This window comes from Budorcas taxicolor, chromosome 4 (assembly GCF_023091745.1).
Source record: "Budorcas taxicolor isolate Tak-1 chromosome 4, Takin1.1, whole genome shotgun sequence".
Lineage (NCBI taxonomy): Eukaryota > Metazoa > Chordata > Mammalia > Artiodactyla > Bovidae > Budorcas > Budorcas taxicolor.
This window is the reverse complement of record NC_068913.1, coordinates 114827199-114947876: the sequence shown is the minus strand read 5'-3', so window position 1 is coordinate 114947876 and position 120678 is coordinate 114827199. Positions and strand designations below refer to the sequence as shown.

The window sequence follows — 120678 nt, the reverse complement described above, 5'->3', positions numbered from 1 at the left end:
GCCCCACTTGCTGCGTCTTACCCCCACGCCCACCTCTCCTCTAGGGTCCCTCCTCCGTGGGGGACTCCCCCCCCCCCCCCCCCCTGCCCTCTTGCTTTCCTTGGCCTTCTTTTGTTTCCTTTCCAGGTCTGCCATGGTTATCCGAGGCTGAGTCCTCTTTCCTTCCCTCCTCCCCACCTGCTCCCATCCTTAGTTCTCCACTTGCCGCCAAACCCCTGCCCTCACACCGAGGGACTTTCTGAGAGACTCAGTGAATTAAAAATGCGACTCGGGAAAGTGCACTCTTCTTCAAACCAGAAATGTGCTTTATTTGATCTGCTAGTTACTTGAATTTTCCTCTTTCCACAAGAAGCCTTGCCATTTAGTTCCCTTTCCTATGCAGAGGGAAGTATCTTAAAAACTGACAACCTGTGCCAAGCGACATGGCACAGAAAACTCTTGTGTTAATGAGCAAGTTCTTCCCAGTTAGCCCTTTGGTGTAATGTTCTCTTTGCCACTATTGGGTAAACCAAATTCCAAGAAGATTACAGGTCCTGCAAACTGGCCTCACTTTAGCATCACTCTGTTTCCCTGAAAACAGGGCAAATTTGTTTAGACTTTTTTTTTTTTTTTCTTTTTCAAGCATAGCCTGAAAACTAGGAATGAACGGCACAGAACTCTCACGAGTGTGGGCTTACCTGAGTTATCGTTGAAAGAAACAGATGCCTCCTTGTTCAAATCTGTGGCTTGACAGTTCAGCTTCAAGAGAGAGAGAGAAAAAAAAAAAAAAAAAGCTGAAAATCTAGTCTGCTTCTTCCTCTCTTGAACCCCCAGTGAGCTTTCATGCTGCAACAGAGCCCCTGCACCATTGAAATTCTGAAATTCTGACTGTCTGAAATTCTCTTTTTAAAAATAAACAGTTAAAATGGCAAAATTTAATGAGTCATTTGTTGTCGTTTGTCGTCCTTGCCTCAGTTGAAAAAACAACGTTTGAATTGTTTAAACTGGAATAAAGGGGAGGCTGACAATGCTGGGAGATTTGATTCCTTCCCCCATCCCCAGGCTGTGTCCCTACATTTACAAGTTTGCCTGAATGCAACCCTCCAAGGCCTCCCAGGAGAAATAACCTTATCCACACTTAGCAGTGACTGTTCTAAAGGCAAGTGCCACTGCAGGGGCAGAAAGTATGGGCGTGGGGGCAAGGACAGGGCGCTGTGCAAAGGGAGAGTACAGAAAGGGAACTGAGAGAGGGGGATGTCTGAACGCATTTGGAAATGACTCACTCATGGTTTCTTTGCTTTTCCTTTGCTCAGCTACACAGTTCAGGGCAGCCTCCCTGGGGGAGCAGTGATCCGGGCAGTGTCTACAATGATCTAGGCAATGTCTACAATAATGCTCTGAGTGTCTACAGTCAGGGGGAACGACCCAAAGCGTTAAATTTGAAATCACTCAAATGTTTTTATCTTTATTTCTGTGACATTCAGCGCAGTAGGGACAGAGGAAATGTGGGACTTCTTAGGCAGCCTTTAAACATCCCAGATCAGTAGTGATGCACTTCGCTTTCCCTACCAACTGTTGATGAGAAACGATTCCCAGGCCTGGACCTCATCATACGAGAGGCTGGAAAACACAGTGCAGCCAGGACCCAGGGGGACACCACTGTCCTTGTCACACACTATTATCACTGTTTTGAGTTCTTCCACATCCTTTACTTTGTAGTCTTCTACTTAATAACAGTAATCTCTTCCTAAAAACAAAACATTCTGTGTCAAAACACTAACAGGGACCTATTTCCAATTGTTTTATATGAAAACAAATATAATGCAATATCGAATTCAAAGCCCACTGGTTTTCTAAATCATATGTAAAATTCAGTAAAGCACCTCTATAAAAACTTTCCATAGAATAAAAAAGCATAAAATATTGCTATTTTGAATACCCAAAATGTTTTTGGTTTATGAAAGAAAGGTATTGGATAATGTAAGTGTCCTGACAAATAACTCAATTAAAAATGGGCAAAGGGCCTGAATAGATATTGTTTCAAAGAAGACATACAAATGGCCAACAGGTACTTGAACACATGCTCAGTGTCACTATTTATCAGGGGAATGTAAATCAAAACCATCCTGAGATTGCATCTCACACCCGTTAGGATGGCTATTATTACAAAGACAGGAGAGGAGTGTTGGTGAGGATGTGGCAAATTCGTGTGTTGGTAACATGTATCACTCAATATGAACGTGGTCAAATTATTTTTCCGTTGTTAAAGAACTATGTCTTTTTAATTGATATCTTCTCATATATTTGTTTTTTGTGCTGTGCATGCTTGGTAGCTCAGTCATGTCCGGCTCTTTGTGACTCCATGGACAGTAGCCCACCAGGCTTCTCTGTCCATGGGATTTTCCAGGCGAGGATACTGGAGTGGGTTGCCATTTCCTCCTCCAGGGGTTCTTCCTGACCCAGGGATCACACCCTCATCTCCTACATCTCCTGCATTGGCATGTGAATTCTTTATGACTGAGCCACGTGAGAAGCTCAGAATATATTTGTTGCTCATGGTTAAATTCTGTTAATCCTTTTGATATTGATTTGGAGAAGTTCTTTATGCAGTCAAAATGACATTTTACCTCCTCTTCTTTTTAAAAAAAAATCTAATTTCATTTGCTGTTAGTTTATTGTGGCTAGTATCTAGAAGAACCCACAGTTTGTTGTGATCCACAGAGATGATAGAGGATGACGTAGTTGAATGGCATCACTGACTCAATGGACATGACTTTGAGCAAACTCAGGGAGATGGTGAAGGACAGGGAAGTCTGGTGTGCTGCAGTTCATGGGGTGGCAAATAGTCAGACACAACTTAGTGACTCAACAACAACAACAAAATCTAGAAGAATGTTCAATAATCACAATATAGTAGGCCTCCTTAACTTGTTTCTAACTTTTGTGGCAATAGCTCAATGCTTCCAGTTAAATAAAGCACAAGCTTTGAGATTGAGATGGAAATTATTATAGTAAAAATGCAACCAATTATTTAGTTCAGTCTCTCAGTCACGTCTGACTTTTGCAACCCCATGGGCTGCAGCACGCCAAGCTTTCCTGTCCATCACCACCTCCTGGAGCTTACTTAAGCTCATGTCCATTGAGTCGGTGATGCCATCCAACCATCTCATCCTCTGTCGTCCCCTTCTCCTCCTGCACTCAATCTTTGCCAGCATCAAGGTCTTTTCCAATGAGTCAGTTCTTTGCATCAGGTGGCCAAAGCATTGGAGCATCAGATTCAGCATCAGTCCTTCCAATGATTATTCAGGACTGATTTCCTTTAGGATGGACCAGTTGGATCTTGCAGTCCAAGGGACTCTCAAAAGTCTTCTCCAACACAACAGTTCAAAAGCATCAATTCTTGGGTGCTCAGCTTTTTTTATAGTCCAACTCTCACATCCATTGGAGAAGGCAATGGCAACCCACTCCAGTACTCTTGCCTGGAAAATCCCGTGGATGGAGGAGCCTGGTAGGCTGCAGTCCATGGGGTCACAAAGAGTTGGACACTTACTGAGTGACTTTGCTTTCACTTTTCACTTTCATACATTGGAGAAGGAAATGGCAACTCACTCCAGTGTTCTTGCCTGGAGAATCTCAGGGACGGTGGAGCCTGGTGGGCTGCCGTCTATGGGGTCACACAGGGTCGGACATGACTGAAGCGACTTAGCAGCAGCAGCAGCTCACATCCATATAAGATTGCTGGAAAGACCAAAGCTTTGACTAGACAGATGTTTGTTGGCCAATTATTAGATGCTAAATTTTTACCAAATTACTTTCCAACAGCTAAGGCCATGATTGGATTATGTTGCTCCATAGCTTCATAATACATTAAATTATATGAAAATATTTCCTCATATTGAATCTTCTTTGAACACCTAAGGCAAATCTTTATCATCTAAGTTATTGCTGTATTTTATTTGATAATAGCTAATTTTGAGGTTCTGCATTCCTTTGTGAGTAATTTTATCCCTTTCTAAAACAAAGAGATTCTTTTCCTTTTGATTACCCTGGTTTTGGGGTCTCCTTTTCCTTCTGAACATATCAACCATGGTGTTTTCTTTGAATAGATACTTGCACTACAGAAGAATCTTGGTTCTGTCTTTTAAGAAAATAAGATTTTTACCATCACCACCTTTCTCCATCATCTCTTCTTTTCTTAGGCAAGTCTGACATTGAATGAAGATTATACAGCATAGCGATTTTGTTTTAAGAAAAATGTCAGTGTGCATCAGGAATGTATAACAGATGAGTTTAACTGATTGGAGTGGGGTTGTCAGGAAAGACTTCTGAGAAAAAGTAACATTGTTTGAAAGTGAAAGTCAGTTGCATCTGACTCTTTGTGACCTCATGGACTATACCAGTTGGTGGAATTTTCCAGGCAAGAATACTGGAGTGGGTAGCCTATCTCTTCTCCAGCAGATCTTCCCAGATGAGGAATTGAAACAGGATCTTCTGCATTGCAGGCAGATTCTTTACCAACTGAGCTGTTGGGGAAGCCCAGCATTGTTTGAGCTGAACTTGAAAAGTGAGGGAGGTGGGGATTGGAGGTATTTCCAGGAATAAGTCACACCACATTCCAAGGCAAGTGACCACATGGAGTTCTCAGGTATTTAAAGGAAGCCAAGGATGGCTAGAACCCAGAGGCAGGAAGTCAGATTATGTAGAAATGAGGCTGGAGATCAAGGCAGGGATTTGTCAAGTTTTGGTCCTAAATGTTTTCTTGAAAAACAATGGAAACTCCCTCTGGGACTGACTTGGGGCTGTAGTGTCCTGGCTCCGAATATGAGTTGTGTGAAGAATGGGTAGGAAAGTCCTGTCCCTTGTCCTTCTTTATATGATCTGCATTTGTGGATCTTTCCTGGGTCTTCCTCAATGTTCTCTTTCACTTCCTCTGCCTCCCCACTCACTCCACTCAGGGCGTGGAAACAGACCTATTGTGGTTCAGGTGAGCTGGAGAAGTACCCTGGCTGTGACTTCTGAGGCGAGCCCTCTGCCTCAACTATTTCCTGACACCCTCCCCCATGCTCAGGACTCTGTCAACCCTTCAGTTTTTTCCAACCACTTCCTGCATAAAATGCTTTCTTGTTTCACCTCCTGTTCTAAGTTCAACTATGTCTTGAGAAGAGCTTGGTTTTGGGGCATTTCTTTTGAACCAAGAGAGAAAAATAACTGTTTGTTATTCTGTCTGCAAAAGGAAACCACAAGACCCAGAGCTACTCCTGAGGCAAGCTCCTTCCTCTGAGAGGAAAACCAATTTATCAGGTGTGATCCAAAGGGGCTGAAACCCCCTCTACCAAACACCACCTGCCTTTCCTCTCTTTCTAGTAAAGCTCTTCCAGGAGGTGCTTAGGCAAAGAAAACAGCATACAGGGAGAGAGACTGAGAAAGAAGTCAAACGGGGCTGAATACAGGTTGAAGGAGTTCAAACGAAGAGTTAAAGCTTCAAGTCCTCCAAACACCATTATATAGTCTGAAAGTTTTGGCTGTTGTAGCCTATGGCCCTTTACTCTCAGATGTACAGGGTATTTTAAAAGAGGTGGATACCTCAGATCTAAATTGCTGCCAGATCCTGGGTTTGAATATTGAAACTGTATTGAAGTATTCAACTCCATTGAAACTGTATTCAACTCCATTCAACTGTATTCAACTCCATTGAAACTGTAGGGATGGCTCTATTTGCTCTAGTTCTAACTTGCTGTCCTCACCTGCCCACCCCCACCTTCCATCAGTTTTAGTTTCCCAGGGCCCATCAGTGACCACGGATGACCAAAACACATCCTCTGTATACTCAGTGGGGTTTGGGAAACAGGCCATTTCAATTCCTGTTTGGTCGCTGACCAGCTACGTGCTCTTAAGGCAAATCTGACCTTAATTTCTTTCATCTTCAAATGATAAAAAACTTCAACTATTGACAGAATTATCAGAATTAAGTGGAAAAATGTATGGAAAGTATGCCACCCCAGTGCCTACCACTGTGATTTCTAAGCGTTAGCTTGCACCAGTGTGCCTGAAGAACTTGTGAAAACACAGAGGGCTAGGCAACATTCCTAGAGTTTCTGAATTAGGAGGATTTGGTGAAGCCTGAAATGTGGGAGTTCTAACAAATTCCCAGGTGATATGAGTGCTGTTGTTCCAAGGACCTTACTTTGAGGACGACTGCCCTAGGTCATTGTCATCATTTGCATTGAAGCTGGGTTACCATCATGTGCCCAGAACCAACTATAAACAGAAGTAGGAGTTTTATCCTTGAGGCACTTTTAGTTTCTGGTTTCTCCATACATGGGTCATCTAGGACATTTCCTGGTTGACCAAATCACTCCTACATTTTCTTTGAGGTTCATCCTAGATGAGACGGTCCAGGGCTGACTTTCTCACCCAAAGCCTTTACATTTCACATGTGCTTTGTCTATCCCCTTTAAGATATCCTGGTAGCTGATTTAATCTGAAGTGAAAGACCTTTTACAGAAAATGCCTTAGCCCTGTGGTGCTCAGATTTTTACCTTGCATCAGACTCACTTGGAGGGTTTGTAAAAACACAGATGGCTACACTCTAATCCCAGAGTTTCTGGTTCAGTAAGTTTGGGATGGAGCTCAAGACTTTGCATTTCTAACAAGTCTCCAGTTCAAGCTGATGCTGCAGGTCCATGGCCCACACTTTGAGAAGCCCTGGTCTATTATGCAGTAAGTCTGCAAAGTAGTTGATAGTAGCATTTTCCATGACTCAGGAGATGATCAGAGTAAGTAGCCATTTAGATAAACTATAGGTAGATTCAGATGTCTCTGATGTGCCTGTCATGTGTCAGAAGATGAGGTCAGGGAAAAAAGAAGAAATCTATATGACCTCCTTTCTACAGGTGTCTTCATATATTGATGAGGAGACAAGAACTGACACTGGTGGAATAGTGGCATCCAGGAGGCAGTGTCTGATTGATGGGAGGAGGGCTGATCAGAGATCTCAAGTTGTCACGTAGGAGGTCATGGAGATTTTCTCTAAAGGATGGGAGGATGGGATACATGGAGTGCTTTGGGGATAAGCAGACAGGTGGGACGAAGTGGCATGAATGGTGATTTGGAGGTAGAAGCATTATATGGGTGGGAAGAAGAGCACAAGTGAACTGTGTGAAACAGACACCACTACCATTTAATTACTTTGGACTAAACACTATGCACACGAGTTTGGGTGAACTCCAGGAGTTGGTGATGGACAGGGAGGCCTGGTGTGCTGTGGTTCATGGGGCTGCAAAGAGTCGGACACGACTGAGCGACTGAATTGAACTGAACTGAACTGAAACACTGTGTTTTATATCTTCTTCTTACTTAATACTTACAGCCACACTGGGAAGTACAGATTATTATATCCATATCTACATAAGTAAAAACAAGGTTCAGAAAAGTGAATAACTTCAACAACTTAGAGAATAAGTGTGGGGTTAGAGCCAGGAAGGGGACTTTGAGGACCCCAGGCCTATTGCTGTGTCCCCAGGGCTATTGTGTGTAGCAGAATGTAAGGAGATGGGGCTGTGAAGAAAAGTTTGCAGCCTGAGGTAAATCTGTCAATTCCAGGCCAAGGAGTATGACCTGAGATCTACAATGGGTGTCTCTTGAGCAACAGACACAGGATAAAGCTGAGTTGCATAATCTTGATTTGGTAAGAGGAGATTAAAGAGGTGAAACTGAGGCAAGAGGAAGTTACCATCTATCCACTGAAATTCCTGTTTTTCTTTCCCTTATCCCTTTTTTTCTGACTCCACCAATCCTGGGTTACCCAGTATCAGTCTAGGTCTCTCTTCCACTTCCTCTCCTATCTTTCTTGCACAATGTCTTTTTTAAAACAAACAAAGAAAACTGAAGTATAGTTGATTTACAATGTTATCTTAGTTTTGTGGGGCTTCTTAAGTGGCTCAGTGAATCTGCCTGCTGATGAATCTCTTGCAGAGGACACGGGTTCAATCGATCCTTGGGTCAGGAACATCCCCTGGAGGAGGAAATGACACCCCACTCCAGTATTCTTGCCTGCAGAATCCCACGAACAGAGGAGATTGGCAGGCTACAGTCCATGGGGTTACAAAGAGTTGGACGGGACTGAGTGACTGAGCATGTACGTGCTTAGTTTCAGGTGAACAGCAAAGTGATTCAGTTATACATACATACGTATTCTTTTTCAGATTCTTTTCCATTATAGATTATCACAAGATATGGAATATAGTTTCCTGTGCTACAAGTAGGCCCTTGTTAGTTATCTATTCTATATATAGCAATGTGTATCTGTTCATCCCAAACTCCCAGTTTATCTTTCCCCTCTTTCCCCTTTGATAACCATGTGTGTTTTCAATGTCTGTGAATCCATTTCTGTTTTGTAAATGAGCTCACTTGTATCTTTTTTTAGATTTGACATATAAGTGATATCATGTGTCTTTGTCTGACTTGCTTCACTTAGTGTGATAATCTCTAGGTTCATCCATGTTGCTGCAAATGGCAAGATTTCATTCTTATTTATGGGTGAGCAGTATCCCACTGTATATATGTGCCACATCATCTTTATCCATTCATCTGTTGATGGACTTTTAGGTTCACACAACGTCTTTTTAACTCTTGACCCCAGTTCTTGATCCCACTATACCAGGGAGTCTGAGAGACCCAACCTCACGAGAACACCCTTCCCTTCAGTCCTGGTTTGGGGTCCTGGCAGATTTGAGAACTGGTGAGTCTGAGGGTCACAAAGAATACAGAGGCACTAGATATTCTGGAAAGGCTGCTCCAGACTCTGCCCAAGCTGCTCCTCAGAGACTTCTTCAACTGAAGTACATACACACACACACACACACACACACACACACACACGCAAACACACACACACACACACACCACACAAACTCTGGTGTTTAGCCCCCAGCCCATTCCCAGCCTGTCCTGCTTTCAGGTCTTATTCTTTCTGAAGATTAGCATCCTTATGGAAGAATGTTTTTCAAAGGTTAATTTAATCTGGATACTGGCAAAGATTTTCTTTTTTTAAGAGACGAAGGATATTTCAGGGAGCAGACTGACTGTTAGGCTAGGGTGGTCAGAGATTGTTGCAAAACCTTTCTTATAAGCACGACCTACTGGCAGTGAGACACATTGACACAATGGCAGGAACTTGAATTCCTACCTAGAAAAAACTGTATTGTGGTTAACAAAGGGGGCTGTATTAACTCCAAATGCCCTTTTTCTGCTGCATTAAAATATATAGGGGCTTTCCCCCAGTCTTCCCCTAAAATCATCTCTGCCTCTTCCTATTAATACATTAGATCTTCCCTCTCTGAGTGTCCTTCAGTATTCATTATGCCTGTGGGTGACTTTAAGACTTTTGCATCAGCTCACAGTTGCTGGTTTGCTCCTGTGAGCCCCCTCAGCATTGGACATTCCCACTGTCATCTCAGCACTTGTGCCTCTTGTTAACACAAATAGAGTGAAAAAAATATGTGTTGAGATCAAAAGATGGAAGTTGTGGGCATCAGGCTGCCACTGTATTTTATGGGCAAGGCTCATAAAGTTTCTGAGCAGCATTTGTTTATGGTTAAAATGAAGGTTGTGGCCAATGGTCTGAGGTCTCTTCCTATGGTGACATTAAAGTTCCCCAATATTTCTTAGCATACCCAGTGAGCATGACAGTCCAGCTCACCCAAGAGCATGATCTCTTCCTCACAAACCCATAAATCCTCATAAAGCTGGTCAGAATGCACTTTTCACTTTGCAGGGCTGGCTCAGAGGACCAGTGCTCCCTGATGAGAGATCCTAAGTGGTGACCAGTCCAGGGGAGGGACAGTGACAAATCTGGGAAACTTACAATAAAGAGTCCTACCAGGGCAATGGCAATAAAAGCCAGCCTTCTGGGTCCTGGGGTTTTGATTCCTCGATTCATCTCAGAAATGTTGAGTTGGAGACATTCGAGGGTAAATTAAGCCATTTATACTCACCTTTTGGTACAAGCTTCCCTGACAGATGGTAAAGAATCTGCCTGTGATGCAGAAGATCCCTGGGTTTGATCCCTGGGTCAGGAAGATCCCTGATAGAAGGGAATGGCACCCCACTCCAGTATTCTTGCCTGGAGAATTTCATGGACAGAGGAGCCTGCTGGACCACAGTCCATGGGGTCGAGAGAGTCGGCTAGGACTGAACAACTAACACGTTCACTTTTTCAAACAAGGAGACAAGGGTGTACATGGCCCCTTCCAGGTAGCCCCAAGTTTCTCACTTCCCCACAAAGCACACTATTCACTTTAATAGCCCTTGAATTCTTACTGATTCCTTAATGTCGGTGGTGGGAGCAGACTCCATCCAGGAGATCCTGGACAGGCATGGAAGAATCACCAGTCTAGTGATGTGCCACCAGCAAGGTTCCACACTAGGTCTGGCAATGTCTTCTACTGTCTGCAGTTCTCCCCTCTGCAAATTACCATCTTTGCTTGATGCAGATTCTCTATCACTCATCAAAGTTTGTACCTCTTTACTACTATGGATACTGTTGAAAGTTCAGAAACTACAGAAGTAAAACCAATGAATTGCTGAAATAGTCATTGTAAAGGTTTATTTTGCCCATACCAAAAAGACAATTTGAAAGCTGGGAGCACTCAAAGCAGAACATGGAAGGGGCTCAGGGGTACGTTGTTACAAGACAGCTTAGGTTAGTGACAAGGCAGTGACTATTTTTCAAAGTGATGGTAATAATATTAGGATTTTCTTAAATGATGGGGAATTGGTGAGTGATTGCCTCATATCAGTTTTGGGGCACAGTTTAAGGTTTGCTTGTGAGTTCCAGAGACATAAGCAAGAAATGACCCAGTCCAAGTTAGTCTTTCAAGATAAGATAAATTAAACTTTGTATGACAACACTGGTTTTGTCTGCCAGGGAATTTCTAAGGCTGGTCTATATTTGTTTTTGACCTTAACAGTATGATGAGGGGTTTTGTTTGTGCATCTCAGCATGTCCCCAGGAAGTCTGTGTGTACAAGTGAGGTTAGGGCATTTCCCAGAACCGTCTCACATAGTAGGAATGAAACTTGTCACTCTATCTGTGTGCAGCTACATTACTTCCTGTCTCTGCCACAGCTGTTTTCTACCTCAACTCCTCCACCATTTTCCTTCCCCATCACAAAATGTTATGGTCACTTCACAGGAGAAAGTTAAAATGCTGGGCTATGTGCCTTTTACTCTTTATGTGAGATGGGACTTAGAATGAGGGAGAGTGGGAAAGCTGGGGAGAAGAGAGATCTTACTATGGAAAGGACAATTGATATCACCATAGAGATCTCATTGAACTGTTTTTTTTCCCCCCCAAATCAGGAATGACACCTAAGGAGAGGGATCAAGACGGTAGAGTAAGAGGACATGGAGCGCACCTCCCTCCTGCAACAAACACGTTAAAAATACATCTACATGTGGAACAATTAGCTACCTTTTGATCCTGCAACCTCACTTCTGGGCAGGTATGCAGAAAAGATGAAAACTAATTAAAAAAAATACACACACCACAGTGTTCATAGAAGCGCTATTTACAATAATCAAGGCACTGAAACAATCTAAAAGCACATCAACAGACAATTGGTTTAAATAGAATATAGATATTCTCAGTGAAATATTTGTTGTTACTATTCAGCTGCTAAGTCATGTCCAACTCTTTGTGACTGCATGAACTGCAGCAGAGGCTTCTCTGTCCATCTCTATCTCCCTGAGTTTGTTTAAACTCATGTCCACTGAATCAGTGATGCCATCCAACTATCTCATCTTCTGTCACCCCCTTTTCTTCTTGCCCTCAATTTTTCCCAGCATCAGGGTCTTTTCCAATGAGTCAGTTCTTCTCATCAGGTGGCCAAAGTACTGGAGATTTAGCTTCAGCATCAGTCCTTCCACTGAATATTCAGGACTGATTTCCTTTAGGATTGACTAGTTTGATCTCCTTGCTGTCCAAGGGATTGTCAAGAGTCTTCTCCAGCACCACAGTTTCAAAGTGTCAATTCTTTGGTGCTCAGTCTTATTTATGGTCCGACTTCTCACAGCCATACATGATGACTGGAAAAATCATAGCTTTGACTACATGGACCTTTGTTGGCAAAGTGATGTCTGCTTTTTAAAAAATACTGTCTAGGTTTGACATACATATTGTTCCAAGGAGCAAATTTCTTTTAATTTTGTGGCAGCAGAAATATTACTCAGCCATAGAAGTGAATGTAGTATTGCCATTTGCAGCAACATGGATAAAGCTAGAAATTATGATACTAAGTGAAGTAAGTCAGACAGAGAACGATAAAATTATAGGATATCACTTATATGTGGAATCTCAAAAATAATACAAATGAATCTATGTACAAAACAGAAACAGACCCACAGACATCAAAAACAAACTTATGATTACCACAGAAGAAACGGAGGGAATGTGTTATATTAGGAGTATGGAAGTAACAGATGCAAACTACTCTAGGTAAAACAGATAACAAGGGTTTATTGTATAGCAGAGGAAACTATATTCAATATCTTGTAATAACCTATAATGAAAGAGAATCTGAAAAATTATGTATATATTTGAATCACTTTGCTGTAGACATGAAACTAAAAATATTTTAAATCAAAACTATACTTAAAAAAAAAGAAGTGAAGAAACAAGACAAAGAGAAACAAAAACAAACAAACAAAAGACTGACACCCAAGATCTCAAAGTGACCTAAGAATGTCACTGATGGGGAGCAGCATAGAGCTACTGATTGACTTAAATTCTCATTAATTTATATATTTAGAATTTGAGTAGATTTTAAAAGAATAAAAATATAATCTATAATTTACAGCATAAAGGAGAGTTAAATAAGTTAAGTAATCTATAAGGCAGAAAGTAGAAAAAAAAGAAAGAAATCAAAGTCCATATTTATTTATAATTTAATGCTGAAACACCTGAAGTTTTCCCTTTCAAGTTAGCAACACAGCAAGGATGTCTTCTACCATTTCCTTTATCCAATATTACATTGGAAGTCTTAGCCAATGCAATAAGACAGGAAAAATTAGTTACAACAATTGGAAAAGAAAAAAGAAATCTGCTACTACTTGCAGGTGGTATAACTATCTGGAGATTCCCTCAGGTTGGTGGTGGCCCAATGGTGAAACAGGATTGTTTTCTTCTGAGTCTTCAAATACCACCAGGGCTTCATTCAGAGCAGGCATGGCAATGAGCATTTTAGACTCTTGTGGGCAAGCAGATGGCCACTTAGTTGGAATGAGTTCTTCTGCCTTCATTATGCCTATTAGCCTGAGCCAAAGTTGTGACTAGAAGGACCTGAGCTTAGCCTGTGGGAAAACAGGTAGAACAGGCGGGCACAGTTTAGTAAATGTATACCATCAACTGTTCATGTCAGGAGTTAGAGATGGAATCTGTCAGCCAAGTTTCTGGGTAATTATTTTTTACTGGCAGTTTGGAATATAACTGTTCCCTTGGTATGTGTTTGTTCATGAAATAACACTGCAAAAATGGGCAAATGCTGACAATATGGACAAAACTGGGCAAAAATCACTGAAGAACAGAAAACAGGATCTCTAATAGTAAAGTGGGGCTATACGGTGCAAATTTCCACTCTATATTGCAAATTGTCAATACCATCCAAGATCTAGTCCCTGGAATTGGCTTTGTGTTTCTGTGCATTGCTTGGTCAACTCAGAGAGTTGGAAGTACTACGTCCTATTAGATTTGGACTACTGCTAATAAAGTCTGGGTTAGGGAGAAGAAGGAAGTTCTTTCAGAGACTGTGACACCCATTTGGGGGGATAATTGGAGATGGTTGCAGCCCAGTGTCCCTCCCCAGTACCCCACCAGAAGAGGAATACAAGGAAGGTACAAGCTGCACCAACTCCCCTGTCATAGCTGTGGAACCTGCACCAGGAGAGAGGAGATAGTGACACAAATTGTTTAAAAGAAAAAGAGCAACACCTTTGCCATAGTTGGCGTTCCTGTGTTTGAAGTCAAGCCCTGAGCCTTTGGAGTGGGAGAACAAACATTCAAATTATAGGGGTCTCAGAAGAAGAGAAAGAGAAGGTTTTGAAGAGATTATAGTTGAAAATTTCCCCAAGATGGAAAAGGAAATAATCAATCAAGTTCAAGTGGTGCAAAGAGTCCCACACAGGATAAACCCAAGAAGAAGCATGCCAAGACATGTACTAATCAAACTAACATATACTTAGCACAAATAAAGAATATTAAAAGTAGCAAGGGGAAAACAACAAGTAATATACAACAAAACCCCATAAGTTTAACAGCTGATCTTTCAGCAGAAACTCTGCAGGCCAGAAGGGAATGGCAGGATATATTTAAAGTACTGAAAGGGGAAAAATCTACAACCAAGATTACTGTACCCAGCAAGGATCTCAAAATTGATGGAGAAATAAAAAGCTTTTCAGACAAACAAAAGTTAAGAGAATTCAGTACCACCAAACTAGCTTGACAACAAATGTTAAAGGGACTTATATAGTCAATAAAACAAGAGAAGAAAAAGATGTACAAAATCAATCCCAAACAATTAAGAAAATGGCAATAGGAACATATATATCAATAATTACTTTAAATGTAAATGGATTAAATTCTCCAACCAAAAGACAGACTGGCTGCATGGATACAAAAACAAGACTCATATATATGCTGTCTACAAGAAAGCCACTTCAGACCTAAAGATACATAGACTGAGAGGATGGAAAAATATATTCCATGCAATGGGAGACAAAAGAAGTTGGAGTAGCAATCCTCATATCAGACAAAATAAACCTTAAAGAGTACAAAAAAGATCTTCACAACCAAGATAATCACAATGGTGTGATCACTCACCTAGAGCCAGACATCCTGGAATGTGAAGTCAAGTGGGCCTTAGAAAGCATCATTATGAACAAAGCTAGTGGAGGTGATGGAACTCCAGTTGAGCTATTTCAAATCCTGAAAGATGATGTTATGAAAGTGCTGCACTCAATATGCAAGCAAATTTGGGAAACTCAGCAGTGGCCATAGGACTGGAAAAGGTCAGATTTCATTCTAATCTCAAAGAAAGTTAATGCCAAAGAATGCTCAAACTAGCACACAATTGCACTCATCTCACATGCTAGTAAAGTAATGCTCAAAATTCTCTAAGGCAGGCTTCAGCAATTCGTGAACTGTGAACTTTCTCATGTTGAAGCTGGTTTTAGAAAAGGCAGAGGAACAAGAGATCAAATTGTCAGCATCTGCTGGATCATGGAAAAAGCAAGAGAGTTCCAGAAAAACATCTATTTATGCTTTATTGACTATGCCAAAGCCTTTGACTGTGTGGATCACCACAAACTGTGGGAAATTCTTCAAGAGATGGGAATAGCAGACCACCTGACCTGCCTCTTGAGAAACCTATATGCAGGTCAGGAAGCAACAGTTAGAACTGCACATGGAACAACAGACTGGTTCCAAATAGGAAAAGGAGTATGTCAAGGCTATATATTGTCACTCTGCTTATTTAACTTATATGCAGAGTACATAATGAGAAACGCTGGGCTGGATGAAGCACAAACTGGCATCAAGATTGCCAGGAGAAATATCAATAACCTCAGATATGCAGATGACATCACCCTTATGGCAGAAAGTGAAGAGGAACTTAAAAGCCTCTTGATGAAAGTGAAAGAGGAGAGTGAAAAAGTTGGCCTAAAGCTCAACATTCAGAAAACTAAGACCCTGGCATCCGGTCCCATCACTTCATGGGAAATAGATGGGGAAACAGTGTCAGACTTTATTTTCTGGGGCTCCAAAGTCACTGCAGATGGTGACTGCAGCCATGAAATTAGAAGACGCTTAAGGAGAAGGCAATGGCAACCCACTCCAGTACTCTTGCCTGGAAAATCCCATGGACAGAGGAGCCTGGTAGGCTGCAGTCCATGGGGTCACTAAGAGTCAGGGACGACTGAGTGACTTCACTTTGACTTTTCACTTTCATGCATTGGAGAAGGAAATGGCAGTCCACTCCAGTATTCTTGCCTGGAGAATCCCAGGGACAAAGGAGCCTGGTGGGCTGCCGTCTATGGGGTCACACAGAGTCAGACACGACTGAAACGACTTAGCAGCAGCAGCAGCAAGGAAAGTTATGACCAACCTAGATGGAATATTCAAAAGCAGAGACATTACTTTGCCAACAAAAGTCCGTCTAATCAAGGCTATGGTTTTTCCAGTGGTCATGTATGGATGTGAGAGTTGGACTGTGAAGAAAGCTGAGCACCGAAGAATGGATTCTTTTGAACTGTGGTGTTGGATAAGACTCTTGAGAGTCCCTTGGACCGCAAAGATATCCAACCAGTTCATTCTAAAGGAGATCCGTCCTGGGTGTTCTTTAGAAGGACTGATGTTGAAGCTGAAACTCCAATATTTTGGCCACCTCATGTGAAGAGTTGACTTATTAGAAGAGACTCTGATGCTGGGAGGGATTGAGGGCAGGAGGAGGAGGGGATGAGATGGCTGGATGGCATCACTAACTCGATGGATGTGAGTCAGAGAACTCCAGGAGTTGGTGATGGACAGGGAGGCCTGGCGTGCTGCAGTTCATGGGGCCACAAAGAGTTGGACATGACTGAGCGACTGAACTGACTGAACTGAAGAGATAAGGAAAGACACTGCATAATGATCAAGGGATAAATCCAAGAGAAAGATATAACAATTGTAAATGTCTATGCACCCAACATAGGAGGAACTCAATATATAAGACAAACACTAACAGACATAAAAGGAGAAATTGACAGTAACACAATAATAGTAGGAGAATTTAACACTCCACTCACACCAATGGACAGATCATCAAAACAAAATTAATAAGGAAACACAAGTCTTAAATGATACATTAGATGAGATGGATCTCATTGATATCTTCAGAACATTCCATCCAAATGCAGAAGAATACACTTCCTTCTCAAGTGCATGTGGAACATTCTCCAGGATGGACCACATCTTGTGTCACAAACCAAACCTCAGTAAATTTAAGAAAATTGAAATCATATCAAACATCTTTTTGAGCCACAATGTTCTGATACTAGATATCAATTACAAGAAAAAAATGTAAAAAACACAAACACATGGAGATTAAACAATACATTTCTATATAACCAACAGGTTACTGAAGATATCAAATGGGGAAATCAGAAAATTTCTAGAAACAAATGACAGTAAAACATGCATCCCTATGGGATGCAGCAAAAGCAGTTATATGGGGGAAATTTATAGCAGTACAATCCTACCCAAGAAACAAGAAAAACATCAAATAGACAACCTAACTTTTCACCTAAAACAACTGGAAAAAGAAGAACAAAAAACCCTCAAAGTTAGTAGAAGGAAAGACATCATAAAGATCCAAGCAGAAATAAATGAAAAAGAAATGAAAGAAACAATCAGTTCAGTTCAGTTCAGTTCAGTCGCTCAGTTGTGTCCGACTCTTTGCGACCCCATGATCTGTAGCACGCCAGGCCTTCCCTGTCTATCACCAACTCCCGGAGTCCACTGAAGCCCATGTCCATTGTGTTGGTGATGCCATCCAACCATCTCATCCTTTGTCATCCCCTCCTGCCCTCAATCTTTCCCAGCATCAGAGTCTTTTCCAATGAGTCAGCTCTTCACATCAGGTGGCCAAAGTATTGGAGTTTCAGCTTCAACATCAGGCCCTCCAATGAACACCCAGGGCTGATCTCCTTTAGAATGGACTGGTTGGATTTCCTTGCAGTCCAAGGGACTCTCAGGAGTCTTGCCAACACCTCAGTTCAAAAGCATCAATTCTTTGGCACTCAGCTTTCTTCACAGTCCAACTGTCCAGCACATCCATACATGACCACTGGAAAAGCCATAGCCTCGACTAGACGGACCTTTGTTGGCAAAGAGATGTCTCTGCTTTTTAATATGCTGTCTAGGTTACTCATAACTTTCCTTCCAAGGAGTAAGTGTCTTTTAATTTCATGGCTGCAATCACCATCGCAGTGATTTTGGAGCCCAGAAAATTAAGTCAGCCACTGTTTCCACTGTTTTCCCATCTATTTGCCATGAAGTGATGGGACCAGATGCCATGATCTTAGTTTTCTGAATGTTGAGCTTTAAGCCAACTTTTCCACTTTCCTCTTTCCCTTTCATCAAGAGCCTCTTTAGTTCTTCCTCATTTTCTGCAATAAGGGTGGTGTCATCTGCATATCTGAAGTTATTGATATTTCTCCTGGCAATCTTAATTCCAGCTTGCGTTTCCTCCAGCCCAGCATTTCTCATGATGCTCTCTGCCTGTAAGTTAAATAAGCAGGGTGACAATATACAGCCTTGATGTACAATAGTAAAGATTAATAAAGCTAAAAGCTGGCTTTCTGAGAAGATAAACAAAATTGACATAAAGAGAAAAGAGAAAAGAATCAAATCAACAAAATTAGAAATGAAAAAGGAGAGGTTACAATATACAGTGCAGAAATACAAAGGATTATAAGAGGCTATTATGACCAACTATATGGCAATAAAAAGGATAATCTGGAAGAAATGGACAGATTCTTAGAAAAGTTCAATCTTCCAAGACTGAACAAGGCAGAAATAGAAATTATGAACAGCCCAATTACAAGCACTGAAATTGAAGCTGTGATCAAAAATCTCTCAAAGAACAAAAGCCTATGACCATATGGTTGCACAGGAGAATTCTATCAAACATTTAGAAAAGAGTTAATGCCTATCCTTCTAAAACTGTTTCAAAAAATTGCAGAGGAAGGAACACTTCCAAACTCATTATATGAGGCCACCAGCACCCTGATACCAAACCAGACAAAGACAACACACAAAAAAAGAAACCTACAGGCCAATATCACTGATGAACATAGATGCAAAAATCCTGAACAAAATTTTAGCCACCAGAATTCAGCAACACATCAAAAAGCTCATACACCATGATCAAGCTGGGTTTATTCCAGGGATGCAAGGATTACTCAATATATGGAAATCAATCAATGTGATACACCATATTAACAAATTGAAAGATAAAAACCATATGATCATCTCAATAGATGCAGAAAAACCTTTGACAAAATTTAGCATCCACTTATAATTTAAAACACTTCAAAAAATGGGCATAGAAGGAACTTACCTCAACATAGTAAAGGCCATATATGATAAACTTACAACAAACATTATTCTCAATGGTGAAAAACTGAAAGCATTCCCCTTAAGATCAGGAACAAGACAAAAAAAAAAGTGTCCACTTTCACTACTATTACTCAACATAGTTCTGGAAGTCCTAGTTACAGCAACCAGAGAAGAAAAAGAAATAAAATGAATCCAGATCAGAAAAGAAGTAAAGCTCTCACTGTTTGCAGATGACATGCTACTGTACATAGAAAATCCTGAAGATAGTATCAGAAAATTACTAGAGTGAATCAGTGAATTTAGCAAAGTTGTAGGATACAAAATCAATACACAGAAATCACTTGCATTTCTATATACTAACAATGAAAAGTCAGAAAGAGAAATTAAGGAATCAATCCCATTCACCATTGCAACACAAAGAATTAAATATCTAAGAATAAACATACCTAAGGAGACAAAACAACTGTACACAGAAAATTATAAGACACTAATGAAAGAAATCAAATATGACATAAACAGACGGAGAGATATTCCATGTTCCTGGGTAGGAAGAATCAATATTGTGAAAATGACTATACTATCAAATGCCATCTACAGATTCAATGCGATCCCTATTAAATTACCAATGACATTTTTTTTACAGAACTAGAACAAAAAATTTCACAATTCATATGGAAACACAAAAGACCCTGAATAACCAAAGCAGTCTTGAGAAAGAATGCAGCTGGAGGAATCAAGCCTCCTGACTTCAGATTATACTACAAAGTTACAGTCATCAAGACAGTATGGTACTGGCACAAAAATAGAAATATAGACCAATGGAACAAGATAGAAAGTTCAGAAATAAACCCATACACCTATGGGTACCTTATTTTTTTTACAAAGAAGGCAAGAATATACAATGGGGCAAACACAGCCTCTTCAATAAATGGTGCTTGGAAAACTGGACATCTACATGTAAAGAATGAAATTAGAACACTTCCTAACACCATACACAAAGATAAACTCAAAATAGATTAAAGACCTAAAAGTAAGATGAGAAACTATAAAACTCTTAGAGGAAAACATAGGCACTACACTCGATAACATAAATCAAAGCAAGATCCTCTATGACCAACCTCCTAGAGTAACAGAAATAAAAACGAAAGTAAACAAGTGGGACCTGATTAAACTTAAGTGCTTTTGCAAAGCAAAGGAAACTATAAGCACGGTGAAAACACAACCCTCAGAATGGGAGAAAATAATAGCAAATGAAAGAACTGACAAAGGATTGATTTCTAAAATATACAAGTAGCTCATACAACTCAATACCAGAAAAACAAACAACCCAATCAAAAAGTGGGAAAAAGACTTAAACAGACATTTCTCCAAAGAAGACATGCAGATGGCTAACAAACACAAGAAAAGATGTTCAACATCACTCATTATTATAGAAATGCAAATCAAAACTACAATGAGATATCATCTCACACCAGTCAGAATGGCCATCATGAAAAAGTCGACAAAGAATAAATGCTGGAGAGGGTGTGAAGAAAAGGGAATACTCTTGCACTGTTGGTGGGAATGTAAATTGATATAATCACCATGGAAGACAGTACAGATATTCCTTAAAAAGCTAGGAATAAAACCACCATACGACCCAGCAATCTCACTCCTAGGCATATACCCTGAGGAAACCAAAATTGAAAAAGACACATGTATCCTATTGTTCCTTGCAGCACTATTTACAATAGCTAGAACATGGAAGCAACCGAGATGTTCATTGAGAGATGAATGGATGAGGAGGTTGTGGTACATATACATAACGGAATATTCAGTTCAGTTCAGTTCAGTCGCTCAGTCGTGTCTGACTCTTTGCAAACCCATGAATGGCAGCAGGCCAGGCCTCCCTCAGTTCAGTTCAGTTCAGTCGCTCAGTCGTGTCCGACTCTTTGCGACCCCATGAATCGCAGCACTCCAGGCCTCCCTGTCCATCACCAACTCCTGGAGTTGACTCAGACTCACATCCATCGAGTCAGTGATGTCATCCAGCTATCTCATTCTCTGTTGTCCCCTTCTCCTCCTGCCCCCAATCCCTCCCAACATCAGAGTCTTTTCCAATGAGTCAACTCTTCGCATGAGGTGGCCAAAGTACTGGAGTTTCAGCTTCAACATCAGTCCTTCCAATGAACACCCAGGGCTGATCTCCTTTAGAATGGACTGGTTGGATCTCCTTGCAGTCCAAGGGACTCTGAAGAGTCTTCGCCAACATCACAGTTCAAAATCATCAATTCTTCAGCACTCAGCCAACGGGAATTTCCTGTGTGTCTCAGGAAACTCAAACAGGGACTCTGTATCAACCTAGAGGGGTGGGATGGGGAGGAAGATGGGAGGGAGTTTCAAAAGGGAGAGGATATATGTACACTTTATGGCTGATTCATGTTGAGGTTTGACAAAAAACAGCAAAATTCTGTAAAGCAATTATACTTCAATTAAAAGTAAATAAAAAAATAAAGTCTGGGTTAAAGGGCTTATTTTTTGATGAAAGACTTTAAGTTATTTATTTTTTGACTGCACTGGGTCTTTGTTGATTTGTACGGGCTTCTCTAGTTGTGGTGAGAAAGAACTACTCTTTGTTGTGGTGTGTGGGCTTCTTATTGCCATGGCTTCTCCTGATGCAGAGCACAGGCTCTAGGCACACAGGTTTCAGTAGTTGTGGCATGCAGGCTCAGTAGCTGTGGTGAACAGACTTAGTTGTTCTGTATCATGTGGAATCTTCCCAGACCAGGGATCAAACCCATGTCCCCTGCATTGGCAGGTAGATTTCTATCCACTGTATCACCAGGGAGGTCTTGATGAAAGCTTTTTTTGCATCACTAGCCCATTTTCAGTGTTAGCTCACAGAAAAATTTTAGATTATTATATAGTGAAATTATCTTATTTGTAACACCTCCAGTCTGTTCTTTAAATTTATTTTTGAAGAGATATCATTTAAGAATTTTCAAAATAATTATTTAGCTGCTTTCAGTGCAGGGTCCTAACTTCTCAATATCACTTTCATTCCAGGCCTAAGGATGTCTTGTTGCAAATATTATTTAGAATAATAGTTATTTTCTGGGGAATGAAAGAGAACAGAAAAATAAATACAAAAAGGCAAAATGGTTGTCTGAGAAGGCCTTACAAATAGCTGAGAAAAGAAGAGAAGCTAAAGGCAAAGAGGAAAAGGAAAGATATACTCATTTAAATGAAGACTTCCAAAGAATAGCAAGGAGAGATAAGAAAGCCTTCTTCAGTGATTAATGCAAAGAAATAGAGGAAAACAATAGAATGGGAAAGACTAGAGATCTCTTCAAGAAAATCAGAGATACTGAGGGAACATTTCATGCAAAGATGGGCACAATAAAGGACAGAAATGGTCTGGACCTAACAGAAGCAGAAGATATTAAGAAGAGGTGGCAAAAATACACAGAAGAACTGTACAAAAAAGAATTTCATGACCCAAATAACCATGATGATGTGATCACTCACCTGGAGCCAGACATCCTGGAGTGCGAAGTTAAGTGGGCTTTAGGAAGCATCACTATGAACAGAGCTAGTGGAGGTGATGGAATTCCTGTTGAGCTATTTCAAATCCTAAAAGATGATGCTGTGGAAGTGCTGCACTCAATATGCCAGCAAATTTGGAAAACTCAGCAGTGGCCACAGGACTGGAAAAGGTCAGTTTTCATTCTCAACCCAAAGAAAGACAATGCCAAAGAATGCTCAAACTACTGCACAATTGCACTCATCTCATACACTGGCAAAGTTATGCTCAAAATTCTCCAAGTGAAGCTTCAACAGTCCATGAACTGAGACCATCTAAATGTTCAAGCTGGATTTTGAAAAGGCAGAGGAACCAGAGATTAAATTTGCCAACATCTATTGGATCATAGAAAATGCAAGGGAGTTCCAGAAAAATACCTATTTCTGCTTTACTGACTATGCCAAAGCTTTTGACTGTGTGGATCACAACAAACTGTGGAAAATTCTTCAAGAGGTGGGGATACCAGACCACCTTACTTGCCCCCTGAGAAATCTGTGTGCAGGTCAAGAAGAAACAGTTAGAACTGGACATGGAATAACAGATTGGTTCCAAATTGGGAAAGGACTATGTCAAGGATATATATTGTCATGCTGCTTATTTAACTTATATGCAGAGTACATCATGTGAAATGCCCGGCTGTATGAAACACGAGCTGGACTCGAGATTGCCAGGAGAAATATCAATAACTTCAGATATGCTGATGACACAACCCTTATGGCAGAAAGCAAAGAGGAATTAAAGAGCCTCTTGATGAAAGTGAAAGAGGAGAGTGAATAAGCTGGCTTAAAATGCAACATTTAAAAAAAATGAAGATCATGGCATGTGGTCCCATCACTTCATGGCGAATGGATGGGGAAACAATGGAAACAGTGACAGACTTTCTCTTCTTGGGTTCCAAAATCACTGCTATCATGGCTGCAGCCATGAAATTTAAAGATGCTTGCTCCTTGGAAGAAAAGCTATGACCAACCTAGACAGCATATTAAAAAGCAGAGACACTACTTTGCCGACAAAGGTCCATCTAGTCATAGCTATTGTTTTTCTGGTAATCACGTATGGATGTGAGAATTGGACCATAAAGAAAACTGAGCACCAAAGAATTGATGCTTTTGAACCGTGGTGTTGGAGAAGACTCTTGAGAGTCTTTTGGACTGTAAGGAGATCAAACCAGTCCACCCTAAAGGAAACCAGTCCTAAATATACGTTGGAAGGACTGATGCTTAAGCTGAAACTCCAATACTTTGGCCACCTCATGCGAAGAGTTGACTCCTTAGAAAAGACCCTGATGCTGGGAAAGATTGAAGGCAAGAGGAGAAGGGGGAGACAGAGGATGATATAGTTGGATGGCATCACTGACTCGATGGACAGGAGTTTGATCAAGCTCAGGGAGTTGGTGATGGACAGGGAAGCCTGGCGTGCTGCAGCCATGGGGTAGCAAAGAATTGGACACAACTGAGTGACTGAACTGACTGGTTGAAGGAGAACATATGAAAAATAGAAGCCTGGATTAGATGTCAACTCCATAACTAACTGTGTTACCTTAATATAGCATTTGAATTTATGTTCCTAATATCTTAACAGGAATCGTAATATCGAATTGGACCATATCACAGGGATTGTAGAAGACACTTAAAATAATGAAAATAAGAGCATTTTCAAAAATATAAACTGCTTCATGGAGAAGGACAAGTAGGAAAGTGATAAAGATGATGATAGTCATTGCCATCATGATCATCTTCTGCAACATGGTACTTTGTGGATCCCAAAGTCCAGAGAAAGTAATCCAAGTCTGATGAAATTTTAGGAAACAGAATACCATTGACCATGGAGCAGGACACTGTAAAATGCATTGTATGGCTCTGTGATGAGAACTCCCATATCTTGGCCTGTGACCAGAAAACACCATAGGAGAACTTTCTAGAACATCTGGCTTATCTTTACATCCTCCTCTGCGAGATTCTATTTCTGAGGGCAATGCCTCATCTCCCAATCTTCACCCCTGCAAACCCAGAGCTCACAAGCTCCCTTTTGGTGTCTTGGTTCCCAAAGAGAGAGGGTGTGGAAACCATTGCTGGTGTCTTCTTGGCACACCTCAGGTAGCCCTTCTAGGTGATCTGGCTCTGGAAGACAGAGGGAGCCTGGCAGGAGGTCCTGCGGCTTTGGCCAGAAAAACCTGGATACGGAGGACAAGAAGGGACCTTAATGCATCACTCAAACCTCAGCTCAAGAAGCCCTGGGGACCTGAAGCAGTGAGAGGAGAGGAGGCCCGGGGGATGTCTGTCAGGGAAGGGGTCCTGGTTAGACTGTAAGGAGGGATGGGGTGTGGGTGCAGTGGGGGCAGCCCAAAGAACAGGATCCACACACAAGACGAGCATTTCACACATTTTTTTTTGCCCATGGCTACTATTTGTCAGCAAGTTTATATCTCATAAGGGACATGGAGGGCATGGTGTCCACACAAAAGTCCTCATGAGCAAGGGGTTCCCTGCAGGAGTCGATGGAAAGTCCTGCCTCTGCTCATGGACTGGACAGGCTCTGTCCATTCCACCCTTCCTTCCTCTTTCCATTTTGTTCCATTTTATCACATTCCTTCACACCAGTATTCACTGTGCACCTTCTATGTGGTCAGCTCTGGGCAGTGGTGTTTATAAGAGGAGATCTCAGCCTAGTCGAGGGGAGAGTCTCAGCACAGGACATAAATAGAGGGTAAAATAAAGCAGCGATTTGTGTGGGACCCGGAATGCATGAAACAGAAGTCAGGGGCTAGGGGAGGAGAGCAGCAGGAAGCCGGCCTGTGTCATGGGGACCGACGAGGTGAAAAGGCAGCTGATAGTTCTTCAGGGAGTAGGGCCCTGCTGGGGGTTCTGAGAATCTCAGACTTGAATCCCACCCCACCCGCCTTTTCTGCTTCTCTGCACATCACTCTGCCCTGGCCCTGCAGGGAAGGCTGAAGGAAGACCACCCAGTTAGAACAGGTGTGAAGTTCAAGTCAGTGCCGTGTGTGGATAAACCAGGTCTCCCACCCCATTCTGTGCCTGCCCCCTTTCATCCCCTGTGTATGTCCTTAAACTACCTTTATATTTTCTGCTCGTTGATAGACTTCTTACTGAAATTTTAAAGATGTAAGTGAAAATGGAGTAGAGGGAATTCCTGTTTTATTAGAAATCAGAGCAGTTTGTAATTCTCTTAATGAATGAAACTACATGGAGAACTGAATAACAACGAGATAAAACTTTTGGACTAAGCTACAGACAGTGTGTTAAAAAGCAAAGATATCTCTTTGCTGACAAGGACCTGTATAGTTAAGGCTATGGTCTTTCCAGTAGTCACGTACAGCTGTGAGAGTTGGACCATAAAGAAGGCAGAGTGCCAAATAATTGATACTTTTGAACTGTGGTGTTGGAGAAGACTCTTGAGAGTCCTTTGTAAAGCAAGAAAATCAAATCAGTCAATCCTAAAGGAAATAAATTCTGAATACTCGTTGGAAGGACTGATGCTGAACCTGAAGCTCAACAGTTTGGGCACCTGGTGTGAAGAGCCAACTCATTGGAAAAGACCCTAATGCTAGGAAAGACTGAGGTAGAAGAAGAGGGCAACAGAGGATGAGATGTTTGGATGGCATCCCTGACGCCATGGATGTGAACCTGGGCAAGCTATGAGTGATGGTGAGGGACAGGGAAGCCTGAGGTGCTGCTGTCCATGGAGTCTCGAAGAGTTGGACATGAGTTGGCAACTGAACAACAACAACAGCAGTATTTAGATGAAAATTCATAATCTTCAATATAAGAAGGCAATAAAAAAGAAGAGCAGAGTAAGACCAATGAACTTAGAAGAAAGGATATAATAAAGCGAGGAACAGAAATTAATGAAATATAAGACAGCACAAACAAGCATATCAAAATTTGAAAACTAAAGTTAATTCTTTGGAAGGACTGACAAAGTTCTGCTAATATTGATTGAAATACAAAGGACAGTGAACACAATAAAAATACTAAGCATTATAAAAAGGATTGCAGGTATATATTCAAGGAGATTAAAACATTTTTAAAAAGAATTCTGTGCCATAAATTTTGATGGCAATAAATTTGAAAATATAAATGAATAGATGATAATAAAAAAAGATAAATAAACAAGCTATAGAATTTCAGGTAGCAAAGAAAGCAATGGCATTATTAATTGTATGGGAAGAAATACTTTCTTGATATTTCCCAAATTGTGTCCTTTAAATATCTGATTCTTTTAAGTTTTTCTAGAAATCTAGACAAACAAATGGTTAACAAGACCATTGTGTTAAGAAACATATTAGAGATTATGCATGCATTTGCAACAATTACTTTTTTAAAACAAAGCTTTCTTTCGTTTTTGTCAAATTATTACCATCCTTCAAACTTGTCCCCGTTGAGCTATAGCCTGTGTTCTAACCCTCTTTCCACTTCTCACAACACATTTGAAACTTTTCCAGAAACATTGACTTTAGAGTTAGGGATCCTAAAAGAGAATTAGTCTTTTAATTTTATGGCTACCTCTTACAGCTTTACTATTTACCTGAATCACTTGACTGGGCATTTTTGAAAATTAAAATTCATTCTCAGGTCAAGCTATGATCTCTGGAAACAGTCAGGAGTTTTGCTTCAGACACACCACAGGCTTGGCAGGACAGGACTCCTGCACAGGTGTACTTTACTGGTCAGATCCGAGAGCCCCCAATGCCTGTGGCTGGACCTTTGGTTGGAGGTGACAGCTGGTCAGATAGGACTGGGCAGAGAGGGATCCAGGAGACAAATGTCCTCATCTAATTCTCTGGCTCCCATGGATCCTCTGTTGGCCTCCCCACTGGTGGTGTCTGAGAGAGAGTCAGAGAACATTGCACCCCAGGATGTGGTTCCTGGCAGGGCCAAAGTACCTAAAAGGGAAGAGAGTGGATCTGCAGGGGGAAATAGAACATTCTGGCACAGGGTGATCTGAATTTATAGGCAGAAGAACTTTAAGCCAGCACCTAGAAAAGGAAAGCAGAGACAAATAAGACAACCGGTTTTGAAAAGGGCCATTGAAATTATTGTTTATTTGAGGCTATTACAAATGTTATTATTTGTCTCTTTGTTCATTTGTTGGATAAAATACATACTGAAATAGATTAAAAGGTCTATAGTCAAAAGTAAGTTTCCTCCCACCCCTGATTCCCAGAATCTGAAATTCCTTTCCCCAGTGGCAAGCAGAGTGGCCAATATTTAAAGAAATATTTTGTATATACACATAAACATACATTACACCTTGTACTAGTTATCTACTGCTGTGTAACAAATTACCCAAAACTTAGTGGCTAAAAACAACAAACATTTATCATCTCATCTCTCATGAACCAGAGAACAATGCTGCTGGGGAGGACTGGAAGCTTTGCTGATATTTACACAATATTCAAAGGGGGCCTGTGTAATGTGTTTCACAGGTAGTGCTAATGCTCAATGCAAAATGCATTTCAGCCTTGTAATTCCTTTCATTTGAGTCTTTGAACCATGTCCAATGAACCAGAGCTCAAACTAAGCAATTTTGTAGTTGGTATTTGTTGGAGGGGAGGGAGGCATGGAGAGCAATAGGGAGTGAGCTGGAGAGATGCTTTGCTAACCATAGTAAACTGAAAAAATAGTTACTTCTTCAACAAAGGGAATATTCTTGAAAGGAGCTTCATAATTTCATCATATACATGGCTAAATATATTGTCTTGAGCCTCCTTCCAAATGTTTCTTAGTTTTTCTTCATATTCCATATTTAGTGATTTAATTTTGTTCTCTTTTTCCTGAATAATCTTCTTGCATGCTTGAGCACACTCCTTTTCCACTTTTTGGATTTCTATTATTAATTGATCAGCATCTCTTTTCAAGACTTCCTCCAGCTTTCTCAGGTTTTCAAATGTGCCTTTGTAAATGGGGTCAGAAAAGTAAGCCCCTTGGTTGTTCTGCACCATCTTGTCTATCAGCTCCACCAGCTCCTGCACCTGAGCTTCCTTCTCAGCCTCCTCTGTGCTTCTGCAGTTACTGATGGCACAGCGGCGCTCTCCACACTCCTGGAGGAGGCTTTGTAGGTTTACATCTGCATCCTTCAAAAAGTCGCTCAAGCTCTGGTCCCCCAGCCACTCTTTGTGAGTGAACAAGATGATCATATACTTCAGGGCTGCTTCCCCAAACAAAGTCTTGACCAACTCCACGGCTTGCTGCTCTTCCTGTGTGTAGCGGCCCAGCCTCATGACCAAGATGATGGCATGAGGCCCGGGACAGGAGGCGAGGACACATTGGCTGATTTCCCTGCAGGTGGTGCTCAGACTCTCCCTGGTGTCAAAGAACCCTGGGGTGTCAACAACGAGAAGGTCTCTCCCCTTCCATTTCCGGGATGCTTTCTGACAAGTTTTGGTAACAGCTTGCGCAGAAATCCTGGAGTCGAATACTTTTTCCCCAAGGATGGTGTTTGCAGTCGCACTTTTCCCACTTCTGATCTTCCCGACCAGCACGATCCTCAGACTGATGTCCTGGGCAACAGCCATGTCCACATCAGAGGCTGTAGAGTGTAGGCAAGTCAGCTATAGTTTACAAAGAAAAGAAAAAAAGTGTTTAGATTAAGTTGAAACCATTCCCAACCCTGATTTCTTACTCTACTGAATATATAAATCATTCCAAGTCTTCTAAGCCAGGTGAAGTATTTTCACAGAGGATTCCTTCTTTGATATCTTCTATTTATTATTCTAATTCCCACTAAATGCCTCTCCTGTGTTGCTGTGATGAAGTAGCATTTGCATGTTTAAAACTTTTTTTTTTACCATAGTTTTTTTTTCCATTTAACAAAATAATATATACATTTTGTTTTTGAAAAACTCCAGGTTTAAAAAGTGAATTTGAGAAATCCTGGGGGCAGTAGTTAGCATCCTATCCTATGAAAGAGTGCTCATTAAAAAGCACTAATAACCCAGACTCAAACAGAAAGAAAGCATGAATGGAGGAGACACAATGGTCCCACATGGAGACTCTCAATATGGAAGAAAAACAACCACATGGTGAGATGTGTGAAAACTGTCCTGAAATTTGCACATGCCACATAGAGCTAACCTAGTCTTATTTCTCAAATTGCATGAAGGAAGATAAATTTGATGTTCTTATTGTAAAAGTACTCTAATATTTAGAAGCAATAATGGGTGCCTTATGATTTATTGTAACATAAAACGTTTGAAGTGGGTTTGATGGTCATCGGGCTACATGCTGCTGCTGCTGCTGCTAAGTCGCTTCAGTTGTGTCCGATTCTGTGCGACCCCATAGACGGCAGCCCACCAGGCTCCCCTGTCCCTGGGATTCTCCAGGCAAGAGCACTGGAGTGGGTTGCCATTTCCTTCTCCAATGTATGAGAGTGAAAAGTGAAAGTGAAGTCATTTAGTCGTGTCCGACTCCTAGCGACTCCATGGACTGCAGCCTACCAGGCTCCTCCGTCCATGGGATTTGCCAGGCAAGAGTACTGGAGTGGGTTGCCATTGCCTTCTCCATTGGGCTGCATAGTTGAGACAATAATTCTGTAGTGACTGAGGAAACAGATCTGCTATTGTTGAAATTTTAGATTACATACATCTATTGTGGGTAAATAGAGCTTATCAATATTGACCCTCACCAGATGGTCAATACTGAAATCAGATTGATTATATTCTTTATAGCAGAAGATGGAGAAGCTCTATACAGTCAGGAAAAATAAGACCTGAAGCTCCTTATTGCAAAATTCAGGCATAAATTGAAGAAAGTAGGGAAAACCACTAGCCCATTCAGGTTTGACATAAGTTAAATCCCTTGTGATTATACAGTGGAGGTGATGAATAGATTCAAGGGATTAGATTCAGTACCCAGAGTGCCTGAAGAACTATGGACAGATGTTTGTAACACTACATGATGTGTAACCAAAACCATCCCCAGGAAAAAGAAATGTAAGAAGGGCAAAGTGGTTGTCTGAGGAGGCCTTACAAATAGATAAGAAAAGTAGAGAGCCAAAAGGCAAAGGAGAAAGGGAAATATATACCCAACTGAATGCAGAGTTCCAGAGAATAACAAGGAGAGAGAAGAAAGCCTTCTTAAGTGAACAATGCAAAGAAATAGAGGAAAACAATAGAATGGGAAAGACTAGAGATCTCTTCAAGATAACTGGGCTTCCCTGGTGGCTCAGACAGTAAAGAACCTGTCTGCAATTCAGGAGACCAGGATTTGATCCCTGGGTCAGGAAGATTCCCTGGAAAAGGAAATGGCTACCCACTCCAGTATTCTTGCATGGAGAATTCTATAAGCAGAGGAGACTGGTGGGCTACAGTGGACTACAGTCCTGGGGTTGCAAAGAGTTAGATATGACTGAATGATTTTCACTTACAAGGGAATATTTCATGCAGAGAAGGGAAAAATAAAGGGAAGAAATGGCAAGGATCTAACAGAACAGAAGAGATTAAGAAAAAGTGACAAGAATACACAGAAGAACTATACAAAAAAGGTCTTAATGACCCAGATAATCACATGGGGTCAGTCACCTAGAGCCAGACATCCTGGAGTGTGAACTCAAGTGGGCCTTAGGAAGAATTACTATGAACAGAACTAGAGGAGGTGATGGAATTTCAGCTGAGCTATTTAAAATTCTAAAATATGATGTTGTTAAAGTCCTGTGCTCAATGTGCCAGCAAATTTTGGAAACTCAGCACTAGCCACAGGAGTGGAAAAAGTTTTCATCCCAGTCTCAAAGAAAGGCAATGCCAAAGAATGTTCAAACTACTTACAATTGTGTCCATTTCACATGCTAGCAAGATAATGCTCAAAATCCTTCAAGCTAGGCTTCAATAGTACATGAAGCAAGAACTTCCAGATGTACAAGCTGGATTTAGAAAAGGCAGAGAAACCAGGGATCAAATTGCCAACAATGCTGGATCATAGAAAAAGCAAGAGAATTCCAGAAAAACATCTACTGCTGCTTCATTGACTAGAGTAAAGCCTTTGAATGTGGATCACAACAAACTGGAAAACTCTTAAAGAGATAGGAATACAAGGCCACCTTACACGTTTCTGGTTCTAACTGGTCAAGAGGCAACAATTAGAATCAGACATGGAACAATGGACTGGTTCAAAACTGGGAAAGGAGTATCTCAAGGCTGTACATTGCCACTCTATTTATTTAACTTCTTTGTAGAGTCCATCATGTGAAATGCTGGGCTGACTGAATCACAAGCTGGAATCAAGATTGCTGAGAGAAACATTAACAACCTCAGATATGCAGATGATGCCACTTTAATGACAGAAAGTGAAGATAAACTAAAGAGCCTCTTGATGAGGGTGAAAGAGGAGAGTGGAAAAACTGGTTTAAAACTCAGTATTCTAAAAACAAAGATCATGGCATCCAAGTCCCGTCACTTCATGGCAAATAGATGGGGAAAAAGTGGAAACAGTGCCAGATTTTATTTTGGTGGGCTCTAAAATCACTGTGGATATTGACTGAAGTCACAAAATTAAAAGACATTTGCTCCTTGAAAGAAAAGCTATGACACACCTAGACAGCATATTAAAAAGCAGAGACATCACCTTGCCAACAAAAGTCTATATAGTCAAAGCTATGGTTTTTCCAGTAGTCATGTATGGATGTGAGAGCTGGACCATAAGTAAGGCTGAGCACTGAAGAATTGATGCTTTCGAACTGTAGTGATGGCGAAGACTCTTGAGAGTCCCTTGGCCAACAAGGAGCTCTAACCAGTCAATCCTAAAGGAAATCAACTCTGAATATTCACTGGAAGGACTAATACTGAAGCTGAAGCTCCAATACTTTGGCCACTGACGCTGAAGCTGATGCTCTAGTACTTTGGACGTCCTTTTGTGAAGAGCCAACTCACTGGAAAAGACCCTGATGCTGGGAAAGATTGAGGGCAAGAAGGTGGTGACAGAGGATGAGATGGTTGGTGGCATCACCAGCTCAGTGGACATGAGTTTGAACAAACTCTGGGAGATAGTGAAGGGCAAGGAGGCCTGGAAGACTGCAGTTCACAAGGTCACAAAGAATTGGACACAACTTAGCAACTGAAAAACACAACAGAGATATAACACTGAAGTAGAACAGGATTCATGGAAGGAAGAATAGAGAAAGTAGTGGAAAACTCCTCGCAAGATAGCATCAGCTCTCACATGGTTTCACAGGAGAATTCCATGAAACCGTTAGCAATCATGGGCACTTGATTCCTGAGAATCCCAATTTTACTTAAATTATTCCAGAATATAGGAAAATAAGGTAAACCTTAAAATTCTAAGAGGTAAATGTAACTTTGAGCCACAAAGTTGACAAAGGTTTTATCAAACAGAAAGCTATAGATGAATCTCATGTATGAATATCAATACAAAAATCCTAATAAAGTATTAATGAAAACAGAATCTGACATTTAAAAAATTATTTTAAATATTTATTTATCTATTTGGCCACACCAGCACAAGGATCTTCAATCTTCATTGTGACATCTTTTTAAAATGCAGCTTGTAGGATCTTTAGTTATTGCAGTTGAACTCTTAACTGTGATATGTGAGATGTATTTCCCTCACCAAAATGAATCTGGGGCCCGTACATTGGGAGTGTGAACCACCAGGGACATCCTCAGAATCTGACAACATTTTAAAAAGGGTTATATCATAACTAAGTGGGATTTACTCTGGAACACTAGAATGAGGGGGGAGGCTCGATAAGAGGAAAATTACTATACTTATTAGCCTTTCATAGTAAAAACATTTCATAAAATATGAATTGACACATACTTTCTTATTTATTTCTCTACTCATCCTGAAAGCCAGCAGCTTACTTAATGAAGAAATACTTTCTCACTAAAACTATAATCATTCCACCTCACTTTCCAATGGTTTCTGTGATATCCATCAATGCAAACAGAAGAGAAAGTGATTATAGGAATGAGAAAAAGAAAAAAGGAGAGGCCAGATTGTAAATAACATCATTGAGCCCCTTAGAGTATTGGTGCACAAATAGGCCAGTGTGGGGGTGGTGGTGCAGAACAACAGAAAATCTCTACAAATGCTCATTTGCATAGGGAAATTCAGTATATAATAAAGGCAACATTCCATATCAGTAGAGATAAGATGGATATTGTAATGAGAAGAATTGAAATAGCTGAATAACCATTTGAAAAAGCATAAAATTGGATTCATTCCTCATACCAACGCAAGAAGTATCTCAAATTCATTAAGTATTTGTTAAAAACTATATTCTATTGGAAGAAAGCAAACAATTTTTTTCAAAACATGAGAGTGAGGAAAATTTCTAAACTGAGCCCCAAATACAGATACAATATGGAATCCAATTGATAAATTTGACTTTCAGTTTCTGGTTACATGTCAGAAGCTTGGAAGTCACCACTCCATCCTAAGAATAAGTGAAAGTTGAATGGACTGAAAAATCAACTTTTCTCGAATACTTCAGAGGTTGCTTTGAGGAGACTGGGCAAGGTGCTGCCCCCAAGACTGGAGAACAGACAGGCAAATACAGGGCATCATGGCTCAGGAGAGCAGAGACTCAGCGTGGGCACCAGTGCTGGGGCAGCAAGACTGCGATTGACCAGTTGCTCAATGGTCAACGTGGACTTAAAATTCCAGGAGGATCCTGTCGTAGAGCAACCCCACACTTTTGTGAGTTTTACTTCTGGGAGCCCCACCAAGTTGTGATAGTAAATATCCAAAAAATCCCCTGGTGCTTCCTGCAGGGGAGGGGAAAATAAATCATTTCGAAACAGGGCAAAGCACCTTGTTCTTTTCAACAAAGCCTGCCCTCAGAGGAAAGCAGTTAACCAGAGCCTGACCTGCTGGGGTTTTATCAGAGCCTAACTCACTTAGAGGAAGAAAAATATACTACTACAGTCAGTTCTAAGCCGTTCACATAGGAAAAGGGAAATAGCCACCTCCAGTCCACTCAAACGCTCGAACCCGGGATGGGGGAGAAAAATGCTTGTGAGGCTCCCAGTCCAGAGGCAAAGGCTCACTAGAACAGAGATGTGCTCGCGGGATGATAGACTATGTCCCCTCTCTCACCCTAGCAGCACAGTACTAAAGTCTTCTTTACAGCAGCAGTTCTGTTTACCCAGGACATCATGTCCAGCTGATGAGAAAAATTACCAGACATACTAAAGAGCAAAAAACATAATTTGAAAAGACAGAGCAAGCATCAGAACTAGACATGGCAGGTGTCGGCAGAACAAAAATGCACAACCTAAAAGTTGAGAATGATGTTGTATTTGAGGAAGTACTGAAGACTATAGCTTGGGAGACACTCTCTCAGATGGCTCTGAAGAACTGTTCCAAAGAGGTAGTGGAGGAGACAGGATATATAGGAATCTTTGTTGAAAACAAAACAAAAGAAAACAAAATGTATGGTCAAACATCAAAAGATTACTTCTAATCACAAAAAACCAGACACTCAAATTAATGATTATAGTGCTTTTCTACATATGGGAAGATGCAAGAGTCTGGGCTCATTGAAACCATTCCTTTTGATATGCATCTTAGCTATTTAGGGCCAGTATCCTGTTTTTCTACAATCTAAATTCCCCTCAGGGCACACTGTCTGGGGCTTAAATGCTGATAACTTGATAGTGGGCAACATTCATTACTTATTGAAATGGCAGGCAAGGTTTATTTGTCCACCTAGGGATCTTGGAATAATTAGACCAGGAATTCAAAACAACTAAGATGAATATTCTAGGGCTCCAATGTAAGAACAGATGGGCCATGTAAGCAGAGATATGAAATCCTAAGAACCAAAAATAAATGTTTGCAATAAAAAATAGTGTAACTATAGAAAAGAAGAATGCCTTGGATGAGCTAATCAGACCAGCCCAGATTATAGTCTTCAGGATCAGTTTCTGCTCAAATAAACCAGGATCTCTTGGAGAAATGACTGATTTAAAATCTGAGGCAGGAAATGCATAAAATGACCTTGGATCATTTTATTGGACTTTTTTTTTTTTTTTTTTTGCATCCTGATGCAAACAAACTAAACTATAAATAAATTATAAGATAATCCATGAAATCTAATTAAAGGCTATTTTATAAAATTAAAAATTTATGCTACCTTTGATATTGTGATTATATTTTTTAGAAAATAATCTTTCTATTTCTATGCATCCTAAAACATTTGCAGCCACCTTCTAGTGAAGTGTGGGACTCTAGATGAGAAGTCAGTAGGCAAGGTTCTCACCTCTTGTCAACCTCTTTGAGTCTTGCAGAGTCACCAGTTCTCTGGTATTTGGTTCTCTTTTCAGTGAATAAAGAGAATTAGAGTAGGTTTAATGGAATGCTGTCCAAATGGCTTTCCAGTTCTGAAGGTCTGCCTTGGGGTCACTAACCTGTATTGAAGGAAAACAACAGGTTTCCAGGTAACATTATCACAACATACACTGGCTAAAAAGTACACTATGAAGACAAGCTCAGCCCCACTGAACAAAAGAGTAAGTATATAATATATTACCTATGTTACAGCCTCTGGCAACCAGCATTCCACTCACTGATTCTATGACTTTGACTATTTTGTATATTAATGGAATCACACAGTATCTGTCTTTCTGTGACTGGCTCATTTCAGTTAGCATACTGTTCTCACATTTCATTTGTATGGTCTCACATGGCATGATTTTCCTTTTTTAAGGTTGAATAATATTCCATGGTATGCATTTTTTTAATCCACTCATCTGTTGATGGATATTCAAGCTGTTTCCACCTCTTGAATATTGGGAATAGTGCTCTAATAAATGTGGAAATGCTAGTGTTTCTTCAAGATTCTGATTTCAGTTTTTTGAATCAATGCCCAGAAGTGAAATTGCAGGATCATTTAGTATCTCTATTTTTCATTTTTGAGACACCTCCAGACTTTTATGGTTAGAGCTCATCTTAAGTGTTCTTATCATAATAAAATAAAGTTAAAAAAACTAAAACTATGAGTAATGCGGTAGTTATAGCAATGAATATAGGACCATAGGACTGAGAGGGGGAACAGATCACAATACTATATAATTAGAAAACAGAAAGTTATCAAAAACAAAACAAAACAAACAAACAACCCAATGCATCAGCTGGGCAAACACCACTGAAAAAATGAGAAAGGAAGAAGTTAAACAAAAATGTTTGTGCACTATTTCTCTACACATAAAGGAATATGATACATAAAAATGGAATCAAATCACAGGAGAACATAACCCAATGTAAAGAATATTCCCTCATGTGCTTTAGACTATGAAACACTATAATTAGAATACAAACCCAAAAACAAAATTCCTAAGAGGAGTTGTTAGAATGAAGAATGAGAAGAAAATGCAGACTGAAAGAAACAAAGTGAAGATAAAAAGTGTAATCCTTTTAGGACCCATAAATGAGTTAGAAGCAAAGAGGTCAGAAAAGTTATAACTCAGAAGTAAATGTCTTATTAATAGGAAAGCTTTAGTAAGAAACACAACAAATGAAAATCTGAAAGAATAGAAGATTCAACAGTTAGAGAACAACTAACATGTGAGTAGGAGCAACAACAAATCCTGCTTAAAAAGGATTGATGTTGCTGAAGTTAACAAATCAATAAATGAAACCTAGGAAGCATAATCCAGTAGTTTCTCTGAAATGGGAAATATAACCCCCTCAAAAATCTAACTCTTTAGGAAAAAGAAGACTACATTTCATTCTCTGGAAAGTTGATGTAAGATATTTAACAGTGAATTCTCATTTGATATGGCATACCACATTCCAAGCACAAAGAAGGAATTCTTAAGTTACTCAAGGAAAAAAGTAAATAATGGGAGGGTTGGGTTGGCATCACAATTTTCTACAAGCAACACAGAAACAGTAGAAACAGTGGTTTCATAACAGAATGTTACGATTCCTAGAAAATGTAAAGATAATACATAATACATAATAACAATACATAACAAATAGTAAGAGGTTGGAGAAAGGAGGTTAAAAAATGTCTGCAGTTTTTTCACTGTCTAATGTCTAAAAGGAAACCACTAGGTATTTTGCATAAGTTTTTAGTCCTGGAAGATCTTTCTGGAATAAATAAATCATCAGCTTATCAAGGACCAAGGTCAGACTCTGAATATGAATGCATGCATGTTACAAACTAAGGATGACCTCTAGCTTGTCCTGTTGCTTTTGAGTTGCATTTGCTCCCAGAATACACATGTGAAATCGGGCATATTTTCAAGAGAAAGAAAATGACATCACAGTATGAATTCATTTATTAGGATTGCATTTGTTACTCTTCTACAGGGGTTGGCAAACTTGAAAAGGACCAGCAGTAAATACAATATTTTAGACTTTGTAGTCACAGCCAGTCAACTCTGGTTGGAACACAAAAGTGGCCCCAGATCACAGTAAACTAGTAAATGGATTAGGTAGCTCTGTTACACTGTAACTTTATTCACAAAGAGGTGGCAGGCTGTATACGGCCTATGGAGGGTAGCTTGTGCACTCTTGCTCCAGAGTCAGAAATTTGTGTATATCATGCAGGGAAAAAAAAAAAAAAGTTTTAAGTGGTAAATGTTCTAAAAACACTAACCTTTTTGTGCATTTTGTGATAAATGTTCATCACTAAAATATGGGTGCATTTTTGAAAACTCAGTGAAATAGAGAGCAGTCTGCAAAGAGAATAAATAAAAATTATATATAGTTCTACTCCCAAATTAGAGGCTATTTCATATGAACATCTTTCCCTCCTTTTGTTATGTCTTGTTTTCCAAAGGTAACGCATTAATGATTTTATATCATGATACTTATCCCTAACATTATATCATAAAGACTTTTGAGAACAACTAAAACTTTTGTAAGCAAAAAAAACAAAACAAAACAAAAAACCAAACACCTGTCTGGTTAAATATGAGATGTGTGGACATCACGTGAATAAATCCCTCAGCTTCCCCTCCTATAACCTTTCCACTCCCATGTGGGCCCCCATCTATTCCTCTTCCCTCTGCCCCCTCCTGTAGCCCCCTCCCATAGCCCTCTCACAAGCTCCGTTGCCCTCGTCTTGGCCGGTCTCACCTTCTCTTGCAGAACTGGTGAGATCTCAGCTCCTCTCCAGGAAAGCTACCAGAACCGGTATTTGCTTTAATTTGAAGAAAAGTGTGTTCATTCCCTCTGCAGTCTCTGACCACAGGAAGCTGAGGTTGGGTGGGGTGATGAAGAGGTAGTCAAATAGAAAAAGAAAGCATTTCCCAGTAATGTGATTGGTGCTTCGGTGTTGCCTCGCAGGGACCTTTACTTCCATGTACCTACTGAACTACCAAGATTCCAAAATCTGAATCATTGCTTTGGATTATAGTGTTGGCTTCAGAAAACCCATTGAAGTGGCCCTAATTTTCAAAAGGACAACTAAACTTGCTTCATAATGTTTTGTTTCAGGTGTACAAGAAATTGATATATATAGGGCTTCCCTGGTGGCTCAGACAGTAAAGAGTCTGCCTGCATATACAGGAGACCCAGGTTTGATCTGTGGATTGGGAAGATCCCCTGGAACAAGGCATGGCAACCCACTCCAGTATTTTTGCCTGGAAAATCCCATGAACAGCGGAGCCTAGTGGGCTACAGTTCATGGGGTTGCAAAAAGTCAGACATGACTGAGTGACTAACGCTTTCACTTTATATATATATATATGGTTATATATAGGTTAAGATTATATATAATAACCATTATAGGTTAAGCTATTGTATATAGCTCCCTGTGCAATACAGTAGGTCCTTGTTTATCTATTTTATATACAGTAGTTTGTATCTGCTAATCTCAAACCCCTAATTTATCCCTCCCCACCATCCCCTCTGGTAACTCTGTTTTATATGTCTGTGAGTCTATTTCTGTTTTGCATATAAGTTCATTTGTATTTTAGAGTCCACATGTAAGTGATATTATAAAATATTTTTCTTTCTCTGACTTACTTCACTTACTATGATAACCTCTAGCTCCATCCACGTTCCTGCAAATGACATTATGTTATTCTTTTTTATGGCCAGCAGTCCATTATATGTGTGTGCGTGTGTGTGTGTATATGTATATAATGAACATTTAGGTTACTTACATGTCTTTGTTATTGTAGCTAGTGCTGCAATAAACACTGGATGCATGAATGTTTTCAAATTTGGGTTTTGTCTTTTTCAGATATATGTCCAGGAGTGGGATTACAGGATTATATGGCAATCCCTTTTCTAGTTTTTTTAAAGAACCTCCATAGTGTTTTCCATCGTGGCTGTACCAATTTACATTCCCACCAACAGTGTAGAAGGGGTCCCTTTGTTCCACACCCTCTCTGGTATTTGCATTTTTGGAGATGGTGAAATGGCCTAAATTTGGCTCAGTATAGTATCTGCTATGATCTGCCACTGAGATCCACCTCCACCACAGTTTTAGAACTGAAGCCCCCAGTCTCCCTGCTGACAGGAGTGTTCAGTTCAGTCACTCTTTGCCTTTTCATACTGTTCATGGGATTCTCAAGTCAAGAATACTGAAGTGGTTTGCCATTCCGTTCTCCAGTGGACCATGTTTTTTCAGAACTCTCCAACATGACCAGGCCTTCTTGGGTGGCCCTGCATGGCATGGCTCATAGTTTCATTGAATTAGACAAGGCTGTGATTAATGTGATGAGTTTGGTTAGTTTTCTGTGATTGTGCTTTTCATTCTGTCTCCCCTCTGATGGATGAGGATAGGAGGCTTGTGGAAGCTCCCTGATGGGAGAGACTGACTGTGGGGCAATCTGGGTCTTTTTCTCATGGGTCAGGGTGATGCCATCCCATAGGCATCCCCTTAAGGCATCCCCTCAGGATTATTCTCAGCTGAAGAGATTCCTCTCTTCTGAGATGGTCCCCCCCACCACTCCCAGGGCACTTACATTTTAGGACTGGTCTCTGCAGAGGCACAAGGACACCAGTTTGGGACGAGTCTGCCTTGCCCCCCCCCCCCCCCGCCCCCCGCCCCCAGCTCCAGTGCCAGGTGATGCAGCTGCGGCCTTGCTGTGACTCATCACAGCCCAGCGTCTCCTTCCGCCCCGTCCTACGTCCTTCAGGGTCTCACAGGTTTCCATCCCAAGAGTTCTCCTAAAGAAAGTTCACGCCTGCAGCATTTTAATCTCAGAATCTGCTCCTGGTGAACTCAGGCAGTGACACCTGTCCAAGCACACGGTGTGATCTTCCCTAGTTGAGCGGAAAGCAGGGAAGAATTGGGGAGGCAGGGCCCAACTTAGCATCCTGCGGACCCTGTTGTGGACTCTGTGGTGGAAAGTAGGGCTCGGGGCATTTTCTGGTGGCTGCATCCTTTGAGATTATTTTAGTCCTTCTGGAAGCTGGCTATCCTTACAAGTGTACTTTCATACTTCAGAACCAATGCCCCTATCTAGTATACGAAACCAAAGTTACAGAGGCCTTAAAAAAATCAGCATTGAATTAAATGCATTAGTATACCTAGGAAGGTGTATGGGGAGTTTCATGATTTTTTTTTTTTTTCAGGCATGTTGCATTTTTTGGTCCATGCACTTTGTGTGTGTGTGTGTTCATTAGTTACTTTCTTTTTTGTTTGTTTTCAGTTTTGATTGTGTGTGTGTGTGTGTGTGTGTGTGTGTGTGTGTGTGTGTGTGAAGTATGGTGTTAATAGAGGAAAAGGCTCATATAAGTTTACAGGTCACTGAATTTTCAGTTGTCATAAATGGAACATACCCAAGTAACAAGCACACAATTCAAGACACGGAATGTTGCTGGCAAATTAAAGGCCCCAGTTATACATTCTAGGGGTGACCTCTCACTGAACTTGTGATAGCATAGATTAGCTTTAGCTGTTCTTGTACCTTTTACAAATGAAATCTTTCAGTAGGTATTCTGTTGTATCTGCCTTTTCTTTTTTCTTACCATTATGTTTTGAGATGCATCCACGTTGTTATATGTAGCAAAAAATCATGCAGTTTCATTGCTATGTACTATTCCATTGTATGAATAAAACCCACTATATATAATTTATAATGTGTGTGTTCTCAGTCATATCCAACTCTTTGCTACCCTGTGGACTGTAGCCTGCCAGGCTCCTCTGTCCATTGGATTCTCCAGGCAAGAACACTGGAGTGGGTTGCCATTTCCTTCTCCAGGGGATCTTCCCAACCCAGGTATTGAGCCTGCGTTTCTTGTGTCTCCTCCACTGGCAGGGGGATTCTTTACCACTGAGCCCCTGGGGAAGCCCCATAATTTATAATATAAAGATATAATTTAGATAACCCCATTAATTTGGATCAGCTACTTTATTCTCCTGGCTTTGTGGTTGTTCAGTCACCCAGTCTTGTGCAACACTTTACAATCCCATGGACTGCAGCACACTAGGCCTCCCTGTCCCTCATCATCTCCAGAGTTTGCCCAAATTCATGTCCATTGAATCAGTGATGCCATCCAGCCATCTCATCCTCTGACACTCTCTTCTCCTCCTGCCTTCAATCTTTCCCAGTATCAGAGAATTTTTCAATGAGTCTGATGTTTGCACCAGATGACCAAAATTCTGGAGCTTCAGCTTCAGCATCAGTCGTTTCAACAAGTATTCAGGGTTGATTGACTTGTTTGATCTCCTTGCTGTCTAAGGGACTTTCAGGAGTCTTCTCCAGCACCACAGTTCAAAGGCATCAATGCTTTGGCACTCTGCCTTCTTTACGGTCCAGCTTTTATAACCGTATGTGACCACTGGGAAGAGCATAGCCCTGACTATATGGACTTTTGTCGGCAGAGTAATGTCTCTGCTTTTCAACACACTCTCTGGGTTTGTCATAGCTTTCCTGCCAAGAAGCAATGGTTTTCTGATTTCATGGCTGCAGTCACCATCAGCAGTGATTTTAGAGCCCAAGAAGAGGAAATCTGTCATTACTTCCACCTTTTCCCCTTCTATTTGCCATGAAGTAATGCAGCTGGATGCCATGATATTAGTTAAAAAATTTAAAAAAAAATTTTTTTTAGCTTTAAGCCAGCGTTATTGGAGGTATAAATAACAAATTATAATTATATATGTTTAAGGTACATACAACCTGATGATTTGATACATAGTTTGTGAAATAGTCACCACAATCAAGCCAATTAACATATCTATCACCTCACATAGTTACCATTTTTCTTTCTTTCTGTTTTTTGTGGTGAGAGGATTGATACTATGTCCAGTGGTTTGCTATTCTGGATATCTTGCTATAAATATTGTGTATATTACCTTTTGTTGGCAAGCACACATTTCTGTTGCTTTGCACCTTGGGGTAGAATGGGGAAGGTTGACTATGTGTAATATTCAGGTTTCTGAGATACTACAGAGCATTTCCCAAAGTGGTTCTACTAATACACATTTTCACTAAGCATGGGAAAGTTCTGTTTGCTTCACATCCTTGAAAGTTTCTCAGAGATTTCTTCATTAGATTTTTATGCAATTTGAAAGTTTATTCTCATACTTTTTATTTTTTTATTTTTATTGTTGTTGTTGCTTTAAAAATCACGTCAGATCTAATTGACAGTTGTTTGCATGGTAGACAATTTTTATGGTTTTTATTTACTTTTGCATCCATCAGTTTACTAAATTCTCCTATTGTTCATAATAGTTTATCAGCTTACTTTGTTAATTTTCCCCAGACTTATAAACAAATTGTCTACAAATAATGATAATTTCACATCCACCTTTACATTTTATACATGCAGTTTGTCTAGAAGAAATATTGTTTACAGTATATATTTCCTCTAGAAAAAAAAATTAAAAGTGTTAATATTGAACATTTGAATCCTCCATACATCCTTAAACCTCCAAAATATTTATTGAAATCTTTTTATTAATAGAGTACACTCCCTGAGAAATATTTTGGTTTCAGCTCTTAAAAGCAGTTCCAGAGAATAAAGATGGGAATGTGGCATTCAAGTAACTGAAAAAGTTCTTCAAGGTCCAAGCATCAAATAAAAGAAAGATCCTCTGAGAAAACAAAGAGGAAAAAGTCAGAAGTGACTAATACTTGGCCAGTATCACCTAAAGGGGGAGAAGAGGAGGAAAAGCAAAAAAAGAAAAGAAAAATTGTGATGCCCACAGCCTAGGAACACAGACCCACTGAGAGAGTAAGACTCAATCCCCAAGTAATGCTTCCCTCCTCACTCCTCCCCACATCACAGGACACAGGATGAAAATAGTGAATAAAGACGAGTGAACAGCAAGATACAAGTTCTATTTAAGAAGGGGTTTTAGGGAAACCCACAGACAACTGGGGAGACAAACAAGGGCACCAGAGGAGAATGAAGCTCCAGCAAACGTTAAACACAGCCCAGCTCCCAGCCAGGTCAACATAAAATTTCACACCACAGGCCTATTCACCTTAATTCCTCGTATCTGATATTATCATGTCTGACTTTCAGCAACATTACAGGATGTGCTAAAGGCAGGAGAAAACACAGAAAGCAAACCTTAGACCCAGACTCTGATGTGACACAGATCTTGGAATGTTCAGGCACAGAATGTGTGTGGATATACCCAAGTATAGAGAGACACTTATTGTAAAGCATTGACCGGTGAGGCTCATGGGATTATGGAGGTGACGAGTCTCAAGATCTAGGGTCAGCAAACTGGTGACCCTGGAGCCAATGGAGCGGCTGAAGGAGGAGCTGGGGGAGGAAGAGAGTCAGGGAGTATGCATCATGATGGAGAAGACAGAGGACGTCTGCAGGAAGGGGAATTCTCAAAAAGGGAGGAAATCAGGAAAAAAGCACTCTGCTGGCAGCACGTTTTCTGAAAGATCTGCTGCTTTGGTTTAAGCCTCTGAGTTCCACTTGTCCTAATTCAGGATAAAAGTAATAACAACATTCGTGTTCCTGTTTCCCCTGTTGATGTTACCAGTGAAGTCACTCAGTCGTGTCCCACTCTCTGCGACCCCATGGACTGCAGCCTGCCAGGCTCCTCTGTCAACGGGGTTTTCCAGGTGAGAACACTGGAGGAGATAGCCACCAAGGCTGCAGACAGGTGCAGCCTGAAGAGCTTTCGGCCTGGGGGCCCTTGCTGGAGAGCTCCGCCCACTTCCTCTTTCCTCTTCTCAGGGCTGACGGCTGCACTCTCAAGCGCAGTTCTTGAGCTGAGCTTCCGGATCACGTATTACTGAAAAAATATCCGCCATGTCCTCTACGTGTGTGTACTTTTGGGCACTGTCTCTGATCTCCTCCATTCAGCCTGCAGTGTGTTAGCTCTCAAAGGAGACACGGAGAGTTCAGGAGAGCACACGGCCCCAGGAGACGCAAGACATGGGCATTCCTCCTGCCCCACGGATAGCAGGGCGGTAAGTCCAAGGCCGTGGTGACCCTGCCTGTGTGTGAGTCTGTGTTTGTGTGTGTATTTTGCTTGAGAGTGCGTTGTGGGGATGCTGTGCATAGTATGTTTGTGTGTATATGTGTTTGTATGTATATGTGTGTGTGTTATGTTGGTGTGTATCTCTGTGTTGCTTGTGTCTATTTGTGTATAGATGAATGTGTTTTCCATGTGTTATGTTTGTATGTGTTGTATGTATGTTTATACATGTGTTTGTATGTTTGTGAGCATATGCATGAATGGTGTGTGTTGTGTTTCTGTGTATGGGTTGTTGTGAATATATGTGTGTGTCTTATGTGTCTCTGTGTCTTATGTTGGTGTTTGTGTGCTGTGTATGTATGTTCATATGTTTGTGAGTAAATGAGTGTTCATGTGTTGTACGTGTGTGCTATGTTTGTACTTTTTTACGTGTATGTGTGAAAGTAGTGTATGTGTTGTGTTTGTGTGTATCTTTTGTTTGTATGTTTGTGAGTGTGTGTTTGTGAGAGTATCTGTGTGTGTGCACCTGTTTCAGGAGCAATGGGAGGAGCCAGGGGAATCAGGGGGACCTTGCAGCCTTTGGGCTCTGCCTGGCACTCCCCGCTTAACCTTGGGCAGGACACTCTGTGAGTCTCACTTTTCTCCTGAGAAACCTCACAAGGTGACAGATCTGCTCCATGTTGGAGACAAACACTGGCACGTGGCCCACGTGTGGTGATGCCCCGTAGGGCAGGGTCTGGGGTGAGGTGGCCGGGGGCTGGGCAGACTGCTCTCTGGGCTTGAGAGTGGATGACAGGAGCTCCTGGTGGGCGACAATGCCCTCCTTGGCAAAGAGGACTGGGAATTGCTCTAGAAAACATCGTAAAATGTCCTGGAATCTTCCAGGGGGACAGGATCTCAGGAATGTTTAGTTTGGACTCAGCATCCACATCTCCAGGGACATGGAGGCCCCGGCAGCGTGACCACCCGAGTCGGTGGCCTGGAGCTGAGTGCTGAGGACCCTGGCCTCCCGGCAGGACTGCACCCCACGTGGAGAGGGAGCCTGTGCATGTCTGCTGCCCTCCTCACCACCCAGTGCTCGGCCTCTGTGGCCCTCACTGCCAGGCTCATGCCACAGATCGTTCTGGCCCCATGAGCCCCTCATCAGCCTCTCCAGCAATGTCCTGCTCATGTCACCCGGCACACTGGCCACTGCTTCCAGGACAGTGTCTGTCATGACGCGTCTCTGGTCATTTCTCCGCATCACAGAATCCCCCTGTTCCCCAAGTGGAGAACAAGTGCAGGGGCAGGAAGGCGGAAACAGGGTCCTTAAAGGAGATAGAGGGGGATATCTCAGACATCCCCTCACCCAGTCCCATGCCAACGAACCGATGCAAACAGCTTCCATGGGCAAGAGAAAGGCAAAAGTCAGGAGCCCCTGAAAGCTCAGAGGAAATATCAGTAAGACACGTTTTGTTTTTTCCTAGATGGAGGAAGAAGAATTCGAAATCCTTTTCCTGGAGGAACCTGAAAAAGGTGCATCTCAGGATCCTTCTCCAGACGGGTCAGGAGGTAAAACAACTTTCTAGCAGACATGAACTTGGGGGGGGGCGGCTAGGGCCTGAGGGGCAGGTGATGTGTTGGGAGGGGTAGCGGGAGTCCCCCCTGTCAGAGATTCGCCCACCGCAGTGGCCATCATTGGGCGTTTGGGTTGGGCCTCCCTTCACCCCAGCCAGACGGAAGGGAAGGCACCCTGATGGTGCCGTGGGTCAAAGGGGGTGACAGACCACAGCCACTGCCCCTTCACTGAGTGTCAGGAAGGACGTGTTCGTGGGTGTGACAGATGGCTCGCCCCAGGCCCCTGGTGGGTGTCGCGCTGGCTCTGCTGTGAGACTCTCAGGACCACGGGGGCTGCAAAGCACTAGTGAACACATAAGATGCAATCAAGGGCCCTCAGGTCTGGGCTCTGTCTTCCCAAGGGGCTCCCTCCCCACAAAAGCTGTTTCATCAGAGTCAGGGGCTTCACTTTCATGGGCTCAACTTTCCATCTCACCTGGGGAGACAGAACTTAGGAATTTAGGAATGCTGGAAATCCGTCACTTTCCTGGACAAAGGAATTGATTGGCAATTTATTATGCAGTTCCATGCACCTATGTTTTTATTAGAAGAACTTCAGTGGCCTGAACCATTGGGAGAAACCCATAATATTAAGCTGCATAGGAAAGCGACAGTCCCAGTGTTCACACCTGATTTACCCTTTTTGCAGCAATTGGGGTTAAGTATTACTTTAAAATTCCCTTCTGTGTTCAATGTATTTTGCTTTTAAGTCGAAAGGTGTGGCATGAGTGTCTCCAGGCTTGCCCAGATGGGGAACCACTGTCTTCCTCCAGCTTTGCATTTGAGTACAGATGGACGTTGCCCTTCCTTGCTTCTGTGGAACTCCCAGGCATTCACTCAGGTCACCTGCAGAAGCTGGAGGGAGACGATATCTTACAGTTGGAGTTGGTGGGTGGGACAGCCCATCAAGGCAGAAAGGCAGGAGAAACACACCCCTGCTGGGGAGAGCTGGAAGAAGACGGTGCCAGTCCTGGCCTCAAGAGGCTGAGGGCTCTGCACTGAGACACAGCAGTGTCTTCCCTGGGAACAGACTGGAAACTAGCTAGGGTTTGGTGCTTCTCTATGTGCTGTGGGTCCTGGGACCTGCAAGGCCAGGAGAAGGGAATTCCCTTCATGCCCTCCAGCCAGGGTCATTTCTAAAATCTGGACTTGGGGTCCTCAGTATTAGATGGGCATGAAACACCTACTTGCAGCTGATAGTTCTGATATTCTCCTGGGTGAGAAAATCCAGCTCAAACTTCACTGGTGGAGCTTAGGACTGTGACCCCAGTGTGAGCTGTGCTGTGGAGCTGGGGGTCTGGCTGAAAGGCCCCCACCCTCACAACATTCCTTGTTGGGAAAAGTGAAGGTAATGTGGAGTGTTCCATCACGGCAGGGAGATGACAGACACAGAGGCTGTGTGCTTCCAACTTCACCATCTTCCTGGAAAGGGTCTCCAACCAGAGGTGCTCAAGGAAGCTCAGTCTCCCAGTTCATGAGGGGATGATCCCACCTGGTGGGAACAGGTGGTCCGAGAAGAAGTTTCAAAACAGCAGCATGAAACATGGCATTCTACCATATGATCCCACAATTCCACTTCTGGGGAATATACCCCATACAGTTGAAACAGATATTGAATATAAGTGTGCTGAGGTACATAGCTGCATTATTCACAATAGCAAAAAGTGGAAACAACCCCCCCCAACTCCATATATTTCTGAATATGGAATCATATGTACACCTACGCCTACAGTGGAATATTCTGTTCAGTTCAGTTCAGTCGCTCAGTCGTGTCCGACTCTTTGTGACCCCATGAATCGTAGCACGCCAGGCCTCCCTGTCCATCACCAACTCCCGGACTTCACTGACTCACGTCCATCGAGTCAGTGATGCCATCCAGCCATCTCATCCTCTGTCGTCCCCTTCTCCTCCTGCCCCCAGTCCTTCCCAGCATCAGAGTCTTTTCCAATGAGTCAACTCTTTGCATCAGGTGGCCAAAGTACTGGAGTTTCAGCTTTAGCATCATTCCTTCCAAAGAAATCCCAGGGCTGATCTCCAGAATGGACTGGTTGGATCTCCTTGCAGTCCAAGGGACTCTCTAGAGTCTTCTCCAACACCACACTTCAAAAGCATCAATTCTTCGGTGCTCAGCCTTCTTCACAGTCCAACTCTCACATCCATACATGACCACTGGAAAAACCATAGCCTTGACTAGATGGACCTTAGTTGGCAAAGTAATGTCTCTGCTTTTCAATATGCTATCTAGGTTGGTCATAACTTTTCTTCCAAGGAGTAAACGTCTTTTAATTTCATGGCTGCAGTCACCATCTGTGGTGATTTTAGAGCCCCCCCAAATAAAGTCTGACACTGTTTCCACTGTTTCCCCATCTATTTCCCATGAAGTGATGGGACTGGATGCCACGACCTTCGTTTTCTGAATGTTGAGCTTTAAGCCAACTTTTTCACTCTCCACTTTCACTTTCATCAAGAGGCTTTTTAGTTCCTCTTCAATTTCTGCCATAAGGGTGGTGTCATCTGCATATCTGAGGTTATTGATATTTCTCCCGGTAATCTTGATTCCAGCTTGTGTTTCTTCCAGTCCAGCATTTCTCATGATGTACTCTGCATAGAAGTTAAATAAGCAGGGTGACAATATACATCCTTGACGTACTCCTTTTCCTATTTGGAACCAGTCTGTTGTTCCATGTCCAGTTCTAACTGTTGCTTCCTGGCCTGCATACAGATTTCTCAAGAGGCAGGTCAGGTGGTCTGGTATTCCCAACTCTCTCAGAATTTTCCACAGTTTATTGTGATCCACACAGTCAAAGGAATATTATTCAGCCTTAAAAAGGAAGGCAATTCTGACACTTGCTCCAACATGAATGAAGCTTGAACATATTATGCAAAGTGAATAAGCCAGACACAACAGGGAAAAAATTGCCTGATTCCAGTAATGTGAGGTCCTTAGAACAGTCAAACACATGGAGACAGAAAGAGCAGTGGACATCAGGTGGTGGGGAGGAAGAATGGGGAGTTAGTGTTTAATGGGGACAGGGTGTCATTCGGGAAGATGGAGAGTTCTTGAGATGCTCAAGTGATGACTGCCCAGCAATGTGAATGTATGGAAGGCTACACCTAAATATGGTGCAAACAGTACATTTTAGGTTATGTATTTTCTACCTTATTTCCCCCCCAAAAAAATTCAGAAAAAAGAAAAGGAAGGAAAGCCTGTGAACCTAGAGCATATCTCAGATGCAGACGCTGGGCTTCCTTTGTCCTGCCCGCACCAGGACCGTCTGGCCCCGGGGAGGCTAAAGTGGGGGACGGGCTCTAACCACAGGCCCCACCTTCTCTTGATGCTTCCAGGGCTGCGGGGGAATGAAGGGACCCCGCAGACACTGAGGCTCATCCTGGTGGGAAAATCCGGGAGCGGGAAAAGCGCCACGGGAAACAGCATCCTCGGGAGGAGAGTGTTCGAGTCCAAGCTCAGCACTCGCCCGGTGACCCAGGCCTTCCAGGAGGGGCGCCGCGCGTGGGCGGGGAGGGAGCTGCAGGTCATCGACACCCCCGACATCCTGTCTCGCTGGGCGGCGCCCCAGGGGACCGCTCAGGGCGCCCGCTCCCCACCGGGGCCGCACGCGGTGCTCCTGGTGACACAGCTCGGCCGCTTCACCGAGGAGGACCAGCGGGTGGCCAGGCGCCTCGAGGAGGTGTTCGGGGCCGGCGTCCTGGCCCGCACCGTCCTGGTGTTCACGCGGAACGAGGACCTGGACGGCGGCTCGCTGGGGACGTACCTGCAGGAGACCGACAACTGGGCGCTGGCCAAGCTGGACGTGGTCTGCTCAAGGCGACACTGCGGCTTCAACAACAAGGGGGATGGAGCCGAGCAGGAGGCCCAGCTGAGGGAGCTCATGCGGCAGGTCGAAGGGGTCCTGTGGGAGCACGAGGGCCGCGCCTACAGCCCCCCGGCCGCCCCCCAGCCCCACGCTGCGCCCCGTGAGAGCTGGGGCCTCTGGCGGCCTGGCGCCGAGGAGGGGTGTGGGGACCAGGCCTGGCTGCGGGGCCTTTGCCACATCCTGAAGGAGCCCGAGCAAGCTGGACGCCAGCTCCCGCCCAGCGCGCCCATCTGAGGCACAGGCCTCCGTGGCTTCCTGCCTGCCTCCCTTGGCCAGTGTCTGGCTCCCAGGCTCCTCACTTGCCCACTCCATCCCAGGGGTCCCTGGCCCCTCCTGTCTCCAGGGAAGCCTCTGGTCAGGCAAGAGGAGGTGGGTGGGCTCCTGAGTTCTCAGGTCCTTCATCACACCTTCCAGAACACAGGGGCCCTCCTGCTCTGCACCCCCAGCCATTCCTTGCGTGTCGCTGGCGTTCCCTCTCTGAAACAGAACTCTGAGAGAAGCCAAGCCTCCTGAGGCGGGCCTGTGCTCCCTTCTGCCGTGGAACCCGGCAGCATCCGGGCCACTGGAGTCTCGGCTTAAAACTTGATGCAGCAGATCAGCGTGGAACGTGGACCAGGCAACTCTGCCTCTCTTGGGCTGTGTCCTTGCCCTTTAAGAGGGCAGGCACGATGGCTTTTAAAACCCTGTGCCAGAGGGGCAGGCCAGGCTCTGGGCTGGGGAGGAGAGGGCAATTAGAAACGGGGGAGGGCCACAAGGAGCTGCTCTTGATTCGCTCTTGAAAGAGGCCATCACCCGCAGCAAAGGGGCCCCATGGGAAGGAGCGGAGCAGGGCAGGCATATCCAGGGGCCAGGTCTGCTCAGGAAATGGGGCATAGACCTGGCTGCAGGACACACAACCCCCCAGGGGTCCAAGTGGACTTGGATAGCAGAGGAGCTCTTCCCAGGGAGGCTTGGACAAGGGAGGTCACACACCTGAAACCACCCTTCTGATGCCCACCCTCCTGCATGGAGAGCAGAGACTTCCAGCTCAGCCTCTGTCTGACCTGCAACCCCTTCCCTTCTCCCTTAAGAGAGAGGAGAAAGTGAGGGGTGTCTGGGCGTGTAAGCAGGTTCCCCAGCCAGGTGTTTGGGGGTGTAGAATGGAAGGAGGAAGGAAGAAAGAAAGGGAAGTTGCAAAGAAAGAAGCAGACCATGTGAACGTCCTCAGGAGCAGCCTACGGGCCTCGGAGAGTCCTGCAACTCCGAGTGTCATCTCGTCCTCACCCAGAGGACCCCTGAGAAAGCTGGAGCAGGTCTTTAGCTAAAAGGGTCTGGAGTCAGAACAGAGACACATTGGAGTATGCTTAAGACAGCCTTTGCGCCAGACCATTTACTAAGTAGGTGATCATCTCCTGCTGAACTGAAACAGCAGTTACCATATGGTGAATTTTCATATTCCCTATGATTTCTGTGAGAATTTTTGCCTCTCTTCTTGTCTTCCATCTTCTCAACTCCTATATGAATAAAATATTGACTTGATTCCTTGGCTTTGATTGTAATGTGAACTCTCCCCCTCCACCTCCGATTTCTTCCCCAGCCACCATTTTTGTATTTCTTTTGTTATTTTCAGGCATTTCTTCTTCTGTGTGAAAATTAAAATTACTTGTTGAATTTTCTAAAAAGTACACTGTTGGTATTCCAGTTGGAGTTGTCTTATGTTCATGTATTGAATTTGGAAGAATTGGAAGGAAGATAAGTCAGAGAAGGACAAGTACTGTGTAATACGTGGAATCTAAAAAGTCAAACCTGTTTAAAAAAGGAAGAGAATGGTGGTTACCAAGAAGTGGGAGCACAGGGGATAAGACTGATGGTGTTCCAGGCACAGACTTGTCGCAAGCACTAAAAAGCCACAGAGGTCTAAAGTACAGTATACTGAATATAGACAATAATATTATAGTATAAGTATGTGATATGCTGAAGATTGTTAAAATGGCAACCGTACTATGATACACCAGTCTACCAAAGTAACACTCAGCACACCTTAAATTTACACAATGTGAAAAGAACAAATTTAAAGTCACATTAAAAATCTGAAACATTAAAAAAAAAACTGGGAGAATCTGTAAATTCTTCAAGGATAAGTGAAATAAAGTCATTTTGTTTCTAAATGAATAGGCCCATTACTTCATAGCCCCTAAACTGACAGCGAAAGTCATTTGCATTTCCTTTAAGAAGATAAATATCTTTAAATTAGGTACTTTCCTTTTAACCCTGTTGGCCTAATTGCTCTCATCCTAGAAAATATAAGTATTAACCAAATGTCAGGCACTGTCACTCACAAAACGTCAAGTCCCTAAATGACAAATGGCAAGTCACTTAAAACACATCATTCATTAAAAATTCTAAAGGCAGATGAATGGATAAGAAAGCTGTGGTACATATACACAGTGGAGTATTACTCAGCCATTAAAAATAATTCATTTGAATCAGTTCTAATGAGATGGATGGAACTGGAGCTGATTATACAGAGTGAAGTAAGCCAGAAAGAATAACACCAATACAGTATACTAACACATATATATGGAATTTAGAAAGATGGTAATGATGACCCTGTATTCAAGACAGCAAAAGAGACACAGATGTGTAGAGCGGACTTTTGGACTCTGAGGGAGAGGGAGAGGGTGGGAAGATTTGGGAGAATGGCATTGAAACATGTATACTATCAGGTAAGAAATGAATCACCAGTCTATGTCCGATGCAGGATACAGGATGCTTGGGGCCGGTGCATGAGGATGACCCAGAGAGATGTTATGGGGAGGGAGGTGGGGGGGGGGGGGTTCATGTTTGGGAACGCATATACACCCATGGTGGATTCATGTCAATGTATGGCAAAACCAATACAGTATTGTAAAGTAAAATAAAGTAAAAATAAAAATTAAAAAAAAATTCTAAAGGAATTTCTTAAAATTTTACAGAATATGGGGTTTTCTCGCCTTTGTTACTAAAAATCAAAGAAAATCCATGACATTTCAGAAGGAAGGGGAGCTGTTGCTTCACACCATCACTCCCTGAGCATCAGAGAACAGAGAAGGCGTGGTCCGTTTATTCTGGAAATCCCATGGTCTGTGTACCAGAAAGAAAGAGGTGCTGAGGATGAGGTCATGGGTAGGGGGAGGAGAGGGGTTTGTCTTGGCCAAAGCTGTGAAAATAGTGACCTTTGGAATTCATTATTCTCAAAAAAAAAAAACCAAAAAAACCACAAACAAAAACAAAAAACACAAAACCCTACACTGGAGCAAAGCATGAAAGAGATCTGGAGAGTCAAAAGTGACCAGTGAGTCCATGGGCTGCTTCCTCCTTGGTGGGTCAAAGCAGTGGCTAAAAATCTCAGGGAAGTGTTCCAGCTCTGAATTCTCCTGTAATAACTTTCATACACTCTGTGGAAAATTCAAAATAATGAGAGTTTTTAAACAACTGTTGGAAGACACTGAGAGTGACCAAATACAGGGAGAGGCTATGGGGAACTTGACGCTTCACTCAGGGGCCATGTGGCTGTCACATGTATGTGGTTCGCCCCTGAGAGTACGTCTCCATCCTGCTGATCCAGGGATGCGCTCAAGCAGAAATTCACAGGGACCTGAGCGTAAGAGGATGGAGTTTGGGGGCAGCCAGAGAGGGTAGATATTGATGGAGAACTCCCACAGAGGGGCATGAGTGGGAGCATGAGCAATTCTGTATAAAAACTCCTTTCAAGTCTTTGGATGACCCAGGAATTGCGGTCTCTAAAGGGTCCAGGGGAGGTGTTTTGGAAGGATGAATAAGCTGGTCAGAGATTTCAGCAGTTGCCCTCAGCAGCAAAGACAGAATTTTAGATTCTAGTCCACCAAGTAGTCCACTGAAGTACTAGTGGGAGTAAAGATCACCTCAGGACTAAGGGACTTGCCCTGAAAGAGCAAAACTGGAACAGTTCCTTGCTAACGACATTAAGCCTTCCCAGGTTAAGTTCAAAGGCATCGACCAGTAATTTAAGTGCCTGCTGGAGCAAACCCAGGATCCTTCAGAAGAGCATAATAACATCCCGAGTCTCTACAACATGCTATGGACAATATCCTTTAAACTATTACAAGTTCTTATTTTCTAACACAAAGGTAGAAAGTTATAAAACTTCCCTCTACACATGTTTACCTGCATCTTATTATGTTTTGTGTGTTCTCTTTTCACTATCACTCAGTTTAGGATATTTTGCAAATTCTTTGTGATATCTTTTATCTCTCATGGATATTAAGGAGAATGTATTTAATTTCCAAATATTTGAGTATTTTCTAGAAATTGCAGTATCCAGTATGGTAGACACTAGCCATATGTGGTTATTGGGAATTTGGAATATAGCTATACCTGGGAAACTGAACTTTTATTTCATGATAATTTGTTTTAATTTAAATTTAAACACTGAAACACGGTAAAATATTTTACTGTTCAACACAGTTCTGTTGTTTGGGTAGAAATACACTTCACTCTAACTGTTGTATTACGTATTATTCTTGTATTGCAATGTAAACCTTGGGCACATTTACCATTTCTAGTGTCAGAACATAATAAACACATCATCACTGATTTAGTCGATGTCTGAAGACTGTCTCCCTTTAAACAATCTTCCTAATGAGTGTTGTGGTACTTTTATGAACACTTTGTGTAGACAACCTGGGTTACAGTGATACAGAGCTACATTTAGTTGGTTATTAAATTTAAATCCTGATGATTATTTTACTTATGATAGATTCCGATTAAGTTTTAGTTAAAAGTAAGCATGGAGAAAATTTAAGCTTCAAAATGAAGGCATGATTTTGGTGCAGAATGAATGGAGATGACAAAGCAGGTACTAAACTGGAACAGGAGAGAGAAAAAGAGCCGGGAAGATGTTTTACAACATTCACCATGAATGGTAATTGCAGTGTGCTGCAGTGCAGTGAAACCAAGAAAAAAGAAACAAAAGGTGTTAGAGATCTTTTCAGTCAATACATACAGGGTTTGATAAAAGGGTTCCTTTTAGCCATTAAAAACAGACTTGACAAAACTAGTAACGGAAGCCAGAATTGAATGGCCAACAAAAAACACTCTGGACGGCTTTTAACAGACTCAGGACTTGCAACTTGGACCAGCTATAAAACAACTTGGATTATTGTGTGAAAAAAAACATTTTCAATTGGAGAGATGATGAAAAATATTATTACTTTGGTTATGCAAAGTTTTCTTGCAAATGTTTAAAGAAAAAACTAAAAATGCTAATGTATACAAAACATGAAAGACCTTCTACCAAATAATTGCCCAGAGAAGAAAAGACCTTTGAAATAATATCAAAGATTAGTGGACTTAAAGTTTTAAAAATTGCAAGTCTTTTTCTTTAGAGCTACATGAGAAGTGTTACTTTAGACACAATCGACATAACACTTTGAGTATGTCTTTATTTTCTTCTCTATGTGATATTTGACTTGCTCAGTTCTTGCCTGATTGTGTCACAAGCTCTTCATTTAGCTGTGCTTAGTCGCCACTGCAGATGGTGACTGCAGCCATGAAGTTAAAAGACGCTTACTCCTTGGAAGAAAAGTTATGATCAACCTAGATAGCATATTGAAAAGCAGAGACATTACTTTGCCAACAAAGTTCCATCTAGTCAAGGCTATGGTTTTTCCAGTGGTCATGTATAGATGTGAGAGTTGGACTGTGAAGAAAGCTGAGTGCCGAAGAACTGATGCTTTTGAAGTGTGGTGTTGGAGAAGACTCTTGAGAGTCCCTTGGACTGCAAGGAGATCCAGCCAGGAGATCTCCTTCTGAAGGAGATCAGCCATGGGATTTGTTTGGAGCTGAAACTCCAGTACTTTGGCCACCTCATGCGAAGAGCTGACTCATTGGAAAATACTCTGATGCTGGGAGGGGTTGGGGGCAGGAGGAGAAGGGGACGACAGAGGATGAGATGGCTGGATGGCATCACTGACTCGATGGATGTGAGTCTGAGTGAAGTCCGGGAGTTGGTGATGGACAGGGAGGCCTGGCGTGCTGCGATTCATGGGGTCACAAAGAGTCGGACACGACTGAGCGACTGAACTGAACTGAACTGAGTTGCCCAGCATTTCACATGATGTACCCTGCATATAATTTAAATAAGCAGGGTGACAATATACAGCCTTGATGTATTCCTTTCCCAATTTGGAACCAGTCTGTTGTTCCATGTCCAGTTCTAACTGTTGCTTCAAGATTGCTGGGAGAAATATCAATAACCTCAGATATGCAGATGATACCACCCTTATAGCAGAAAGTGAAGAGGAACTAAAGAGCCTCTTGATGAAAGTGAAAGAGGAGAGTGAAAAAACTGGTTTAAAATTCAACGTTCAAAAAATGAAGATCATGGCATCCAGTCCCATCACTTCATGGCGAATAGATGGTGAAACAATGAGAACGGTGACAGACTTTATTTTTTGGGCTCCACAATCACTGCAGATGGTGACTGCAGCCATGAAATTAAGAGATGCTTGCTCCTTGGAAGAAAAGCTATAACCAACCTAGTTCAGTTCATTTCAGTTCAGTCACTCAGTCGTGTCCGACTCTCTGTGACCCCATGAATCGCAGCACGCCAGGCCTCCCTGTCCATCACCAACTCCCGGAGTTCACTCAAACTCATGTCCATTGAGTCGGTGATGGCATCCAGACAGCATATTAAAAAGCAGAGACATTACTTTGCTGACAAAGGTCCATCTAGTCAAAGCTATGGCTTTTCCAGTAGTCATGTATGGATGTGAGAGCCAGACTCTAAAGAAAGTTGAGTGCCGAAGAACTGATGCTTTTGAACTGTGGTGTTGGAGAAGACTCTTGAGAGTCACTTTGACTGCAAGGAGATCCACCAGTTCATCTTAAAGATCAGTACTGAATATTCCTCAGAAGGACTGATGCTGAAGCAGACACTCCAATACTTTGGCCACCTGATGGGAAGAACTGACTCATTGGAAAAGACCCTGATGCTGGGAAGGATTGAAGGCAGGAAGAGAAGGGGATGCCAGAGGATGAGATGGTTCCATGGCATCACTGACTCAATGGACATGATTTTGAGCAAGTTCTGGGTGTTGGTGATGGACTGGGATGCCTGGTGTGCTGCAGTCCATGGGGTTGCAAAGAGTTGGACATGACTGAGTGACTGAACAGGACTGAATTGGGCTCTCTTCCATTTCCAGGAGAAGGAGGACTCTAACTGTGGTTTCTGGTCCCTGTTTTATCTCCACTTCATCTTTACTTAGGAGTCCTAGGATATGGGTAACGATATGGTGTTTTGCTTTATTAGATTCAGTTCTTTGTATGTATACTTTTTATTCAGAATCCTGGAGGGGAGAAGGGTCTTTGGCACCCTCGATCTAGCTGGTAATACTTGGAGCAGAGGAAATGCCTTCAAAAAATTTGAAGCCACTATCCCTTTCTTTGTCAGACACAGGGTATTTGCTCCAGTGCAATCACTCTCAAATCACTGTCAAGAACCAGCCACACTGGCAATGCCAGGGAACTGTTAGGTGTGCAAATTCTCAGGTCTACTCATTCAGTAACTTTGTATGTTAACAAGTCTTCCAGCTGACTCTGATGCGTGCTCAGTTTAGTTCAGTTCAGTGGCTTAGTCGTGTCTGACTCGCTGCGATCCCATGAACCACAGCACGCCAGGCCTCCCTGTCCATTACCAACTCCTGGAGTCCACCCAAACCCATGTCCATTGAATTGGTGATGCCATCCAACCATCTCATCCTCTGTCATCCCCTTCTCCTCCTGCCCTCAATCTTTCTCAGCATTAGGGTCTTTTCAAATGAGTCAGCTCTCTGCATCAGGTGGCCAAAGTGTTGGCACTTCAGCTTCAACATCAGTCCTTCCAATGAACACCCAAGACTGATCACCTTTAGGAAGGACTGGTTGGATCTCCTTGGAGTCCAAGGGACTCTCAAGAGTCTTCTCCAACACCACAGTTCAAAACCGTCAATTCTTCAGCGCTCAGCTTTCTTTATAGTCAAACTCTCACATCCATACATGACCACTGGAAAAACCATAGCCTTGACTAGACAGACCTTTGTTGGCAAAGTAATGTCTCTGCTTTCTAATATGCTGTCTAGGTTTGTCATGACTTTCCTTCCTAGGAGTAAGCGTCTTTTAATTTCATTGTTGCAATCACCATCTGCAGTGATTTTGGAGCCCAGAAAAATAATGTCAGCCACAGTTACCACTGTTTCCCCATCTATTTGCCATGAAGTGATGGGACCGGATGCCATGATCTTCATTTTCTGAATGTTGAGCTTTAAGCCAACTTTTTCACTCTCCTCTTTCACTTTCATCAAGAGGCTCTTTAGTTCTTCTTCACTTTCTTCCATAAGGGTGGTGTCATCTGCATATCTGAGGTTATTGATATTTCTCCCGGCAATCTTGATTCCAGCTTGTGCTTCCTCCAGCCCAGTATCTTTCATAATGCTCTCTGCATAGAAGTTAAATAAGCAGGGTGACAATATACAGCCTTGACGTACTCCTTTTCCTATTTGGAACCAGTCTGTTGTTCCATGTCCCGTTCTAACTGTTGCTTCCTGACCTGCATAGAAGTTTCTCAAGAGGCAGGTCAGGCGGTCTGGTATTCCCATCTCTTTCAGAATTTTCCACAGTTTATTGTGATCCACATAGTCAAAGCCTTTGGGATAGTCAATAAAGCAGAAATAGATATTTTTCTGGAACTCTCTTGCTGTTTCAATGATGCATGCTAATGCTTCACAAAATATGGAAAAATCTGAATAATCAGTTTCCACTATTTTAAAAAATATTAATAGATTTTTTCAAAAGATGACAGCCTTGTCAACAAATGGATTGTCCATATCCTATCACTTCTCCAATTTTCCAAAAAAGGTTTAGTCACTAGACAATAACATCTTACACAATAGAAGTCCAGGTAATTAGAGTTGAGAACAGTCTCTCCTCTTCTAGGGGAAAGGAAGCAGGAAGGCAGAGGAATAAAGCAATCAGATGTGGTCCTAAGCTTTTCTCTCCAAGTTCAGGAAACAAGAGGTATATTAGATAGTGAAGTTCTGGTCACTTCTTGCATTGTGGTCTAGGGAGTGCCCTCTGGAAAAAACTTTCAAACATGGATGTCACCTTACGTTCTTGTTTCAAGGATGGAAATACTTTCCTTTTGTATCTGCTTTGGTGACTCCCCAGTACTTTCTAGTATTTGTTCTTTGTAGTTTATTTCAAAGTTTATCTGTAGGATATTTAGTATGTTACAAGACTGTACTTTTGGAACCAGATTCAGGCACTGAGGTTCTATTTTCTTGACCCTTCCTTGGTTCATGTATAGAATGAGGAAGAGTTTAGGACTGTAGGAAAGTTTGGTTGGGAATCGTCAAAAGAATCCGCCATACCGTTGAGAATGAGGTCTCTCTAGAGCGAGAAGTGTGCGGCAAGTTCACCCCAGCTCATATGGCAGGTGCTGCTGGACATCAGCTCACTAGCATTTGTCCCCCCCTCATTACTAACAAAACTACACTTTTGCTTATCACAGCAACGGACCCATGTGAAATACTGAGTTGTTCTGTGTTTCTCATAGCTGGGGTAAGCATATGACCAGGAGGTGGTAGAAGAAGCCCTGTGGGTTGGCTTTGCTTTTGCAGTAGAAGCGCCATCCTGTCTTCCTTCTTGTGTCTGTTCTTTCTGCCTGCAGTTCTGACCTGAGGCTGAAGCTGAAGCAGCCATCTTGCCACTCTGAGGACAAAAGATACCATAATGGGTGGAAGAAAAAAATCAAGTTCTTTGGATAGTTACATCAGCCCTGGAGTACCAGCTGTAAACTCCTTGTATCAAAATTGAACCCTTTGTTAAGCTACTTTAATAAAGTTGTATTTCCTGCAACCACATGAAATATCACCCTCTAGCTGATATTCCAGGGCTGAATGAGAGCCACTGCCTGACCAGCCACAGAGAACGTAGACCATCTGGAGCTGTGGTCAAGTCAGTTGAGGAGCCCCTGAAAGGGCACTGCCTGGAGTGGGAAATCAACTCACTTGGTGCCTTTACACCAGCTTGTGGACTTTCTTGTTGGGGACCAGCAGGCCTTCAGAGGCTTGACAGACGTGAGACATCACCCAGCAAGTAGGGGAGACAGAGGCTGAGGCTGGAGACCCCATATGCACGTGCATGTGTGCGTGTTCAGTTGTGTCTGACTCTTTGTGATTCTATGGACTGTAGCCCTCCGTCCATGGAATTTCCCAGGTAAGAATACTGAAGTGGGTTTCCATTTCCTTCTCCAGGGAATCTTCCTAACCCAGGGATCGAATCTGTATCTCCTGCATTGACAGGGAGATTCTTTACCACCGGCACCACCAGGGGAGCCTGGAGAACTCCATCTTTCTCCACAAACCAGTGTCACATAAGGCGTTGAAAGTCCATGGGAAGAAATAAATACAATGGTTGCAGAAACTGTCTGAGTCACCTACATGGAGACTGGACTGTATCTAAAGGGGCCATTTCTTTTTTTTTTCCTTCCCTAAGTCTTTACTGAATTTGTTACAGTATTGCTTTTCTTTTATGTTTTGGTTTTTTGGCTGCAAGTCATGTGGGATCTTTAGCTCCCTGGCCAGGGATCAAACCCCCACCACCTGCATTGGAAGGCAAAGTCTTATCAACTGGACCACGAGGGAAGTCCCTAAAGGGGCTCGTTAATACATCAGATTGGACTGGTTTTTACATGAGAGCAAACATTTAATTCTGTGTTTTCTCTGGAAATAATGGATAAGACCTAGGAAAGATTATGAAATTTGAGACAATGGAAACATATACTTTTTCTCTCTATTCCCTAAACATAGTATATGTTTAATTTTGCCACAGAGGCCATTTCCAGTGGATTCGAAATTGTTCCGCAGGGAGTGACTGACTTATAGTCTCAGAGGACTCATTTCCATACACTTGTTCAAAACTTTAGGTTTTAAAGGCAACTATTACCTCAAGAAGAATTAAACCTAAACAACATTTTCCCGTCTCATTATCTTTTATCACAAATCCTATATCAACAATATGAAGCTTAAGAAAAGTTCAGTTCAGTTCAGTTGCTCAGTCATGTCCAGCTCTTTGCAATCCCATGGACTGCAGCACGCCAGGCTTCCCTGTCCATCACCAACTCCAGAAGTTTGCTCAAACTCATGTCCATCGAGTCAATGATGCTATCCAACCATCTCATTCTCTGTGGTCCCCTTCTCCTCTTGCCTTCAATCTTTCCCAGCATCAGAGTCTTTTCAAATGAGTCAATTCTTTGCATCAGGTGGCCAAAATATTGGAGTTTCAGGCCTTCCAATGAATATTCAGGACTGATTTCCTTTAGGATGGACTGGTTTTATCTTCTTGTAATCCAAGAGACTCTCAAGAGTCTTCTCCAACACCAAATACAAAAGCGTCAATTCTTCGGCACTCAGCTTTCTTTATAGTCCTAATCTCACATCGATACATGACTACTGGAAAAACAAGAGCTTTGACTAGATAGACCTTTGTTGGCAAAGTAATGTCTCTGCTTTTTAATATGCTGTCTAGGTTGGTCATAACTTTTCTTCCAAGGAGCAAGCATCTCTTAATTTCATGGCTGCAGTCACCATCTGCAGTGATTTTGAAGCCCCCCAGAATAGTATCTGTCACTGTTTGCCCACCTATTTGCCATGAAGTGATGGGACTGGTTGCCATGATCTTAGTTTTTTGAAGGTTAAGTTTTAAGCCAACTTTTTCCACACTTTTCTTTCACTTTTCATCAAGAGGCTCTTTATTCTTCTTTATTTTCTGATCATAATGACAAAAGCAGAAATTACTTCTAGGAAAATATGCTTCCATCTGGAAACTAAAATGGCGCATTGTATTAAACAACTCTGGTTGAAAACAAAAATACAAACTGACTCTTTAGAATTTCTTAAAGATCATAATAATGAAAACACTAAATATCAGAAGCTGTAGGCTTCCTTGAAAGAAGTGACCAGAGTAAAATGCATTGCACCAAAAACTTTTTCAATAAAAGTAAAAGAAAGAAAGGGCTTCCCTGGTGGCTCAGCTGCTAAAGAATCTGCCTGCAATGTTGGGAGACCTGGGTTCAATCCCTGGGTTGGGAAAATGCCCTGGAGAAGGGAAAGGCTATCTACTTCAGCATTCTGGCCTGGAGAATTCCATGGACTATACAGTCCATGGAGTTGCAAAGAGTTGGATACGAGTGACCTACTTTTACTTTCACAAGAAAGAAAATAAATTCTCACTTAAAAAACAAAACCTGCAAAAAGTAAAGTAAGGTAAATTAAAAGCAAGTACAAGTACAAAAGACAAAACCTTATGTATTAGCAAATAGATGCCAACACCACCATTAAGAATGTGATACTTCATGACCAAGAGAGATAGAAAACAAAGAGGTTGGTTGAATATTGGGAAATCTGTTAATGTCATTCACTCAATTATTTTCATGGATGATTTCTTAAAAGTCTTTAATAAAATTCAATAGCCATTCATGATAAAACCCCTCAAAAAATAGTGATTAGGGGATACTCGCTTAATATGATTACACACCACAGACAAACACAAATACTTGTAATACCCTGCTGTAGTTCAGCTGCTATCTTACTTGCCTAATTGAGAAACACTCAGGGTGGGTGTGATATCTGGTCGGGAAGATCCTTTGGAGTAGGAAATGACAACCCACCCAAGTGTGCTTGCCTGGAAAATTCCATAGACAGAGGAGCCTGGTGGGCTGCAGTCCATAGGGCTTCAAAGAGTCTGACACAACTGAGCGGACACACACATGCACAAATGAAGAGATTTCCAGGAAGAAAGCAAGCATTCCCATGCACTACTATTCAATGGTATAATGGAGGTTTTAGCAAACAAAGCAATCAATTAGGGGCATAAGAATACAGGGAGGCATGTATGGCCCTGTGGGGCTCCTGGGCCCAAGGCCTTTGTATCCCCTCTTTCTCTGATCACAGGAAACAGCCTTCACTCAGCCTCCATGACCTTCCCTGAGCTCCAGTGGGCAGATTCAAGCAGTTGTCAATTAGGGAAGGAAGGAATTGGGAAACCAGAGAAATAGTCAAGAGGAGCCTTGGGGTAAGGTTTTGCTTCCCCATCAAAGGATACACACAGTAACGCCTTTGTGTTTGTTTACAGATACTGAAACCACTCCTGGTGGCAGAAGTTAACGATTAACCATGGTATGTTCCCCACAGCTTGTAGACCCTAGACCAGTTGGACCTGAAGGACGATGATGCTGACCCTTGCTTACCTCGCCACCAACCCATCAGAAGACCGTCCAAGAGCTGATCACGCCCTCTTTGGACAATAAAACTTCTCACTGTCTTCCCCAAGTGGGGATAGAGGGCTTTGAAGGCATGAGGCCACTGTGTCCCCTTTTGCCTGGCAAAGCCACGAAACGCTCCTTTTCTACCCAAAACTCTGTCTCCAAGATTTGACTCAGCATTGGTGTACAGAGAAGCTGAGCTTTCTGTGGTGACCCAAGGACAACAGAGCAGATAAAACCAAGGCGGGTCTTGGAATGCAGGAACAGAAAACCAGACCCTTATCATCCTTCCCTCCCCCGTGTTGTAACTATTAATGGATTTCAGGTCCTCCTGAGCAGTATAACCTGTCTCCCTTCCTACCTCATATGGTGAAAGCATTTGCCTTACTCTTCCCCCCAACCCAGTATATGTGACTCATCTAGTCAGCAAATGACCCACAAGATCCCTATCCCACTCCTTGCACTCTGGGTATAAAAGCAGACTAAGGACCCCTGTTTAACATCAGTTCTCCCTTGAGCTGGCCCGCTGTTGCAACAGCGTCTCCCACTCTAATAAACTTTATTTCCCTTTCATTCTGTCTCATGTCTGGAAATTCTTTTCCAACCTGCGCCTGGACCATGGCACCTTCTGCATCATAAGTGGAGAAGTGAGAAGCTGGGATACATCCATAAGATGGAACACTATGCAGCAATAAAGGAGAACAAGCTCTTGGCATATACAACTTGAATGACTCCCCAAATCATTATGCTAAATGAATGAAGTTAGTCTCAAAAGGGACTTTGTTTTCCTTATCTCTAGATTCTCAGTGTCTAGTATAAAACCTACCAGCCAGTGCAAACAACCAATCAATGTCAATAAAAAGATGAACAGGCACAAACTTCCAAAACTCTTGAGAGAAGGAAATAAGCTTCATTCTTCTATTGCACTAATCACAGTGCATAGTATTAATCTGTTTGTCTATCCTGGGAGGCAATGGGCACTACTGCCCTCAGCATATGTCACATGGGCTACTCTTCCCCGTGATGCTCAAGAGCAGAACCGGTTTTCTTAGAAGAAATCTAAGAATTGGAATTTGAGGATTTGGGAGGCAGTTCTTCCTGGGTTACTAGATCAGCTTTGCAAAATTTCCTAATTGTCTTATCTCGAGCAAGTTATTTAAGCTTTCTATGTTTTTATATTTCCTTCTGTAATAGAAGGTAATCAATCATAATTTCTGGAAAGTTGGGAGAATTAGAAAAGTACTCACTTAAAGTACTCAGGACAGTGTCGGGCACACAGGAAGCACCTGGAAGTTGTTAGCTGTGATGATCACCAGTTCATTTTACAGAGGAGGGAGCAGATATCCAGATGTGGTTAAGGACTTGCCAGAGGTTACAGTAAGAGTGGCAGAACCAACCGTGCTTGTGCAAGTCACGACTGCTTTAAGCCTCTGTCACTTGAGCTGCAAAATGAGGGGGTTGGACAACATCTTCTCTAAAGAGCTTCCAGTTCTACAGTTCTCATTCTACTAACTGGCAGCCTAGGACTTAAAGAACTAATTTACCTGCCTGAATGGTCTAGTGGTTTCCCCTACTTTCTTCAATTTAAGCCTGCATTTGGCAATAAGGAGTTCATGATCTGAGCCACAGTCAGCTCTGTGTCTTGCTTCTCCATTTCAGCTTCTCCATCTTTGGTTGCAAAGAATATAATCAATCTGATTTCAGTATTGACCATCTGGTGATGTCCATGTGGAGAGTCTTCTCTTGTGTTGTTGAAAGAGGGTGTTTACTATGACCAGTGTGTACTCTTGGAAAAACTCTGTTAGTCTTTGACCTGCTTCATTCTGTACTCCAAGGCCAAATTTGCCTGTTACTCCAGGTATCTTTTGACTTCCTGCTTTTGCATTCTAGTCCCCTATAATGAAAATGACATCTTTTTGGGGTGTTAATTCTAGAAGGTCTTAGAGGCCTTCATAGAACCACTCAACTTCAGCTTCTTCAGTGTTTCTGGTCAGGGCATAGACTTGGGTTACTGTGATACTGAAGGGTTTGCTAAGGAAACAAACAGAGATCATTCTGTTATTTTTGAGATGGCATCCAAGTACTGAATTTCAGACTCACTTTTTTATCCTATGATGGCTACTGCATTTCTTATAAGGAATTCTTGTCCACAGTAGTAGATATAATGGTCATCTGAGTTAAATTCCCCCATTCCAGTCCATTTTAGTTTTCTGATTCCTAAAATGTCAATGTTCACTGTTGTGATCTCCTGTTTGAACACTTCTAATTTGCCTTGATTCTGGATCTAACATTCTATGTTCCTATGCAACATTGCTCTTTACAGCATTGGACTTTACTTGCATCACCAGTCACATACACAACTGGGTATTTTTGCTTTGGAAGTGATGGGATTCCAGTTGAGCTATTTCAAATCCTAAAAGATGATGCTTTGAAAGTGCTGCACTCAATATGCCAGCAAATTTTGAAAACTCAGCATTGGCCACAAGACTGGAAAAGGTCAATTTTCATCCCAATCCCAAAGAGAGGCAATGCCAAAGAATGTTGAAACTACTGCACAATTGTACTCATCTCACACGCTAGTAAAGTAATGCTCAAAATCCTCCAAGCGAGGCTTCAATGGTATGTGAACTGTGAACTTACAGATGTTCAAGCTGGTTTTAGAAAAGGCAGAGGAAGCAGAAATCAAACTGCCAACATCCATCGGATCATCAAAAAAGCAAGAGGGTTCCAGAAAAACATCTACTTCTACCCTATTGACTACACCAAAGCCTTTGATTGTGTGGATCACAACAAACTGTGGGAAATACTTCAAGAGATGGGAATACCAGACCACCTGACCTGCCTCTTGAGAAACCTGTATGCAGGCCAGGAAGCAACAGTTAGAACTGGACATGGAACAATAGGCTGGTTCCAAATAGGAAAAGGAGTACCTCAAGGCTGTATATTGTTACCCTGCTTAGTTAACTTCTATGCAATGCACATCATGAGAAATGCTGGGCTGGATGAAGCACAGCTGGAGTCAAGATTGCTGGGAGAAATATCAATAACCTCAGATAACGCAGATGACACCACCCTTATGGCAGAAAGTGAAGAAGAACTAAAGAGCCTCTTGTTGAAAGTGAAAGAGGAGAGTGAAAAAGTTGACCTAAAACTTAACATTCAGAAAACTAAGATCATGGTTTCCAGTCCTATCACTTCATGGCAAATAGATGGGGAAACAATGGAAACAGTGATGATTTTACTTTTGGGCTCCAAAATCACTGCAGATGGTGACTGCAGCCATGAAATTAAGAGATACTTGCCCCTTGAAAGAAAAGCTATGACCAACCTGGACAGCATATTAGAAAGCAGAGACATTACTTTGCCATCAAAGGTTCATCTAGTGAAAGCTTTGGTTTTTCCAGTAGTCATGTATGGATGTGAGAGTTGGACTGTAAAGAAAGCTGAGTGCTGAAGAATTGATGTTTTTGAACTATGGTGTTGGAGAAGACTCTTGAGAGTCTCTTTGACTGAAACGAGATCCAACCAGTCCATCCTAAAGGAAATCAGTGCTGAATATTCGTTGGAAGTCCTGAAGCTGAAGCTGAAACTCCAATACTTTGGCCACCTAATGTGAAGAACTGACTCATTGGAAAAGACCCTGTTGCAGGGAAAGATTGAACTCAGGAGGAGAAGAAGACAACAGAGGATGAGGTGGTTGGATGGCATCACTGACTCAATGGACATGAGTTTGAGCAAACTTCAGAGGTTGGTGATGGACAGGGAAGGCTGACATGTTGCAGTCCATGTGATTGCAAAGAGTTGGACACGACTGAGCAACTGAACTGAACTGACCAGGCTGAATGCCTTTTTTATTGTTTGGAAATGACTGACTACACAGCATCAGTAAATTGGTTAAAAAAAAAAAAAAAAAAAAAGACAGACACCGGAGTGGGAGACTCTTCTGCTGCATTAATAATATACATATATTATCTATCTATCTATCTGTATTGATATATGTGTGTTTGTGTATATTGGAGAGGGGCATGGCCACCCACGTCAGTATTCTTGCCTGGATAATCCTCATGGACAGAGGAGCCTGGTGGGCTACAGTCCATGGGGTCCCAAAGAGCTGGACATGACTGAGCGACTAAGCACATATGTGTATGTGTGTGTGTGTATAGTTGCTCAGTCATGTCCAACTCTTTGCACCCCATGGACTGCAGCACACCAGGCTTCCGTGTCCTTCACCTTCTCCTGGAGCTTGCTCAAACTCATGTCCATTGAGTGAGTGATGCCATGCAACCATCTCATCCTTTGTTGTTCCCTTATCCTCCTGCCTTCAATCTTTCCCAGCATCAGGCTCTTTTCTAATGAGTCAGTTCTTCGCAACAGGTGGCCAAAGTATTGGCCCTTCAGCTTCAGCTTCAGTCCTTCCAAAGAATATTCAGGCTGTTTTCCTTTAGGTTTGACTGATGTGATCTCTGTGTAGCCCAAGGGTCTCTCAAGAGTCTTCTCCAACACCACAGCTCAAAAGCATCAATTCTTTTGTGATCAGCCTTCTTTACAGTCCAACTCTCACATCCATACATGACTACTGGAAAACTCATAGCTTTCTCTATACAGACCGTTGTTGGCAAAGCGATATCTTTGCTGTTTAATACACTGTCTAGATTTGTCATACCTTTCCTTCCATGGAGCAAGCATCTTCTAATTTCATGGCTGCAGTCATCATCCACAGTAATTTTGGAGCCCAAGAAAATAAAATGTGTCACTGTTTCTACTTTTTCCCTTTCTACTTGAGATGAAGTGATGGGACCAGATGCCATGATCTTTGTATTTTGAATGTTGAGTTTTAAGCCAGCTTTTTCACTCTCCTCTTTTACTCTCATCAAGAGGCTGTTTAGTTCCTCTTTGATTTCTGGCATAAGGGTGGCATCATCTGCGTATCTGAAGTGATTGATATTTTCTTGGCAATCTTGATTCCAGCTTGTGCTTCATCCAGCCCAGCATTTCTCATGATGTTCTCCACATATAAGTAAAGTAAACAGGGTGACAGCATACAGCCTTGTCGTACTCGTTTCCCAATTTTGAACCAGTCTGTTGTTCCATGCAAGGTTCTAACTGCTGCTTCTTGACCCACAAACAGATTTCTCAGGAGACAGGTGAGGATGTCTGGTATTCCCAACTCTTGAAGATGACAGTTTGTTGTGATCCACACAGTCAAAGTCTTCACCATAGTTAATGAAGCAGAATTAGATGTTTTTTTTGAACTCCCTTGCTTTCTCTATGATCCAACAGATGTTGGCAATTTGATATCTGGTTCCTCTGCTTTTTGTAAACCCAGCATGGAAAATTGTAAATATTATTATATATTTATTATATACGTGTATATATATCATGCATATCTTTTTAAAAAGTCACGTGCCTTAAGTATCAGGGAAGGGAGCCAAATCCTTGGTAATTAGTAAAGCTAGTGGAGGTGATAGAATTCTGGCCGAACTCTTTAAAATTCTGAAAGATGATGCTGTTAATGTGCTGCACTCAGTGTACCAGCAAATCTGGAAAACTCAGCAATCGCCACAGGATTGGGAAAGGTCAGTTTTCATTCCAATCTCAAAGAAAGTGAGTGCTAAAGTATGGCGAATAATTACATTGAATATATTTCAATCCATTCTTGGATGTGTCTCAGGGACATTTACACTGCACATTCTTATTACAAAACAAGTATTCATGTACCCATGTTCACATTATTTTGATGAAATGATTAAAGTAATGAGATGGGAAATAAATAGCAGAACGATTTTCTTTGTCTCATCTACAGCATTAACCTGGGATGCAAGAATAAGAATAACTGAATGTATTTATACTGAAAATTACCACTGCAGCTAGCTTGTTTTCTTTTTTCATCTTAAGCCTGAATTTAACTTTCTTTGAGGGGTATGCATGGTTCTTTGGTTGAATATTTGCTTGTGTTGTAATACAATACAACACAAGTTTTAATATAATAAATACAATATTACATTATTAATTAACAATTTCTTATAATTTACATTATAATATTACATTACTAATGCAATATTGTATTTATTGTAATACAATAAAGTTGTAATACAATAGCATGTTAAATTCACACCTAACAATTTTGATTGAGACACTGATGATGAAAACCGTAGAGACCAAGTCCTCCCACATTCTGCAGAGTGAAACAGAATCTGTCCACTCAGAGTGACTGCCTCTGCTGGAGCCCTGTGCTTCTTTGCCAAGTGCTTCTCATATCTTTGAGCCTTTGCTAAGTTCCCGGGTGGCTCAGATGGTAAAGTGTCTGCCTACTATGGGGGAGATCTGGGTTCAATCCCTGGGTCAAGAAGATCCTCTGGAGAAGGACATGGTGACCCACTCCAGTACTCTTGCCTGGAAAATCCCATGGACAAAGGAGCATGGTAGGCTATAGTCCATGGGGTCACAAAGAGTCGGACACAACTGAGTGACTTCACTTCACTTTAGCGACGGAACAACAACAGCAATATTTTCTTTCCAATAGTATGTTAGTTTCTACCGTACAGCAAAGTGAGGCAGCTATAGATAGACAGCAGCTGTGTTAAAGGTATAGTCCTGTTTGTTTGGGGGAAGTCAGGGCAAGGCATATGTCCTCTTTTAGACAGAATGGGTGAGGACATGAAGAAGATGATTTTAAGATGACCAAGCAAGGAGAGTTGGCATAGGTCACATGTGACCTCCAGACCATGTTGGAAGAACATGGGAATGTGCTTGGGGAAAGCCTACAATTACTAGGTGAAGAGGACCCATTGGAAGAGGAGAAAAGGGACAGGAATGTCTCTACTTTATCCATAGATTTAAAAGAATTTTTGTAGCAGGAAAGCCACAAAGGTCTCAGAAACCTTGGTTACACATAATTTCTACCAGTACATAATGATGAATCCAAGGAGAATGTAGACTTTGACTGACAGAGGGGTTGAGAATGTGGCTCAAACCTTCCGGGGGAAAAAGGGGATGGGAGATGTCTGGAGGGTGGACCAAGTCTACACCAAAATCATCTTGGACTTTCACAAAAAAACTGAAATTCATCCCTGTGTTCTTAGAAGGAGTAGTGGTGCTCTCCAAGGGGCGGTGGAGGGGGGAATTCAATTTGCACAAATATGAGAGAACAGAAAATTTTTATTAAAATAACAATAAGCAAACAATTCATCTGCATGGGGCAGCTGTTAGTTTCACAGGAAAAGGAGAGAACTGGTTATTCAGCAAACTGGTTGTTGTTGGTCGAAGATTTCCTACAGATACATCTGAATACACCAAGCATTATTCTCTTATCTGTTGAATATCTTTTGGAACTTTTGGCATTTCAAGTAGTTGAGTTCTGAAAAATCTATTTGCCAGAGAACTCTTTGTTCATAATGGTCAGTTGATAAGGAACCCTTTGAGGCCTTCAGTAAAATTATAAGTGAACAAATTTTCACTCATCTAGAAGGATTTCTATCAGTACCTCCTTCTGTAAGCTTAACTAAAGGAAAGAATCGATCTTTCTAATAAACTAAAAGGGTAAGATGATCAGCGCCATCTAAAGACAAAATAAGTGAGAAAGCTGTAGGGGAAGATCACCCACCAATCTAGAAAGAATCTAGACGAGAAATCTCGTCTAGAGATAAGGAGAGAAAGCTCGGGGGCATCTTCTTTGGTCTCCTGCATTCTCTGTCTTGGTGTCTCTGAGAAAGAATTCACAAATAGGGAGTGTCAATACTTTCTGCTTTGGAGTTTCACAAGTTGAGAATTTATCCCTTCCCTGTTAAATCAATCAAACATATACCAATTATCAATAGTGAACTTACTCTCCTTAGCCCTGAGAGTCTCAGAGAAAAAGGAGAATTCTCTGAGTTACATGGGGCAGGACCACCCGAGAATATGCAGAAAATATAGACATATTTTCATGAAGTTTAATCCTTAAACAGAGAGAAGACAAAGGAAGCAACCTGGAACAAGGTAAAGATGATTTCAAGTATCTTATTCTGACTCAAAACATCATCTCTGGCTGTTTGCTGCCTTGAAATCCAGTAAGCTTCCCTTTCTGCCAATTGCCTTTCCATTTCCACCTTCTGCTCTTGCTGTTCTAGTTCATCCTTCAGCTTTCTGATTTCCTCTTCGAACTCCTGTTTTATCTGAGCTTTCGCTCTCTCAAGCTCTGCTCTGTAATATTCTTGTAACACTTGGATTTGCTTCTGAATCTCCTCCTCGGTCTTCTGATACAGGCTATTCGTGTAGTATCTCCCCTTGCACTTGTTCACCACATCCTGGACCAGGGCCAGCAGCTGCTCCCTCTGGTCCTCCTGCTCAGCTCCTGTGGCCTTGTTGTTGAAAACACAGTAGCGATTTCTGAACTTGAGAATCAGCTCTTGGATGGCTGTAGGAGCTTGCTTTAAGTAATCACGGAAATCCATGCCATCTAAGTCATCTTTCCGGGTGAATAAGAGAATCATGTGTTCCCTAGCTCTCTCTCCAAACATTGTCAGGATCTTCTCTGTGGCTTTCTGGTCTTCCAGTGTGTAACGGCCCAGTGGGATGACCAGGAGCAGAGCATGAGGCCCCGGGGAGGTCAGCACCATGCAGCGGGTAATCTCCTTGACAGTCTCAGCATCTGGGACCTCCGTGTCAAAGAGGCCAGGTGTGTCCACGACGACAACTTCTCTCCCCTTCCAGGTGCTGCTTCCTTTCTCACAGTGCTTGGTGATGGATACAGCCGAAAAGCTAGACAGAAACACTTTCTTTCTGAGGATGTTGTTTCCTGTTGCGCTTTTTCCTGCCCCAGTCTTACCCACTAAGACAAGTCTCAGCTGGGAATCTCCGGAGTTTGCAAGCCCTGGAACATAAGGAAACAGAAGACCCAGTGTTAGAATGAACTTCAAATGTCTCCCCTGCAAGGCTCCTGCTCACTGAATAAATATTCAACCCTGACTATTCATTGGAAGGACTGATGCTGAAGCTGAAGCTCCAATACTTTGGCCACCTGATGCAAAGAGCAGACTCACTGGAAAAGATTCTGATGCTGGGAAAGGTTGAAGGCAAAAGGAGAAGGGGGTGGCAGAGGATAAAATGGCTAGACAGTATCACGAAATCAATGGACATGAATTTGAGCAAACTCCAGGAGAGAGTGGAGGACAGAGGATCCTGGCAAGCTGCACTCCATGGGCATGACTTAGCAACTGAACAGGAATAACAACAAATGTTTTTCAGGATCCCTTTCAGCTCTTACTCTGACCTTGTGGAAGCAAACAGCTCATAGAGGAGGAAACAATGTGATTAAGAAGAGGACTCTGAGTTGCTACCAGAAGCTGTTCTTCATAACATAGGAGGTAACACAAAATTGACTATGCATATTCAACTTCCTAGGAAAGTTGAAAGTTAATATCAGAGCAGTAGAGCACAGCAATTGAAACCTGAATTTAAACACCAAATCATCTACCAGCTCTTTCTGTGCTGGTATTCAGCAAGTCTCTGCATATCTCTGCAATGTCAAAGTCCTCTGGATTTGTCAGGCATAGACCCAGGACCAGAGGGAAGGCAACTGACAATCACATGTGAAAGCTTGTTTTTCTGAGAAAGCAAACTTTGCTGTCGGGCCCTTGAACTTAAGGGTCTGATTCCTGCACGAGGAATTCTATGTTATATTTACCCATTTCTGCTTTGAGACAATGCCTACATTATCCCATGTACAACATTATAGACACTGTTACCAACTCCAGGTTATTTTCAGAGCCATCACCATTCACCCAGGTCCTCAGACTGGAAAGCTAGGAGTCACCCTTGACTCCCCTCTTTCCCCACTTTCCAGACCCAACCCATCAGCATGTTCTCTTGGCTCCAAATCTGTTTGCCTGTCTCTGGTTTGAAGATCATCATTCCAGGCCAGATTCCATCACCACCGCTGCCTCAGCAGTCTCCTAACAGATGTCTCCACGTCTGCTTTGTTCCTTTCAGTCTATTCTGTGAGGTGGGCTAACCTTGAAAAAATATCAGTCAAATAGGACCAGGAACTTGCAGAAACCCCTCCTGTGATGTCCAGAAAAATCTGTAGTTAATCTCCAGCTCCCACACACTTTCTGATGAAGTGTTTGCTGCTCCCTGAATCCCTAAGGCAGAGTTTTCCCCATTTCAGAACCAGAATCCCGGGATAAAAGAAGTAAATTTCCCAATGCTGCAAACACTGGATATGGGATGGCTAAGATTTATCTAAGACAAAATGTACATAAGAATTCAGAGTATTCTTAATAGTTAGCTTCACAGTAGAAGGTCCAACCTAAGGAGATCCCAGGGCATTGGTTGGCCTTAGAGAGAGGGTGTAGGAAATTCATGGCCTGACAGTGAAAATGCACCAAGGCCAGTGCCAATACCATAACCATTGGCCAATGCTGATAATGAATGGATGGCAACCTCTGAAGATGGCAGCCATAGCTTCGAAGGAGTCCATCTCTGCACTCATGCCTGGGGAAGGTGGATTCTCAGCTCCTCTCATCAGGATGCTGAGTCTGTTTCTCCAACCCTTCAGTCTGACTGGGCCATGTGACTTGCTTTGGATCATAGGATCATGGAAACATGGTTAAGCAGAGAATGCAAAAGGACTGACATATTGTGCTTGGCCTTCTCTTTCTGATTTTTGGAACCCTACACCTGCCCTGGACTAGCCTACTTGATGAGGGGCACAAGGCCCTGTTACCCTGTCTGCCTGGCCAACCCAGAGCTTGCTGACCACCAGACATGTCTGTGAGGCTACCCAAGATTCTTGTGTTGCATCCTGAACCACCAGCCGAGCACCCACACATGAGTCAGTCTGGCTGAGATTAGCCAGGTTGGTGCAGACCCAAGCACAGCCCAAATGAGTGACCCTCAAAATTAAGAGTCAAGTAAATTGTTGCTGTTTTAGGTTCCTAAATTGCAGAGTGATTTGCTAAACCAGCAAAAGCTCAAATGATAAAATCTATTCCTAGGACAAAGGGGTAGAGGGAGGGTTATATGAGAAAGGGAGTGATTAGTCTGTTGAGTTTGTTGCTTAGAGTGAGGCCACTGGGAGCAAGGAAATTAGGGGCCTGAATGAGGCATTGATCACCCCCATGTTCCTTCTTCCCAGTCCTCTCAGGCTGAAGAGAGGGACAGAGAAACCACCTGGGAGGCCACAACCCCTGATTCGTGTGCCCACATGGTAGGAAGTAGCAAGTAAGAAACCTCATCAAGCCCAGGAGCAGTCAGGGTACTGGAACTCTCCTCCTGCTCGCTGTTAAGCTACCTCACAAGGAGGATGCAGAGAGGGTGGAGAGAATGAGAGAGCAGACCAAATGAAGGGAAACTGAGAAATGAGGTTGAAGATGTTTTGCTCTTGTACAGGTTGGCTGGATGACAGGGCAGGAGAGTCCCAGCCCTCCCCACCAAGCCTGGCTGCCCTTCCCAAGCAGCGTCTCACCGTGGCTGGTCCTGGGGTCGCTGAGGTACTGGGCTGCCATTGTGGTTTGGATTCCTGGGAATAAAGAGACAGAACTATGTTATGTCAGGGAAATGCAGAACAAACGGGAAACATCGACCTCCTGTAAACAACACCTTCTCTTTCCTCATAAACTTGCTACTCGGTCTCTCCTCTATTTCTCAATACTTAATTCTGCTCTCAGTCTCATTTTCAGACTGTCAAAATTCTTTACACAGATGTTAGTGCTTCAGGTGCTTCCTTGGCACTGGTTCTGGGTGCCCTTCCCTCCTCTATTCAATTATTGCTCTGAGTGCCATTTATATGTAGTCTGCAGCCTGGACCCTTCCCAGTGTTCGAGCCTTTTCTATCCCAGTCAAATTCTCCATTTGGCAATTTTGTGGGCATCTCAAACCTATTTGGACAAAATGAAACCCTGACTTCCATCCCCAGCCTGGTTCGAATTTCAGTAAGTGGCATCACAAAATGGCTCATGAAGAACCTCGGGGTCATCTCTAAAACACTTTCCTCACTTTCTTACAGTCCATCACCAAATCCTGTAGATTTTAATTCCCCAAATGAAAAATTATCCTTTTCTCCCCATCTCCATGTGAATCCAATGCTATCATTTGATTGCAATGTAGTAGGCTCTCAGATGATACTGTATCTTCAATCCCTCCTCTACTCAATAGTCAGATGCCTTTATAAAATTTATAATCAAAGGATAATTGCTTTACAGCATTGGGTTGGTTTCTACCAAACATCAACATGAATCAGTCATAGGTTTACCATGTTCGCTCCCACTTGAACATCCCTCCCACCTCCCTCCACATCCTGCCCCTCTAGGTTGTTACTGATCCCTGTTTTCAGGTCCCTGAGTCATACAGCAAATTCCCATTGGCTACCTATTTTATATATGGTAATTATATTTCCATGTTACTCTCTCTATACATAGTCAGATGCCTTTTTGATATTTGGCTTTTTTTCTCATTTAGATTTTCTAATAGATTGCTTTTTTTTTTTTTTTTTAATTTTTCAAATAGTTGAAAGCCCTTGGAATGATCCCCAAGGCCTTGCATGATCAATTTCTCTCTCAAAAAGCTTTAATCATACTGGCCTCCTCAGTGTCCCCTGAATCCTCTAAGCTCCCCCCAACTCCTAGATCTTTGAGGAGCACTTGCCCCTCCCCAGAGCACTCCCACCCCCACCCAATGGCCAACTGGTTTCTGCTCAGCGCTGAGGCGTCAGTATTTTGTTATTTCTCCAGAGGGGTCTCTCCACCCACATCATCAACCAACAAGACAGGTTTTGTTCTAACTACACCCAAGAGTTTCTATAGAATACATACCACGATAGGAAGTGGTTTGATTTTTTTTACTGTCTTCTTGTAGACTGCTAGCTTTGTGATGGTGAACCGTCTGTGTCTTGCATACCCCCTTGTTCCTGAGGAAAAAAGCACAGTATTGGACAAAGCATGGATCTCAAAATGTTTGTTTAATAAATTAATTGATTAAAAAATACCCCACTGTTTCTTGCCTCCTCTGTGACTGAGCTTTATATCTTGCTTGCATCTGACTGTGAAAAAACTTATCTTTTCCTTATTAAAAACACATTGCTCTTGAAACATGGCATTACATTTTAGATGTTTTATTTTCTCACTACATTCTAAGGTTGGGCAATGGAGAAAGCCATGTGAAGAATTCTTAGCACAGCAGATTTTAACTAGAACAGGCTGAAAATGCTATTTGCTAAAGATAGAGTCATCTGGTAGAAATGCATCAAATACAAATCTGAAACACTTTCTTTTGAAAGTTGAATAGGAATAAGAGTAGGAAACAGCTTCTTATAAACTGGGAGGTGAAATCACAGAATTTTAAAGAATAAGCTTTGTTCATAAAGCTGATGTTGGTTGTGGACGTTAGGAGAAGGAGTAAGATACCCGAAATAGGAACACACAAGGTTTGGGTTATTTCTTAAAGTCTGCTGTCCAGTCTATGGACTCTGTCTTCAGCATTCTTTAATGCTATTCTGTTTATCCTAGTTCAGATACTAAACCAGAGGACTGACCTTTTCTACACACTGACACTGGATGGCTGAATTCTCCTCCTACTGTTTAAGGAACAGGCATCAGTTGGTCCCCTGCTCCTCCTGAATGGTAGATAGTAATATGGGTTGGTGTCTCCCTCCTCCTGTCTTCTAAAAGCTTCTCTTCCCCAACTCGAGGTGAGGCCCAGGAAGAGGCTGTCCCTGAGGAGGCAGGTCCAAAGCGGCAGCTCTGAGCAGAGAGTTAACTGGGTAACAGACTCACTGGTCCTGCTCTGTGTGCTGATTTTGCAACAGGGGAAGTGCTGAGCTGTGCCTCTTACATCTCTTTGAGCTCTTCTCACCACCAACTTCCCACAGAATGAATTCTGTCTGCTTGGTCAATGCTAATCCTGAAAACTTCAAGTTTTCTTATAAATTCTATGAATGGTGAGAGGAATCATTTGTTTGCACAAGAATCCTCTGAGCCATCACCATGGAAAGAGGCATCAATTTGTAGGGCTCAGCCTTCAAAACAGATTACAGCCTAAAACAGCAAAGAGAAACCCAATGAGAAACATATTCTGAGAGCAAGTTTGCAAGGAGGTTTAAGATATAGATCCAGGGGAGGAGTCCCCGTCCATCAGATCACACATTTCCCTCCCTCGCTCTCACCCCCACAAACACACCTCTTCCCTTACCTAGAAAATCTGGGGCCTGCTCCCTTCTCTTACTTTGAAGACAAGGCTGAACCAGGAGGTGATGCAAAGCTATTAAAAGGAGGAGGCAGGAGGAGACAGGAAGTGAGGGCGGAACCATCCAAACTCTCGCAAAAGACCTGCTGCCCCTGTGATCATCTAGGAGAGTTAGAACTCTTTGCAAAGATGAAACTGTTTTGTGTGGTTCCGTAAGGTTGCCCTGAGCCACATGGGTTATTGAGCTCATGAAATGTAAGAAGTGTAATTGAAGAACTGAATTTTACTTTTTATTCCAAATTGATTAATTGAAAGTTACAGTTGAATGGCCACACCTGCCTAGTCACTACCATATTAGGCCATGCAGAGAGTACAAAAGGGAGGGAAACAAGATGGGTCATGCTGTGAAAGTTGAGAAAAAACTACTGGGTCAAAATCAGAGTGCTGATGCTCAGAGTCTGGCCAAGATGGCAGGGTAGGAAGACCCTGAGCGCAACTCCTCCTATGGGCACGCCAGAATTATAAGCATCTAGAAAATAACTATGATCTAAGAACTAGTAGAAAAGATTTTCCACAGCTAAAGGTAAAAAGAAGGAACCACAACAAGACAGATAGGAGGGAGTAAGGTCAAGACCCACATCCCTAGGTAGGCGACTTGCAAATGGGAAGATAATCAGAACAACAGAGGTTTTCCCCAAGGAGCAAGGGATTGGGCCCCACTTCTGGCTCCCCAGAGAGGGGGGGGGGTCCTGTAGAAAAAAGGTGAGCCACCAAAATATCTGACTTTGTTATGTCATTGCTATGTTGTGTCTGGCTCTTTGTGACCCCATGGACTGTAGTCCGCCAGGCTCCTCTGTCCATGGGATTCTGCAGGCAAGAATCCTGGAGTGGGCAACGATTCCCTGCTCTGGGGGACCTTCCTGATCCAGGATCGAATGCACGTGTTCTGCATTGTGGGCAGATTCTTTACAACTGAGCCACCTGAGAAGCCCCAAAACATGCAACTTTGAAGGCTACAGGGCTTACACATGGGAGAGCGAGAAGGCATGGAAAGCTGACAGCCCACTCTCAAAGGGCATGGACAAAAATCTCTCATGCTCTGAGACCCAGTGCAGAAGCAGTGATATGACAGGAGCCTGAGGGAGACCCATTGCTGATCTTGGAGAGCCGCCCAGAGAGGCAGGAGGCAACTGTATATATATATATGTTCATGGATTGGAAGAATCAGTATTGTGAAAATGTCTGTCATGATACTGTTCTATACTTTCCAAAGTTATCTACAGACTCAATGCAATTTCTATCAAGTAACCAATGGCATTTCTCACAGAATTAGAACACAAAATTTTACTATTTGTATGGGAACACAAATGACCCTGGATAGCTAAAACAATCTTGTCAATAAAATGAACAACATGGAAGAAGCAGACAAATTCTAGGAAAGGTACAATCTCCCAACAGTGAACCAGGAAAAAATCAAATATTTGAATACACCAATAACCAGTTCTATAGTCTCCCTATTGTGAAATCTAACCCAGTCTCCCACTTGACAGGTGGCGATACTGGTAACAATCCACCTGCAATGCAGGAGACCCAGGTTGAGAAGATCCCCTGGAGAAGGAAATGGCTACCCACTACAGTATTCTGGCCTGGAGAATTCCATGGACTGTATAGTCCATGGGTTCACAAAGACTCGGATACAACCGAGGGACTTTCACTTTCACAATAACTAATCATGAAACTGAATGTGTTATTCAGACCAAGAAACAAAGTCCAGGACCAGATGGCTTCACAAGTGAATTCTACCAAACATTTATGAAAATGTTAACAGCTATCTTTCTCAAATGATTTTAAAAAATTGCAGAGGAAGAAATACTTCTGAACTCATTGTATGAGGCCAGCATCACTCTGATATCAAAATCAGAAAAGATAACACACAAAAAGAAAAGTATAGGCCAATATCACTGATGACTATATATGCAAATGTCCTCAACAAAATATTAACAAACCACACTGGGCTTTCACTCTAGAGTCACCTTCTGCACCTCTCAGATGGTGCCTGCATGCCACTCCCCTGCCCTGCCTGGCTGGGCCCTCCTCTTCCAGGGACCAGGCAATGGGTGGGCAAGGGGTTGATGGATTAAAGGAATGCTGGCCTGGAGGTGGGCTGCCTCCACCCACAGCACCTTATCCCCTCAGTCCCACCATGGTGGAATATGCGCCTTGAAGGCAGGTTGTGTGTGGGTGGCCCAGAATCAAGCGGTTGGGAAAAGTTTCTTGACCCAGAAATCACAGAGAGCTATTCCAAAGTAGAAGGAATGCACTCAAACTAGCTTGGCCTGAAGGTAGAAAGTGAGAAGAGAGTCCTTCACCAGTTGCACTGAGAAATGTAGAGCTCCTGTGTGAATTCGCCAATCTGATTTCTTGCTCAGGGAGGCTGGAACATCTATCTCCAGAAATGTCTTTGAAAAACAAAAACCAAGATAACCTTTCATCTGAGGACTCTGTTAAAGGAAATAACCAATGGAGGTCTCCATGTAAGTTCCCCCTGGAGCATGAAGAGGAATCACGTAAGAACTTTCAGCCAGTTGAGACCAATGATCATAGCAGACCTCACCCTAGGGCCCACTTGGAGCCTTAAGAGAAACCAGATACTAACTTCAGGCAATTTGCCACAAAACCTACAGTTTCCAGTGCAATCCAACCAAACCCCAAAATATCATTTTTGGTTTCCTTCCTGTTTTGCAGTGGCTCCCAAAATGCAATCTGAAGGAAAACATTTTAGGGGATGTGCTGTCTGCCTTGACTGTGGGCATCTTGTTGGTGCCCCAGCCCACTGCTTATTCTCTCTCGCCTGGCTAGGAACATATCGATGGTCTACACACAGCTTTTGTTGGCTTCGTTTACTTCCTATTGGGGACCTCCATCACATCTCTATGGGCATTTTGGAGTGTTGTGCCTTATGATCAGTCAGCTGTAGTTGACTGAGAACTGTACGGAGCTGTCTATGATGCTGCCCATGTTGCGCCTTCTTTGGGAATGGTTTCAGATGGGAGCACATTATTAAGCCAGACATCAGGCAAGATATGTAACACAAGTAGCTATGACATTATAGTTGACAGTACGGTAACCTTTAAGGTTGGAGTGTATCAGGCAGCCATGGGCTGTATCAAGCGGGCTTTGTTTCAGTCTATCCTCAGGTGCCTTGCTGAGGGGATTTGTCACCTGTGCCTCCTTCACAGCTGTTACATCTCAGGCCAAGTATCTCCCTGGACTCAGACTCCCTTGAAGTAATGGCGGGGATCATTCATTACTGAAAGTGAAAGTGCCAGAAGCTCAGTCATGTCCGACTCTTTGTGACCCCATGGACTGTAGCCCACCATGCTTCTCTATCCATGAGACTTCTTCAGGCAAGAATACTGGAGTGGGTTGCCATGCCCTCCTCCAGGGGATCTTCCTGACCCAGGGATACAGCCCATGTCTCTTAAGTCTCCTGCATTGGCAGGCGCATTCTTTACCACTAGTGCCACCTGGAAAGCCAGATCTCTGGAGAGCCCTATGTAAATTTAAGAATCTGCCCAAGATGTGGGGCTTTCCTGGAAGCTCAGCTGGTAAAGGATCCGCCTGTGATGCAGGAGACTCCTGTGCGATCCCTGGTTTGGAAGATCCCCTGGAGAAGGGAACGGCTACCCACTCTAGTATCCTGGCCTAGAGAATTCCATGGATGATGTGGAGAATTAGCTGAATGGATACAGTTATCTCATTTGGTACTGTGCTGTCCTCTGAACTGAGTACTGAAATAGGCCTGCTTATTGGGGTTGGTTTTTCTATGTTTTGGCTCATCCTCTACACTCAGAAGTAAAGAATTCATTGCTTGGCCCAATAAAAGGGCCTGAAATCTTTGAATCCATGTCTGCCTACAAGACCTATCAGGCTAAGTCAGCCATCAAGGTTGTCCACTTTGATTCTGCTTTCTACTACATGAACAGAGAATATTTTAAATCTTCTTTATAAACCTCCCCATTCCCCAATCCAGTCTTAGTAACTTCAGTTCAGTTCAGTCGCTCAGTCACGTCCTACTCTTTGCAACCCCATGGACTGCAGCTCGCCAGGCCTCCCTGTCCATCACCAAATCACAGAGCTTGCTGAAACTCATGTCCGTTGAGCTGGTGATGCCATCCAATCATTTCATAGGCAGCTCAGAAGAAGGTAGCAGAGAAAAAGATCAAAAGGGAAATAGCCGCTCTCACTGGAATCCAGGATGAAGTTTCAGTGCGACTTTCCCATGATTCCTTAGAGTTCCACACCATCGTGACTGACTGCTGTGCAGCACAGCTTTTAGATCCAGCAGGGATCCACATGATGAAAGAAGTTCTCAGGGTTCATGAGGCCATTGGCATCCAGGTTCTGCTGGCTAAGTGCAATCCCTCTGTGAGGGACTCCCTGGCCCAGGGAGAGTACTGGAGAAATGAAGAGGAAAATCTCTTTTACAGTGTATGTGAAGAATGACTTTTGCAGAAGACTCTCAAAATTTGAAAGATGTGTATGTTCCTAATGGTCTGAGCTTTTCCAGTGATTGAGAGTAGATGGAAGGGAGGAGTACTGTCTAGCCAGTTGTTTAAAATTTCAGGTGTGCAGCATTTTGTACCGTGGACCTGGAAATTGTCACACGCCCCTGCCCCCCGGGAGATTTTGGCCTTTTGGCTGGACAGAACTGTTCCTTTGAAGCTGATGGCCATCGTCAGTACATAAATGCAGCAGAGCTTTTAGTTAGGCAGATTCAAAAAGAAGAAACTACCGAGGTTTTCAGCTTTCTTGCACATATGGAATTAAATGAGTATCTGTTGAATGGAACTGTAGTTCAGTTCAGTGGCTCAGTCGTGTCTGACTCTTTGCCACCCCATGAACTGCAGCATGCCAGCCTCCCTGTCCATCACCAACTCCTGGAGTTCATTCAAACTCACGTCCATCAAGTCGGTGATGCCATCCAGCCATCTCATCCTCTGTCATCCCCTTTTCCTCCTGCCCCCAAATCCCTCCCAGCATCAGAGTCTTTTCCAATGAGTCAACTCTTCGCATGACCGAAGTACTGGAGTTTTAGCTTTAGCATCATTCCTTCCATAGAACATCTAGGACTGATCTCCTTTAGAATGGACTGGTTGGATCTCGTTGCAGTCCAAGGGACTCTTAAGAGTCTTCTCCAACTGTAGAGTTGTTCCCAAATTTAATGACCATCTTGTTTTAGGAGATAAGCATCTGGACTCTTCCTTCCTCGGGAGGTGAAGGGGTAGAGATGGCATTTACATGAGAAGTACTGGAGCCTGTCCCAGGGCTCCCTAGAGAGGGAGTAGAAAGGAAATAGGGAAAGAATACTGTGTCTGCTCCTGTAAGAGCAGGTCAAGAGGCTTCCAGAGTGCAGGTTAGTAATTAGACAAGCTTGTGGGAGAAGGCAATGGCACTCTTGTCTGGAAAATCCCACGGACGGAGGAGCCTGGTGGGTTGCAGTCTATGGGGTCGCTAACAGTCGGATACAACTGAGCGACTTCACTTTCACTTTTCACTTTCATCCATTGGTGAAGGAAATGGTAACCCACTCCAGTATTCTTGCCTGGAGAATCCCAGGGACAGGGGAGCCTGATGGGCTGCCATCTATGGGGTTGCACAGAGTCAGACATGACTGAAACGACTTAGCAGTAGCAGTGGTCACTTTGGGCTTCCCTAGTCCTTGTCTTCCCTGCCCACCCCACCCCTCCTCCCCACCCCCAGAGGGCACTCAGGTCTCTGACAATTCCTTTCAGACAAAGTCTTACCAAGAGTCTAATGGCTAAGCAGGTTTGCAAAATCCTACCAGCCAGCCCCACTTTATACAGAACACTCTTGATGATATATTTGATGCTTTTAGTCAGGCTTTTTGTTTAGGGTAAGTAGGTAAGAAAAGAACTCCTCAAAATCAGCCAGCACAATGAGAATCCTCCCTGTCTCTTCTGTGATCCCTACCTGTCCCTGTTTCTGAGGACTTCTTCCCATTAAGTGCCATGTGCTTCCCATGGAATCTGTCCTAAACTGCTCTATCTGATGAGCAGTGAGTAACAAGTTGGCCAGGCAAAAGGAAAAATGGTGGCTGGGTAATTTTGTGTAGCCTTTACTTTTTTTTTTTTGGCTGCACTCGGTCTTTGCTGCTGCACCTGGGCTTTTCTCTAGTTGCAGAGACTGGGGCTAATCTCCAGTTGCAGGGAGTGTGGGTTTCTCTTGCTGGGAAGCATGGGCTCTAGGGCACGTGGGCTTCAGTAGTTGTGACACGTGGGCTCTAGAGCACAAGCTCAGTACTTGTGGCACACAGGCTTAGTTGCTCTGCAGTATGTGAGATCCTCCCAGACTAGGGATAGAACCTGTGTCTCTTGCATTGGCAGGAGGATTCTTTACCGCTGAGCCACCAGGGAAGCCCATAGGTAGCCTTTTAAATGAGCCTGAAGCAAATTGTTCAGGATAGATTGCAAAAAAGCATGATTGACAGCTTCCCTCAAGAATTTATTTATTTAGCAGTGAATTGTTTTTTCCTTCCCATGATATTTTAGCAAGGATCAACTGGAAATTGACAGTCTTTTGCATATTGAGAAGCTGCTGGTCATCTTTATTTACTCTGCAAGAAAAATTTATTGTAACCGATGGAAAAAAATGCACATAAGTGATAATCTGCTTCCCAAAGAATATCAATATTTAGTCTGTAGATGTTTTTAGTGAAAATAGAGTGAAAGCTTACTGCCATGCACCCTGTTGATGTACAAAGAATACTGATGACAGTGACAGCTTTTAATTCTGTGAAACAAGGTGAAAATGAAAGTCACTTAGTCATGTCCAACTTTTTGCGACAGGAATTCTCCAGGCAATAACACTGGTGTGAGTTGCCATGCCCTTCTCTAGGATGTTTTCCCAACCTAGGGATTGAACTCAAGTCTCCTGTATTGCAGGCTCTTTGGATCATCTAAACCTATTATGTAAGAGGATTTAGAAGCATCACGTTCATACAACCCAGATTCTGTGGGTGGATTATTTATGATAGCTGATCACAGGTTGTGGCATAGCAATATTTCCTTTTCAAAAGCAAGTACGTCCAACATTGAAAGCTTACAGTTCTGTATCTGGACTTTCGTGGGTGAAGAAAATAAACAGATTTTCCAAAGCTAGGACTAGGAGACTAGTTTATGCGAAAATGAATAGCACACTATTTTAAACAAATGAGATAAAAATAGAAAAAATGCAACATCATTTTTAACCCACTCCTGCATTCTAAAATGACTACTGCTTTTTCCAATAGTCATGTATGGATGTGAGAGTTGGACCATATAGAAGGCTGAGTGCCAAAGAACTGATGTTTTCGAACTGTGGTGTTACAGAAGACTCTTGAGAGTTCCTTGGACTGCAAGGAGATCAAACAAGTCAATCCTAAAGGAAATCAATTCTGAATAGTCATGAGAGGGACTGATACTGAGGCTGAAGTTCCAATACTTTGGCCACCTGATGCAAAGAGCTATCTCATTGAGAAGACCCTGATGCTGGGAAAGATTGAAAGCAGGAGGAGAAGGGGAAGAGGATGAGATGGTTGAGGGTATCACCAACTCGATGGACACGAGTTTGAGCAAGCTCCGGGAGTTGGTGATGGACAGGGAAGCCTGGCGAGCTGCAGTCCATGGGGTTGCAAAGGGTCAGGCAGCACTTAGTGACTGAACAACAACAACATTCTAAAACGTTAAAGTATTTAGGAAAAGCAAAACTGATGAGTAGAGCAGCTATTAGAGGGGGAGACTTAAAAACTGTTTTTATATTTTGTTTTGGAGTATAGCTGATTAAGGAGTGGCACACTTTAAAAATATCTTTTTTGTTGGCTCCATAAATTGCAAGTGTTGCTTTTCTTTGTGGAAAGCTCTGCCCATCATGAAAAATGCCTTTCTGCTATTAAAACAAAGCATGAGCTAGATTTCTGTTTTGAGGTGATTGACATCATGATTACATGTCATAGGGTCCTGAGTGTTGTCATCGTTTTAGAGCTTAAGTCTAGAAATTCAGAAATGTTAGCTGCTGTTTGTATTTGCTTTTTTTCATAGTTTGTAGCCAATATTTGCTTTTTCTCTTCAGTCTTATGAATAGTAAAATTTTAAAAATTAGCAAACCAAATCAAATAATACATTAAAAGTGTCATATACCGGGATCAAGTGGAATTTATCCTAGGGATATTAGGATTTTTCGATTTCTGCAAACCAATCAGTGTGATATACCATGTTAACAAATTGAAGAATAAAAAAAATCCAATTATCTCAATGGATGTAGGGAAAGTTTTTGATAAAATTCAGCATCCATTTATAATTTAAAAATCTCCAGGAATTGGACATAAAGGGAACATCAGTACAGTTCAGTTCAGTCACTCAATCGTGTCCGACTCTTTGCCATCCCATGAACTGCAGCATGCCAGGCCTCCCTGCCCAGCACCAACTCCCAGAGTTCACCCAAACCCATGTCCATTGAGTCGGTGATGCCATCCAACCATCTCATCCTCTGTCGCCCCCCTCTCCTCCCACCTTCAATCTTTCCCAGCATCAGGGTCTTTTCAAATGAGTCAGCTCTTTGCATCAGGTGGCCAAAACATTGGAGTTTCAGTTTCAACATCAGTCCTTCCAATGAATATTCAGGACTGATTTCCTTAAGATGGACTGGTTGGATCTCCTTGCAGTCCAAGGGACCCTCAAGAGTCTTTTGCAACACCACAGTTCAAAAGCATCAATTCTTTGGCGCTCAGCCTTCTTCACAGTCCAACTCTCACATCCATGCGTGACCTCTGGAAAAACCATAGCTTTGACTAGACGAACCTTAGTCGGCAAAGTAATGTCTCTGCTTTTGAATATGCTATCTAGGTTGCTCATAACTTTTCTTCCAAGGAGTAAGCTTCTTTTAATTTCATGGCTGCAGTCACCATCTGCAGAGATTTTGGAGCCCCCCAAAATAAAGTCTGACACTGTTTCTACTGTTTCCCCATCTATTTCCCATGAAGTGATGGGACCGGATGCCATGATCTTCATTTTCTGAATGTTGAGCTTTAAGCCAACTTTTTTACTCTCCTCTTTCACTTTCATCAAGAGGCTTTTGAGTTCCTCTTCACTTTCTGCCATAAGGGTGGTGTCATCTGCATATCTGAGGTTATTGATATTTCTCCCGGCAATCTTGATTCCAACTTGTGTTTTTTTCCAGTCCAGCGTTTCTCATGATGTCCTCTGCATAGAAGTTAAATAAGCAGGGTGACAATATACAGCCTTGTCGTACTCCTTTTCCTATTTGGAACCAGTCTGTTGTTCCATGTCCAGTTCTAACTGTTGCTTCCTGACCTGCATACAGATTTCTCAAGAGGCAGGTCAGGTGGTCTGGTATTCCCATCTCTCTCAGAATTTTCCACAGTTGATTGTGATCCACACAGTCAAAGGCTTTGGCATAATCAATAAAGCAGAAATAGTTGTTTTTCTGGAACTCTCTTGCTTTTTCCATGATCCAGCGGATGTTGGCAATTTGATCTCTGGTTCCTCTGCCTTTTCTAAAACCAGCTTGAACATCAGGAAGTTCACGGTTCACATGTTGTTGAAGCCTGGCTTGGAGAATTTTGAGCATTACTTTACTAGCATGTGAGATGAGTGCAATTGTGTGGTAGTTTGAGCATTCTTTGGCATTGCCTTTCTTTGGAATTGGAATGAAAACTGACCTTTTCCAGTCTAGTGGCCACTGCTGAATTTTCCAAATTTGGTGGCATATTGAGTGCAGCATTTTCACAGTGTCATCTTTCAGGATTTGAAACAGCTCAACTGGAATTCCATCACCTCCACTAGCTTTGTTCATAGTGATGCTTTCTAAGGCCCACTTGACTTCACATTCCAGGATGTCTGGCTCTAGATGAGTGATCACACCATCGTGATTATCTGGGTCATGATCTTTTTTGTACAGTTCTTCTGTGTATTCTTGCCACCTCTTCTTAATATCTTCTGCTTCTGTTAGGTCCACACCATTTCTGTCCTTTATTGTGCCCATCTTTGTATGAAATGTTCCCTCAGTATCTCTCATTTTCTTGAAGAGATCTCTAGTCTTTCCCATTCTGTTGTTTTCCTCTATTTCTTTGCATTGATCGCTGAGGAATTCTTTCTTATCTCTTCTTGCTATCCTTTGGAACTTTGCATTCAGATGCTTATATCTTTCCTTTTCTCCTTTGCTTTTTACTTTTCTTCTTTTCATAGCTATTTGTAAGGCCTCCCCCAGACAAGCAAATCCTAAATGAAACTCTGACCAAATTAACAATCAAACTCCATCAAGATTGGATTAAACTCCTCCCTTTAGACCTCTTAAAGGTCTGGGCCTTACCAAGAAACCCTCTAAATATCAGTCCATTCGAGGCCATGTATTGGTGGCCCATAGTACCTTTAAGACCCTCCCCTCCCAGGACAGTCCCAAACTGCCATCCCACCTTCCTTTTCCCTTACTTGCCCAGATACACAATGCCCTTTGGCAACATATAGATAACCGCGACCACTCTCCAATCTTCCATACGCATCCCTCCAAATAAGAGACAAATTCTCTATGACAGTTCAGTCCCACTCAGATCTAACCCCTAAATGGCAAGGACGCTACAAGGTATTCTGCTGGCCCCTACCGCTGCAAAATTAAAAGAATACCTGTGGTGGATTCATGTTGATGTATGGCAAAACCAATACAATATTGTAAAGTAATTAATCTCCAGTTAAAATAAATAAATTTATATTTAAAATAAAAAAGAAACCACCCCTTGGGAGCACATCACTCAGCTTAAAAAGGTTATGCAGCCCAATGATGAGAATGCTTACCAGACTAATACTTATCAAGTTTCTCACACAGACCCTACAACTCTAAAGTTCTCATGGCTTCCACCAGCCCCAACTGGTGATGGATGAGCCTGTTGATTTCACGGTTACAATTATTTCTGGAACAACTCCCGGCAGATATCTGGGTCTCGAGTCATCAAGGATCCACATTTGAACACGTTGAAGATTATATCTTCACCCTGTGGCTGCAGGGAACCATTTATAACTTTTACCCTTCTGAAATCCAATTTTTATCCATAGTCAGTTCAGCTCAGTTAAGCTTTTTCACTCTCCTCGTTCATGTTCATCAAGAGGCTCTTTTGTTCTTCATTTTCTGCCATAAGTGTGGTGTCACCTGCATATCTGAGGTTATTGATATTTCTCCCGGCAATTCTGATTCCAGCTTGTGCTTCTTCCAGCCCAGCATTTCTCATGATGTACTCTGCATAGAAGTTAAATAAGCAGGGTGACAATATACAGCTTGACGTACTCCTTTTCTTATTTGGAACCAGTCTGTTGTTCCATGTCCAGTTCTAACTGTTGCTTCCTGACCTGCACACAGGTGTCTCAAGAGGCAAGTCAGGTGGTCTGGTATTCCCATCCCTTTCAGAATTTTCCACAGTTTATTGTGATCCACACAGTCAAAGGCTTTGGCATAGTCAATAAAGCAGAAATAGATGTTTTTCTGGAACTCTTGCTTTTTCCATGATCCAGCAGATGTTGGCAATTTGATCTCTGGTTCCTCTGCCTTTTGTAAACCACCTTGAACGTCTGGAAGTTCACGTATTGCTGAAGCCTGGCTTGGAGAATTTTGAGCGTTACTTTGCTAGGGTGTGAGGTGAGTGCCATTGTGCATAGTAGTCTATCTTATATTCACTTACCCAAATGCTGGTTGGCATCTTCTTATCTTTTTCCTTTCTTCTGCCCCAAGAACTCTTTCAAAACCCTGACCACAACTATCTACTCCGGACCCTTACTGTAACCCATACTTTCAATGCTGCTAACCCATGATTGGCTAAAGACTGCTGGATATGTCTATCCATAACTCCTCTGGGAGATTCAGCCCTCCCCATATCCATCCTCGATTGGACACTGGTAACATATCCTTACAATACTCATATCGTGGGGAGCCTTTATTCATCTCATATCTTAAACACCTTCACACGAGTGATCAAATCTGGAATTCGGACAAAGTCTTAGAATCTTTACTCACTGACCTTCCCTCCTACAACAGTAAATCTCCTATGAAGCCCTATCACCTAGAAAGTAAGACTATTACAACCAGCTCTTTTTGCATATTTAGAAATTCCCAAAAGAGTTCATATGACCAATCCCTGGGCATAATCCCTAAACCCATGTGTGACCATACCTCCACTTTACTCTTTGCCACTGGAAAGGCTGTATATATTTCTGGTCCTACAGGACAATCTTTAAACTTTATAGGACGATTTCCCTCAGCATAGTCCTCCACTTCTCCCATCGTTGGGGCCACCTTAGCAGGGGCCCTGACCATTCTTGAACGAAAGATCAAACCCCCTCTCCGTCGACTCCTCTTCGCCATCGACTTCAGCTGTTGTGTTGAGACACCTGGCCTGTTTTTCTTGTGTGCGGCATCTACATATCTCTGTTTACCTACTGATTGGACTGGAACCTGCACCCTGATATATTCCAGTCCTAACATTTTTATAGCCCCCAGTGATCAACCCCTACCTATTCCTTTCATTCACAAGCAAATGAAACAAGCCATTCATTTCATTCCCCTTTTAGTGGGACTAGGAATAGCAGCTGGAAATGGAACAGGAATGGCCAGCCTAACCACCTCCATCCAAAACTACAGGCACTATCTAACGATCTATCAGACAGCCTCCAGGAAATGTCCCAAGGTCTAATAACTATTCAAAATCAACTTGATTCCTTGGCGGCTCTAGTGTTACAAAATAGAAGGGGATTCGAGCTGCTAACTGTAGAAAAGGGGAGGGGGGTTGTGCCTTTTTCTGGATGAATCCTGCTGCTTCTATGCCAACCAGTTGGGTGTTGTCCAGGAAGCTGCAAAAAACCTTACAGATTGAGCCTATCAAATTGGCCAGAAATTAAGCAACTCCTGGCAGTCATGGTTGACAGACTGGAACTGGATGCCTTGGGCTTTGCCCCTTCTCGGACCATTCATATTCATTATCCTCCTATTCATATTTGGACCTTGTTTGTTTAATCTTTTCCAGGGATTCCTCCAGGACTGAATTTGAGCCATTTCTCGACATCAAGTCAGCACTGTTCTTCTGCTCAAGACCCTGGCAGCTAGGATGGAAAATCAACATTTCGGACCTTAGACTTCCTTCCTCCCAGACCACAAGCCCCCGCCCCTCATTTACCAGCACAAAGAAGCCAAAACATTGACAACGCCCATCTCTCTTTCTCTTTCTATATATTTTTAGGGCCAGGAATGAAGGAAAGCTACCTGGCTCAAAATAGCCTGGAGTTAAAACTCCCCTCTAGGTCCTCCCCACCATTTTATACAGAATAAAGAACTTTCTACCTGAAGAAAGGAATGAACATGAAGCTTGGTTACGTTCAGTTCCCAGCCGATCCCAGTCTCCGGCCCGTCTCAGGAATTCCTTGCCCCAGTGGTTGAAAGTGAACTAATCAAAAGTAATCTTGAGGAAAAACAGACCCCCTCAAAACAATATATCTCTGCATACATATGTTTTTCATATATACCGCTCTCTTCTTGACTTAGTGCAGCAGTTCCGTGGTCTGACTGCTGCCCCTTCTCGCCTTATTAAAGGTGATCTGTTTCTGTAGAGTATTGGTCTCATTCTTTCTCCGAACCTTGCCTTCTCTAGTTCCTTTACCTTACGATGACTACATCAAAAAGTCAAGAAACAACAAGTGTTGTGAGGATGTGGAGAAAAGGGAACCTCATGCACTATTGATAGTGTTAGGTAGTTAGAACAGGAAACAGGTGTCCAAAATGGCAGTGGCTAAAAGACAAGGAAGGGAAAAGCCCGTGAAAATAGAACAAAGCAAGTTCAAAGGAAGGTCCGAGGACCTGAGTGAGGACCTCAGGTAGTACAAACAGCACTCCTGGCTAGCCCAGTTTACATAGGGCAGGCCCATGGGCAGGAAAAATCATAAAAAGAGGAGCCAAAGGAGGAGCCAAAAGCCTCTCTCACTCTCTCTCTCTGTATCTTTCTCTCGGCACTGGTTCACGTCTCTGGGCCCGCATGCCCTCACACCTGGAGGATGGATTCTCCTGCTATTTTCTAAATAAAATAGAGGTGTAACACAGAGCTGTAAAACTGATTTGTCTAAGAGCTATAACACGGTCTGTTCGAGACCTTAGAGCTGTGACACGCCAAGGACTTTAATGTCCGTCACTTCAAATCATTGTTGTGATGAGAGAGAACTGAGGAGCACACACTCGCCTGACATCTATGGTGCTGTGACTCGGATTTTACCTGGCTGAAAGAACCTCCACGTGGCCCTCGCAAGGTGGAGGCCAACTACAGCAGGAGCCCAACTCAGCAAAAGCTCCCACAGTAGAAGCAGAACAAGAAGAAACCTCAGCTCAAGGAAACTGACAAGAGGCCCATCGTGCTGGAAACTGGGACAGCGAAAAATGAACTCAGCAGAAAGCTCACGCAGCTCAGTCTCAGACTCCAGAAGACCTCCGGTTAGGGTAGGAGGTCCTCGCTCCTATGGCTGTAGGGACAGATGCCTAACGAAATCTCAGTTCCTTTACAATCTCTCATTCCTTGTTTCCTCAAACCCCCCATGAACAGAAGGGCAGAGTGGGCACCGTTGAGGGACTCTTGAGAGGCTAGTCTTTGATATGTCCCAAAGGCACTATCTGCTGAGCCCCAGTAGCTGTTACCCAAGCCGGTGGGGGTTCAGCTGTCCTTACTCTTCTTTGTGCCAAGGATCAGGCCAATGAAAACTGTGAGCACCGGTCAGATTTTGGATATTTAGCAGATTTTTAGCAGATATTTAGCAGATTTTCCGGCAGGCTATGAAGGGGATTCCTTGGCACGTTTTCCCCACTGCTTTTTCCTTCTTTCCTTCATATCTCTCCTCGAGCCCAGCCAAAACCCAGGATGCCTGGCTTCAGGACCTAATGAAGCGCAGGCTCTGATGTCTCATTGCAAAAATTCAGTGAGAGACAAAGCGATAAGTAAGAGGTGAATTTGTTAGGATTCAGAGAGAAGTGCACTCTTTAGGGTGTGGGCCATTGCTAAAGACAAGGGCTTGGGCCATGGAATGCTGCCTGTCTAGGTTTTGCTAGCCAAAATGAATTCATATGCTGATGAGGGGGAGGATCAGCCCAACCATTGGGGAATCACCCACTCCTCCATCTTTTGATGGTGCCTTAGAGCTGTCCTGCCACCTCTGGGTGTGTCTTTGGCTTACAGATTGGAGATTAAGGTTTACTTGAATTTGACTTGTCATCTTGGACACAACTGATTTCAATCGGTGTACGTTATGCCCTTGAGCTATGTGATTCTTTCAAAGGTTGTGCCCTGCCCCCTTCCCTCCTGTTTCATTCTCTTTTCCTGAGCCCCGTCCAGGCCCACAATGTCACCTCTACAATCTTCTGGAGGGACAACCAGAAAATAGCTGGCCCTTGGGAGGGAAATACTGTATAATATCCAATCCATCTAGATATTCAGGCCTTCATCTTCCATGTTTCCTACAACGTATGCAACATCAGCATCTCTCAGTGAACCCCATAGAGTGGGAGACAGGCACACAGTACCTGCTAGAAGTCCATCAGTTGGCATCCCTTCAAAGGCAATTGGACTTCCAGGGATAATGTTTGCCACTTTGGGAGTTAGCCCTGCAGGCTGTTTGGGCTCAAACCTTTACCACCCTTCTCCTAAAGTTACAAACATATCCCTGGATCAAATCTCCACTCCAGTTTTATGGAACATTTGGTCTGTTGCCTCTTGACAAATTTGTTCTTAAGCCATTACTAACTCCTACAATCAGGACCCTGTCCCCGTGTAGGCAATGTTGCTCCACCCAGCCTATTATTAAAATACCTTAATGTCCCTAACAGGGCCAGATAACCCACTTCTTTGTCACTACTTCTGTTATTACCTAAAGTGGGTCTATGACAATGAAATGTTTACCTGTGGAGACACCCTGCTCTTAAGGAGGACTAGGGGAAGAAATCAATGACTTAAATCCCTTAGAACAGTAAGAGGACAAGGCTTGTGACTGTTTCACTGTTTCCCAGTCCCAGGGCTCAGGCTTGGATTGCTTTACATCATGATATCTCTTCCCATCTGTGGTGAACAAACTGGCAATGAGTTAAAATTACAACCCCTTAGTCTTCCCCAGCACTGGTCAGGCTGGAGAACTTGGAGATGCCCAACTCCAGTCCGGAGGTCCCAGGAGGTCAACCTGCCTTGACCTGCCTAGGGGTCTGGTCCTTGAAAGGTTGTCACACGTCAACCTGCTCGGGGATCTGCCAGTCCGGGGTCCCAGGAGGTCGTCATGCCTCGACCTACCCAGGGACCCAATTCTTGGGAGGCATTGACGCCTTGACCTGCCAGGGGATTCCATATCCAGGAGGCTGTCACCCTTCAGCCTGCCTGGGGATCTACACCCTGACCTGGGGATGCCTGGCTCTCAGGTTGCAGCAGTACTGGGTAGGATAAGCCTCAGAAAGACTCACCCCTAAGAAAGTCCACCCATGGAAATAGAAGGAAGCCTATTACTTGTTGGAGTATGCCCAGTCTCAGCAGTAACTCGGGAGCCCAATGAGAACCCCATTGCCTTTCTGGAAAGGCTAAAAGAGGCCCTCCTAAAGTTTACCAATCTGGACTTAGACTCTTATGAGGGACAGGATATATTTTTTTTAACTTTATTTTACTTTATAATACTGTATTGGTTTTGCCATACATTGACATGAATCCACCACGGGTGTACATGTGATCCCAAACATGAACCTCCCTCCCACCTCCATCCCCACAACATCCCTCCGGGTCAACCCTGTGCACCAGCCCCAAGCATGCTGTATCCTGCATCGGACATAGACTGGTGATTTGATTCTTACATGAGAGTATACATGTTTCAATGCCATTCTCCCAAATCATCCCACCCTCTCCCTCTCCCTCTGAGTCCAAAAGTCTGCTATACACATCTGTGTCTTTTTTGCTGTCTTGCATACAGGGTCATCATTGCCATCTTTCTAAATTCCATATATATGTGTTAGTATACTGTATTGGTGTTTTTCTTTCTGGCTTACTTCACTCTGTATAATCGGCTCCAGTTTCATCCATCTTATCAGAACTGATTCAAATGCATTCTTTTTAATGGCTGAGTAATACTCCATTGTGTATATGTACCACAGCTTTCTTATCCATTCATCTCCTGATGGACATCTAGGTTGTTTCCATGTCCTGGCTATTATAAACAGTGCTGCGATGAACATTGGGGTACAGGGACAGGTGATTATAAAGGACAAATTCCTGTCCCAATGTGCATCAGACATCAAAATTAAGTTACAACAGCTACAGCAGCAGGACCCTGCTTCCTCTTTAGATGAGATGGTCCAGACAGCCACCAATACCTTTTATAACAGAGAACAGGAGAAAGAGGCCAAGGCCCAGGAAAGGGAGAGAAGGAAAGAGGCAAGGCATGCCCAGATGCTGGCTACCCTCCAGGGAAGCCCGATTTCAAACCCTGAGTTCTTAAAGGACAAGGCATGAGGCAAATGCCTAATCTGTAAGCAGGTGGGGCATTGGGACAAAGAGAGTCTAAACTGTGACAAGTCTCCTAAAACGGCTTGCTACAAATGCCATCAACTGGGACATTGAGTGGCACTCTGCCCTGGGGACCCAAGAGCCTCAAGGTCAAGCACCAAGCCTTCCCTCACGATGGTTCAACAGGACTGAAGTAGTTCACCCCAGCCAGCCCACCTGTCACAGATAACCACCATGGGGATAGAGCCAAGGGCACAATTGGATGAGGCAGATAGGTCCAAGAATTTCTTGGTTGTCACAGGGGCTGCCTACTCTACCTGACTTCCTACTCTGGAGCCTTCTCCTCCCAAATCTGTACTAGTTTGGGTGCTCCAGGAAAAACAATTACAAAAAGATTCACTTGAGCACTTCTTTGTTGCTGGGATGGACAAATATTTTCCCGCCAGTTTCTGGCAGTCCCTGAGTGTCCTACTCGCTTATTGGAAAGAGATATACTCACTAAACTGGAGTGCACCCTTGTGATGGGAAGCTTTTCAGCCCCTAGAGCCCTACAGCTCCTGGTTACTACTGAAGAACCCATTACACCTTATCCAATAGAGGGGGCAAAAACTATGGGAGGACAAAATTAACCCCCACGTGTGGGACGAGGGGATTCTTGGACGAGCCCACCAAGCTGAACCGGTCACCATTGTCCTCCGAGATCCCACTCGGTTTTCTAACTGGAAACAATATACCCTCAGAAGAGAGGCTCGGGGGAGGGACTACAGCCTTTAATAAATAAATTCCTTGCTTGTGGGCTATTGGTCCCTACCAGTTCACCATGTAACAGCCCAATCCTCTCAGTAAAGAAAAAGGATGGAACCCGGCAAATGGTTCAAGATCTCTGGATCATAAATGAAGCTGTAGTCCCCTCCATCCCACAGTACCCAATCCCTATGTAATCTTGGGAGAAATCCCACCCAACGACAAGTGGTTTACAGTCTTGGATCTGAAAGATGCTTTTTTTTTTTTTTTGCATCAGTTCAGTTCAGTTCAGTCGCTCAGTTGTGTCCGACTCTTTGTGGCCCCATGAATCTCAGCACACCAGGCTTCCCTGTCCATCACCAACTCCCGGATATCACTCAGACTCACCACCATCGAGTCAGTGATGCCATCCAGCCATCTCATCCTCGGTCGTCCCCTTCTCCTCCTGCCCTCAATCCCTCCCAGCATCAGAGTCTTTTCTAATGAGTCAAATCTTCTCATGAGGTGGCCAAAGTATTGGAGCCTCAGCTTTAGCATCATTCCTTCCAAAGAAATCCCAGGGCTGATCTCCTTCAGAATGGACTGGTTGGATCTCCTTGCAGTCCAAGGGACTCTCTAGAGTCTTCTCCAACACCACAGTTCAAAGGCATCAATTCTTCAGTGCTCAGCCTTCTTCACATCCATATATTACCACAGGAAAAACCATAGCCTTGACTAGACGGACCTTAGTCGGCAAAGTAATGTCTCTGCTTTTGAATATACTATCTAGGTTGGTCATAACTTTTTTCCCAAGGACTAAGCGTCTTTTAATTTCATGGCTGCAGTCACCATCTGCAGTGATTTTGGAGCCCCAAAAATAAAGTCTGACACTGTTTCCACTGTTTCCCCATCTATTTCCCATGAAGGGATGGACCGGATGCCACGATCTTCATTTTCTGAATGTTGAGCTTTAAGCCAACTTTTTTACTCTCCTCTTTCACTTTCCTTAAGAGGCTTTTTAGTTCCTCTTCACTTCACCCCGAAGAATTGATGCTTTTGAACTGTGGTGTTGGAGAACTCTTGAGAGTCCCTTGGACTGCAAGGAGATCCAACCAGTCCATTCTGAAGGAGATCAACCCTGGGATTTCTTTGGAAGGAATGATGTTAAAGCTGAAACTCCAATACTTTGGCCACCTGATGCGAAGAGTTGACTCATTGGAAAAGACTCTGATGCTGGGAGGGATTGAGGGCAGGAGGAGAAGGGGATGACCGAGGATGAGATGGCTGGATGGCATCACGGACTCAATGGACATGAGTCTGAGTGAAATCCGGGAGATGGTGATGGACAGGGAGGCCTGGTGTGCTGAGATTCATGGGGTCGCAAAGAGTCAGACATGACTGAGCGACTGAACTGAACTGAACTGAACCTATTTTGCCTCTGACCAGGTCAAGCTACAACATGCAGTGACAGTTCAACAAATATATAAAACTAAAACTGACCAACAGAATATATTACTCACCCTTAGGTGGACACTGCTTTAAGGAGTCTGAGGCCTGAGACTAGCAAGAGGGGGAGGCCCAATTCCCCTCGCCAACCCAGTTCAGGGGTAAGTAGCCAGAAAGACCTCGGCATCTCTGTTCTGAAAGAATTGGGCCTTCCCTTTCTTGAGGGGCTGAATGTTAGGTAGTTAGGATAGGAAACAGGAGTCCAAAATGGCGGTGGCTAAAAGACAAGGAAGGGGAAAGCCCGTGAAAGTAGAAAAAAAGAAGGTCAAAGGAAGATCCGAGGACCTGAGTGAAGACCTCAGGTAGAACAAACAGCACTCCTGGCTAGCCCAATATACATAGGGCAGGCCCAGAGGGAGGAAAAAGCATATAAAAAGAGGAGACAAAGGAGAAGCCAAAGGGCTCTCTCTCTCTCTTTCTCCTGTGCACTTGTTTGCATCTTTGCATTGACATGCCCTCACGCCTGGAGGATGGATTCTCTTGCTATTTTCTAAATAAAATAGAGGCGTAACACGGATCTGTAACACTGATTTGTCTAAGAGCTACAACACAGTCTGTTTGAGACCTGAGAGCTATAACAAGGTCTGTCCAAGACCCGAGAGCTGTTGCCGAGGGCTTTAATGTCCGTCACTTCAAATCTTTGTTGTGACAAGACAGAACCGAGGAACAGACACTCACCTGACAATAGGAATACAAAAAAGTGCAGCCACTGCAAAAAACACTATGGAGGCTCCTCAAAAACCTAAGATAGAACTCCATACGATCCAGCAATCTCAGCTCTGAGTATTTATCTAGAGAAGATGAAAATACTGACAAGTAAAGATGTTTGTGCCCCCACGTTCATTGCAGCATTATTTACAATAGTCAAGATATGGAGACAATTTCCGTGTCATTGATGGATGAATGGATAAAGGAATTTTGGTATATACACACACATACACACACGAATAGTATTCAGCCATAACAGAGAAGGAAATCTTTCCCCTTTGACAACATGAATAGACGGGAAGGCATTATGGTAAGTGAAATAAGTCTAACAGAAAAACAAATACTGTGCAAACCAATTGATATGTGGAATCTAAACAAAACAAATGCCAAACTCCTAGATGCAGAGAACATATTGGTGGTTGCCAGAGGTCGGGATTGATAGTGGAAATGGGAGAAATGGGTGAATGGGATCAAAAGGCAAAAATAATAAAATAAAATGCATACTCATTGCAACATGTATACACATATATGCTAATGGGAAATACCAAGACTTAGAAATATTTTTGATTGATGTTTGAATCTCCTGGAAAATGCACGAATTTTTATTTCATGCAAACTGAAATTCAATAAAGTTGAAAAACTGCAGTCACTTAGGTACAATTGGATGTGAGCAGCATAGTCAAATGTAAGAGATTGATGATAAAATTGGTCTAAGTTGTCAAACTACCTTGTCTCCGGGCCCTTTTACGATGTTAATTTGGATCTCTTCTAATGCAGACTTAGGACCTATTTTTGCACTTCTTGAAGCTCAAAGACTCAAAGGCTTTGCAGTTTCACTTTCAATAGTTTTTGGCCTTTTAAGCATTTGCTGGTTTTTTATTTTTCATTTCCTGTTTTTTTCAACCCACAGACAACCTTCTCATGCATGTAAAAATATCTGTACCTATTTGTTAGAAATTCTATGATAAAGAGACCAGAGGATGATTTTCACAGTCTGCAAGAAGTTTGTGGTTGGCCCATTTCTCAGAATCTTCTCACAATAACAAGAGTGGCTGTTATAAATTCACATGTACACAGGCACAACCATTTCCTTCCTGCCTCATCTTCTTCACCTTTGGCGTGACCAAGGTCCCCTTTCCCTCCTCTACGTGCAGTGATGTTCATCAGACTTGCTGAGGAGGCCTGACTGAGGGCAGTCGCAGCTCTGTTGTGAGCTGAGTGAAAGAACCAGTGCAATCAGTGGATGCAGGCTCTTCTGCCTTCCTGACAATGGAGTTCTAGAAGCCTGAACATAATAGAAAACTTAAGAAGCCAATTTTCTCTCTCTTTGCCTATTTTGAAGTAATAAAAAATTGAAATTAGTATTAGAAAGTCTTTATCTCCAAGTTGTAGATGACCACAAATAATTCTGTGTATAAATATGTAAGAGTAGTTTGCACATTCTCTCTTATTGCCCTTTATTTCTATGTAACAGGAGATCAGAGATTTCAGCATCAATTTAGCAAACTAGTCATATGCCAACCATTCTGAAAATGGATTGAGATCAATTATAGACCACAGACATTTCATTTTTGAAATCCCTAATAAAACTGGGATGTCAAAGTGAACTTAGGAGCATACATATGAGATACAAGAGGATGCAACAATTTCTGGAAGGAGCACTGGGGCCAAACATTCACAGTCAGCATGGGCCCAGAAAGGCTATAGCTGAGGCGTCCGCAGAGGAGGCAGAAGCACCTTGGGGAGGTTGGCCTCAGACATTTCAGCTGCGAAGGGATGGGGCTGCAGATTCGTTGAGGATGTGACCATGAGATGGCTGGCCTAATTGTCTCTTCACATCCCCCTGTTCAGAGGCTCACACTTCAAGGTCTCTCTTCCCAAGTGCATAACTGAAGGATTCTGCCCTTTGATTAGAGCATCTCCAGAGAAAATCTTCCACATTTGGGCATTTTGTGTTTTGTCTCCATAACAGCCTGTCCCACAGTCACCTCAGGTGAGACCTGCACTTAGGACCCTCGCTCACAGGTGAAACTTGCAGCTTTTTGAATGATTTATTCCAAAATTTGAAAAGGTAAACAGGGAGAACTGCCATTTGAGGACAAACTGCAATATGATGGAGAGATGCAAGAGACAAAGATAAACAGAAAAAATAACCTAAAGGGGCCATTAACTCAGCAAACAAAACCATGAAAAAAACTAACCAAGGGAAAATAAATTTCTCTTTCAGACATCTAGATTAATCATTCTCCCACTGAAATCAACTAAAAACGCTGAAAATGTATTAGATACATTTTCTTAAAAGCACGTATGAGTAGGCAAGTAATAAGTAATCTCAGAACTAAGTGGGTGACAAGTGGAATGCAACAGCAGGCTGTCTCTCTGAGGATGCTTTACCAGCTCTGGAGAATTTAAACTTTACTTCTGGAAGCCACTTTGACATGAAAATCATAGTCAAGGCAAAGGGGGATTCAAGGTGGGAGGGGGTGGGTAGCTAATAGAGGAACTTGTATCTCTAAGTCCAAAGGGACACGCCCTCAGTGAAGAGTGACATAGGGGTCAGTGACTTCTAGTCAGTGAAATGGATGAGAGATTTGAAAAAGAAAAGATCAGAATGAAGTTTAAGGAGCAAAAGACGCTTATAGAAAAAGAGAGAGCGAGAATAGGCTAGAGGAAGACTTTAAAGTAATAATGGTTGGAATTTTTTCTTTTTTTCCTGAGCTGACAAATTCAGCAATCAACACATTCACAAAATCTGATACAAAAGAAATTCATTAGGAAAGAATTCACACCGTAATGTGTAGTAGTGAAACTGTGGGGAAAGAAATGGACCAGAATGAACAGACAGATGACCTTTGGAAAAAGAAAGTAGGAACTGGGCTGATTTCTTGACAAGCTGCTGCTGCTGCTGCTAAGTCCCTTCAGTTGTGTCCGACTCTGTGCGACCCCATAGATGGCAGCCTACCAGGCTTCGCCGTCCTGGGATTCTGCAGGCAAGAACACTGGAGTGGGTTGCCAAATGACAAAGGAAGCCACAAAACAGTGGATCAGGCTTTCGGTGTGCTCAAAGAAAATAACTGTCAACTTAAAATTCTACACCCAGGGAAAATAGCTATCAAAAATAAGGCAAAAGAAACACATTTCAGACAATACAGACTGAGCATCTTGCCACCAGCAAAACTTAACTAGGATTTGTAAGAGTATACTTGAGCAAGAGAAAAGTAATCCCAGATGAAAAAGAAGAAGAAAGAAAGAAACAAAGAAGAGATCCTATTAATAATTTCTAGGGCTTTGCTGGTGGCTCCGTTGGTAAAGAATCCACCTACAATGTAGGAGTCCAAGTTTCAATTCTTGGGTCGGGTAGATTCCCTGGAGAAGGAAATGACAATCCATTCCAATATTCTTGCCTGGGAAACCTTATGGACAGAGGATCCTGGTGGGCTACAGTTCATGGGATCATAAGAGTTGGACTCGACTTACAGACTAAATCACCAGAGCTTAAAAAGGAAAAAAATAACAAAATTAAAATACACAACAACAATACTGTAGATATAGGGGTGGCAAGTAGGAATAAAAACGAAAATATTCTAAAGTATTTGTTGTATAACAGAAAGATGAAAACATAGAATTCCTTTCAAACTTTGACAAGTTAAAAATATATGTTATATAGGGAATAAAGCCAATATTTTGTTATAACTGTAAAAGATATGTAACCTTTAAAAATTGAAGGAACATTAAAAATTTCCATACAAGTAAAGGAAAAAATTAGAAAGTGAAAAAAATAGCCAGATAATCCAAATTAAGATGCAAAGGAGAAAGAAAACACAAATTATGAAACAGGTTGGTCATGTAGTCAGCAGAAAATAAAATTATGAATGCATCCAAATAGATTACAGATTATAATTATGATAAATACAGCACAGACTTCAGTTACAAAAATAAATGTGTTTTGAAGTGGATTGCAAAAGTAATCTGAATCTAAAACATGAAACTAGAGACAGATTGAAAGCAGAAGTAAAGGCAAAATACAGCAATACAATTCTAAACAAACACAAACAGTATATCAAATGAAATAGACTTTTCATTCAGTGTCTAGTGAGAGCCTATTTCATGCCAAGTGCTGTTCTAGGCAACTGGCTATATTAGCACATGATAGCAGGTAAAGATCCCTGCCTCTCCAGACCTATCAGTGTTCCTTGAGGGGACAAACAATGAACAAAAAAGGAATAATTGATGAAATAAAGAATCATTATAGAAGATATTCCCCTATGTAAGAATAAGAACTCAGGGAGCATGGTAGAGAGGACCCAGGGTGGGAAGGCAGGGGAAACTTCAACAGTGTGGAAAGGGAATGCCTAGCAAGTCCTATTTTGCAACATGACCACTTGTTAATTCCAAATCCCAGAGAATGCAGCCCAGGTTAGGAAGGGATTTAGATAATTAGGATGCTGTTTCACAAGAATAAAGAACTTTGAGATTGGTTGCCCTGGATATTCCAACAAATATATGTTTATAAATATAGATGAGACTGATTTTTTTTTAAATGTACGTTGGTTTGCAGCTTCCTTGGGATCTATCCAGGTTTCATCTGAAACCTGATGGTGAGGCAGACCACTTCAGGCTGCAAGCTGGCAGGTTTAATACACAGGGAACTGACTCAAGATGCTTGTCTTGGGCAGCCCCAAGAAAAGCAGTTCTTCACACCTGTCTGTCAGAATCTGAAATGCTTATAGAGAGGCCTTAAGTGGGTTCTATCGCATATACCATCCAGACAGTATCAGTTTCTTCTCGAGGCTGTATCCTTGGAGGGACTTCTGAAAGTGGGAAAGGCAAGCAGAAAGCACATTTCTAGGACAAGGAGTGGCTGGGAAGCCCTTGATTGCATGGGTGCAGTTTGCTGGTCCACCTCTCAACCCTGTGACCAGCTCTCACGATCTCACGGGCTCCCCTCTCCCTGGGCTTTCACCAGCATGGAGGTGGCTGCTCTGGTGGCTCCCTGGCTGCAGTGCAGGCAGAGGCCACAGTAACAATAGAATCATGTGTGAGAGAACATGGGTGAAGTCACAGTGATTCCCGACGGAATGACAACTTTTTCTGCTGAAAATCGTAGGACCTGAATCTTGGATTTACAACGTCCCCCATGTAGGGCGTGGGATCCCTCAGGTTGTTTACTTGTGCCCTCGTGTGACTTAATAAAGAGGACACATTAACAGTTTCATCAGTAGGAACACACTACAGTCTGTTTGGATAATGGTTCCGATACTTCCTAGGGAGGAAGTGACCATGTCCAAGGCCACTTTTTCAGTTCAGTTCAGTTCACTCACTCAGTCGTCTCTGACTCTTTGCGATCCCACGAACTGCAGCATGCTAGGCTTCCCTGTCCTTCACTATCTCCTGGAGCTTGCTCAAACTCATGTCCATCAAGTCGGTGATGCCTTCCAACCATCTCATCCTCTGTTGTCCCCTTCTCGTCCTGCCCTCAATCTTTCCCAGCATCACAGTCTTTTCTAGTCAGCCAGTTCTTCTCATCAGGTGGTAATATTTGAGCTTCAACTTCAGCATCAATTCTTCCAATGAATATGCAGGATTGATTGCCTTTAGGATTGACTGGTTTGATCTCCTTGCAATCCAAGGGACTCTCAAGAGTCTTCTCCAACACCACAGTTCAAAAGCATACATTCTTTGGTGCTCAGCCTTCTTTATGGTCCAACTCTCACATCCATACAGGACTACTAGAAAAACCATAGCTTTGACTAGACAGACTTTTGTAGGCCAAGTGATGTCTCTCTGATTTTCAATATTTTGTCTAGGTTGGTCATAGCTTTTCTTCCAAGGAGCAAGCGTCTTTTAATTTCACGGCTGCTGTCACTATCTGCATTGACTTTGGAGTCCAAGAAAAGAAAGCCTGTCACTGTCTCCATTGTTTCCACATCTATTTGCCATGAAGTGATGGGACCGGAAGCCATGAGCTTCATTTTTTGAATGTTGAGGTTTGACCCAGCTTTCTCACTCTCCTCTTTCACTTTCATGAAGAGACTCCGTAGTTCTTATTTACTTTCTGGCATTCGGGTAGTGTTTTCTGCATACCTGAGGTTATTGATATTTCTCCCTGCAATCTTGACTCCAGCTTGTAATTCATCCAACCTGGCATTTCACATGATGTATTCTGCACAGAAGTTAAATAAGCAGCGTGACAACATACAGCCTTGACATGTTCCTTTCCTAATTTGAAACCAGTCCATTGTTCCATGTCCAGTTCTGCCTGATACTTCTTGATCTGCAAACAGATTCCTCAGGAGGCAAGTAGGGTGGTCTGGTATTCCCATCTCTTGAAGAATTAGCCATGGTTTGCTGTGATCCACACAGTCAAAGTCTTTAGCGTAGTCAATGAAGCAGATGTTTCTCAGGAATTCTCTTGCTTTTTCTATGATCCAATGGAAGTTGGCAATTTGATCTCTGGTTCCTCTGGCTTCTCTAAATCCAACTTGAACATCTAGAAGCTCTCAGTTGATGAACTGTTGAAGCCTAGCTTGGAGAATCTTGAGCATTACTTTGCTAGCATGTGAGGTGAGTGCAATTGTGCAGTAGTTTGAACATCTTTGGCATTGCCTTTCTTTGGGATTGAATGAAAACTGACCTTTCTGGTCCTATGGCACTGCTGAGTTTTCCAAATTTGTTGGCATATTGAGTGCAGCACTTTGACAGAATCATTTTTTAGAATTTAAAATAACTCAGCTGGAATTTCATCACCTCCACTAGCTTTGTTCTTAGCGATGTTTCCTAAGGCCCACTTGACTTCACATTCCAGGATGTCTGGCTTTAGGTGATTGATTACTCCATTGTGGTTATTTGGGTCATGAAGATTTTTTTTTTGTATAGTTCTTCTATGTATTATTGCCACCTCTTCTTAAAACCTTCTGCTTTTGTTAGGTCCATACCATCCCTGTCTTTTATTGTGCCCATCTTTGTATGAAATATTCCCTTGGTATCTCTAGTTTTCTTAAGGAGATTTCTAGGCTTTCCTATCCAATTAGCTTCCTCTCTTTCTTTGCACTGATGGCTTAGAAAGGCTTTCTTATCACTCCTTGCTATTCTTTGGAACTCTGCTTTCAGATGGATATATCTTTCCTTTTCTCCTTTGCCTTTAGTTTCTCTTATTTTCTTAGTTATTTGTAAGGCTTCCTCAGACAACCATTTTGCCTTTTTGCTTTTCTGTTTCTTTGGGATAGTCTTGATCACAGCCTCCTGTACAAATGTTATGAACCTCCGTCCATAGTTCTTCAGGCACTCTCTCTGTGAGATCTAATCCCTTGAATCTATTTGTCACTTCCACTGTATAATCATAAGGAATTTGATTTAGTTCATACTCAAATGGTCTAGTGGTTTTCCCTACTTTCTTCAACTTAAATCTGAATTTGGCAATAAGGAGTTCATGATCTGAGCCACAGTCACCTCCCAGTCTTGTTTTTGGTGATTGTATAGAGCTTCTCCATCTTTGGCTGCAAAGAATATAATCAATCTGATTTTGGTGTTGACCATCTGGTGATGTCCATGTGAAGAGTCATCTCTTGTGTTGTTGGAAGATGGTTGTTGCTATGACCAGTGCGTTCTCTTGGCAAAACTGCTAGGCTTTGCTCTGCTTCATTTTGTATTCTAAGGCCAAACTTGCCCGTCATTCCAGGTATCTCTTGACTTCTTACTTTTTCATTCCAGTCCCCTACAAAAAGGACATCTTTTTTTTTGCTGTTAGCTCTAGAAGGTCTTGTAGGTCTTCATAGAACCATTCAACTTCAGCTTCTTCAGCATTAGTGGTTTGGGCATAGACTTGGATTACTGTGATACTGAAAGGTTTGCCTTGGAAACAAACAGAGATTATTGTGTCATTTTTGAGACTGCACCCGTGTACTGCATCTCGGACTCTTTTGTCGACTATGAGGGCAAGTCCATTTCTTCTAAGGCATTTTTGCCCATGTAGTAGATGCAAAGGCTATCTGAATTAGATCTGCCCATTCCAGTCCATATGAGTTCACCAATTCCTAAAATGTAGATGTTCACTCTTGCCATCTCCTGTTTGAGCACTTCTAATTTACCTTGATTCATGAACCTAACATTACAGGTTCCTATGCAATATTGTACTTCACAGCATTGAACTTTACTTCCATCACCAGTCACATCTACACCTGGGTGCTCTTTTTGCTTTGGCTCAGCTTCTTCATTCTTTTCTGAGGTATTTTTCCACTCTTCTCCAGTAGCATATTGGGTTTCTACCAAATGTTCAGTGTCATATCATTTTGCCTTTGCATACTGTTCATAGGATTCTCAAGGCAATATTGAAATGGTTTGCCATTCATTTCTCCAGTGAACTAGCTGATTCACAAGGGAAGCCCAAGAATACTGGAGTGGGTATTCTCCAGTGGATCTTCCTGACTCAGGAATAGAACAGGGGTCTCCTGCATTGCAGGCAGATTCTTTACCAACTGAGCTATCAAGAAAGCCCCTCCAGTGGACCACACTTTGTCAAAATTCTCCACCATGACCCTTTCATCTTGGGTGGCCCTAGATAGCATGGCTCATAGTTTCATTGCGTTAGATAATGCTTGGATCCATGTTATCAGTTTGATTAGTTTTCTGTGATTGTGGTTTTCATTCTGTCTGCACTAACAGATATGGTTATTTTGAGGACAGCTTTTCTCATTAGAGATATGTCAATGTTTATAAGGACAGGCTTTGTTGGCCACCATTCAAGACTTGCTGAGTGTAGTCATCAGGGGCTTCTATGTGTGCTGTCTTCCAGGAATATGTAATTTTGAGTCTACATTCAACAGATTGATTGTGACAAATGTTTGGTTGTTCATGGGTTCTGTACACAGCATTGTACAAATGACTGCTGCATTTCAGACATGCTTCCTTGACCTTGAGGACTAATTACTCAACATCTCTGGAACCCTTCTGGTGAAGTCATCTTTGGACTTAAATGCACAGTGGAAAGAAAACAAGTCTGTGATATGTAGCTTCTTTTTATTTTCAACCAAAGCATGTATTCAAGCTTGGTCATTGACTTTATTCACCAGATTGAGACTCTGTCAAAAACTAAAGTCATTCTCATCAGGTCAAGTCATGATCTCTAAGACCAGTCAATGCGTTTGCCAGAGTTATCCCCTACACTTGTTGTGAGAGTCTCCATTCACCTGCTTTCTCTTCAGTCACAAGGACCTGGAGACTCCACCGCACAGATGCTTAACTGGTCAAGGCTGGTCTTTGACTGATCTTGAGTACATAAGGATCAGGGCTCTGAGGGACACTTCTACCACTTCACATATGCAGGCTCTACTCCACCTTTGTGACTCGTCTGACTGTGGGATTTACATATAAATAGAAGTCTGTGAGAGGGATGTGGCCACTTCAAACTTCTTCCCATAATCTGAACGAGCACAGTGCTTCTCTGGACTCCTGCTACACCACTCAGAGCATCCAAAGCTGCTACTTCAGGAATAGAAGGGGAAGATCTTGGGGTTCTTCTGTAGAGTGCTCTCCTCCATGGCAAACAAGGTGATCTATATCTAAGCCTTGCATTAAGTAAGAAAGACGTCACAAAGAAGGAAGACATTTATTCTTGTCTCCTACAGACTCATCATGCTGGCTCCATTTGTGTCTCATGAAGGAAATCTTGGATAGCTGCTACCCTAAGCAGAAACTCTCTCCAACCACTGCTCATCCCAGTTGTGTAATTAAAGCATCCAATCCAATAATCAAGCTGAATTTCATTGAAGGGTAAAGCCTCTCCTTCCCATGGCTTGTGCTGGCTTCTGCTGAAGGCCGAGCAGTGTGGACGGGGCTGCTTCCATCTGCACCTCTGCCCTCGCCTCCTCCTCCTCCAGCCACTGGCCTTGCTTCTGACTCCTCCTTGGTTGGAGGAGAGAGAAGAAACCACTGAAGACAAGTCTGGAACAGTCTGGTCTTTGCCGAATGGAGACACACTTAGTGTCTCTTTTTCTCATGGGGCCCCATTAATGACCCTGCAGACAGCCTCCCCTGGAAATCTACCATTACATGTCCGACTGCTGACTGCTGTCTGCCCTCCAGCTGGTCCTTTCAACTCCAGTTCTTGGCAGAGTTGGAATCCATGGTAGACTTCCAGTCAAGTCCCCTTTAAGCCGGCTTTGGCTGGCTCCCTCCTGTGTGGCCTATAGCTGATTAGTGGGAAGAACACACTTGGGTCCCACAGTCAGTGAAAGCTATGGTTGCTTCAAATCAGGCTCCTCAGTTATTATCCTCTGGCACATGACACCATCTTTTATATTTCCCCCAAGAGCATCTGGCTCTAAAGTTTCACTCCAGAAGACACTGGTCTTGTCCCCCCAGGAATCTCTTACCATGCAGCACTCATGTCCTCAGGCAGCACCAAGACCCAGGGGGCCACCTTATTGGTGTGAGGTAAGAGAGAACTCTTGTCCTGTTGGGTAGATCACAAGAGGATTCCCCGTGGAGCCTCCCTTATGAAATGCCATGGTTACAGAGAGATTAGCCTCTTGACTAGGGGAGCCACTACTCTAGGCATAACCCCCCCAAATTTGCCAATCCTGAAGGTTGTTGTCCTTCTAATCAAACTGTCCTCTTTTACAAAGCCCTTTCTTCATAGCTCAATTGGTAAAGAATCCGCCTGCTATGCAAGGAGACCGCTGTTCGATTCCTGGGCCAGGAAGATCCCCTCGAGAAGGGAAAGGCCACCCACTCCAGTATTGTGGCCTGGAGAATTCCATGGACTACAGTCCATGAGGTCGCAAAGAGTTGGACACAACTGAGCCACTTTCACTTTCACTTTCCTCTTAAACTCTTCAAATACCTACTGAATTATTTGAACAACTACACCTCACAGAACTGGTCACCACCTGCTTCCTTTCAAGTTCTACACAAAATTTTTAGTACATAAGACTGGAATGTGGGGATGTTGTCAGTAGTGAGTCAGTCGAAATCAATATTTATTGTTAATATCCTGCCATATTCACCCTAGGCCTCTCACATAACCTTTGGGATACTCAGCTTGTCACGAACCTAATTGAAGGCTGTCACTTCTGAGTCTACCCTGATGGTCTCACCTGCAGACCCTAACTTTCCTCTTTCTGCAAAGTAAGGGGCTCATCATCCCATCATCCCCATGCACACATTGTATACATCCTTCAGAGTAGACCTCAAGCCCGGAATTCTTTCTCAAGTCTTCTCCTATCAATCCTACTTTCCCCAACTATGGATCATGGCTATGCATATTTCAGCCATAGGAATAGTACACACAGTGAGTGCAGGAACTTCCTGAGACCTCAGGATTCAGAACCACCTTCAGAGAAAACTGGGATATAATGAAAGTGAAGATACTCTAATGGTCAAGAATTCACACATCAAGGAAAAGATGATACCTATGTGATTCACTTGAATTACTCGTTTTTCTTCTGAGTATGTTTTACCTTCAATAATAGAACATAGTTCTGGGAGAAAAGAAATCAACTCCTTTAAGTTGCATCTTCATTAGGTTCTAACACAAGCCTAGAAACACACAAGCTGACTTACTTCATAATGCTTCTGCAAATCCTGAGAGAAAATACCCAAATGGTTCATAAAGGAAATATGTCTGGGCAGTGCACGATTGTTTGCTCTCTAGAGATAATGTTGCACTCATGAATCACTCACCGGGAACTAACTAGAAACATAAGACTGTGTTATAGCAAATAGCAGTTGGGGCCCACAGTGTTATTTCACATATACTAGGAATGTTTCTCACAACAGACTTTTCTTCCACGTTGTCTTACTCCATTCAAAGTATTTGTGATGAACCTTAGAATGAGCAGGTATTTGAGATGTTATATTCTTGAGATTTAATCTCCAATCCCTCTGTCCTTAAGTTTCATGGATGCAGTAAACACTCTGTCACTTTCACAGACAAAACAAAGGACAGCTGTAAAAATTCCAGATATTTGAGTTTGAGTTACCTGCCATATTTATTTTAGTATAAACTCATCTCTGTATCACTGAAGTTTTGTAATTATTTTAGCAAGAGAGAAGGTTTAATGTGCTCAGTGTCTATGTGGGTAAAATTTTGCCAAGGATTTCAACAGTCACGTGAGACTTTCCTGCTATGAGGGGACTGAAAAAAAAAAACAAAACAAAAAACCCCAACAACAAAAAACAATAAAAATCAGGGAATGCTTTCAAAAGAAAAAGAAGAAGGCATCATAAGATGTATCCATCAGGATTCTAGCAGAAAAAAGATGGTCTATAGTGATATATTTGAAGCTGAGTCTAGTGAAGAGGCTTCCTATGAGTTACAGATACAAGATTTGGAAATGAAAAGGGAGAGGTCCAGTAACAGTGAGGAAATTGTATCAGTACCCTAAGTGGTAAACAAAAGGTGGAATCCAGAAGGAGAATCAGATGGAGAGATCTCAAGGAGAGGAGCTACGACCTTCAACTTAGCGGTAGCAACTACTCAGAGATGACCCTGCAGGGAGAGAGGCAGGGGAACAGGTATACTGATCTTGCTTTTCTACCTTCAAGAGATCTCCTGCTTGGATTTCCTTTGGCAGAAACCAAGCAGAGGACCGACAGCAAGAGACCCACTGATGTAGTCCATGCAGATCAGTCTCCCAGGCAACAAGTTAGATTGAGGGGGAGATGGGGGTGAAGTTTGGATGTGCAGGGGCAAAAGAAAACTATTTGATAGAGAAGAGGTTTTTATATTACAGTTAGGTGCATTTGACATTAGGGCAGTATGTTAAAAGAGGGAGAGAGCCCACTGGTGGGGTTGGACCCATGTCTTGTGAAAGTTTCCTAGCTGGGAGGACTTGTGCCTCCACTCTGGTGGATAGAACTGGATTTTTGTCTCTCTGAAGGGTAGTGCTGTGTCTAGCAGTGTGTGCTTGGGTGTCTATGGGCTTGATATGGCTTTGGGCAGTCCTTCTGCTAATGGTCAGGGTTGTGTTTCTGTTTTGCAAATGGTTTGGCATGAAGTGTCTAGGACTGAGGTTTTGGGTCTTTGGGTGGGGCTTCGGCTTAGTTTTTATATGGAGCCCTTTGGGAGAGCTCCTGTCAGTTAACGTTCCATTAGCAAATGTGCTGTTTGATGCAGAGATCTTGAATCCCTAGGTTGTGCCCTGTGACAACCAACAGGGGTGGAAGGAGGGTTCAAGAGGGAGGGGACATATGTGTACCTATCACTGATTCATGCTGATATATGGCAAGAACCAACATAATACTGGAAAGCAATTTCTTCCAATTAAAAAAATTAAGATGTCTAAAAAGATCAAACTAGTTCCTTTGAAAGAGCTTTAACTTTAAAAGCAAGCAGATATGAATTAAAATTCAGCTCTATTGATCACTAGGCAAGAATTCAGATGGCTCTAGTCAAATTACTTATAGTCCTGAGACTCACTGTCATCTTTTCTATAGGGTTGTTATCATAATTAGTTTAAATAAAATGACATACAAAATAGTTTTGTATAGAATAACAGTCATGTTAATCCGTACTATACTTAAATGGCATTGATAGCAAAACAAAAGAGACACCTTTAATAGCAAAAAGAGGAGAGAAAAAAACAAGAGAATTTGCCAACCTCCACATCTCCATGAACCACAGAATAATGGTGCCAGAGAAACCCATGCTTCACAAACAAAGTTCTCCTAGGTGTGGATTGAAATAACACACCAGTTATACATCAGTGAGCCTGCACTTAACATAGGCAAGGTTTCTTATTTGAATTTTCCCAAATTGAATCTTTGAACTCTACAAAGTGGATTATTATCTGGTTATGTCAATTTCATAAACTCTTAAATTTGTTGGCATTGTGTGGAAGGACAGGTAGGAGCTAGGAGTGTTGGGGAATGAGCTGGGAAGATATGTAATTCTAGTTAATTCTCACTGCATGGATTTCCCAGATGATGCTAGTGTTAAAGAACCCCCTTACCAATATATGAGAAGTAAGTGATGTGGGTTTGACCCCTGGTTCAGGAAGATCCCCTGGAGGGTGGCATGGAAACCCACTCCATTATTCTTGCCTGGAGAATCCCATGGACAGAGGAGCCTGGTGGGCTACAGTCCATAGGGTCGCAAAGAGTCGGACAGGATTGAAACAACAGCCTGCTTGCATGCAGCCCTCAGTCAGTTCAGTTCAGTTCATTTCAGTTCAGTCACTCAGTCGTGTCCGACTCTTTGCGACCCCATGAGTCACAGCACGCCAGGCTTCCCTGTCCATCACCAGCTCCCGGAGTTCACTCAAACTCACGTCCATCGAGTCAGTGATGCCATCCAGCCATCTCATCCTCCGTCGTCGTTCCCTTCTCCTCTTGCCTCCAATCCCTCCCAGCCCTCACTGCATAACAAATCATCCCAAAACGTAGTGGTTTAAAACAACAGCAATCATTTATTTTTCTCATGAATCTGTAATTTGGGCAGGACCCCATGGGGATGACTCATCTTTGCTCTTTGCAGTTTCACCAGTTGGCAGCTGCAGAATCCACTCTGTGTTGCCTCACTTGCAAGGCCAGCAAGCTGATTCTGGATGCAGATGAAATATCAGCCAGGGGAGTGGACCAGTGACTTCAGGTTCTCTTCATAAGAGCGACTTGATCTTCTACTCAGGCCTTCTCAAGGGAAGGAAGGGTGGGCAAATTCCAAGGGTAACCAATGTGGAAGAGCAGGAGGCATTTTCCCTATCTAATCTTAGAAGTCACATGGTGTTGCTTCAACCACCCACTGTTTCTCAAAGCAGTCACAAAGTCCCTCCAATTTCAAGGTAGGGGACATAGACCCATAGTGCAAGAAAGAGAGATCATAAGAGGAAGTCAGAATGTAAGAAGTCAGAAAATATGGCTTTAACCATCTTTGGAAACTATAAAGTATTAACAAGTTATAGTAAAATGAGGAGTAAAAATAAAGTTTATGCTACCAGAACATGTGCCATATTCTTGAAAGAAGATTTTTAATCATGTCGAATGCAACTTGAAATATATTCATCTCAGCATCTTCCCTTATATTTTTCATTCGTTCCTCGTGCTTCTGCATTAGCAACTTTATTTGTTTCTCCTTTTCTTCTGGGTTATGTGCATATTCCTTTTCTACTAGTTTAATTTTGCTTTGTAATTCATCAGCATAGACTTTCTTCAAGTGTTCCACCTGCTGTCGCAGCTTTTGGTCTATGTTCTTGTAAATGGGGTCAGAAAAGTAAGCCCCTTGGTTGTTCTGCACCATGTTCTCTATCAGCTCCACCAGTTCCTGCACCTGAGCTTCCTTCTCAGCCTCCTCTGTGTTTCTGCTGTTACTGATGGCACAGCGGCGCTCTCCACACTCCTGGAGAAGGCTTCGTAGGTTTACATCTGCATCCTTCAAAAAGTCGCTCAGGCTCTGGTCCCCCAGTTCATCTCTGCAAGTGAATAAGATGATCATATACTTCATGGCTGCTTTCCCAAACAGATTCTTGACCAACGCCACAGTTTGCTGCTCTTCCTGTGTATAGCGGCCCAGCCTCATGACCAAGACGATGGCGTGAGGCCCGGGACAGGAGGCGAGGACACATCGGCTGATTTCCTTGCAGGTGGTTTTCAGAGTCTCCTTGGTGTCAAAGAGCCCTGGGGTGTCAACAACGAGAAGATCTCTCCCCTTCCATTTCCGGGATGCTTTCTGACAAGTTTTGGTAACAGCTTGCGCAGCAATCCTAGAGTCAAATACTTTTTCCCCGAGGATGGTGTTTGCCGTCGCACTTTTCCCACTTCCGGTCTTCCCGACCAGCACGATCCTCAGAGTGTTGTTTGGTGTGGCAGCCATGTTTATATCACGAGATTCTGGTGCGCAGGCACCCACACCACTAGGGAGAGGGGAAAAGGATCAATTTAGGTAAGTAGGAACCATTTCCAATTCTCTCTCTCTCTCTTTTTTTTTCTTCTTTTCCTCACTGAAAGTTCTAATATTCGCTTATGCATATTGACCCCGGTTAGAGACAGAAAATTTAAACAGTTCAATTGTTATTGAAGAAATAACCAACTAGTTAGAGTATCTCCACAAAAATGGCAGGTCCTGATGGTTTCATAGGGCACTCACTGAAACCTTTAAAGACCTGATAATCTCAGTGTTACTCAAACTATTCCTGATCACATAGCAATAAAGGAAAATGTTCAGCTTTTTCTATGAAGCAAGTGTAATGTTGATTCCAAAGCTAACAGAGATTTCACAATAAATAAAGCTATAGATATGGCTCATGTGTAAATATTGATACAAAAGTCCTAAGTAAATTATTACATGCAAAAAGCAGTATCACATGAGTAAGTACGATTGTCAGATATACTAGGGTGATTCAACAAGAGGATTTTGATTGTTACAATATATCCCATCAAGAGATTAAGAAGAAAAGTGCAGAAAAGTCATTTGGCCAAATTCAATCCTGATTCATGTTTAAAGCAGTTCATCAAATTTAAATTAATTGATTCTTCTTTAACATGACTGTATGTATATATAAAATAAAAAATTTTATCACTTTTTTTTTCATCCAACTAAAACTGTCGTTCAGCCACTAAGTTGTATCAAACTCTTTTGTGACCCCATTTATTGTAGCCTGCCTGGCTCCTCTGTCCATGGCATTACACAGGCAAGAATACTAGAGTGGTTTGCTATTTCCTTCTCCAGAGGATCTTACAGACCCAAGGATCAAACCTGAGCCTCCTGCATTGGCAGGTGGATTCTTTGCCATTGAGCCACCTGGGAAACTCAGCAACTAAAGCAGTTGATTATAAAATTTATTTGGATGAAGGAAAAAAAATTAGCCTGGGCAATCAAGCGGAAAAAAAAAAAAAAAAAAAAAGAGAGATAAGACTAGCTTTGCCAGATAGTAGAATATAAGTTTCTATAATTAAAGCAGTATAATATTGGTGCATGGGTAGACAGAACAGTGAAACAAAAACAGAAAATTCAAATATAGGCCAAGTTGATCCACAATATTCATTTATATTCAAATCATTTACATTATGCTACATTTATATTCAGTAAGGTAGCATCTCACATCAATGCAAAGAAAGATGGACTAATAAGGAACATTGAGATAACCATATAGAAAAAATAAAACTGTGTTCATTTCTTCTTGCCAGTCAACTTCCAAATAGATTAGAAATATAAATGTAGAAAAAGTTAATCCATATAAAGAATAGAAGAAACATGAGTAAATCTTTGTAACCTAGGTATAGGTAAAATATTTGTAAGATTTGGAATAGAGTAAGGTTGTGTGAAAATCACTTAGTCACTCTTTGCGATCCCATGGACCATACCATCCATGGTATTCTCCAGGCCAGAATACTGGAGTGGGTAGCCTTTCCCTTCTCCAGGTTATCCTCCAAACCCAGGGATTGAACCCGGGTCTCCTGCATTGGGGGTGGATTCTTTACAGGCTGAGCCACAGGGAAGCCCAGAGTAAGGAAAGAGACTCCTAAATTTGATTACATAAAAATCAAACATATATTGTGGGGATATACAAATTAAAACACAAATGTCAAACCAGGGGAAAAATTTTTCCTGCTTATATAGAAGAAGGGCCATTTCCCTTTTATACAAATAATATCTCTATAAATGGTCAATAAGCACATGAAAAGATGCTCAGCATCACTAACTACTCAAGAAATGCAATCAAAAATACCTTGATGTGTCACCTCACAGCAGTCAGAATTGCCACCATCAAAAAGTCTACAAATAATGCTGGAGAGAGTGTGGAGAAAAGGGAACCCTCCTCCACTGTTGGTGGAAACATAAATTGGTATAGCCTCTATGAAGAACAGAATGGAAGATCCTCAAGAAACTAGAAATAGAGTTGCCATATGATCCAGCAATCCAACTCCTGGGCATATTAGCCAGATAAAACTCTAATTTGAAAAGATACATGCAGCCCTATGTTCATAGTAGCACTATTTACCATAGCCCAGACGTGGAAACAACCTAATTGTCCATCTACAGATGATTGTGTAAAGAACTGTGATTTGCATATACAATGGGATATTACTCAGCAGTAAAAGAGAAGGAAATAATGTCATTTGCAGCAACATGGATGAAATGAGAAGTTTTCACAGTGAGTGAAGTAAGTCAGATAGAAAAAAAAAAATATGGTACAATTTATATGTGGCATCTAAAAAAAAAATAAATGACCTTATTTACAAAACAGGAACAGACTCACTGACACAGAAAACACACTTATGATTACCAAATAGGAAAGTCAGCTGCAGCTTCTGCTGCTGCTAAGTCGCTTCAGTCGTGTCTGACTCTGCAACCCCATAGACGGCAGCCCACCAGGCTCCCCCATCCCTGGGAGCCTCCAGGCAAGAACACTGGAGCGGGTTGCCATGTCCTTCTCCAATGCATGAAAGTGAAAAGTGAAGTGAAGTCGCTCAATCATGTCCGACTCTCAGCAACCCCATGGACTTAAGCCTACCAGGCTCCTCCATCCATGGGATTCTCCAGACAAGAATACTGGGAAAGGGATAAATTAGGAGTATCAGATTTATGGATACATACCACCATATATTCCTTGTGGCTCAGCAGATAAAGAATCCACCTGCAATGTGCGAGACCTGGGTTCGATCCCTGGGTTAGGAAGATCCCCTGGAGAAGGGAAAGGCTACCCACTCATATTCTGGCCTGGAGAATTCCATGGACTACAGAAGAACTGCACAAAAAAGTTCTTCATGACTCAGATAATCACGATGGTGTGATCACTCACCTAAAGCCAGACATCCTGGAATGTGAAGTCAAGTAGGCCTTAGGAAGCACCACTATGAACAAAGCTAGCGGAGGTGATGGAATTCCAGTTGAGCTATTTCAAATCCTGAAAGATGATGCTGTGAAAGTGCTGCACTCAATATGCCAGCAAATTTGGAAAACTCAGCAGTGGCCATAGGACTGGAAAAGGTCAGTTTTCATTCCAACTCCAAAGAAAGGCAATGCCAAAGAATGCTCAAACTACTGCACAATTGCACTCATCTCACACGCTAGGAAAGTAATGCATAAAATTCTCAAAGCCAGGCTTCAACAATACGTGAACCGTGAACTTCCAAATGTTCAAGCTGGTTTTAGAAAAACCAGAGGAACCAGAGATAAAATTGTCAACATCTGCTGGATCATTGAAAAAGCAAGAGAGTTTCAGAAAAACATCTATTTCTGCTTTATTGACTATGCCAAAGCCTTTGACGGTGTGGATCACAACAAACCATGGAAAATTCTTCAAGAGATAGGAATCCCAGATCACCTTACCTGTCTCCTGAGAATTCTGTATGCTGGTCAAGAAGCAACAGTTAGAACTGGACATGGGACAACAGACTGGTTCCAAATAGGAGGAGTACGTCAAGACTGTATATTTAACTTGCTTATTTAACTTCTATGCAGAGTACATCATGAGAAACGCTGGGCTGGAAGAAACACAAGCTGGAATCAAGATTGCCGGGAGAAATATCAAGAACCTCATATATGCAGATGACACCACCATTATGGCAGAAAATGAAGAACTAAGCCTCTTGATGAAAGTGAAAGTGGAGAGTGAAAAAGTTGGCTTAAAGCTCAACGTTCAGAAAACTAAGATCATGGCATCTGGTCCCATCACTTCATGGCAAATAGATGGGGAAACAGTGGAAAGAATGATTGCATTTATCTTTCTGGGCTCCAAAATCACTGCAGATGGTGATTGCAGGCATGAAATTAAAAGACACTTACTCCTTGGAAGGAAAGTTATGACCAACCTAGAGAGCATATTAAAAAGCAGAGACATTACTTTGCCGACAAAGGTCCATCTAGTCAAGGCTATGGTTTTTCCAGTGGTCATGTATGGATGTGAGAGTTGGACAATAAAGAAAGCTGAGCACCGAAGGATTGATGCTTTTGAACTGTAGTGTTGGAGAAGACTCTTGAGAGTCCCTTGGACTGCAAGGAGATCCAACCAGTCCATCCTAAAGGAGATCAATCCTGGGTGTTCACTGGAAGGACTGATGTTAAAGCTGAAACTCCAATACTTTGCCACCTGTTGCGAAGAGCTGACTCATTGGAAAAGACCCTGATGCTGGGAAAGATTGAGGGCATAAGGAGAAGGGGATGACAGAGGATGAGATGGTTGGATGGCATCACCGACTCGATGGACATGGGTTTGGGTAGACTCCGAGAGTTGGTGATGGACAGGGAAGCCTGGTGTGCTGCAGTTCATGGGGTCGAAAACAGTCAAACACGACAGACTGACTTTCACTCACCACTGTATATAAAATACATAAGCAACAAGGATTTACTGTATAGTAAAAAGGAACTATCCAACCAGTCCATTCTAAAGGAGATCAGTCTTGGGTGTTCTTTGGAAGGACTGATGCTAAAGCTGAAACTCCAATACTTTGGCCACCTCGTGGGAAGAGTTGACTCGTTGGAAAGGACTCTGATGCTGGGAGGGATTGGGGGCAGGAGGAGAAGGGGATGACAGAGGATGAGATGGCTGGATGACATCACCAACTCGATGGACATGAGTTTGAGTGAATTCTGGGAGTTGGTGATGGACAGGGAGGCCTGGCGTGTGTGCTGCAATTCATGAGGTCACAAAGAGTCAGACACGACTGAGTGACTGGTCTGAACTGAAAAAGGAACTATATTCAAAATCTTGTAGTAACTATAATGGAAAAGAATCAGAAATGTATACATATAAATAAAACTAAATCTCTTTGCTGCAATTATAATAAATTGACTATACTTCAATAAAAATATTTTAGAAAACAAACAATATCTAAAAGTAGATAAACAAAAGACCAATAACTCAATAGAATATGTTATAAGAGATATGAATGAACAAGTTCATGAAAAAATGTAAATATCCTTTGAATATATAAAAAGATATTAACATTTGCTCATAGAAAAATATATCAAGACATAAAAAACCATAAAATTAATTAATTAAAGTTATACAATGATGCTATTTCTCACGTACAGGTTTGGCAAAATTCAAGTTTGTTGGCATAATCTATTGGTAAACAGTATAGGGGAGGGACTCCTTGGTGGCCCAGTAGTTAAGAATCCGCCTTGCAATACTGGGGATGCAGGTTCTACTCCTGGTTGAGGAACTAAGATCCCATATGCCATGGAGCAACTAATCCCACCACAACCAGAGTCCATGTGTCCCAAGGAAAGATCCCACATGAGGCAACAAAGATCCTGCGTGCTGCACCTAAGACCCAATGCAGGCAAATAGATAGATAACTATTTAAAAACAAAAGGTTTAGGGAAGACAGGTCCTCTCCTGCATGACTACTGGGAAGAGAAAAACAGTCTAAAAGAACCAGAGAAGAAGTTAGCAAGAACTTGCAACCGTACATATTCATTTACTCTTTGATTATCAATCACAATTTTAGGACTTATCCCAAAAGATACACTGACAAAAAAAAAAAGAAGAAGAAAATTATGCAGAAGGCTGTTAACTGCACCACTGTTTGAAACCTCAAAAGACCAAAAATTTATCAAATGACTATCATTAGGGACCTGATCGGAGAAAGCAATGGCACCCCGCTCCAGTACTCTTGCCTGGAAAATCCCATGGATGGAGGAGCCTGGTGGGCTGCAGTCCACGGGGTCGCTAAGAGTCGGACATGACTGAGCGACTTCACTTTCACTTTTCACTTTCATGCATTGGAGAAGGACATGGCAACCCACTCCAGTGTTCTTGCCTGGAGAATCCCAGGGACGGAGGAGGCTGGTGGGCTGACGTCTATGGGGTCGCACAGAGTCGGACATGACTGAAGCGGCTTAGCAGCAGCGGTACCAGCAGGAACCTGATTGAATTAACTAAAGTATATTCACACAGTGAAGTACTAGCCAACTGTAAAAAAGGAATGAAGTATATCTCTATATCCCAGTATGGAGACATCTGTAGACTACATCATTAAGCAAAAAAAGCAAAGTGAAGAAAATAATGCACAGTATACTAGCATTTCTCTAACAAGGAGGAATGTGACTGACATGTATAAATGTAATATATGCGTTTTTCATTCATCTGTAGAAGCAATGGAAGAATAATCTGAAAACTAAACAAATAATAAGTTACTTAGATGGGGATGGGAAAAAGAGGAAGGAGAACACAGGGATAGACGTTGGGAACTAGACTTGTTGGGATATACTTACATTTCATAGATTTGATCTTAAAGCCACATAAATAGTTTAAACAATTATACAGTAAAAGTTATGTTTCAAAA

General features: G+C 42.5%; 2 protein-coding genes across 2 annotated transcripts; one reads left to right on the top strand and one right to left on the bottom strand.

Moving 5' to 3' along the window:
- Positions 1-28335: 28335 nt before the first annotated feature.
- LOC128046576 (GTPase IMAP family member 8-like) lies at positions 28336-114259 on the bottom strand. The gene is made up of 6 exons (XM_052638707.1): positions 113622-114259; positions 106345-106368; positions 85075-85084; positions 72030-72613; positions 30858-30873; positions 28336-29262 (listed from the first exon to the last, which is right to left on the bottom strand). Exons 1-6 carry the CDS (start codon positions 114257-114259, stop codon positions 28336-28338), a joined length of 2199 nt encoding a protein of 732 aa, XP_052494667.1.
- LOC128046577 (GTPase IMAP family member 6-like) lies at positions 44852-50725 on the top strand. The gene is given in 4 exon segments (XM_052638709.1): positions 44852-44876; positions 44879-45012; positions 46487-46571; positions 49962-50725. Coding segments are annotated over 4 exon segments (1008 nt in total).
- Positions 114260-120678: the final 6419 nt, after the last annotated feature.

Coding starts and splice junctions, on each gene's coding strand:
- LOC128046576 (XM_052638707.1), bottom strand. CDS start 114,259: ATGGCTGCCACACCAAACAACACTCTGAGGATCGTGCTGGTCGGGAAG. Junction 106,369..113,621: donor AAGAACATAGACCAAAAGCT/GCGACAGCAGGT, acceptor TCGACAAAAGAG/TCCGAGATGCAGTACACGGG.